Raw genomic sequence first — 144,179 nt, 5'->3', positions numbered from 1 at the left:
TAGTCCTGAAATTCAAGAACCAAGAGTTGACTCTCCTATACCTTCTATTGAGTTTGAACTAGGAAGAGACTCTTCTCTTTCCCCTACCAGACAACCAATTGTAATTGAGGAAATAGACTCACCTGAAGAGGAAGGAGAAATCTCTTCTCATTCACCCTTTGTAGAAGAACCAGAAGATTTTGAAATCCCTAGGAGAATCATCATGGCAGAGGAAGAAGGAGGCGGTAGAGGTAGAGGTAGAGGAGGAGGAGGAAATAACAATAACAATGGAGGAGGTAGAGGTCCCATTGGAGGAAATAGAGATGGGGATAATACATTTGGGTTTCCCATTGTTGATGAGGACTCCCGAGCCACCATGAAAAACATATCACCATCCGTCCTCCCAAATTTTCATGGATTAAGAACTGAGGACCCTGAAACATTCTTGTTTGAATTTGAAGTTGTGTGTCGAACTTATGACTATCTGGATGATACTCAGAAACTCAAACTGTTCCCATCAACATTAAAAGATCAAGCTTTGAAATGGTTCATGGGATTAGTTACTCAGTCCATTAGGACCTGGGATGAAATGAAACAAACCTTTTTGGATAGGTATTTGGACTATTGTATGCCTACTGATCATAAGGGTGAAGTTTTTAAAATGATGCAAAAAGAAGATGAGAGCTTAGAAGATTTACTTGAGAGATTTCAATATAATCTAAAAAGAGCAAAAATGAGCACCTTGGATGAAGAGACCTTAAAAGCCCTCTTATTAAAAGCCATTAGGGATGAGTGGATAGATATCTTAAACATGATGGGGAAAGGGGATATTTCTCAACTTCCTCTCAGTGAGATAGCAGAACTATGTACCCATCTCTCAAGAGGCAAATCAAAAACTCAAAAAGGGCCTAGAGATCCTTCTCTCCTTAGGGCAAATAAATCTGCAACAGGATCAGTGAGTAGGGCTGAAATCGGTAATATGCTAGATGAATTTAAAACTGACATCTTAGGGAGTCTTAGTGAACAAATTGATACCCTTAAGATTCAGAATAAACAAAAGGCAGAAGCCGAGGCTATGACCATTTTTTGCCCGAAGTGTAGAAAGAAGCATGCTTTAAGGGAATGTCCCTTGGAAGCACAAGTTGTGGAAACCTGTGTAATTTGCTCAGAAACCCATGAGACCAAGGAATGTCCTTCAATCCCTGGCCTCAAAGCAGTCTTTCAAGAAGATCCAAGTACGCTTGAATCTCTTTGTTTTGTTGCAAGGAAACCTTGGCAGGGGCAGCAAAATCAAGGGTCTAACAACTCTATGAATTTCCAGCCCCCACCAAATTGGAATCCTTGGCAACAACCTTGGTCACAACCACAAAATCCTTTCCAAGCATGGTTGCAAAGCATGCAAATGCAAAATCCTTATGGGAGATTTGCCCAATTCTATCAATATCCTCAATCCTTTCAGAATCAGCAAGCTCCCCAACTTCCAAATCAAGGTCAACAATTGTCATTACCATTCCCTCAACAACAATCTCCTCCACAAAATCAAAATTCTCAACTCTTGTTACAATCTCAGCAGAGGCCAAATCAACTTCCCTCTCAACCTCAACCAAACCCCAATAATAGGAATCCTCAAAATGCTTATGTGATGGAAGGTCAACCACTTATGGAAGGTCAACCATTCCCTACCTATATGGTTGTCCCTCTCAATGAGGTCCAACTCAGATCAGGTAGAATCTTAGACCAACCTTCTACAAGTACTCAACAACCAAGCATTTCTGAGGAAGAATCTCTCAAAGCCAATAAAGGTTCTGAAGTATCCCTTCAAAACCCAAGCATTAAAGAAAAAGAAAAAGAATCAATTCCCTTAGTAGAGCAACCTACATCTTCAACTATTCCTCCTTTTCCTGAAAGATTGCAAATTGATAAAGGAGTGGAGAAGCAGATTTGGTTGCCTGACTATAGCTTTCTAGATGAATTAAAAAATGTCTGTATCAAGATCCCCTTGTTAACAGCCATTAAGGAGATTCCCATTCTAGCAAAGACAATAAAGGAGATGAGTTTGAAAAAAACAATAAAAAGAACCAGAGACACAAAAAGGATACATCTAGTTGGAAAAATTGCAGACATTATGATGGGTAAAATTACCATGCAAAAATATGTAGATCCCGGTAGCCCTATTGTTAAAACTCATATTAATGGGGTTGAAATCCCAAATACTTTGATTGACTTAGGAGCCGCTATCAACATTATGAGTAGACAGACCATGGATCAGTTAAAACTTCCTAATCTTCTCTTTACACCTACTTTGCTGCAACTTGCAGACAGATCAATCATTAAACCTGATGGTGTATTGGAAGACATTCCAGTCTCACTAGACTCTTGGGAGTATCCAGTTGATTTTATGATTTTAACTCCCAAGAACAATCTAGGAGGACATCCTCTTATTTTAGGAAGACCTTGGCTGGCCACAGCTGATGCTTTCATAAGTTGTAGGTCGGGAGACATGTATATATCAGATGGTAATTCTACCAAGAAATTCAACTTGTATCCTCCCGCAAAGGCAATAACAGAAATAGGAGAAGATGAGTGGATTAATGATGAGGAAACTCTTCAACCTGTTCTAACCATCTCTGAAATCAGTGAGGACAGTCAAATTCTAAATACATTAGAAAATTTTGAGGCACCTTTAGAATATGACTCTTCACAATTCCAGTTAGATGCAGATATTGAATATCTCTCCTCTAGACAAATGTCTCTCTTCTCAATGGAAGAGTTTGGTAGTTCTTCAGTTGAAATCTTTCCAGGAAAAACATTAAACATTAACAAAAACTTGGAAAGACTACAACAAGAAGATTTAACTAAACTGTTGCAAAAACATTCCACTGCCTTTGCATGGGAATATACCGACATGAAAGGAATCGACCCTAAGACTTGTATTCATCATATTTACATTGAAGAAAACAGCAGACCTATTAGGCAGCCACAAAGACGGATGAATCCAAATCTTAGGGAAATCGTGAAAGAAGAACTTCATAAATTGCTTAAGGTAAACTTCATTTACCCCATTTCAGATAGCCAATGGGTTTCTCCCTTGGTTATAGTACCCAAAAAGAATGGTAAATGGAGAGTTTGCATTGACTATCGAGAATTGAACAAGGCAACCTTAAAGGATCATTTTCCTCTACCTTTTATTGATCAGGTATTAGACACTTTAGCAGGTAAAAAGTATTTCTCATTCTTGGATGGTTTTAGTGGTTACAATCAGATTCAGGAAGCACCTGAAGATCAAGACAAAACCACCTTTACTTGTCCTTGGGGGACTTTTGCCTATCGAGTACTCCCTTTTGGTTTATGCAATGCACCAGCCACATTTCAAAGGGCTGTACTAGGAATTTTCTCAGATCTGATTCATGATTGTGTAGAGGTTTACATGGACGATTTCACAGTCTATGGTAATACATTTGAAGAAGCTTTGGCAAATTTGGAAAAAGTACTGGTAAGATGTAAGGAAACAAATCTTTCTTTAAGTCATGAAAAGTGTTTTATGATGTTTACTGAAGGGATTGTTTTAGGACATCATATTTCAGGAGATGGAATCAAAGTTGATAGATCTAAAGTAGAAGTCATCTCTAAGTTACCTGTTCCAAATTGCCAAAGAGATGTTAGAAGTTTTCTTGGGTTTACTGGTTACTACAGAAGATTTATTGAAAACTTCACGAAGATAGCATCCCCTCTTTTCAAATTACTTACCAAAGATTGTGAATTTAAGTGGGATCCTGAATGTCAATCTGCCTTTGAAGCTTTAAAATCTAGAATATCTGAAGCACCCATTTTAAGGGGTCCAAATTGGAAACTCCCTTTCCACATTTCTACTGATGCTTCAGATACAGCTTTAGGAGCTGTTTTGGGACAAAAGGATTTGATCCCTTATGCCATTTATTACACGAGTAAGAATTTGACTCCTACTGAGTTAAATTATACTGTTACTGAAAAGGAGTTTCTAGCCGTTGTTCATGCTATAAACAAGTTTAGACACTATATAACCGGCTATGAAACCTTTGTCCACACTGATCACTCTGCCATTAGATACCTCATGAACAAACCAGTCACTAATGGTAGAGTTACAAGATGGCTTTTGCTTTTACAAGAATTCAACATAACTGTGTTAGATCGACCAGGTAAGCAGAACACAGTAGCTGACTTCTTGTCTAGAATCCAAAACACTAATGAGGACTCTCCGGTAGAGGACAAATTTCCAGATGAGTATTTGTTTGCAGTAACTACCAAAACCCCTTGGTATGCTGATATTGCTAATTATTTAGTTACTGGAAAATTACCTTTACATTTATTTCCTAATGAGAAAAGGAAAATCATTCAGGATAGTTCACTTTATTCTTGGATCTCTAATGAATTGTTCAGAACAGGGCCAGATTTGATGATCAGAAGATGTGTACGAGAGGATGAGATGCCTGACATCCTTAAAGCATGTCATGACGAACCTTGTGGCGGACATTTTTCTGATAAGAGGACTGCCTATAAAATCCTTTCATCAGGATATTATTGGCCTTCTCTCTTTAAGGATGCAAAGTAATATGTTAAAAGGTGTGACAGTTGTCAGAGAACTGGGAGACCAACTCTTTCAAATGAAATGCCACTACAGCCACAGGTATGCATCGAACCTTTCGAGAAATGGGCTCTAGATTTTGTTGGACCAATTAATCCGCCATCCAAGCAAAATAGATATATACTGGTTTGTACTGATTATGTTACCAAGTGGGTAGAAGCTATAGCATTAACTTCTGCTACTGAAAATTCAGTTGTTCAATTTCTTTTCAAGGATATTTTCACTCGTTTTGGTGTCCCAAGAGAGATTGTAACAGATCAGGGAAGCCAGTTTACATCAAGGATGGTGGAAAAGCTGATGGAGGAATATAAGATTAAGCATAGAACATCTACTCCATACCATCCGCAAGCGAATGGTCAAGTAGAATCTACAAATAAAGTTCTTGAAAGCATCATCACAAAGACTGTTCATCTTCATAGAAGAGATTGGGCAGAAAGGCTTCCTGAAGCCTTATGGGCCTATAGAACTACATGGAGGAACACTACAGGACATTCTCCCTATGAACTTGTTTATGGGAAGGAAGTCCTGTTCCCCATTGAGTTCCAAATCAAGACCTTCAAGATAGCAGTTCAATTGGGGATGAGCTTAACAGAAGCCCAGAAGCACAGAATGGACCAGTTAAATGAACTAGATGAAATGAGACAAGATGCAATTCTAAGAACCGATCTAGTTCAGCACCAAAGAAGCAAATGGCATGATCGACATATCAAAGAAAAGAAGTTTCAAAAGGGTGATTGGGCACTATTGTTTGATTCAAAATTTAAAGACTTCAAAGGAAAATTTCAAACTCATTGGCTTGGGCCATATGAGATTGATGAAGTCTTTAGCAATGGAGCAGTTAGAGTGAAGACTATTGATGAACTTCAAACTCCCTTTATTGTGAATGGCCACCGGTTAAAAGTCTACCACAAGCCACTCTCAAGAGAGGAGTTTGTTAAGTTATTCCAAGGCGATTCTGAAATGAGGCTGGTGGAGAAGAATTCTTCTCCTCCATCAGCCTAATCTCTGTTTCAATTTCAATTCCAAAAAAAAAAAATAAAAAAAAAAAAAATAAAAAATAAAAAATAAAAAAAAAAGAGAAAAAAAAAGAAAAAAAAATGAATAAATGTATGAACCTGAAAACCAATCTCTGATTGGCAGTCTCATGCAGAAAACATAAGGTGAAAATCAGGATCACCTGACACCTCATGTTTTCCAAAAAAAATTCTCTCTCTTTCATTTCCATTTCATTTATTTCATCTCACCATTTTCTTTCATCTTACCATCTTCACTTCACCTCACTGCTTTTCACTCATTCATTCATTCATTCATTCCATTTCACTTCATTAATAAAGTTTTTTTTTTAGGCAACTAAAGTATTTTATGCAGCTAGAAGACTTCATTACAGTTTCTGCAGCCATTTGACAATCCTGCAGCCGATTAGCTTTCCTGCAGCCTTCTGTATCTGCACAAGAAACACAGTTTGTCTGAAGAAAATATTTACAGTTCAAAATCATCAAAGACAAGGAGAAAAGATCATGTGCTAGCAATAAAGTTAACAAAAGGTTAGTAAATCATCAGAAGCCAAATCGAATGTGATCCGAGGTATGTTCAAAACTCTAAACCTATGGTTGTTTCATTATGCGAACTTTCTGGGTTATGTTTTGTTGGCCACTAAACGTAATGATTACCCATTGTCTTTTTCCCATGCGACTACAAATCTCCGAATCCTCCACGTCTACCAGCTCATAATAACCACGATTTTTGAAATTACATGTGGCTGTTTCGGTCATTAAGGTCTTATACCCTAATGACGTAACCTACCGCATTACGTCTCTCAGCTCTCGTTCCGCAGCCATGTGTCACTCCACATCCGAAATTGGAGAATGTAGCCGTTCCGTTCGTCATTTCAAAACCCTCTATGTTCATAACACCCTATTCCTCGCCATTATCTCCCTTGTTCCGTTTTCACTCACTACGATTACCTCCATAAACCATCCTCTGTTTTCCCTCTGCCGTATAGCCGTAAACCTGTAATACAGTCGTATTACGACTGTTAGCCACTGTTTTTTACCGTGTCCACGCTAATTCCACCGCTTAACTCTAAATTCAAGCCGTGAATTCCCGGTGTCTGAGACTGTTTATGCACCGTATACCCTCTGTTCCACAGAGTCTGAACAGAGACCGAGAAGTTACTGTGTGAAGTTACGAAGTTACTGTGTAAGGTCACCATCAAATTTGTGTTTAAACAAAGCTGAAGAGTCGATGGGAAAGCTTCTGAGGGCTGAACCGGAAGGTTCGAAATTCTTGGAGGCATATCCACAGGTTGAGGAGGCACTACAAAGAGCCAATTGGTTACAATGTATCAGAAAGTTTAAGGGCTACCATAAGGAAGTAACCAAAGCCTTTGCAAGATCGTTTATGGATAAGGACAGCCAGGCAAAGGTGGGAGATTTAACAGTTACAGTCAGCGAAGGAAGCATAGCAAGGGCTACCTCTCTTCCACAAACCGGTGAACGTTGGTTCAAAAACCGGGCAGTCCAGGATCAACAATGGAAGCGGATTTTTAAAAACCCAGGTATGGACACAAGTGTTTTTACCAAAGGCATTCCAATTTCCCATGTTAAAGAAGAATGGAAAATTCTATTGTTATTAGTACAAAAGTTTTTCACCTGTGAAGGGAGATTTGGAGTGTTGTATGTCTATCATGGTAAAATTATGCTGCAGTTCCAAGGAGAGCATGATATAAACCTTCCTTATTTCCTATTTCAAAGCCTTAGGAAAATGTGTTCCATGGCTCAACGAAATCCACGAAATGTAGAAGCTTACCTCTGTCACCATGGTCTTGTAAAGTTATTGATAGAAGAACAGTTAAAAGAAAAACGAGACACATGGGAAAAATTCCTTGTAAGGAATCATTTTGCAGAGCCTGGAGAGTCTTCTATACCTAGAAAGAGCAGAAAGAAGAGAAGGGAAAGTATCTCTGAGACTGATGTCTTCGAAGGACAAACTGTAGAAGAAATAGAAGTCCATCATCCTGAGCCTGAGATTGAACCCACTGAAGACAGTGCTCAAGAGGTCATCTCGGAAACCCTCGCTGAACTTGCTAAGGAAGCTGCCAAAAAGAAAAGAGAGGACAAAAAGAAACAAAAACAAGATAAGGGGAAATCCATAGTCCGAGAAACTGACCAGACCCCAGAGCATTCTAGTGGTGAAGAAAGAAATAACCAGCCTTTAGCACAGAGGATAACTAAACTCCATGAGAAAATTGCCCTCTCTGAGAAAGTAAAAGCTCAAAAACCAAAGGAAAAGGCACAAAAAGAAACACATAGTGCTACCACTGTAAGAAGGAGTAGTAGATTGCAGAATAAAAGGAAAACCACGAGGACACTCTTCGTTGATCTTAGCACACCTGAGAAGGGTGCTACACAAGCAGACCTTGAGGATAGTCCATCATCACGTGAGGCAGCTACTCCTCCAAGAGAAGACAGTCCGTTTCAGCCGGAGTTTACAACTGAAATTGAGCATGAATATAGTCCAAGGAGGTCACCAATTGTTGACCCAGTTCAACAAGAGGTGTACAACTATTATGAGACATTGGAGCAAAACACTGCTGGCCCAAGTAATGTCATACCTCATGAACAACAAATAGATTTACTTAGACAAGAAATCTATGAACTGGAAGTGTTGAACCGTCACATTAAACAGAGAAATGAAGAAATGAAGCAGCAAGCTGATATTGCCAAGGCAATCCAAGATAATACCTATCTTCACATGAGCATGTGGCAGAAGAAACATAACAGACTCAAGAAGAGATGCAGAAGGCTGAACAGAGCCTTAATTAATTTGAAATTCAGATGCATGTTCAAGAGGCCAAAGGTTAATGTTTCTACACAAAGGAAGAGAAGGAGGTTGGATGTCCTAGCTGAGGCATCCCAGCAGATGGACTGAATTGTGTTTTCATTGCATGAGGACATGCAATACCCTCGGAGTGGGGGTATGTAGAACCTCTATTTTACACCCATTTGTCTACCATTTTCCTCCACTTTTCCTTATCTTTCCTTCACTTTTGCCTCATTTCCACCATAAAACCTCTCAGATCATTACATTCAGTGTCAATAAGCATGATCAAGCAAGTTTTGCTAATGGATGACTATTTGTTTAGTTTTTGACTTACTTGCAGGAATCCCGCAGCTATCTGATGATCCCACAGCTATCTGAAGATCCTGCAGCCTTTTTGTTAAATACTATGATCCACGTGTCGGTTTGCTAGATGGGCCACATGGGCACTCAGGTATCAGTGTGGTCGAGGTTCCTATCCTATTGTTCCAACCTTCCACGTCACTTTCATCCATGGTCAAAGCTGGTTTAACCACGGTCAACTCAAAGTGGTTTAACGGTGTTTGAAAGCTATTTGGTCACGTCATCTCCAATGGTGATTTGTCCAGGTTCTAAAGACGGCAGGGGACGCAATCCAACAGGGATTTATTATCTATGATGACAGGAACCACCAAACTCGTCCACGCAACCGTGATGTGTCCAAGGACCATTAATACGCATACTGTTTTATTGTTTTTCTGTTAAATAGTTGTACGCGTAGGATAACTTAGAAGCTCCTATAAATTGATGCGTCTGCGTACGCTCAAAGAACTTTTGATTAGTTGTATTTTGCGGCACTCGTGTTGAATTTAGAAGCGTTTGTGAACTCTGTTTTCTAGTGCTATTCCAGCACTCTGTTTGTAAACTTTTTGCAAATGGAGAAATCAATATAGCACTGTTTTGAAGTTTCCAGATCTTTGAGTTCTCTTGTGGCTGAATGAACAGAGGGCCCCTGCTCATCCCAGCCTTTGTAAAGTATTTCATGTGCAGCATTTCATTATTTTCTCATTTGTTTCCTTAAGCATGTATAGTTTTATTTACTTGTTTTCCTTTATTTTCAGCTGATCAGTGTTATTTCTTTGCAGGTTTCTTTTAGCCCGGGATTTATTTTCATATGTGTTGTGTTTGCTTTACAGCTAATGGTATTTGAAGTTGACAATTCAAGTGCTGCCTTTGTCTTTATAGTTAGTTTTTAATCTTATTTCTCAAAGAGCTGTTAACATACATGAATGATCTTCATCATAAACTACTATCTTTTAAGATCAAAATATCACTAACTTGCAGCTTGTTTGGGTGCTTTTTGGACTGTTCTTAAGCTACTTTCTTTCCTTACTTTACACAGTACATGTGCTTTGAAGTATTGAGTTAGAAAGAGTAAATCATTACCACTAGTCTTTAAAGTAAAAGTTTTGATTTTAAAGTGTTTCCTAGACTATTTCCTCACTACTTTCTAATCATGCTTCCCATAGTACATATGGCTGAAGTAGAGTATTAGGAATAGCAAATTATTATCATTAGTCTTTCAAGCATATTTTTCTCACTTTTATAATTCCACTTAAGCTACTTTCTTTCCGTGCTTTACACAGTACATGTGCTTTGAGGCATTGAGTTAGGGAGAGATAATCTTCATTCTTGGGCTTTAAAAGTGACTCTCTTTTTCCTTTTATTAGCAGCAACTTGAACGGTGTCTAGTGCCATTGGTAGTGGTCATTTGCTTTCAAGTTTATTTCAAGTCATTTCAATTTCATTAATTCATTCCAAGCATTTCCTTTCAAGCAAATAGTTAGAAATCACTCAACACACACTTCCACTCATTTAGAATTCACTCTACACACACACCATCACTCACTTGTGTATAAATTCTCATTCCATCTAGGAACATAATTAAACCACAACAACACCCCCCAACGATAAGAAAAACTCTAAGAGGATACTTAAGTACATATAGTACACCTTCACTTCATCAGCTTACGAGCCCCGGGTTGACAATAAATACTAGCAATTTAGATAACACTAAATTGACTAAACACATACCATCAAAAAATTAGGATTAAACTCATGGCTAGACACTAGCTATGGCATGTGGAATTAGAGCGAGGATGCAACCCAGTTGTTACAGGTCAATTTGGGCACATCAACACCAACTTCCAGATCCGTATTATTAGGGTCCATCAATCCCTAATTTATTTGTTTTCATTCCCTAATGAGGTCAACCTACTTCATGCTTGCTTCCCAAGAGTTTCCATGACACCATTCATCCAAAAAGTGTCCCTAAGGAGATCAGCGCAGGGAGCCTTCTATCAGGCTGCAATGCATTGCAGGAACTACACTGTTTGGGTGTTATGCATCACACCTAGCCTTTGTTTCACCCGCGATGAGCGAGATTCATCGAATTTTTTAAATGAATCCATTGGATTCCTTATCCAATGGATACTTCTAGAAGTTTCCAGGATGATTGAGCTCGCATTTGGATGAGGAAGAGGAAGAATGAACCTTAATCCATTATCCCTTCCTCCATGGAACCACTTCCCAATTTTGGCAAAGCATTCATGACGGCCATTAATGGCTTAACCTCCTCCATTTAGCTATCAATTAACCAAGCATTCAAAGGCTTGGGGAGGTTGGAATTTCTTGAGCTAAGGAAATGCTATTTGAATGAGATTAGTAAGAGTATTGTGATGATGTCAAATTGTTACTTCATAAGGAGAGAAAGGTTTGAAACTGGAAGGAAGACACTGAATCAAGCATGCATCTACATGGGTTGTAATCTTTCCTTCTATCAATAAAGCATTCTAAGCTTTTTCCATTCATATGTTTATATGATGTATATCGTATTCTTGATTCAATGATATGTTTAGTTAATAGATCATCATTATTGTATGCTTTGATGAGTTTCTGTCTCGGCTTGTGTGCAGGTACTTTCCAAGCGAGTTAAGTACGGAAAGGAGTGGCGAAATCGGTCAAAGGACAGATTGGTACCGAACGAAAGTTACAGGTTGGTACCTTTGTTCTTCTTTCTCTTATCTATTAACTATAGGAAAAGCGATGAATTACTTTGTCTATTGTTTCTAGACTAGCTACTAGATCTAGAGGGTTAGGCGTTTGAAGAACACTAAATTGGCCTAGGAGAATTACAATGAATGCCATCGAATGAACATACCATCAAAAAATTAGGATTATAACCTAAATTATGGCTAGAGACTAGCTATGGCATGTGGAATTAGAGCGAGGATGCAACCCAATAGAAACACTAACAACCATATCCCTGAAACCATTAATTGCAAGGAGAATTCCAATACATGTTACAACATTATGGTGAGGTTAGCAAGCACAACGACCTCATTCATTGAATGAGGCGATGACATCCTTACCACTTCATTGATGGAACACAACCCTTAACACCCCATATGAGGATGGTTTGGAGGATGTGGAATTAGAGCAAGGATCCAACCCAGTGGAAACACTAACAACCATATCCCTGAAACCATTAATTGCAAGGAGGATTCCAATACATGTTACAACATGATGGTGAGGTTAGCAAGCACATTGACCTCATTCATTGAATGAGGCGACGACATCCTTACCACTTCATTGATGGAACACAACCCTTAACACCCCATATGAGGATGGTTTGGAGGTTATTTAAAAACAAAAAAACAAAAAACAAAAAACATACAAAATATACAAAAACTCCACAATTCACCACATAGTTGTAAACAAGTAGTGGCCTAGAGTATTCCCTAAAAATTCTTTTACTTGGTTAAGAACTCATCTTTCTTGGATGTAAGGAAGTAGGTTCATGACCCAAGACCTAAAGGCATATGGCAGGAGTGAAAGCCTACCCCCTTATGGAACACCAACTAGTAATTCTAGGTGGCATGGTTTTCCTTGAATAACAATGATGATTCGACTTGCATTTGTAGATAGTAGCTAGTGGTTGTTGTCCCCACTATTGGTTTGACAACTGAGTTATGATAGGTTTTCCCATTGTATAAGAAAAGAGTTGTAAATAATAGTATGTCGATCATTTCCATAAATAAAAATAAATTCACAACCATGAGTTTATTTAGATTCTATATAAAGCAAGCAACAATTGCACATATCAGTAAGAAATAATTAACCAAGTCATGGCTCACATTGCCAAGTGTGGATTGAGGGAATTATTGACAAAATGGCCCTGATATATGTTGTGATAGTGGAAATCAATGACATGTATGAAGTTGAAGTTACAAATAGGTAAAAATCATATGATGATGACAAAGAGAGTTTGAATCTTTGCTTCTCCATCAATTATGTGATATCTCACACTATTTTTATGAACCTTATCCTTACAAGCAATGAGGTCTTCATTATGGTACTACTTTGTAATGTAATTCTCTACTAGTAGGAATGAAAATCAACACTACGTTGCTTTTCAATAAGCAGACACGAACAAATAATATAAGGCATCCCTTTCTTCTAAATGCCTCATCACTTAATCATTCTACTCTTCTACTTGGTATCAATTTGGGTTTTTTCAACTTTCTGAACTTATTCATTCAATATTTATAAAGTGTTATATTTTTTGGCTAATTTTTAAACACACAACAACATACACTGTATAGCATAGAATTTATTATATCACATAAAGGCTAAAGCAAGAGTTTATAACTAGTTATGTCTATAGTTTTATAGATGATTTCTTGTGACGTTCATTTATGAATGTTGTGTGAAAATCATGCAGTTATAGACATGCCATAATTGCATATAAATGTTTATGAATGGGAAAATCATATGAAAATGCACCGTGCAACATTCATAACACAATTTATAATATTTTTCATTATTGGTTAATTGGAAATGGTATAATTTTTCATCCTTTTGATCTCTTATTTGAATTTTCCTTAGCAATAATTTCCATTTGTATTAGTGGGTCAATTTGGGAGTTGTTTTTTGGGGACCACCCCACAACATGGAATAATTAACTAACTCCCATGGATCCACTTCTAACCATTGAAGATATACTGGAAATACCAATGAATCATGTGTATGACATCCTAAGATACATATCATTGTGTCGTTGTCAATCATATACTATACATAATATCAAGCACCTTACAATAATCAAAGAAAGGTCTACTATGAAGGTGTTTAAGTGCAACCAATAAAATATTCCTACTTGGAAAGATGCTTGAAAGTTTCAGTAGCTTCCAAAAATGTCACTTTAGTCATGTGAAAGACATAAAATGACACAAACTCAAAGTTATGACCCTAAGCATCACCAATATTTGTTTCTTTTATATGCATGGGTACATACTATGACCGGAGTAGCTTAGCTCATAACCTTTATAGTGCGTTTTTTTTTTCACTTCTTCCTATTTTTTAATGGATGACCACATTTTCTACTTTAGCTTTAATGTTTTATCAACACTTGAATAAATTATGCTTGTACCTATTTCAATCTAGTCTAATTAATCACATGTTCTAGTATTCTAGTAAATTCTTCTAGCTATACGTAATCCAATTATGCAAGTCATTGAAAAAGCAAATGATGTCAGGGCCCTGAGTTGGCACCAAGGCCAATGAGCACCCATGACGAGCTGTGAACACTTGGAGAGTCGAAAACCAAAGTTGGACCGAGTTGGGCAAGAGTGCATGACAGGCGCGCCCACACCAAGGGGCGCCTAGGCGCCAAGGCAATGTGACGTGACGATAAAGCATAGTGGGTAGGCATATGTGATGCAACGAGTGGGTGTGATGGGAAGATGAGCGGATATGACGTGCAACATAAGGCAGTGATCGACCCGGTTAATGTCGGTGACAAGGTAGGTGAAGCACCCAAGTAGTGGCGCACCTGCCAAGTGAGAGGGTGCTTACACACCCATCGGTAGGTTGGACCAAGGGGCACACCCCCCCAGCGAGATGGTTCCCACATGCTCATTGGTAGGTCAGCTCAAGGGGTGCACCTTCCCAACAAGAGGGTGTCCACACACCCATCGGCAGGTTAGCCCAAGAGGCGCGTCCATACAACAGGGGCGCCCATGAAAAGTTGATGGGTCGACTCAAATGTTGGAGGGGTGCTGGCCCACATAAAAGAAGATGACCAAACACATATAAACACAAGTGAGGAGTTCGGCCAAGGAGAGAAGAAGCAGGTCGACAAAACATATCGCAAAACAAGTCAAGTTGTGATATCGCACACTGGGCAGAGTTGCGATATCACAGAAAATCAAAAATTCATTCAAGTGTAGGAGGACACAGCAAAGAGGGCACAGGAAAGGTGGGGCTTGCCCTATGATCTAGTACATCTGGGCAGAGTTTGTTAGTATTTTTATGGGCCAAATTTTGGGGTTTCTGGGAAGGTCGAATTACGATATTGAAGACATGGGCAAAACGTGTAACAAACTTGGGCGGAATAGTGCAAACAAGAGTTGCACGATTTTATAAACATAATGGATGAGTTGTTGGTTTGGGTTAGGTAATTGCCACGCCTTGTAACTTGTAAAATATACTTCTTATTATATTGCAGAAATTTGATAATAAGAATGGGACGAACTACTTTGGGGAGTTGCCCTTCCCATGTACATTGTTGTTTACGATATCGAACATTGCTGAATATCACAGATTTGAATAAGTGTTGAATGTTAAATGAAGTAAAGTAAATTGAATTCCATTGCATAAATAAGAAGAAATGAACACTTAATAAAATTGACTAAGTGATGTAGAGAGGCGTAGTTTGGAAACTCAAGTAGTGTTAAAATGAAAAATTTTGTTGGTGCCCCATGAGTTACCTATGGATTGGGTTGGGCAGTCACCCAAGGCATTGGGGTCGTGACAGATGGTACCAAATCTTGGTTCAGGTAGGACCAAGCTGATTTGAAGTGTTGAAGTTTGGCAGTGGTAGAGGCATATTAGGGTTAGAGCTGAGCTAAACGGATTGGGTACTTGGAGGCACCACTGCCATGAGCAGTTGGGTGAACAAGTTGAAGTGTAAGGGTTGAGTTGTGGTCGCAGTGTGACATGTTTAACATCATCATAGACTTGGGTCAAGGGTTGAGTTAAATGATACATGATGGCAAGTTGGCTGGAGTGTCACGGGAGACTTTTACAAACCTTATATAGGTTGGAATGCATGAAGGAAGATATGTCGAGGATTTGGGTTGAACTTGAAGATTTGGAAAATGAAGTTAAAGGGAAACTTCTTTGACTTGGTTGGGCAGTGTGTCGGGATGAAGTTGTTGATTGCAACAAGGAAGAAGAAGATGTGGTATGTGAAGAAGAATGTGTTGCAATAGTGCCAACAGAAAAGAAAGAACTTGGGACAACGTTGCTTGCACAAGTTGAACTAGATTCATGCACAATGTATCCATTGAAGGAAGGAGGCACTCACATGGAGAAACCTCGTGAAAATATAATTATTTTTGTAGCTTGTGTTTCGTTGAAATTCTTGGAAGATGGGCCATATGCAGAGATGGGTGAAGGAATGTGTTTTCCGACGCAATGGATAGACTTTCAATGAACGATTGGAATGAGACCTTGTGTATTTGGGGAGCAAGGAATAGTTTTTGTTGTAGAACTTGTCTGGGTAGTATGCGACCTTAGAGTAGAAGGTGCGGATGCCCATGATAACGGTGGAACATGATAAACATTGCGATGGGTGAGTCATGCTTAGCTGAACGAAGAATTGGCTAAGTACCCGACATGACTCATGGACAGAACAAAGGAAGGGCACATTGAACTGAAGTGATATACATATACTTGGGTGGACTTCATCATGAGAGCTTCGTTTATGCCAAGGAAAAGACTTTGGAAAACCTTCGATGGAGGAGGAAAAAATGATGAGGGGACCTATGATGATGATATGAGGGTAGGGCGATTAAGGGTGCTAACCTGAATGAAAGCAAGGGTGTGATGACTAAATTTGTGTTGGGTATGGTGAAGTGGACGAGTTGGGAAACCAAATTCATGGGCATCAAGTTGAAGAAGAAGGGTGCATGGCAGACTTTGTGCAGAGGCATCAAGTGAGAGCACTTGTAGAGATATCGTATATTGGCATCAAGGAGAAGTGCCAAAGTAAGGATGTTGGGCAGGATGGACTTCTTAATGCGACATCAATATGTTTTGTAGATGGACCGATGGATATGTTGGGAATTCAAACAACAAGGCCATGGTTTTTTTTCAAGTAAGACATGGGAAGCCTATGAGGGTGTTCATACAATGAAGAGGGAAGAGGCAACTTACGATGGAACTTGTGACCGAGACAAGTGTGCTTGTCGAAGTGTTGAGATGATTCATAGGAGCTTATGACGACTTGAGAAAGTTGCAGCCAATGAAGACTTCATGCTATAGTGGTCTTGAAATATCTGGTTCATTGAGGAGTTGAGGTAAGATCTAGACTTGACTTTGATATGGGATGGATGAATACCTTGGGCACAGTATGGGATGTGTTCATGAGAAGTGAATTAGTGGATGCGATAAAGGCAAGACACTTTGGAGTTGGATAGTGGTTGCAGTGATGAAGGTGCCTTGGTGGGAACCCTTAGACATGGGTTTAGTTGATGAGACTTAGCCATTTTTTATGGAAATAGAGGTTGCTGGTCTATGACCATGGGCAGCACATGGATGAGATGATGAGGCAAGTGAAGACTTGCCCCTTTGACAACATTGATGGGAAAATATCACATATGAGATGTATATTTCTTCATGGACCTAGATATGGCACATTGATGCATAGAGATGGGGAGGGTTCTTGATCGAGTTGAAGATGTGATAGAATGCTGGAGAAACAACTAACGAGGGAATGAGGAAGTGCATTCCCATGGATTTGGATTATGGTTGGATTGGCCATCCAACTAGTTTGAGTCATGGGTACCAGTTGTGCATTGAGATATGTTGGAGTTGAGTTGGAGTATGACAACAATAGTTCACATGATGACGACATATGGTGGAATGGTATGATATGTGTTACAGCGATACCATGCAACCGAGTTGGAGGGAGAAACCTTCCATGACTTGAGGCAGTATGGAGGATTGTGATGAGTTATGGCTGATGATCGTGGATTGAGGAGTCTTACCCACATAGAGTCATGTGCCTTGATGGAGGTTCATGCGATGAAGGTGAGTTCATGCAGCAGGGACGAATGATGTTGGAGTTGGTGGCACTTTGCGACATTTGGTCTTGGCAATGGAGTTTGCCGAGATGGTGTTGTCGAGGGCGAAAACCTTTTTAAAGTGGGGGAGGATGTCAGGGCCCTGAGTTGGCACCAAGGTTAACAGGCACCCATGATGGGCAGAGAACACTTGGAGAGTCAAAAAACTGAAGCTGGACAGAGTTGGGAAAGAGCACATGGGGGATGCGCCCATGAAGGCAAGGCACCCACCTATGCGATGAGGTAACTTGGTGGTGACTTGAAGATGAGCGTGCGGTGGAGGGAAAGTTGAGAGCTGTGAACATTATAGTGGAAGGCACCACGTGACTCAAGCAAGGAATGTGTGTCGGAAACTTATAGTGACTAACTAGTAGACCCGTGCCCACAGGCGCACCCACACCAAGGGGCGCTTGGGTGCCAAGGCAGTTCGACGTAACAACAAATCATAGTGAGTAGGCAGATGTGATACGATGAGCGGGTGTGACAGGAAGACAAGCATGCATGACGTGAAACACAAGGCAATGACCAACATGGGTAGCATAGGCAACAAGGCATGCAGAGTGCCCAAGTAGGGGCGCGTCCGCCCAGCAAGAGGGCACCTACACTCCCATCGACAGGTTGGCCCAAGAGGCACACCCATACGGTAGGGGTGTTGTCCCACATAAAAGAAGAATATCGAACACATATAAACACAAGTGAGGAGTTCGGCCAAGGAGGGGAGAAGTAGGTCGAAAAGACATATCGTAGAATAGGTCGAGTTGCGATATCATAGACTATGCAGAGTTTCGGTATCATAGACTGGGAAGAGTTGCGATATCACAGGACATGAAGTCTACAATATCCCAGAAAATCAAAAATTTGTTCAAGGGAAGGAGGACGCAGAAAAGAGGGCACAGGCAAGGTGGGGCTCACCCTGCGAGCCAGTAAGTCTAGGCATAGTTTGTTGGTCTTTGTTCTAGGCCAAAATTTTGGAGTTTCTGGGCAGGTCAAGTTGTGATATCACTGGCTGGGCAGAATTGCGATATCACAGACTTGGGTAGAACAATGCAGACAAGAGTTGCATAATTTTATAAACATAGTGGATGACTTGCTCGTTTGGACCAGGTAGTTGCCACACCTTGTAACTTGTAAAATATACTTTGTATTATATTGCAGAATTTTGATAATAAGATTGGGGCGAACTACTTTAGGGAGTTTCCCCCTCCTTTGTACATTATTGTTTATGACTGTTGCTTATGATATCACACTTTGTTGAATATCACATATTTTAATAAGTGTTGAATGCTAAATGAAGTAAAATAAATTGAATTATGTTGCATAAATAAGAAGAAGTGAACACTTGATAAAATTGACTAAGTGTTGTAGAGAGGTGTAGTTCGGAAACTCAAGTAGTGTTAAAACAAAAAAGTTTGTCGGTGTCGCACAAGTTGCCAACAGATTTGGTTGGGCAATCGCCTAAGGTGTTGGGGTCGTAACACATACTATGACTAGAGTAACTTAGTTCAAAACCTTCATAGCGCATTTTTTTTTTTCACTTCTTCCCTTTTTTTAATGGTTAAGCACATTTTCTACTTTAGCTTTAATGTTTTATCAACACATAAATGAATTATGCTTGTACCTATTTCGATCTAGTATAATTAATCACATGTTCTAGTTTTCTAGTAAATTCTTCTAGCTATATGTCATCCAACTATGCAAGTCATTGAAAAAGCAAACATGCAAGCAAAGGCAACAAAGGACATTATATGTGGCTCTTCTTCTTCTTAGTCATAAACTCTATTGTATTTATTCTTTTCTATAATATTAACACAAAGACATAGTGAATATGGTTGCTATTGAAAATAAATTGCAAAAACAAAAGTGGTTAAAAGACGAGAAGAGACAAACAAGACCTTTTTAACTAAGAATTTTACTATTATGGTTCACTAAAGTTAAATTTGTTGTTACAAACCTTATCCAAGGTAGCATAGGAATATTCATAGTTTCCAGTAAACAGATGCACTTGTTTGATTGCATAGTGACATGAGTAAACATGATAAAACATGAATTAATGTTAAGGCTTGGCAATTGCATTGATACAAAAATACTAAATGAGAGATTTTAGTCACATGAGCTATTTTGTTAAATCACTATTTTCTACATTGAAATTCAACTCTACATCATTAAAGATCAAAACTTGTAAGTACTTAAGAATGCAACAAAGTCTTGTAGATTCCTTTTTAAATATATTATTGCAATTTGAGAGATGGGTTTGTCCTTTATTTATTGAGTTTGGATTGTTGGAAAATGTAACTAGCTTCGGTCTTCATAATTGTACCCATATCATTATGTATATCTTATGTTACAAGAGAAAGAAGAAAGAAAAATATTATTTTTAAGCATGAGTTTCATGCTCCATTTTGTTGGTCAACTAGGTCAAGCATGCATTTCATGCTCCTAGGGTTTGTCAAGTCAAATGAATATTTTTCTTGAGTCAAGAAAGTCTTTATCATTTTTATGAGACCCTATTAGGCAAGTTGTAACATGTAAAATAAGTTATTTCAAGTCTAAGAAAGTCAAAAAGACATGCAAGACCAAGTCATTCCAAGTCAAGAACAAGTCAACCTAAAAGAGGCCTATTCGACCTCATGAGAAGGCTATATAAAGGAATCAAGTTCGATTCATTTGGAGACACTTATTCAGTTCGATCTGAAGCAAGACAAGGAGACAATACAAGAGTGAGAGTCAAGGAAGAAGAAGAATATTTGTCTTTTCTACCCATTTCAGCTAACACGTGCAAGAAAACCTAGGGTTTTTGCAATTTTTGGGGGCCAAGAATTGCAAGTTGAATTACAGACCTGAATTGCAGGACCGAAACTTTGATTGGGATAGATTTTGGAAGGTTTTACTTTTGTTGACTTTGAAGACCTTGATTTGCTTGAGGAAGAATCTCTTGGAAGGATGACACGTACTAGAAAGCTTTTATGATGTTTCTAGGGATTGAAGTTGCAGATTTGAGGAAGAAGGCTAAAATTCTGGAGTGGAGCAGATTGAAGAGCTTTGACCTTTGTTAACTTAGTCAATATTTGACTTGTTTGAAAGTGATTCTTGGAGGGCTGAATTGGTGCTCGGAGGAGGTCTTGAATTAGGTCTTGGGTCTTGTATTTTCTCATTTGAATTGATTTTATAAGAAGAAAATATATTATTTCTGGGTTTTCCCCTTTGGAGGGGTTTTTCCCTAGCTTGGAGCCTATATTTGTGTCTATTGTCTTTGTGGTTTATGATCTTGATAATTGTTTGGTGAAAAGAATATAATTAAGAACAATAAGAAGATAACATAAGTTCACAAGCTTTTATCAAGGATAAGGATAATTGAATTAATAGTTACCCTACTTGATTCTCCAACATGGAATCAGATCTAAGGTGAAGAAAGAGAAGGCAACTTGAAGATAATCTTGTTTACATAAGAAGGGATTGCTTGTTGCAGCTTGAATATCATCTTGTTGACATAAGAAGGGATTTCTTGTGAGGGGGAATCATTTGCAAAATGACACAAGGAAAGGACAAGAAAACCTATTGACCTAGAAGGAATATTACTACATTAAGCTCTCATTGAAGGAAAGGAAGGATAAGCTCTTGTTGAAGGCTCTATAGTGTACTCCATCATCTTGAAGAAAAGAAAGCATCAAATAATATTGGGACCATCATCCACTCTTTAAAGTTGTTTGAAGATACTATTGTTGAAGGAATCCTAGAATTTATCATTATAGGAAGTCTCTTTAAAGGGGTTGAAAGCATCAAGATAGTTAGAGACGTCATCAAGAAGGACACTCATTTGACAAGTAAGTACCATTTTGTGCTCCATGTCTCAATCTATAGATCAAATGGCTACATTTTGCAACGAAAGTAACAAGCTCATTGGGTCAACAAACCTCCTAGCATGGAAGAAAAGGATTGATTTGGTGCTCACAAAAAATGAGGTCATGGAATATGTTCTTGGTGAAGTTACTCAACCAGACAAAGAGAAGACTCAAGAATTGGCAAGATATAATAAGGAAGATGTTAGGTCACAAAGGATTGTTACTGAATTTATAAAATATCATCTCATTCCCTTTATTGTCGATTTTAACTCATCTAAATCAATCTATGATAAGTTGGTAAAGGTGTACTCTATACGTACATCGAGTCAGAAGATATCTTTGAGGAATAAACGATATAGAATAAGGAAGTCAAAGGATGAAGGTATAACCACCTAGCTTATGAATATCTCACAAATAAGGGACTAGTTGCAAGGGCTTATGGAAGTTATTTCTGATTCAGAAATGATTGTTTATGTATTAAATGCTTTCTCAACTGATTGGAGCAGTTTTGCAACTAGTGTCTACTCAATATAGGATACTGTTGAGATTGCAACAAGATGATGGAGCTTAGTGAAAAGAGTCGCCTTCACTAAGTGGGCCCGCAGGAAAATTATGGCGCAAGTTCTATTTTTGGATCCCAGCAGGGATGATCACAGCAGGAGTGACCACAACAGGGATGATCACAGCAAGAGTGACCACAGCAGGGATGATCACAGCAGGAGTGATCATAGTATGAGTGACCACAACAGGAGTGATCACAGCAGGAGTGATCAAAGTCTATTTTTAGACTGGCTGTCCAAAATAGAAAAGTCAAATATTATTGTCTCATAATAATATTTGGACTATAAACTTGATCTTATTCTCTTGGAGCACTTCAGTTTGAGCTACAGATGTGGCCCATGCAGCTGTTAGAAGGAATTATGCTTTTCTTATGAGTCGGTTGAGTTGTTGCATGCATGACTTCATTTAGAACTCAATCAGTTGATTTTGGTGGAGTTGATTGTGGAGTTGATGGAGTTGTGTTCAGTTTGACTTGGTTAAACTAGTTGTAGTTAGTCTAACTGCAAATAGACTAATGATGAGTTGTTAAACTAATTATTAACTCATAATACAACTATAGAATACATCAGTTAACTTAGTTGCATGTCAATGCATGTTCAGTTCAGCAGGGACAGGTATTAGAGAATCAGTTTGCTATTAGTTGTGACTATAGTTGTGCATCAGATCTTGCACAATCTAGGGATTGAGTATGCCAATGAGTTTGCTCATGTATTTGCCCAGTATTATAGCCTCTGCTCACATCTAACATAGTGTGAGTGATTCTTTGGAGGTGAAATACGAGTTTGGTAAACCATTCTCATTCATTCTTGAGCAGGTATTGAGCAGTGGAGGCAGGCAAGCAGTGGAATAGATTTGGAGATCAGATCTTAGCTGTATTGTGTGTAACAGGTGGAGCTAGTACTGGATTGCTTGTGATAAGCATTGTACTTTGTAATGTTACATGGTCTCAATCATTAATATACATATAGTTGGGGTTTTTAGCGAGATGCTTTCCCCGGGTTACATACTGTGTTAATGTGTGAATGCTCTTGATGTTTTATTGTTATTGATGCTGCTATATTGATGATCAACGTAGAGGAGCTTATGTATTGTGTATGCATTCCACAATAGTACATGATTAGGATAATCTCTGTTGAATATGTGTTAAATTGTTCAAAATTTCTACATGGTATCAGAGCTGTTGATCATCAGATCTACTATTCAGGAAATGTTTACATTCTATTTCTTCAGGCAGAGTCTGTAATCGGGCCAGGTAGCCTCTGGATTCATCCTTCCTTTGGAAGGTGAGATATCCGGTGAATGCCCATACAGTCAATCTCTGTACGAGAAATATTGTGTTCTCACAAATCTTAGATCCGAGGCGGTTGAGTTGGAGCTGGTGGAAATTGAATTTGCAACAGTGTTGTTGAAATGTCTTTCAACGGATTGCAAATGTTATTCCAAAGAAAGAGCAACCTGGCGCTCAAGGATAAACTCAAAAACAATAAAGGTGAGAATGGATCTTCATCAAAGGTATCTGATGAAGAGAATTGCGCTTTCGCTGCCAAAGCAAAGAAAGGGAAGAGCAAGAAAGCTTCTTAGTCTGGTGCGAAAGGCAAGAAGCAGGATATGTCCAAGGTGAAGTGTTTTCACTGTCACCAGCATGGACACTATGCCACTAATTGTCCGCAGAAGAAGAAGAACAAGCAGGTTGTTGGATCTTCAGTAGGAGAGGCTCTAGCCTCATAGTTTGAGCTTGATTTTTCATTGATCGCATGCTTGGTTTCAAGTGTGATGGGATCGGTGTGGTTCTTGGACAGTGGTGCACCTTTTCACATGACGGGAGATAGAGATTTGTTCTCTGATCTGGAGGACAAAGATCTTGGAGTGCACATCGAGATGGGCGATGATGGTAGATACAGTGCGACCAGTATCGGTACCATTTCCTTTGAGAGGGAGTCTGATAAACCCTTTGTATTGAAGGAAGTCATGCATGTTCCAGGATTGAAGAAGAATCTTATCTCAGTGGCGATGTTAGAAGACAAGGGGTATGATGTTGTTTTCAACGAGGGAAAGGCTTTCCTGCGCAGCAAGACAACTGGTGAAACCTGGAAGATAGGGGTTCGAGTGAGGAACCTTTATCAGTTGCATGTAGATGGATGCACAGAAATGGCAGGCAAGGCAGAAGGATTGGTGAGCCGGGATGATGGCAAGTTGTGGCACAGGAGATTGGGTCACCTTCACCATGGATCCTTGAAGATACTGCAGCAGATCACTACAGGGCTTCCTAAAGGCACACTTGTGCAGTCAGATCAGTGCAAGGGGTGTACTTTGGGGAAGTTTGTGAAAGCCACCTTTCACGAGAAGGATAGTCGCGCCACGACGATCCTTGAGAGAATTCACACAGACGTGTGTGGACCTTTCTTAGTTGCTTCGACAACAAAACACAGGTATTATGTGATTTTTGTTGATGATTTCTCTCATAAGTGTTGGATCTTCTTCATGCAGAAGAAGAGCGAGACATATTCAAAGTTCTGTGAATTCAAAGCACTGGTCGAGAAGGAGTCGGGGAAGAAGGTGAAAGCTCTTAGGAGCGATAATGGTGGTGAATACATCTCGGACAAGTTCAAGGATTTCTGCAAGGCAGAAGGGATTCGTAGAGAGCTCATAGCTCCCCATAACCCACAGCAGAACGGGGTAGCTGAGCGAAAGAACAGAACGATTGTGGGTGCTGCACGGGCAATGTTGCATGATTAGGGCCTACCCCTTCACTTGTGGGCGGAAGCATGCAATACAGCAATTTATGTGCAGAACCATTGTCCTCATAGGATACTTGGCATGAGTACACCCGAGGAGGCTTATTCTGGTAAGAAGCCTGATCTTTCTCATTTGAGGATTTTTGGTGCTAACGTTTACATGCATGTGACGAAGGATGCCAGGAAGAAGTTGGAGCTGACCGCAGAGGTTGGGATATTTTTTGGGTACACTGATACGCCCCACAACTATCATGTGTATTTGCCAGACCGTGGTAAAACTGTTATGCGACGGGATATAAAATTTTAGGAGGAGAAATCCATGAAGTGTTCGCTTGAGAGGGAGCTACACTTGCATGCAGATGAGGAGCTATTAGTTCCTAAGGATGAGCTTCAGGACGTGGATCAGCCACAGGACGAGGTTCGTGGAGTGGAAGAGACCACTCATGCAGCGCGTGACGGCCAGAACAGTCAAATACTTTAGGTGCATTCTCCATTGTTGCACTTCATTATTAATAGGTCCTGAAAGGCGATGGCGGCCCGGTGGTTCTTCAAGTTCCTCTCCTTATCAGTCGAGCCACTCTCCTTGCCCGGTGCGGGACAAGTAATAAATTCCTCTCCCGTTGGTCGAGCGATGGCGGCAACCATCAGAGGGCGAAAGCGCTTGACAGAAGCTGAGCGACTGGCTCAAGATGCAGAGGAAGTTGTAGGACCACCTACAGCCCAAAGCAGGCAGAGACAGTCACCTGATCGGTACACTGGATACATGGCTCTTATAAGCAAGTGTGTTGTGACTGAGCCATCCTCTTTCGAGGAAGCTGTGGAGGATCCCGCATTGGTAGACGCCATGGTGGAAGAGTATGATTCTATTGTTAAAAACAGTGCATGGGAGATTGTTCCTAGACCAGAAGGGAAATCAGTGGTGGGTTCGAGATGGATCTACAAAGTTAAGCAGGCAGCTGACGGGAGTGTGGAGAAGTACAAGGCAAGATTTGTTGCCCGAGGCTTTTCACAGATAGAGGGGATTGATTATGAGGAGACCTTTGCACCTGTCACAAGGTATTCTTCCATACGGACGATTTTTGCTCTCAGCGCAGATGGGATGGCACATTCATCAGATGGATGTGAAGACTGCGTTCCTCAACGGAGTCATTGAGGAGGAGGTGTACATTGAGCAACCCGAAGGCTTTGAGGTCTTTAGCAGCGAGTCGCATGTGTGCAGGCTCAAGAGAGTGATGTATGGGTTGAAGCAAGCACCACGTGCTTGGTACACACGGATAGATAGCTATTTCACAGGACTTGGATTCTCCAAGAGCGAGGCGTATCCTAACCTATACCAGATTATGGTGGAGGGTAAGTTGCTTATCATTGTACTGTATGTTGATGATTTGATTCTAACGGGTGATGAGCTGTTGATACTGTCATGCAAGAAGGATCTTGCTACAGAGTTTGAGATGAAGGATTTGGGCCTCCTTCACTATTTCCTAGGATTGGAAATATGGCAGCGCAGTGGTGGACTATTTGTTTCTCAAGGCAAGTATGCTCGGGAGATACTGGAGAAGTTCAACATGCATGGCTGCAAGCCTGTTGTTACTCCTCTTCCTGGAGGTTGGAGGAAGGAGGATGCCACTTCAGGAGAAGAAGTGGATGCCACTGTTTATTGACAGTTGGTGGGGTCGCTGATGTATTTGGTCAATACACAACCCGATATATGCTATGCAGTTAACCAGCTTTCACAAGCTATGGTTAAGCCTACCAAGCTCTTCTGGAAGGCGGGCAAGCATGTATTGCGCTACTTGAGAGGCACATCGGGATATGGATCTTGGTACAGACATGAGGATGCAGATTGGGCAGGGAGCTCAACGGACGACATCAGGTACTATCATATCAGAGATTGTGTGCAGCGGAGGATCATGTTGCTTTCATACATTCCAACGGAGGATCAGGATGCTGATATTCTGACGAAGGCTCTCACCAGGAGCAAATTCGAGTACCACTGAGGCAGGATAGGGGTTGTTGATAATCCATATCTTGTCGAGAGGGAGTGTTGAGATTGCAACAAGATGATGGAGCTTAGTGAAAAGAGTCGCCTTCACTAAGTGGGCCCGCAGGCAAATTATGGCGCAAGTTCTATTTTTGGATCCCAGCAGGGATGATCACAGCAGGAGTGACCACAGCAGGGATGATCACATCAGGAGTGACCACAACAGGAGTGACCACAACAGGAGTGATCACAGTATGAGGGACCACAGCAGGAGTGATCACAGCAGGAGTGATCAAAGTCTATTTTTAGACTGGCTGTCCAAAATAGAAAAGTCAAATATTATTGTCTCATAATAATATTTGGACTATAAACTTGATCTTATTCTCTTGGAGCACTTCATTTTGAGCTACAGATGTGGCCCATGTAGCTGTCAGAAGGAAGTACGCTTTTCTTATGAGTCAGTTGAGTTGTTGCATGCATGACTTCAGTTAGAACTCAATCAGTTGAGTTTGGTGGAGTTGATTGTGGAGTTGATGGAGTTGTGTTCAGTTTTACTTGGTTAAACTAGTTGTAGTTAGTCTAACTGCAAATAGAATAATGATGAGTTGTTAAACTAATTATTAACCCATAATACAACTATAGAATACATCAGTTAACTCAGTTGCATGTCAGTGCATGTTCAGTTCAGCAGGGACAGGTGTTAGAGAATCAGATTGCTATCAGTTGTGACTATAGTTGTGCATCAGATCTTGCACAATCAAGGGATTGAGTATGCCAATGAGTTTGCTCATGTATTTGCCCAGTATTATAGCCTCTGCTCACGTCTGATACAGTGTAAGTGATTCTTTGGAGGTGAAATACGAGTTTGGTAAACCATTCTCATTCATTCTTGAGCAGGTATTGAGCAGTGGAGGCAGGCAAGCAGTGGAATAGATTTGGAGATCAGATCTTAGCTGTATTATGTGTAACAGGTGGAGCTGGTACTAGATTGCTTGTGATAAGCATTGTACTTTGTAATGTTACATGGTCTCAATCATTAATATACAGATAGTTTGGGTCTTTAGCGAGATGCTTTCCCCGGGTTACATACTGTGTTAATGTGTGAATGCTCTTGATGTTTTATTGTTATTGATGCTGCTATATTGATGATCAACATAGAGGAGCTTATGTATTGTGTATGTATTCCGCAATAGTACATGATCAGGATAATCTCTGTTGAATATGTGTTAAATTATTCAAAATTTCTACAGATACTACTCCTTTTGATGAACTATGGGCTCAATGTCTCTTGGAAGAAACAAGGATAAAAGCAAATAATGACACCGAATCAAATGAAAAATCTCAAGCCTTTGTTGTAAAATCCAAGAAGAAGAAGAAGAAAGGGAATCTTGGAAAGTCCAAAGGAAAACCAAATATGTCAAAGATACAATGTTATGTATGCAATGAGTATGGACATTTCAAGAGGGATTGCCCAAACAAGAAAAACAACAAAAGGAAGGAAAGGAGTGGAGCTCACATGGCTAAAGAAAAGGAAGAACCCGAGAAGAAGCCAAAAGAAGAAGATCCCAAGGATCCTTGCTATCTAAGGAAGCTTCGTCTCTATCAGAAAGGATCATCAATATCCCACTATAAGAACCATAATTTAGGGAAGGTTCTTTAACTTATAAGCATCATGACACAATTAGTATATATTTCATCTAGTATGGAATTGATAGTATTAAAGGATGAAGGGATGTTCATGGTCAAGTTGTTGTTTGAGAGGAAAAATTAAAGTGTTTCTCCTCTTAAGGGATCTTGTAAGAAAAGAAGCAATCTCATTCAAAAGAAGGATGGCTAGATGGTCAAAGGTATGCATGTTTTCAGTGACTCTTTTGGAAAAAAAAATATAGTTCATGTCTACAAGAATCTTGTAGAAATAATTGGTTGTAAGAATGTGCTCAATAACATGAGCATGAAAAGGGTTCCATGTAATTACTCGACGATTAGAGAAAGGAGTTTGGCATGCTTTGAAATGGTTAAGGATCAAGACTCTTCCACAAGATGACATGACTTAGGCATGATGATATTGATCAACATTGAATATGGTTTCATGATGAAAGAAAAAAATTGATAATGAAAACTCCAAGGAAGATATTGTAGCTCGTTATTCGTTCCATGGGAACCTTGATTAAAAGTGAATGCATGGAGGAGGATTCTTGCAAATCATGGAGGAGGACCACGTGAAAGGATGTTGATCTCAGAAGTAAGAATAATATGAAGAGGCCATGATATTGAGGTAATTTTGATATTGATTATCTGGTGAATATATGTTTTGCTACCTGGAAGGAAATTGTAGAAAAGCATAATGGCAATTGAGGAAAGTACATATAAAATTGTTGGTTTTGAACTCAATTCAATGAATACATGGATTGAGTAGATGGTTCTGGTCATCCTTGAAGGATTGTATGATCAAGATTTTTACATCATCTTGGAATTAAGAGGTAGCAGTACAAAGAACCTGATGTTCATATGAACAATGAAGATCACTTTCATGTCTAAAGGGAGCTATGACTAAGCTCTACTTTGATTGGCTAAATATAATGCCTTTATTGATAATGACCAAAGGAAAGTAATATGAAAGGTTGATGGCCTGAATCCTATCATAGTTTGGCTCCAGTACATTCAGGAAGATGAAATCTCAATTTCATGAAGATACGAAGAAGAGGAGGAACCATGTAACTACTTAAAGGTCTCCATGAAGGACTAGTAGTCGATGTATTGGTGAAGACACACTAGAAATCTTCCGAAATGAAAGGAAGTAAAATAATCTCCTCTATGCTTTAGAGGGAGTAATAAGTATCCTTAAATGTTTGAAAAGGAGCAAGGATATATTCCCCAATCAAAAGGGAATGAGAATCCCCTCTCTAGGTTGAGAGGGAGTGATGTTAAAGACATCATATTCTCCATGTGTCATGCAGTATACCAGCACTAACAACCGTAATCCTTAGTGAAGGCACTGAGAAGGAGAATGGAGGATTGGATAAGCATTCAAACCACTCGAGGATATAGAATCTAAGATAGGAAGTAGTCTTGTTGACTGACACTCTTTGAGGATTGGACAAGTATCCAAGACAAGAGTGGCCGAAGAGGAACAATATTCTTTGAGGAATGGGAATCCAAGATAAGAATAGTCCTAAAAGGACATATGTAGTGAACATTCGGATGGGGTATATATCTTTAGAGGTGGTGTGGTGTCTCACATAAAACCTCCCAACATTATGCCCTAATATAAATATAGTTTGTCAATTTAAGGCCTTACTATGTTGACAATGTTGGTTATGATGTTAATGCTTAAGAATGACTTATCAATCTAACTCTTCTTATGAGAACTCTTCAATTTGAGAATATCCTTGTACCGATTGTATACTTATGAATACCTCCCTAGTTAAGAGGGAGTGTTGGAAAATGTAACTAGCTTCGGTCTTCATAATTGTACTCATACCATCATGTATATCTTATGTTACAAGAAAAATAAGAAAGAAAAATATTATTTGTAAGCACGGGTTTCATGCTCCATTTTGTTGGTCAACTAGTTCAAGCATGCATTTCATGCTCCTAGGGTCTGTCAAGTCAAAAGGATATTTTTCTTGACTCAAGAAAGTATTTATCATTTATATAAGACCTTATTGGGCAAGTTGTAACATGTAAAAGAATTTATTTTGAGTCTAAGAAAGTAAAAAATACCTTCAAGACCAAGTCGACCTAAAAGAGGTCTATTCAACCTCATGAGAAGGCTATATGAAGGAAGCAAGTTCAATTCATTTGGAGGAACTTCTGCAGTTCAATTTGAAGCAAGATAGAAAGATAATACAAGAGAAAAAGTCAATGAAGGAGAAGCAAATCAAGAAGAAGAAGAAGATTCATATTTTCTACCCATTTCAGCTAACACGTGTGAGAAAATATAGGGTTTTTACAATTATTGGGGGCTGAAAATTGTAGGTTGAAATGCAGACCTAAATTGCAGTACTGAAACATTGATTGGGATAGATTTTGGAAGGTTTGACTTTTGTTAACTTTGAAGACATTGACTTTCTTTAGGAAGGATCTCTTGGAAGGATGACACATGCTAGAAAACTAGGGTTCCTGTTGTTTATAGGGATTGAAGTTGCAAATATGAAGAAGAAGGTTGAAATTCTGAAGTGGAGTAGATTGGAAGATTTTGACCTTTGTTGATTTGGTCAATATTTGACTTGTTTGAAAGTGAATCTTGGAGGGATGACTTGGTACTTGGATGAGGTATTGACTATGGTCTTGGTTCTTGGATCTCTCATTTGAATTGATTCTATAAGAAGATAAGAGAGTATTTATGGGTTTTCCCCTTTGTAGGGGTTTTGCCCTTGCTTGGAGCCTATATTTGTGTCCATTTTCTTTATGGTTTATGCTGTTGATAATTGTTTGATAAAAAAATCTAATTAAGAACAATAAGAAGATAACATAAGTTCACAATATTTTATCAACAATAAGGAGAATTGAATTAATATTTACCCTACTTGATTCTCCAACATGGATTATACATGAGCTTGACACCATTGTAACAATATATTATCGATAACAAAGTGTCTATCAAAGAAAAATAATTTTTTAATCTATCGCCTTTGCACGAGGTATTACTCCCCTGATTTCTAGTTTCATATTTGATTCATATATAAGCAAGGCATCATAAAAAAAACTCAAGTTTACATTAAAAATCTTGGAAGAATGCTTGAAATAAGACCGAGTCCTTCTACTTGGATTAAAGGTCTTAACTCCCCGAATAGTAATGCAATATACAATATACATTAAAAAATCTTAGGTCTGCAATGAATTTTGAACCAGAAAATGAGATGATTGTAACAACCTTGTTTTGAATTAGAGAATTATTATAACAAATTATTTTATTATCGCTTATAGTGATGTTTAAATGTTATCACGATAATGGACCATGTTGAACAATCTTGAAACGATGCAAATGAAAATATTTTTTTGATAATTAAAAATGTTAAGCAAATGATTGGGAATTTGATCATTGATATTGTAACATACCCCCTACTATCCATAGCCCTTACTGAGGGTAGAAGGAGGAAGTTACTCTGATGACCCGACGTCCAAAGTCTAATTATGAAAATGTGGTCTAAATATTTTTGATCTTTTTCAACTTCCTTGAAACTTTAAATGGATGACATTGTTGCGTTCATCTCATTGAAACCTTTCCAATGATATAAACTTTGCTTTAATTTGACTCCTGGATCAAAAGATATGGTCGTCGGGGTTACGTGGAAGCGACCCCATCATATCACCATGTCAACTCTGCTTCAACTAATCACATGGGTTAAACCCCCTTACCTCTAAGGATGTGGGCCCCACCATGGCCACCTCACCCCAAGAATAAAATTTTGGCGGAATTGTACCTAGCTTTGTGAAAAATCATCGAGGTTAAGGAACCGGGGTGATGTCAGTGGATTTAATTGTCGAGGTGATGCCACACCCTCCTCATGTCTCCACTCCATAAGCATCATATGTCAACCAGATACAGGCCACTTGGCCCCACAAAACACCCTCAAATCCAATTGACACATATCTACTTCCCAGGTCACCACGTCACCTAGAGGCCACGTCACCTACCACGCTGGGCGTGGGACCCATTTGGTCCTCCGCTACATGGTAAATTCTAAATTCGAATTACAAAGGCTTCAAGGTCCTCCATATTGATATGACAGAAGCCTGGTAACCAGCCCCACTACGCCATGTTGTCCCAACGATTTAATCATCGCCAGTTTGTCTTGGTCTCCCTTCGAATTCATCGGGGTAACTCCTTTGGGACACATGGATGTCGCTAATCATTTAGCGGAATCCAACGACTCTAAGCTTCCCTCTTCCACACATAGTTTTGCCAACTGATCAAATGGTTAGATGAGGAGTCTACCTTCCCCCCCCCCCCCCGCCAACAATTGAACTTCAGCCCCCGCGACATACATAACATGTTTTAGACCTTTTCCCTGCCCTCATCACTTAATCATGGTGTTCTACCATAGATACTTGATTGGGACTCAAGGGCCAAACCCCTTAACACCTTAAGGCTCAACCCCCACTCGACCATCTATGTATACATGTTGTTATGAAGCTCTTGGAGCTATCCCTCCTGAGCTTTATGTAAATACTCAGCCCAACTCAACCAGTAGCCTGTAAAACACATCTCTCTCTCTCTCTCTCTCTCTCTCTCTCTCTCTCTCTCTCTCGCTATATATATATATATATAACAAATTTTATCCCTCCTATGCTTAAATGTGCCTTGGCCTAGCTCGACATTACATATTTACTTATTTGAATAAAGAAGAACTTTTCCTCTTGATTTTTACAATTTATAAACCAAGGCCTACTAGCCACATCATTTCCATACATTCATCAAGTTAATTAGCCTAGGTTGTCTATCTCTCCATACAAAGGCCATTTCAACCGAATTTCAGGCTCATAATGGATATAGGAATAAACCCATTCCTAAGAAAATATTCAAGGAGCATTTCTATACAGAAATCACATTCCTTGTTGTTAGCATGAGTAGTTTATCAACACAGTGGCTAGATATTCAAATATTTCAATGCAAGTAATTAATCATTAACAAATATTACCCATCTCTTCATGCTCACACAACTTAGTTTAATTTCAAGCTTAGAAATATCCACATGAAATGAATCATTCCTTAAAATCTTTACACAAGACATTGATATTCATTATTCATGCAGGAAACAACATCCCTCAATAATTTTTCTCAACAAAGTAACATCACATGAAATAAAGACATGATATCCATGTGCACAACACATCTAACAATACCCATGCTTCACGCAACATAGGCCCACTGATACTATGTAGTATATGCAGACATGATCAACTGAGATGCAAAGGTTCAACCACCTCCTATACCCAACCACTATGCTAAATCTTAAGCTCGGAATAAATACATAGATCAGGAACTAAACCATTATGCAATAATTAAATAGAACTAATCCATTCCTAAGATCATGCAAGAGTTATCCTACACAATCATAATGGAGGTAAACAACACAATAAGAAAAGTTATGAGGTTTACATGCATACAGAGCTATATGAGTACTTATCTAGTAAGAAAGAACCTGACAACTAAGATTGAGGCTTCAACTCTCCACCCAACCTTAGTCACATTGCAACCAAGTCTTTCTTGTAGTAATCACCCCCAAGCTAGATTCCAGAGCTTGAGGAAGAGTGCTTAAGGGATTACACCAAATTTACTAGATAAAACAAGGACTTCAAAGGACCATCCACCTCCACCCACCAGCTACTTCATGCAGTTAATATCTCACATGGGAATCCAAAGGTCCACCACCTCCATCCTTCATTTACTTCAATAAGAATTGTGGCTCTACCATTACAGGCTAAAGCAGGGAATCTAGAGGCTCACCTCCACCCAAAACTGTGAGGAAATCCAAATGCTTATCACATCCACCCTCAATAATTATTTGACATAGAAATTCCACCCACTCTTGGGAATCATAAACTCATTATCAAAACCTAGAAACAAGGGGGGGGGGGGGAGTCTCCTTATCAGAAGTGCAAGGAACAAGCCTCTGCCCAAGTTGTCAAGGGAATCTAGAGAAAACCATCTCCACCCTCCAGTCTTACAGGGAATCCAGAGAATACTTTCCTCACCTAAGGGGTATTCTCACCACCTCCCAATGATCAACTAAATGATTCCTATACTTCTTTCCTTCCGATAACAACCCAGAGCTCTTTGCTCTTTTCCTCCTATCCTATGGATTTTTCTTCCTCTTCAATGCAGTCATTCCCTTCTTTGTCTTATTCCTCAGAGTTTCTCCTCTTGCTAAGTAGAGTTCTCCTACATTATCAGTTTTTCTCTGCCTCTGAATCTCCCCCAACACATGAGAATGTTATGGATGGTGTTAATGTCGTGTTCCCCAATTTTGTGCTGAGGGAAAATTACCTGCTACCAGGATCCCTTCTATGTAATCCTCCCATTATTGTGCTGCAACTGTTTTCGATTGCATGGGAAGACACTTGTCGCTTGTCTTCTCCCTTTGGCCATGGTGGTTTTGTCATTTTGTAGTAGCGGTGGGAACGTTTTGTGTTAGCACTTTCCCATCACTTCTTGCTTGTTGACTTCAACTGTCCCAACTGCCAATGCAACGCATCATTATAAATTTTGTCCTTTTTAACTTGTGTATTTATTTAAGGCAGGTATGGCCCCTCTGTCCTATTGCTCGACTTCATTAATTGATATGATCAACCCAATATAAAGAATACATGGCTACCATAAAACAAGTCAAGCTTCCTTCAAATCCAAGCAACCTCCTTCCTCAAACTTTGGAATATGTGTCCCAATTCTCATGCCTTTTTAATTATAATCAAAGTATATTGAATATTTACATGAAGAGGAATTAGCCTGGGGTTGTCACAAACCCCTCCCCCTTAGAGGAACACCATCCTTGGTGTTCTAATCCTAAACACAATGAAAAACGTGTTTAGTCCCTCGATAAATCATTATGAGCTTTATAATGCAACTCAATAATTAAATAGAGATTAATTTTTTCCTTGGATCAACCACTTCCTGTGGCTCCTTTGCAGTTTTTCCTGGTGTTGCTGTTGCACCTGATTTCAGCTTGTTAGTTTCTTTTCCTGGATTGTTGCTTGACTTTGTCTTATTGATTTCCTTTACACTCCTTGTTCCTTTAGTGAACAATTTATGGCCCATTGCTTCTCGGAACACCCCCAATCTGCTTTTGATTTGAATCAACCATGCTTATGGCCCTTTTCAATATCAAAATTAATTTTCAGCATCCCCTTCTCTGCTTCCCAGTCCCTCGGGCAATTTGATCCCCCTTTTGTGCAGTCACTAACCATCCAAGTTTTGGCATCCCCTTCTCTACTTCTTAGTCCCTCAAGCAATCCATTACTTCACAAGGCTTCTTTGCATCAGAAGGATTTCATAATCAAGGCAAGTCCCCTTCCTCAACACTTTCATAGTTGTCATAACATGGTTCATCATAATCAATGGGCACTATTGGGTGCTAGTGTCCCACAATGACCGTATTCCTAAAATCTTTCCAACGTATTGTTGCATGCTTTAATTATTTTGTTGTTGTTGCTACCAATCTTGCAGCCAACGCCATCCACCCAAACCAATAAATTACATGCTTTCCTACATCATAACACATAAATCTCCATGAGTTTCATCATAAAGAAATTGGAATCAATTAAATCATACCTCATCAACAATTTATCCATGGGGTGAAATTTTCAATTTTATTCTGGTTCCTGTCACAACAATTCAAACTAGCTCGTAGATCAAATCATCATAAATCATAATATCAAATCTTGAAATAAAATGAAATATTGATACTTATCTTTGAATTTCTCTTTGCTTCTTTCTTTATACACACTGGATCTGTTGCCAAACCCGACAACCACCATGTGGTGGCTATATATCTATATATATATATATAGAGAGAGAGATATATATATATATATATATAAATATGTACATGATTAAGCCCACTCACTACCCTCCAAATATCAACACTACCAACCTCGGTAGTCTTCTATTGATAGGATATTATCATTGTGAATCTAGAGCCTACCCCACCTCCACCTAAGAAATAATACACAACACATGGGCCCATACAGTCCCATTCTTACTTCTCCCAAATACATTACATAACACATACACATAGTACAACACAATATATATGTGACATAATACAACATATACACATATATAACACAACATGTACACGATATTGTAATTGAATGCAAGCTCGTGGTATGATATCATCGGGAATTCAAAGGCCCAATACTCTCCACCCACTTTGCACATCAGGAATTCAGAACCCAATGCCTCAACTTGTCTCCGACAAGAATCCAAAGTACACTAGCCATTCCACCTGATGACCTCCATGGGAGTCCAGAGAGCTGACCTCCAAATATTCACAAAAGAATAAAAAATCCAGAACTCTATACGAGCTCCACTTAATACACAACATGAGTCTAGATCACTTGCTCCACCTTGTGTGCCTTTTCTGTTGGAAATAATACTGAGAGGGGGGGGTGAATCAGTATTATCACATCAATAAAACTTTTTCATTTCCATATTCAGATTCATATATGCTACTACCACAACTTCTTATGATTCAGTTAGTTGATCCTTAATGAGTGCATTAGAACATTATCAACCATATTAATAGTAAACAGGTGCAGTAAAATAGAATAGATCATCACACATAAGCCACACACATGAACACCATGATATAAGGTGGAAACCCAATGTGGGAGAAAACCACCTGCTGCAAGTCATCTCAATCTTCTTCTTAATAAGAAAATCCTTTTACAATATTTCTGTACTGGTGCAGTCTTATACCAGTACGCAGGCTTCCACCTGCAGAGAGCTACAACCCTCTCTCGTTCTCCAGTCTCTCCTGGAAGGGAGCTACAACCCCCATAGTTCTTGTACTAGCCGATCCATTTACTAGTACACAGGCTGCTACCTGCTACAATGCTCCAAAGTTTTCAACTGCTACTGGAAGGGAGCTACCAACCCCTTAGCTCTTGTACTAGCTAAGATACTAGTACGTAGGTGCTAGCCTACGATCTTCTCTCCTCCAGGTACCATGTTTCATACATTTTCAGACTGGATACTCCTGAAGCACAACACATAATCTGAAAGGCCATGTTCATCCAATTTTCATACTGGACCCATTAATATCATTGAAGCACATAATCAATCAATCTTCTGAATCACCCAAACACCAGATCAATACATATACAAGGATAATATATGTGTTAGCACCCAGATCTAGTCCATCAGATCACATAAATATGAGTCATTACGATCCTGATCCAACATTAGTTCTCATCCATCAATACTGAAGCTAAACATTCTCAACCAAACAGGATATGTAGAATACTGACACCTTTAAACTGTCATCAGAACCCATCAACAACCAGAACCACCTGTGACTTCAAATATCATAACAATGAACCAAACCTGCATACATACGCGCTTACACTAAAGCCAACCCGCGTACAGATCTATAAATATTCAAACATGACTTGCAACGATTTCAAACTTAAGTTATACCCAGTTCAGATCATTACAAGCGTCAGTATACAGATCTAGAATAAGAATAATCAAATATATATAGAGATAGTTCATTTCAAACCATTTGATCTCGATCTATCATTAGATCTTGTTCTCCATCAACCGGTGAGATCCCTCTTTAGCTCAGATCCAGATCTGCACCATAACCCAATCACAGTATTCCAAATCTAGGACTTTATCAGATATTCAATAATTCAGATGATGCCTTGCCAAATGATCTCCTTCCTCTTTTATAGCCTTAGGCCTTTCTCAATACCACGGTCCAAAACCATAGGATCAAAAAAACTGTTGGACTAATACCATGAACCAACCATGAAAGTGCGTGAGATCAACACTTTTGGATGCAATACCACGGGCCAAAACCATAGGATCAAAAACTGTCGAACTAATACCATGAACCAACCATGAAAGTGCGTGAGATCAACACTTTTGGATGCAATACCACGGGCCAAAACCATAGGATCAAAAATTGTCGAACTAATACCATGAACCAACCATGAAAGTGCGTGACATTTTCTCTTCATGAAAGGAACTTTTCTCTGCATGAAAGTGCGTGAACTTTTTCTCTACATGAAATAAACTTTTCTCTGCATAAAAGTGCGTGAACTTTTCTCTCCATGAAATAAACTTTTCTCTTCATAAAAGTGCGTGAACTTTTCTCTACATGAAATAAACTTTTCTCTGCATAAAAGTGCGTGAACTTTTCTCTACATGAAATAAACTTTTCTCTGCATAAAAGTGCGTGAACTTTTCTCTACATGAAATAAACTTTTCTCTGCATAAAAGTGCGTGAACTTTTCTCTACATGAAATAAACTTTTCTCTGCATAAAAGTGCGTGAACTTTTCTCTACACGAAAGAAACTTTGTTGCACTATAATTTATCAAATAAATTTGCTGCACTATAATTTATCATTTGTGTGATTTGCCATCAAGGACAACACTTGTCTCATAATGCCAACAATCTCCCCCTTTGGACTTGTCATATTGAGAATTGTCATCTGATATCTCTTCCGTAGATTCATCTAGATATATATAAGTGAGTTGATCTTCTATGAGTTGTTTGCCATCAAGTACAACACATGCATCATAATGCCAACAATCTCCCCCTTTGGACTTGATGGCAACAATACCAAATCACTCTCCCCCTTTGACATCAAGGGCAAAGGGCGAACCAAGATATTCTCTTTCCTAGAAAGGCATTCCGTTGTTCATACTCCCCCTGAGAACCTGCTGAAATCTCTGAATGAGCTCCCCCTTTGTATATGCCAAGGTGTACCAATCTGTCCATGCTACATGCTGAAAGCTCTGCTCTTACTGAATTGTACTGTTCATGCTCCCCCTGTCTGTAAGCAAGGTCTGCAAAAAGGTGTTCTTCAAGAAGAACCAAGACTTATACATCATAAAAGACCTTCCTATCACCAAAAGACTCAATACATACATCCATCACCCAACCAAGTGGGGATCAACCACCCAACTAAGTGGGGATACATCAGAAATTTACATATGACAACCAAATACATTACATCTTCATCCCAGGCATAGTGGGGAAACCAAAATAGGCCGTTACATGACCTTGACACCATAAAATAGATACATGACATAGAGACGAAATATCTAGATCAAGACTTATGAAAGTCACCAATAATTGATAGCAGCAGCATCTGTCAATCACCATTCAGATCAGCAACCATGATTTCCTTCTGTTCTCCCTCTGCAAATGTTCCACCTGAAACCAACAACAGCTGTGAACTAGAACCAAAAGCTTCTATGATAATGCCAACAATGCATCATTAGAAGTTTATCTGCTCCCCCTGAACCTGTGCCAGATGGTCTCTGTCAGACCCAAATCAGACTATTCTCACCCTGAGTCTGGCCCACTGATTTCCTCCATATTAACATATACGCGATTGTATCCATAGAAACAAGCGTGTATACGCGGATACTCCTTATGAAACTCGCGTACAACCAATTCCAGATCAGCAACCTGTAAATGTCCTATGACAGGGTATGTCTGCAGATAGATATCAACTCATCATCATAAAATCATTCACATTATATCATATGTGTAAAACACCATAGCCATCCAGATCTGCATGGACCAAGTATCATCAATTGGGAATATCAATCAACATATGTACGAAACAACCTATCATCATATAGGTAAGAACTCATCATCATCATGTCTCCAACAATGCAACTTTGAATAATCATCCATGTATCCAGCCAACAATCCTCATCCATATATGTGCCAAGAACAATAGGAATCTTGCATCATAACTGTAATATATTATCTTTATGCATATGACGACAACAGCATATGAGTGACTCATCATCAAGTAAAGAAGATGTGAATTCAAGCTATGTACTTCTCATTATCCTTATGAAGATCACCATGTAAGCACCATTAGAGGATCAACCACAAATTTGATCTAAATATCAACTACGTAACCCCAAGAATCATCTGAACAACTCATAAACATATCATAGCAAGATGAATCATTTATCCATATAAGCATCATCACCAAGGACTATTAACCATAGTGCCAACTGTTAGATACCTATACCAATAGGTTTCATATTTCATGATTGGCAGAGGAAATTCCAAATATGCTCTGCTTTGGTGATGCAAAGATCCCATATTTCCAAGATAATGCAGCATGTGTACATAGCTTGATGTTGACTGAATTTTGGATGGATGGTCCAATAGCCTAATCTGGATCATGCCATGTTTTAATTTCTTGTCATTAGAATAGAGAAAGAAGCCTGTCCAAACTGTTTAATCTTGGCAGGCTAGTAGTTAGGCAGAGAATTAAGGTTCCCAACTGCTTAATCTGGGGCCTTGGAAGTAATAAGGTTAGTTGTAGATAGAAAATCAAAAGAAAAAGCCAAAAGAAAAGAAAAGGCACATAAGGGTTTGCAAGTCTAAGTGCACCCTCCTTGGAGTAACAAAAAATGCTAGGCAGTAGATGGGTAGGTAGATGGGTAAGTAGATGGGGTTGCAGAAGCATGATTCCTTTATCACTGGCTCAAGCAAAGGAAAAACATGGTGCCAGTGCAGGTCTCCTATTCAACAGTTTTGCAACAGTACAATGAAGCATGTCTAACTCCCTAATACCCCCCATTATACTCATTACTGACATCCCAATACTACTTATGTTCATGGAAAGAGTCAAAGTCTTGTGCTGGTTCTTGGTGTCACACGGAATCAGTCAAGAGTGCGGACACAACCGACCTTCCTAGAAGTCTAAGACATTCTAATGACAAACAAAACAAACTGGAGCTATCCTTCTCTAAACATGCATTATGATATGAGAAATCAAGTGTTTCGTTCTTACCTTTATCCAAACGCTGTTGTAGAAGTCCAAGCTTTGTTGATCTGGATGAGCTCCTCCTTTTCTCCAAAACCTGCAATCACCAACAGTCAAACAATTAAATAGCACCTGATTATAACATAAAACAAAGCATATTCAACATATAGACCAAGGAGTACATGAAATAACCCATAAACAACAAGTTATTGAGAAGAATGGACCAATTTGCATTAAAGGTAATCAAAAGGAACCATTACAACCTGAGCCTTGGTGTTGTGCAAGCTCCTTCCAGGGTCCACAAGAGTCTTCCTCTACTTTGACAAAGCTCACCCACTTCCAAATAGAACAAGCAAAGATGGCAATCTCTCCTCACAAGCTTCTAAATGGGAGTCCTAATTCCTGCAGCATTTACCCTTAGAAATGTATAGCTTTCAACCTCTCCTCCTTCTGGCCCAATGCCTATATTTATAGTGCTCAAGAGGAGGTTAATCAGGTCCACCATCAATGGGATAATCCCCTCCTTGGGTGGGATAGCTCCCTTATTGATGGGATAAGTTCCTCTTTGATAGGAGTGCATGAACCACCTGGAGGCGCCCAATACACGTCGAACAACCTTCTAGAATGCTCTAGAAATGACCACAAGTAACTTTTTAAAGATGAAACTTGCGCATTCTAACCTTTACAGGGGGACGCACCTGTCCCTTTACATACAGAGCGTCTTTGGACGCAGCTTTTGTGAACATTGGGAGCGTCCCCGCAGGTAAGGTTGAGAGAACCTGCGTCCCCAGAGATAAATACATTTATACAAGACTTTCTCTCTTTTTTGGAGTTTGACATGGAGAGCAGAGGCATAAGACTTGCCTAAGAGGGTAGCATGACTGTTGATTGAGCCATACTAACTGTAAATAGTCATGGTGACATTTTTTAGTGTAACACTTGGTTCTTTAAAAGCCACATTTCTTGTGTAAAATTCTTTTCATTTTGATCTACTTCCTAAACTAAGTTCATTTCATATAAACTTAGTGGTTTTTCCCCCTTATCCACCTTCTCCACTCATATTAACTCCTAACTTCTTATTATCTAAATCCCCTATCTCCCCCTTTTCCCCTACTATTATAAACACTATGGTGTATAAACCCCAAGCAATGTATAAATATTCCCTCCCCCTGGCAATTATAGCCATATGCCTAAAAGCAGGGATTATATTGACCCCTGGTCAGTCTAATAACCTAAGCTACACCCCTTTCCCCTTCACAAACCTTTGAAATCATTTACCCACTTCATTTGCAAAAGGCCTTGTAAAAACCCACTATTACTCCTAACCCGCGCTATTTGCAAAATACACTAAAAAACCCATTTTTTCCGCCTTATCCAAAGTTTTGTTGCCATGCGCCTTTCCACAAAAAACATTGGAAAAACCCGCAAATCTGCCAAAACCCAAAGTTCCGCCCGGGCGCGCATTTCAAAGAATATATTAAAATATTCCCGCCCGCTGCCATATCGCCCTGACAACTTGCCCTCCCGCCAGCCGTCGGATCTGGGCTTTCCCATCCGACGGCCCTTATCAATTTCGGAGCGGCCCCGATGTACTGCCGTTACCTCCCGAAATTTGTCAGAGGGTGACGTCAGGCCTCTGCCACGCGTCGCCCCCAAATCTTATCGGGCCGCCTTCTGACAATCCCGCTTCCGTATGAAGAGCGGTGCGATATCATACCGCTTACCACTCCCGGTTTTGAGCTGTCCTGTCATGCCAACGTCACGCCACTTCACCGCCGCGTCAGCACCCCCGCCCGCCATCGCTCCGACATGTCCTCCACCTATGCAGTCCCCGTGGACCACTCACAGGCCGCCACGTCACCCGATGACGTCATGCTGACGTCACCCGACCCTGACCCCACCTGATGACGTCATGCTGACGTCATCCAAATTTTCGCACCAACGCCCAAAAGTCCATATTTGGCCGAATTTTTCCGTTTTTGCGCATTTTCATATGTTTTTCTGCTCTGCTTCCTGCATGCATTTTCACGTCCATTGCTGCCGCCAACCTACCAAGACTATTTCAGAGCTGCTGCCACTCAGCGTTTGACTACAACCTAGCTCCTCCATTGTTATAACACCAGGTATTTACCAATTCTCCGACTGCGCACTCTGTTACGTCCTGCATTGATTTAAAAACCAGGAAATTGACCATTTTCACCTGAGAAATAGGCCTGCTACACCTTGAAACTAAGTTAAATCCTGTTTAAACCGGCCAATTGTGCCCAATTACACCCCTGTTGCTCTGAAACAGACTGTAATTCAGCAAATTACCTAACCTACCGCGCAGGACGATATTTCTCCCAGAATAGTCGAAATTCAACCCGAATTCGCTTGTAAAAACATGGATACACCAGTAGCACTTGTTGCCCTGAAGTTGCCCCATTGAATGCCCCTCAGAGAGAGTTGGAGTGGAAACCATTAGCAGATCAAGATTACCAAATATCAGAGGAAATGTTGATGCATAGCAAGTATCACATTCACTTGCTAAATGAATTGAAACTCAAGCATGATAGTGGAATGGATATATTGGGCATTTGGGACTCTTTCCTCCCCATCTTCAAGCTCCCTCAGGTCAACCAATTCCCTGACCTAATCCACCAATGTGCTGACTGTTATGACCCCACTCAGAGGGCTGTGCTTGACCCTTCAGGCTTAGTTGTTTTTTATGTCACCCCTGAAGCCATCAGAGAGATGCTGAACCTCAAGACTGATAAGAAATTAGTCCCTTTGTCACTATTGGATCTGATAAAACAAGGAGCTAAACTGACAGATGCTCAAATCACTAAGATAAATCAATTGTTCATTGATTCAACCCCTGAGACCATGAAGTACCCTCCCATTTCTCATGTATACCTGAATCAATTGGGCAGAGACCTTGCAGATATGATTAGTCCCATACTGGGCTATAATTCAATAGAATTTGTTGATGAAACTGTGCTGGTAATGATGGCCATGTTTTCCCCTGGTAAGCCCCTAATCTGTTATGACTATGCCACTTACATCTCCAATAAAATACATGAGCAATTGATAAACTTGGCGAGAGAAAGGCTGTTCAGATACACCTCCTATATCTACCATTTAATCCTATACTATCAGCATGAGAAATTTCCTTTCCCTATGAGAAGAGTGGATGCACAAGGCAATCCAAGGTCAGTGGTCTATTGGTCCTCTGCTTTCCACTGCAGATCTTATTCCCCATACACTTATTGTGAGTTTATAGACCTCTTCATCCACCCAGCCATGTCTCTGCTTATGAGCTCACCTCCTCCAAGACTGACTGATGAGATGCAGAGGATTCTGGTGGGCCCCAGTATTGTAGCAATAATGCTACAACTCCTGGAGCTTCCTTCTCTAATCTTATCAACCCGGTAGTTTGTAACAAACTTGGAAGCGACGGTGCTGTATGCACAAGTACTAGCTCTTGTCGCAGCTGTCACTTGGTCAGCTGGCACAAGTCCGCTAGGGCTCAAGCCAACTTCTATATGTTCTCAGAAGAAGCTTTCTAAATGATGAACGAAGGCTATCTCAAAGGAAATTAACCTACTTTGCAAGAATGAACTGAAAGCCAACCAAACATGGAAACCCTAGTAAACCCTAATCTGACCAGCTTAATCCTTACAATGCAATGATGGGAATGCAACTCCTAACAATGATGCCATTACTTCTAGTGAGATGAGATGCATGAATTTAAACTACTTCCATTGAAGAGAACACGTTTTTTGTATTTTTGCTCAAGTGGTTGGAGTTATTATGATTGTGCTTCTTACTGGGTCTTGACTGTGCAGGGGTAGTTCAAAGGGGAGGAAGGCTTGGGAAAGGTCAGGAGGACTCTGAGAGGTTCCAGGGGATCCCTAACATCATTCCACAGAAGTTCACAACGTTCAGGTGCTTGGCAACCGTGGTTGCAGGCTTCTACAGGATGTCTGCAGGGGATCCTACAGGAAGCTCGGGATTTCTACAGGAAGTCTGCTAACTTCTACAGGATGTTCTGCAGTCGGAGTTTTGGGTGATGGAGGAGTGAAGGAGCTGTATGGGTGGATAGGTAAGATGAAAGGGGAGCTTGAGATGGCTCAGGGATAGAGAGATAAGATGGGGAGAGAGTGTATAAAGCTAGTTGGTAGATAGAAGGGTAGAGGCAATGGAAGGCCGAAAAGATGAGGCAACGTGGATAATAGAAGAGTTGGTGGGCAAAGGATCTAGCTGCGAGGTAAGGAGATGGCTTAGGGACGACTGAGGAGGATAAGGAAGTGTTGAAGTGGTGCTGCGCAGTGTAAATGAAACAAATCACCTCTGTCTTGCACAAAACCGAGAATTCATCATCCTATTCTATCTGTTTTATTAAAAATCAAAGAACAGCGATGGAAGTTAAGATAGAAATCGTGCATGGTGCTGAAACAAGGAGTTATTGCTCAAGATCTAAATGCATGGACACTCCTACCAATGGAAATATGACTTTAAAGCATGCATGAACATGTAAAACTGCGTTTTTTGGTGGTTGGCACGGTCTACACTCCCAATCTCTAAACAGTGGTGGAAGTGAGTGTACGATCAACCTTTTCTTGGAACCCTGATGAATTCTAATCCTCCTATTCGAATCTAAACTGCTGAAAGCATTTTATCCCTAAGACTAACCTACTTAATCACTTCAAGAAATTCAAATCAGCAGACTGTGTTTTCCAAATGCATGTCAAAGCAAAGAAACGAAATGCTGAAAGGAAAGACAAGTAACAATACAAAGAAAAGGAGGTCTATTGCTCTCAGGTTGGGCCCTAACCTGAGAGCTATAGCTCCTCTAAGAACTCAGAATTGAATCCAAATCTGCCTGCCTTTTATTAAAAGATCATAATCATGAGTCTAACAACATGCCAAAATTGGCTTACAAAGAGCAAAAAGAGAGCTACAGCTCGTGATTCGAAATCTACAACAAAGGTTCAAGAGTCTTTATCGAAGGCTACAGCCTCAATATTTATACATGATGAGGGCCAAGCTGGCCTCCTCAATTAGTGGGGCTTGGCTGTCCAACTAAAAGTAAACTGTTGTTCCTGTAGAATCCGTTGGCTGCCTTCTAGCTCGGTGGTGATAGCTGTTGGAGCTCGGAGTTGGGGTGGAGATCACGAGGAAGGTCATTCAAGGCTGTGGACAACCTCCCTATAAACCCGCAATGCCACCTTGGTTGTCTCCTTGTCTCCATCTGCGTGGTCTTTGCTCCATTTAATGTCAAAAAACCTGAAATCATCATGTATTAGCCACATAGGCATAATGATTGCCCTTCTTCCTACAAATAACACGAATATACTAAGAAATGATGCATAAGTGATAAAAAATGAAGGGTTGAGCAAGGTAAGTAGGCCAAATGAGCCCAAATTGTCACCAAAAATTGGGGCTCATCATCACCCCCCAGCTAAAATATTTGCTCATCCTTGAGCAACTAGTCCAACTCTTCATCCTTCATTGCCTTTACTGCTACCCTTACATCCCAAGCCTCTGTAGTAGTGTCCTCCTTGCTGATATGAAACCCAGCCCTTCTGTTTACCTCTTCCCACTGTTCATTATCATCTTTCTCTGTGCTGCCTTCCATCAATCCTAGCAGCAGTGGCGGGCTGAGTTTAAGGCCAATCCAGCTGGCCTGGAGGTTTTGCATGGATTTCTTATAGAGGGCTACCCGTACCAGAGCTTCCCTCATCCGAGTTGGGGTATGGTACTCTCGGATTTTCAGACTGTGTGCCAATGTATTCCATCTGCGTGTGCATGCTTGGACAGCGTTGTCTCCTAACAGTCTCTCCATGTCCTCAAAATGAGCTATGGCTTGGGCCTGCTGATCCATATATCTTAATGAAGCTTGAGGGTCAGTGGACAAATGTTGGTGTGCTGAGATTAGTGCAACTGGATCCCCTGGTTCTGGTCTGATGAGCAATGGCTCGTTCAGCTCTCGGTTCATGATTGCTTTGGCTTCTGCTGCTCTTTTGTCCTCATGGTTCAGCCATGAGGCAAATGCCATTAATTGCATATCTCCCAAGGCCGTATTGGGATCCCATGAAACTACATTAGGCAGGGCCAGATTATGGAGGTAGAACTCCGCTAATTTGGCCCTATCCTCTGATGAGCTAGTACTGCAAACTTCAGTGAATTGCTGCTGGTCTTGGAGCTGAGAGATACCTCTTTGCACCAAGGTATGGATTTGGAATTGCAGCCATTGGTCTTTCAAGTACAAGCCATAGGATTTGGCCGGCTTCCTGCATTGGATAGCATCCATGGCCCAGCTGGCCATGCAGGCCGATTGTGCTTCTTTCTGCTGCAGCTGTTCTCTGAGAGCTTGCACCTCAATTTGTGCTTGGTGTTCTGCTTCCTGTAGAAGTGTGGTTGGCTCCCCAAGATCGGTGTTCAGTTATTTTTTGCCTTGCTGTTCCTTTGTGGTGTCCTTGGAGGATGTACCTGTACCTGCCCTTAGCTCCTGTAGCTGCAATCTCAGCTTCTGGTTTTCTTCCTGTAGGAAAACGCGTTGGCAATTTTCCACGTGTTTAGCCATGGACAATTCACTTCTGGCCTCCTTGAGCTGCTCCTGTAAGGGACCTATGTCCGCCACATCCTTTGACTTGGCTATTTTCATCCACGTGTGTGTACGGACTCTTTCTTCTTCTAATGCAAAAAATAGTGGCACAGTAAATTTCTGAGGTATAATTTTGCCAGCCTCTAAAAAGTTGTAATATGAACTCAGACTTGGCTGAGGGCTGGGCTCTGGTATATGCTCTTTCTCCACTTCCTTTGGTGGCTCTACTTCACCCTCCCTTGGTGGTGATAAGGGTGCTTCTCCTTCCATTCTCTCAGTTTCTTTAAGCCTGGCTAAGGTTTCCTGTAGAGCATCTTCAGCATCCTGTAGCCGAGCTTTTTCAGTCAATTGGTCTAACTTTTCTTGCCACGTAGTTTTCTTCGGGCTCCCCCTCTCATAGGTGACTGATATCCTCGAGGTGGACCTTTCCTTGGGCGAAGTAGGGGCATCTTCAATGATGATCGGGCTGCTGAACGGAGGCTGTGGCTTGCCCGTCTTTATTCTCACACTTCTTCGAGCTTTAAAATATAGAGGGGTCTCCCTCTTTCTCTTCTCCTTTGGCTTAGGAGGTGTGCTGAGGGCGGCCAGTACAGCTGCTGCCTCCCTTTCACGAATGTCAGCTTTCTTCTCCTTGGGTTTCACTTTTTCGGGGCTTCCTGTAGAAGACCCTGTTTTAGTCGATTCCGGGCTTCCTGTAGAAGACCCTTGTTCAGTTAATTTCGGGCTTCCTGTAGAAGCCGGTTTCAGCTTTCCTGTAGAAACAGGTGTCACCGCCTTGGTTTGCTTTGCTGCATGAGTTTTGCTTTTTGACTTGGTTGCGGTCGCTGTCGAGGCACTTTTGCTGATGTGGACCTTCTCAGCCTTGTCCACTCTGCCTTGCAACCTTTTCTATCTTGCTGTCAAGATGGGTGTGTCATCTTTCTCTTTGGCACCCTTTGTCTCTCGTTTCTTCTCTTGCTTTTTCTTCTGCTCCGTGGTCGGGGTCTTCTGGCCTGTTTCTTTCTTTCCCGCGGGCACTGACTCTTTCTCCTCACTGCTAGATGAACCGAGCTCTTCGGTCAGCATCTTTATATCCCCATCCTTGGTCAAATTTCTGAAGGCTTCCCATGAGAGAGGAACCTTGTATGTGTGGAGCGCATCCTCCACAAGGAGTTTGATGAGTCCATGGTGGGCTACCTGGTCTGGTGTGCCTTCTTTCAACTTGGTTGCACACTCAATCAGAGACTGTAGTAGAAAGTAAGGTAGACTGAGTTTACTTTCTACAGGTAGATCCATCTGGTGTCGTAATTCAGTGAGTAACCGAAAATGATACCCATATACAATGCTAAAACGGCCTTCGTAGGTGATGTACTTCATTATCTGCAGGCTAACTTCATTCCACGGTGGCAGTAAACTGGTTCTACGAACCCCATTTTTATCTTCTGAGAATTCCTCCTCTGGTGGAAAGAATTCTTTCTTAGCTTGTTGGCCCAATTTCCTTTCTTCTTTATCCCATGGTAATCCCATTGGGAGCTCAGTAACTCGGCTGATGAATTGTGGGGTGAGTCTGAGACTCAAACCCCTGAAGTTAATGGTGGCCAATGTTTTAGATTTCGGCCTCGGTGCTTGCAAAAACTCTTCTGCCACTTCGTTGTCATAGCCCTGCAATTTGTCACAGAAGGATATCCATTGCGCTCGTGTGAAGAGCTCCACCACCTCAGGATTTTCTCTTAACTTCGTTGAATCAGTTGGTTCCCTTCGGATGAACCCACCCGGCATGGTGAAAAACTGCTGCGTTAGTTGGAGGTGGCGAATGCGGAAGAAATTTGGTCTACTGGGACAGAGCGTAGGATTACGCCTCTGTCATGCACATAATTCTCAAAGCTTGTCCCCTGAGACCCTTAACACAGCTAATTACACTGACATCCTGTAGGACGACATTTCATGCACGGCAGACAACATTTGCAACAATTTCCTACGACCAGACTGTAGACGACGATTCTGCCACCCTCAAAAACCAATTGCATGGAGAGTTCAGGCTTACCTTTTTAATCCGCCACCTTTTGACGTGAGGAACCTGACTTCCTGTAGAAACAACTTTCCTGTAGGAGCAGCGCGCGATTTCTGGGGGATACTGCAGTGGGTCTGCGCTCTTGGTGTTGCTTCACAGGCGTTCTGATGGCCAAAGACTCGGAGTATCGAGCTGCAGAGGGATCCGGATGATCACTGGAGTCTCAAACGGTGAATGATAAATGCATGGGGTGGCAATCTAGCTGATTAGATTTGAATCGGCGGAATCCGTGGCGCGGGGGTGAGCTGTCCCTGCCAGACCATTGGACGACGTCATCCCATCATTTGCCTGCGAGTTCCCTTACTGCCGCATCATTCCCCACAGATCCGCCGTCGTCTCTTCTGTTAAACTCGTTTTTTTTACGGGATTGCTCTCACGTGTGTACTGCCCGTTTCTTTTGCCACGACCGCCACCCAAACATCCGACTAGACCATTAACTGGTCGACGTGGCCAGTCGAATGGCCATACAACCGCTCAACCCATTCACTTCACACTTGCAAACATTTTCAAAGTAAAATTCATGCAATTCGACGAAAGAAAGGGTCGAGACACTTACCTGTGCGGCCGCAACGCGATTTTTTGGTTCTTGGACGATGATGAGTGGATTTATTTGCTGCTGGTGGATTTGCACAGGCCCGGAGGTTCATATTCACAGGCCGCTGACGATGGATTTGATGCTTCGGCTGCATGCGCCCGCGTTTTCATTGTATGTGGCAAGCGCTGTGAATGGCGTGTACTCTAGCGGGCTTAACTGTTACGGGACTCCTGCAGGATGTCCTGTAACAGTTATTTCCTCCTTGGGTGCATGCTGCACGACGAAGGTAGTGGCCTCACGATCACGCTCACAGAGCTCATGGATGGCTGGGATGGATATGGTATGACATCTCAGCGTTTTTTTCATCTTAAAAATTGCTTTCTCTTGATAACTCAATGATCTGCTTTGATGGTGCAGGTATCTTCCTTGCATGTCGACAGGGGTGGTGGAAAGAGGTGACAACAATGTATAAGGGTGACAACAGTAGCTTGCATGCGTCCAAACCGATCCTTGGTCGTTAGATCTCCTCATAAAATGAATTCTGGGCTGTCCCGAACTTCTACAGGAAGTTTCCTGTAGAAATACAGAACTTCCTGTAGAAAGTTTGCGTTTCCTGTAGAAAGTCTGCACCTTCCTGTAGAAAGTCTGCATCTTCGTGTAGAAGACTCAAGCCGTGATGAAATTGTGCACATACCTTGGAGAAAATGAGTATTCTTGGAGGAGGTGCTGGTGAGGTCTCCTGGCAGCATGATAAGGATCTTTGGCTTTGAGTTGAGAGGCCTCCTCTCCTCCATAGAACACCTGCAACCTGCATGCATTATAAACTTGCTGTCCCTGTCTTTTTGCTTATTGTTTTCTTTTTTCTTTTCTCTTTTTTTTTTTTTTTTTTTGAAAGATAGCAGGGGCGCCTCAATGAGGTTTTCACCCTTGCCATCTGCCTTAAGCGCCTCAAAGAGGTTTTCACTCAAGGATCTTTTTCAAATCTCTTTTTTTTTTGTAAGACAATAGGGGCACCTCAATGAGGTTTTCACCCCTACCACCTGCCTTGGGAGCCTCAGAGAGGTTTTCACCCAAGGATCTTTATTATTTCCCCCCCCCCTTTTTTTTTTTTAGATCTTTCAGGGTATGCCCAAAGCAGAGGCAGAACCCTTCTCTATGACCAACACTGATTTCTCCATAGTTTTGATGAACTCTTGTCTTGAGAGAGGTTTCCTGTAGATCTTCAATCGATGCCCATTGACAAGCATGGGGATGGCTTCCTCATCAATGGTCCAAATAAGAACAGATCCATTGTCATGGCATTTTTCCACTGCATATGGTCCTAGCCATCTGGTTCTCAGCTTCCCCTTGAAATCTTTATACCTGGAGTCATACAACAAGGCCCAATCTCCCGGCTGGAATTGCTTGTCATGGAGGTGTTGGTCATGCCACACCTTTCTCTGAAGTTGAACCACTTCTGAGTGAAGGAGGGCCTGCATCCGGTGCTCGTCCAGTCCATTCAGCTGCAATAACCTTTCTTGTTGTGCATGGCTGAGATCTAGATCTAGCTGAGCTGCCATCCTCAAAGTGTTGTATTCAAACTCAATGGACAGCAAAGCTTTCTTCCCATAGACCAGCTCATAAGGTGTGAAGCCGGTGGTGGTCTTCCAGGTGGTGTTGTAAGCCCATGTGGCCTCAACCAGGCGATCTGCCCAATCTTTCCTACTGCTGCTCACCACCTTAGTCAAAATCCCTTCCAATGCTCTGTTGGTGACTTCCACTTGCCCATTTGCCTGTGGATGATAGGGGGTGGAAGTCCTATGCTTGATTTTGTGGTGAGCTAGTAGGTCTTCAATCAAGTTGGATGTGAACTGGCTCCCTTGATCGGTGACCAACTCTCTTGGGTAGCCAAACTTGTAGAAGATGTTCTCCCTTAAGAACTCAGCCACCTTTTCTTCTGTTGCTGCCTTGATTGCTTTAGTCTCTGCCCACTTTGTCAGGTAGTCAGTGCACACAATGATGTAAGACCTTTGCCTCGAAGGAGGGTTGATTGGACCCACAAAATCCATACCCCACTTCTCAAATGGCTCAAGAGTCACTTGAGGCTGGAGAGGCATCTCATCCCTTTGAGTCGGTTTCCCCATTCTTTGGCATCGGTCACATTGGCTGATATATCTTCTGACATCTTGATGAAGTGTGGGCCAATAGTAGCCTGCCTGCAGGATTTTGAAGGCAGTCCTCTTTGCTGCAAAATGTCCTCCACAAGGCCCATCATGACAGGTGAGGAGGATATCAAAGACTTCCTCCTCCCTTACACAACGCCTTAAGATATTATCAGGGCCAAGCTTGAACAGATTGCCCCCGATCCAAGTAAATGAGGCACTTTTTCTGATGATTCTGCTCTTCTCTCTTGAAGATAGGTGCGGCAGGAACTGTGCTGAAACAAGGTAGTTTGCTATATCAGCAAACCATGGAGAGAGTACTGAGATAGCAAACAGATGTTCATCGGGCATCTGGTCATCCACTGTCCCCTCCTAATCTGCAGACAAATCCAATCTAGATAAAAAGTCAGCAACAACATTTTCTTTACCTGGTTTGTCAACAATGGTCAAGTCAAACTGCTGCAACAAAAGTAACCATCTAATAATACGAGCATTCACATCTGGTTTATTCATTAAATATCTAATTGCAGCATGATCCGTATGTACAAAGGTTTGATAGCCAGTAATATAATGTCGGAACTTGTTCAGTGCATGGACCACAGCCAAGAATTCTTTCTCGGTTACAGTGTAATTCAGTTCAGCTTTGGACAAGTTTTTGCTAACAAAGTAAATGGCATATGGAAGTTTTTGTTCAACTTGTCCTAAAGCTGCCCCTATGGCTTTTTTCGAGGCATCAGTGTGGATGTGGAAAGGTAGGGCCCAGTTTGGACCTCTCAAGATTGGGGCTGACACCAACTTGTCCTTTAATTCATTCAAAGCCCTCTGACAATCGTCAGTCCATTTAAACTCCACATCTTTTGCCAACAGGCCAAACAATGGCGAGGCTAGCTTGCTGAAGTCTTTAATGAATCTCCGGTAATACCCTGCTAATCCTAAGAAACTCCGAACATCCCTTACCTTTTGGGGAGGTGGAACCTTCTTGATGAGAGCAATTTTGTTAGGATCCACTTGTAACCCTTGGCAAGAAATGGTATGGCCTAGCACGGTCCCTTCAGTCATCAGGAATTCACATTTTTCAGGACTAAGGGACAGGTTCATATCAATGCATTTGGTTAGGACCTTTCCCAGATTGGACAATGCTTCCTGGAAGTTGGACCCATAAGGAGTGAAGTCATCCATATAGATTTCCACCGCATCATGGACCAGCTCGAGAAGATGCTCAAGAAAGCTCTCTGGAAGGTAGCAGGAGCATTGCATAGCCCAAAGGGAAGGACTCGGTAGGCAAAGGTACCCCAAGGACAAGTGAAGGTGGTCTTATCTTGGTCTTCCTGGCTGATTTGGATTTTGTTGTACCCGCTAAACCCGTCCAGGAAAGAGAAGAACTTCTTTCCTGCCAGTCCATCCAACACTTGATCTATGAAAGGTAGAGGGAAATGGTCTTTCTTTGTAGCTTTGTTCAGTTCTCGGTAGTCCACACAGATTCTCCACTTCCCATTTTTCTTGGGAACCAACACCAGAGGGGACACCCATTCACTATCTGAGATGGGGTAAATGAATCTGGCATCCAACAGTTTTTGCAATTCTTCCTTGACAATGTCCTTAAGGGCTGGATTCATTCTCCTCTGAGGTTGCCTAACCGGTTTACAACCCTCTTTGATGTATATGTGATGGGTACAGACCGAAGGATGGACTCCTTTCATCTCCTTATAGCTCCAAGCAAAAGCATCTAGGCGACTGGCCAACAGGCTACACAGCTCCCTTTCCTGGGAAGGAGATAGGGAGGAGCTGATCTTTAACGTTCTCTCAGGGCCGAACTCCACTTTCTTGACTCTGGGAGTGACAGGGTTGGTGGCACAAAGGTCCACTAAGGTGCTGGCTTGGGCATCCTCCACCAATTTCTCTAAGGATAGTGCACTGGAAGGTGGATTCTGGATCAAGGTCTCAATCAAGTCATCCTCGGTTGGGGGGTCTCTTCTAGTGGTGTCTAGGGTGCACAAAGGTGCTGAGTACACCTCATCCTCTTCTCCTTCCTCCAACCACAGTGATAAGTCATGCTCTAAGGAGGGTTGGGCAGGAGGGTACAGGACTAGCTGCTTGGACATAGGACCATTTTTGATGGTCATGTTTCTTGCACGACAACTTATGTAAGCATCTGCAGTAACTAACCAAGGCCTTCCCAAAATAAGAGGGTATCCAGTAAGCTTTGCCTTGGGTTGCAGAACCAAGAAATCTGCAGGGTATTCCCAAGAGTCGACAGAGACCAAGACATCCTCCACAATCCCTTCGGGAGTCACGGTGGAGCGATCTGCTAGTTGCAGGACTGTCGAGGTCTTCCTCAAGGAACCCTGAAGATTGAGTTTGAGCATGGTATCCCTGGTCATCACATTAATGGCAGCCCCCAAATCAATCAAGGTGTGAGGTATGATGGTGCCATTGGTGTGGACATCTACTACTAGACTCCCAGGATCTAGATACTTTGGGCAGATGACTTGTCCTAACATAAGGTCAGACAGTTGTCCTAAGACATTGATGGTTGAAGCATCTCTCTTTCGCCTGCCTGGGTGTTTGAAACACCTTTCCTTAACCAGTTTGTTGTATATTGGCACATCCTTGATGGCTTGGAGAAGTGGTATTTTCACACACAACTGCTTGAGCTCTCCCAGAAGCTCATCCTCCTCTGGGTTGGGTTGTGTGGTGGCTGTTAGTCCCTCAGGAAAGGGTGGAATAGCCTTTGGTTCACTTTCTTGTTTGTCCTCCTCATCCTCTGGGGGAGGAGGTTGGCGATCCGGAAGAGTCTTTCCAGATCGAAGATTGATCTCCTGGATCTCCACAGCATAGGTAGGGAATGATGTTTCCCCAGTGTATACCTGCTTGGCCTGTCTATTGTTGGGGTTCGGGTTCGGTTGAGCAGGCATTTGAGGTTGCCTTGGAGGAGCAGGAGGTAATGGTTGAGGTTGAACTGGTGGTGGAGGCAAAATGGCGGGAGGAGTGTTGTACTGGGGCCTCCACCCCGACTGAGGTGCATTCCACTGAGGCTGTGGCTGGGCATGTGAATGATATGAATGAGTAGTGGGTTGAGTAGGGTACTGAGGTGGATAAGACCATGGAGGAGGCATAGACCAGGAAGGATGAGCAGGGGGACCCCAGGAAGGCATAGGAGTCGATTGGTTGGGGCTGTAATAAGCTTGAGGTGCCCCTTGCATCCCCTGCTGGTAAGGTCTAGGTCCTTGTGGCCTCCTTTGGTTGAGGAAATAGAGAGGTTCAGTGGGAGCTTCTGTCCCTTGGTACATAGCTTTAAGCCCAGGTAAGGTTGGACATTGATTTGTGGGATGGTCCTCCTCACAAACGAAGCACACTTCAACCGAATGCAATGGGCATTCGTTCTTAGGGTGTCTCCTTGTACATCTAGGGCAGAAGATAGCCAAGGCCCTCTCAGCTTCTTCCTTCTTCTGCTGGATCCTGAATGTGTCCAGTTGCATGGCGATGGTCTGTCTCACCTCACTCTTAAGATCTTCTAATTGATTTGCAAACTCATGCTTGGAGAAAGGGATACCAGTTGAGAGGAGGTTTTCTCTACCTCGTTTCCGGGCTGCCCTAGAGTGGTTTCTGAACACAGTCTTGATGTCCTCATAAGGCAGTTGGTAAATATCTCCCCCAGCTAACATGTGAAGGGTATCTAAAAGGTCTTCAGGGACTCCTCGGAGCAGGACCAACTTGAGGGATTCAGGGTCAAGTGTGCACCTGGCCCGCTTATAGCTAAGTTGGAACCTCTCCTCATAATCCTCTAAGGACTCGTCATTTCCCATGGTCATCCGAAAGATTTCTCCCTTGGTTTCCATGGACCTACAGTAGTCCCGGTACTTGGTATTGAAAGCTTGATGCATCTGAGCCCAAGTGGTGATACTATTCCCAGGTAAGCCCATGAACCAGCGTAATGCTGCATCCTTAAGAGTTGAAGGAAAGAGTTTCAGCTTCTGCTCATCTTCAGTATAGTCATAGGTTCTACAAAGGACAGCAAACTCAAACAGGAAGGTATCAGGATCTTCAGTAGTCAGTCCATGGAAGTGAGGTAGAGCGGAGGGACTAATGTTTTTCATTTTCATGTCTCCATTGGTTTCTCGGATGGGGAAGGCACCTTCTATTCTCTCATCTTCTCCTCTATTGTCAGCCATAGCTTCAGATGGGATGGTCTCTAATTCTTCTTCTGCTATCAGATCTTCGTATATCTCAAGAGGTTCACCTATAGGTTCTTCTGGATCACTGTCACCGAAGAAGAGAGAAGGGTGACTCAGTGATGTGGTGGGGGTGTTGGGTAGGAATTTGCCTGTTTTATCTCGATTCCTATGAGGCATGAAATGGAAAGACTTTTTTTTTTATTGCTTTTGTTTTTCTCTGGTACCTGCAAAACTGAAACAGATTGATCTACAACCAACTATCTTGCTGAAATAAAATGCAGAATTGAAATGAAAGCAGGAAAGAACTAATCTACTTTGCTCAAATGGAATTGCAGGAATGGAAATGCTAGTCTACGCTTGCAGAATTGAAAGGCTAATCTATGCTTGCAAAATTGAAATTGTGGAATTGAAATGCTAGTCTATGAAAGTAGGAAATGTCTATGCTACTTTTGCAGAATGGAAATGAAATAAACTACTTGGCAGAAGGCGAGAGTAAGAAAACAGAAGAAAAGCAACAATCACTAATACTCTGACGCTTCCCCGGCAATGGCGCCAAAAAGATGGTGGGCCCCAGTATTGTAGCAATAATGCTACAACTCCTGGAGCTTCCTTCTCTAATTTTATCAACCCGGTAGTTCGTAACAAACTTGGAAGCGACGGTGCTGTATGCACAAGTACTAGCTCTTGTCGCAGCTGTCACTTGGTCAGCTGGCACAAGTCCGCTAGGGCTCAAGCCAACTGCTATATGTTCTCAGAAGAAGCTTTCTAAATGATGAACGAAGGCTATCTCAAAGGAAATTAACCTACTTTGCAAGAATGAACTGAAAGCCAACCAAACATGGAAACCCTAGTAAACCCTAATCTGACCAGCTTAATCCTTACAATGCAATGATGGGAATGCAACTCCTAACAATGATGCCATTACTTCTAGTGAGATGAGATGCATGAATTTAAACTACTTCCATTGAAGAGAACACGTTTTTTGTATTTTTGCTCAAGTGGTTGGAGTTATTATGATTGTGCTTCTTACTGGGTCTTGACTGTGCAGGGGTAGTTCAAAGGGGAGGAAGGCTTGGGAAAGGTCAGGAGGACTCTGAGAGGTTCCAGGGGATACCTAACATCATTCCACATAAGTTCACAACGTTCAGGTGCTTGGCAACCGTGGTTGCAGGCTTCTACAGGATGTCTGCAGGGGATCCTACAGGAAGCTCGGGATTTCTACAGGAAGTCTGCTAACTTCTACAGGATGTTCTGCAGTCGGAGTTTTGGGTGATGGAGGAGTGAAGGAGCTGTATGGGTGGATAGGTAAGATGAAAGGGGAGCTTGAGATGGCTCAGGGACAGAGAGATGAGATGGGGAGAGAGTGTATAAAGCTGGTTGGTCGATAGAAGGGTAGAGGCAATGGAAGGCCGAAAAGATGAGGCAACGTGGATAATAGAAGAGTTGGTGGGCAAAGGATCTAGCTGCGAGGTAAGGAGATGGCTTAGGGACGACTGAGGAGGATAAGGAAGTGTTGAAGTGGTGCTGCGCAGTGTAAATGAAACAAATCACCTCTGTCTTGCACAAAACCGAGAATTCATCATCCTATTCTATCTGTTTTATTAAAAATCAAAGAACAACGATGGAAGTTAAGATAGAAATCGTGCATGGTGCTGAAACAAGGAGTTATTGCTCAAGATCTAAATGCATGGACACTCCTACCAATGGAAATATGACTTTAAAGCATGCATGAACATGTAAAACTGCGTTTTTTGGTGGTTGGCACGGTCTACACTCCCAATCTCTAAACAGAGGTGGAAGTGAGTGTACGATCAACCTTTTCTTGGAACCCTGATGAATTCTAATCCTCCTATTCGAATCTAAACTGCTGAAAGCATTTTATCCCTAAGACTAACCTACTTAATCACTTCAAGAAATTCAAATCAGCAGACTGTGTTTTCCAAATGCATGTCAAAGCAAAGAAACGAAATGCTGAAAGGAAAGACAAGTAACAATACAAAGAAAAGGAGGTCTATTGCTCTCAGGTTGGGCCCTAACCTGAGAGCTATAGCTCCTCTAAGAACTCAGAATTGAATCCAAATCTGCCTGCCTTTTATTAAAAGATCATAATCATGAGTCTAACAACATGCCAAAATTGGCTTACAAAGAGCAAAAAGAGAGCTACAGCTCGTGATTCGAAATCTACAACAAAGGTTCAAGAGTCTTTATCGAAGGCTACAGCCTCAATATTTATACATGATGAGGGCCAAGCTGGCCTCCTCAATTAGTGGGGCTTGGCTGTCCAACTAAAAGTAAACTGTTGTTCCTGTAGAATCCGTTGGCTGCCTTCTAGCTCGGTGGTGATAGCTGTTGGTGCTCGGAGTTGGGGTGGAGATCACGAGGAAGGTCATTCAAGGCTGTGGACAACCTCCCTATAAACCCGCAATGCCACCTTGGCTGTCTCCTTGTCTCCATCTGCGTGGTCTTTGCTCCATTTAATGTCAAAAAACCTGAAATCATCATGTATTAGCCACATAGGCATAATGATTGCCCTTCTTCCTACAAATAACACGAATATACTAAGAAATGATGCATAAGTGATAAAAAATGAAGGGTTGAGCAAGGTAAGTAGGCCAAATGAGCCCAAATTGTTACCAAAAATTGGGGCTCATCAGATTCTTCAGTTGTCCAAGGTATACAGCATTAGGGATTGGTATTTTTACCAAAACCACACAGTTATTAGAATATATGGGTGTGAGTTGCCCCCATACAGATTGCCCAGATATGTGCCTATGAGATTGTTTGCACTCGAGTATTTCAGGCAATTTGGGAATGCTGATGTACTCCATTTTTCAAGCAGGGGCAAGAAAGCACAGCTTAAAGTTAGAAATCAATTAGGCCACTTCATTTACAATAAAAGGGAGGAAGGTTGGAAAGAGGCAGATAGAATGCTGGAAAGCCTTGGCTTACAGACCAGTTTCCTTTGGAAACCATACGACCCCACTCATTTCATAAGCTTAAGAAGGATCAGATATAGGCTGGCCAGTTATGGTCACGTAAGGTTGCCTCACATAGAAAAATATGCAAATCAACTAGAATGGAGGGAAGGCACCTTAGAAGAAGCTGCTACACAAGAAGAACTAGCTCAAAGAGGAATAAGAAATCTACAAAAGTTGGCTGACTTGGAGCTTTGTTCACAAGTATTTTCTCTTCCAGGCACTCAAGTGGGAGCAGCTGTCTCATCATCTAAAGCTCCACAAAAGACAGCCCAAGCCCCAATTACAGCAGAAACTTCAGCCAAGGATAAAGGCAAGGAAATAGAACAACAAGAGGCCCCTGAAGAGCAGCAATCAGCCCAAGATCAACAGCCTGAAAACCATCCTGAACAGCAGGAAGAAATGGCAGAGGCTCCTGGTCCTAATGATGAGAAAACGCAAGAAAAGGAGGCCTCAGTGCAGAATGTTACAGTGGAGACTTCGGTGCTCCAAACCCCTATAAATGAAGAGAGGGGTAAGAAGAGAGACAGACAGGAACAGACTCCCCTTAGCACCGCAGCATCACAACAAGGGGAAAAGAGACAAAGGCTCGATCCTTTCTCAGAGGAGGAGATGCCTTTTGGGCAAACACAGATGGGTCCCCCCAGCACAGAGGTATCAGCTAGCTCATTACAGCAAGAGCAGCAAAGAACACTTGGAGGAGAGGTCAGCTCCTCAGGGCAACAAAGAAAGGGTGAGTCCAGCATAAAGAAACAGTTCATAGACATCAAGACTAGAAATGAGCCATTGAGGTTACAGCTATACAACCACTTGTTGAAAATGGCTCCTACAAACCAGCAGAGGTTGATGTCCGCATATGATGTGCAAGAGGGAAAAATGATAATGAGCCATTTCAAGCCCACAGCGCTGCAGCCACAGTCTGCAGTTGATTATATAAGAACAAACTTGGAAATCCTGTCCAAGGAAATCCACCCATTGGATCAAATTGAATTGCATAAACAGACGGGTGAGATGGTGTATGCTACCCTAGCAGATAATACATTGACAAATTATAGATTGCAGAATTCTTTAAATAATACCACTGCACAATTGGAGTTAGAAAAGGCATCCTCCCAGGCTAAAGACAACAGGATAAGGTCTCTGGAGGATATAATCATAGAGCTTGGGCATGACCCAAAGGATCCCAAAGCTGTGCAGGCACTGCTAAAGACAAGAGATGCAGACATTGCAGCTCTAAGGAAGATGATAAAGGTCCCAGCAACTCTTCACCCTCAAACAGAGGAGATTGCCTAGCAAAGGAAGGACCAGGATACAGCAACATTGCTGGTAACACTGCACAAACAGTTGGTGCAGACTGAAGAAAAATTAATAGAAACAGAGGCTGCATTGCAGGCAGCCCTACAGCAGAAAGAAGGAGGCCAAACAGTTCAGCCCCCTCCACAAGTAATCAACCTTGAGGAACCCCCTCAAATTGTCACTCCTCCTGCAGTGCAAACAGTTGAGACAGCTCCATCAACATCAGCACCAGCAACAACATCAGAGCAGGCTCCAAGCCTTGACATGCAGAAGCTGATGAATGAAATTCAAGCCCTGGAAGCCCAAATGGCAGAGCTAAATGAGGCCAAGGAGAATTTAGCTAAGCTAAATGAAAAATATGACAAATCCAAACAAAGTGTAGCTGAAAAGGGAAGGGAAATAAAGGCTCTCAAGGAGAAGATAAAGGAGCTGGAGAAAGAGCTCACCCTTGACAAAGTGGTGACTGAAATCAAAAAAGTCTTATGGGCCAACATTGGCCAATCCATAACAGATCAATGGCAGTATATAGAGACAATTCATGAGCAAATGGAGCTCATAGCCAAGGCACACAGGGAAGTCCAAAGGGCAAGGGCATCTCTAGGCAATATGCCTGAGATAGCCAATAGAATGATCAACGTTCTCAATAATCGTACAGGTCCTCAGCTGGCAGCAATAGGAATCCCCAATAGAACTGAAACCATCCTGCTGATAAAGAGGGTCCTTACATTGAGAAGCTTGGTACAAACACTGGATAGAAGAAGCCAGGACATGCAAACAGAAGTAAACAGATTCATGGATAAGTTTGCAGCATTACAGAGCAGAGGCCTTCCTGGCTTGCTGAACAGCGCAGGGAGGCTACTATCACATGAAAATTATGCCAAAAGGGTGAATACATTTGCCACTAACGAGATCACTACAGGAGCAAGTACTTCAGAAGAAACAGGACCAACATCTGGGCAAAGTCTCTATGACAGAGTAGAGAACTTATTTTTTATTATGAATGAGATCAAACATTTGTTTGAAGTGCCTCCAAACTTCTACAAATACACAGAGGCAGATGAAACCTTAGATGCAATTTTGAGACATCAGCTGCCTACACAGGAATGGTGGACCAAAATGATACAGTTGTTACTGTAAACAAAAGGCTTTCATTAAGTTTTTTCATCAAAAAACATAAGTCATCATGATCAGAAAGATTTGATGCATTCAGTATGTCTGGAGAAGAATGGACTGAGCCAACTCAGCAAACCAATTCGGCCACTAAAGCAACACTGACAGCTACAGATGACAGGGTCGAGAAAGCTACAGCATGACAAAGCCATAAAGACACATCATTCAGTATTAATGCAGAATGCTCAACCGACTCAGTGGCCTCCAAAGGTCAAAAAGACTTCTGACAGAATTAAAGAGTATTCATTTTGTATTTAGAGCAGTAATAACTTCCTTATCTGCTATTTTGTAAAGTTGGTGAGCGCATTTATTTATCAAGTGACTCAACGGTTCAGATATGTTTTGTATAACCAATTGTATATATTCCCCCTCGCATAAGCTTGCAGGGGTTGTTGATTTTCTATTCAGGAGATACTATGCTGTAAATGTTCAGAGTTTTAATACAACAAAGCTGATGGAATTTCCAAAGTTCTGTGTTGTCTGATGCATTTTGGTGTGCTTGCTGAATGCTACAGGATTCCTGCGTATTTCATGGAACAATAAGTTTCTTTAACCTGTTTGTTATGTTTGTTATTTTCTTCATAATCCATTCATGTTTCTGTTTCACAGTTTAATGGCAAAGAAAAAGAATAGTTTCAGGACTTATTCATAGAATACCCTGAACTCAATCTAAGCTATTATGTATGTTTTCCTCAGTTATAGTTATAAGAGTGTAATTCTTAATTGCTGCACTTCTAAACTATACCTTTCACAGTGATTATTGTTCAGGAATTCAAACCTGCTCCTGGTCAATATATCTCTTTCTCACATCATCAACTTAGTGGAAATTTCTTAATTGCCTTCCACTGGTTAAACACACTTCATCATTACAATTTCAAGTTTGTTTCATGAAATACTTTAAATGGCCCTGTTGCTTTAATAATCACACATCAAACAAATTCAAACAACCGGCAACTACAGACTCCATTGCCCAATGGTCTAAAACTGTCTGAAGATATCACCTTAGGTACTGAAAGACATCATTCAACCAAAATTTTTAAACCAAACCTTCACCTCATATCTAGCCTAAGACTCTCAAGAACAAAGTTAAACAATCAAAGAGAGAGCCCTCTCTGATTACAGGTTGGCTAGAATCTGTGATCCAAAGCTTGGTTAGTGGTTACCCCGGCCGTATTCCCTCAGGAGTCAAAGGGAACAACCTGGGTGTTAACACCAACAATGTATTAAGAGCATATGCTCCCCCAAAACCTGTGCCATCTGTCAAATCTGATCATGCATATTAAGAAGTATCAAGACATCAGCAATATCAAGTTAGAACCAAAATACTTCTAACCGTCATATGCAACCATTATCAATTAGAGCAAAATTGATCCTTTTCTTGAATCTGTCCCTACTGCCTTTCTTCAAACAATCATATACGCGACTGTGCAGTAACAAATTCGCGTATATATGCAACTTCTCTTTATCAAGCTTGCGTAGGAGATTGAATTTTTACACTTCCCGCTCCCTCTGTTATGTCTGTATAATGTGTTGTGCTGCCACGTTCTGACTGAACTTCCTTTTTCTTCCATATCTTCAAGTATGATGATGTTTTCTCCTTTTGGTGTGGTGTCCGTGCTTTGTTCCTGCATTCCTTTGCTATATGTCCAAGCTTGTTACATGCATAGCATCTTACATGTTTCATATTCCTTTGGTAGCAATCAGCAGCTTTGTGACCAAACATATTGCAAGCAAAGCAATATCCATTAAAGTACCTTGACTGAGATGATCTGTTTGTTTGATGATCTTGAACCCTTCTTCTTCTACATCTGGCTGCAACATGTCCAAGGTTATGACATACATAACATTCAACATTATTCATAGGAGGAGTAAAAGATTTTCTTTGAAGAATTTCTTTCCTTGGTTGATGATGAGATTGACCTTTCATCTCTCTTATCTCCTTGTTGATCATTTTAGATTTCTCTTTAGAGTTCCTTGCCTCACCTTGTGAACTAGATTCACCTTCAACAGATTCATGAAATCCAAGACCAGTTTTGATAGCAGGAGATCTTTGACTATTAAGAATATCATCCAAGACTTTAGTACTATCTTGAAAACATAAGAGCTTATCCTTTTCTTCTAATTTAATTTTCAAGATATTTACCTCAACCTGAAGTTGTTCTTCTTTTTCTAGATATTGCTTCTTCATGTCTTCTTCAACTTTCCTTTCTTCTTCCAACTGATGCTTTAGCTTGAGAATCTCCTTTTCTTGTTCTTCATTCAGATCCTGTTGCATTTGACGAATTCTGAAGGCACATTCTAGCTGAGATTTTAAGCTAATAACTTCGTTTCCCTGTTTTTCAATATCTTGGACTAGATCTTTATTCTGCTTCTTTGATTCTTCAAGATCTTCCTTTAGAGAGCGGATCGTGGCTTCAAGACTTTCATAGTAACTGGATCTATCTCTGAGTTTCTTGTTGGTTGTGTTCTTTTCATTGACTTCATTTCTTAGAGATGTTGCTTCAACCTGCAACTTTTGATATTTCTCCTTGAATAACTCTCGTTGAGCCTTTTGTCTAGTAACAGCTTCTTTGAGGGCACCACTCTTTATGTTCAGAAGTCTTTCTTGTTCACTAATTTTGTTTGTCAGCCTATTAAATTTTGCTTCTATTTGATATCCTTCTTCCTCACCCGTAAGAGCACATTCATTTGTTTCGTTATCACTTCCATCTTTTCCAAATGGATAGATAGCTGGAACATCAGAGGATAGCAAATTCATACATGATAGTTCATCTTCATTCTGAAATGATTCTGAATCTGAATCTGAATCTGAAGAGCTTCTTATACCTAATCCCCAATCGATTCTCCCACTGTCATAGTTCTTCTGAGATGTCTTCTTCTTCTTACGAGCTTTCTTCCTAAGCTTCTTTCCCATTGTTCCATGGATCTCCTTCAAGCGATCAAGCTTCTACCAAAGGACCTGCTCTGATACCAATTGTTGGAAATAATACTGAGAGGGGGGGGGGTGAATCAGTATTATCACATCAATATAACTTTTTCATTTCCATATTCAGATTCATATATGCTACTGCCACAACTTCTTATGATTCAGTTAGTTGATCCTTAATGAGTTCATTAGAACATTATCAACCATATTAATAGTAAACAGGTGCAGTAAAATAGAACAGATCATCACACATAAGCCACACACATGAACACCATGATATAAGATGGAAACCCAATGTGGGAGAAAACCACCTGCTGCAAGTCATCTCAATCTTCTTCTTAATAAGAAAATCCTTTTACAATATTTCTGTACTGGTGCAGTCTTATACCAGTACGTAGGCTTCCACCTGCAGAGAGCTACAACCCTCTCTCGTTCTCCAGTCTCTCCTGGAAGGGAGCTACAACCCCCATAGTTCTTGTACTAGCCGATCCATTTACTAGTACACAAGATGCTACCTTCTACAATGCTCCAAAGTTTTCAACTGCTACTGGAAGGGAGCTACCACCCCCTTAGCTCTTGTACTAGCTAAGATACTAGTACGTAGGTGCCGGCCTACGATCTTCTCTCCTCCAGGTACCATGTTTCATACATTTTCAGACTTGATACTCCTGAAGCACAACACATAATCTGAAAGGCCACGTTCATCCAATTTTCATACTGGACCCATTAATATCATTGAAGCACATAATCAATCAATCTTCTGAATCACCCAAACACCAGATCAATACATATACAAGGATAATATATGTGTTAGCACCCAGATCTAGTCCATCAGATCACATAAATATGAGTCATTATGATCCTGATCCAACATTAGTTCTCATCCATCAATACTGAAGCTAAACACACTCAACCAAACAAGATATGCAGAATACTGACACCTTTAAACTGTCATCAGAACCCATCAACAACCAGAACCACCTGTGACTTCAAATATCATAACAATGAACCAAATCTGCATACATACGCGCTTACACCAAAGCCAACCCGCGTACAGATCTATAAATATTCAAACATGACTTGCAACGATTTCAAACTTAAGTTATACCCAGTTCAGATCATTACAAGCGTCAGTATACAGATCTAGAATAAGCATAATCAAATATATATAGAGATAGTTCATTTCAAACCATTTGATCTCAATCTATCCTTAGATCTTGTTCTCCATCAACCGGTGAGATCCCTCTTTAGCTCAGATCCAGATCTACACCATAACCCAATCACAGTATTCCAAATCTAGCACTTTATTAGATATTCAATAATTCAGATGATGCCTTGCCAAATGATCTCCTTCCTCTTTTATAGCCTTAGGCCTTTCTCAATACCACGGTCCAAAACCATAGGATCAAAAAAATTGTTGGACTAATACCATGAACCAACCATGAAAGTGCGTGAGATCAACACTTTTGGATGCAATACCACGGGCCAAAACCATAGGATCAAAAACTGTCGAACTAATACCATGAACCAACCATGAAAGTGCGTGAGATCAACACTTTTGGATGCAATACCACGGGCCAAAACCATAGGATAAAAAACTGTCGAACTAATACCATGAACCAACCATGAAAGTGCGTGAGATTTTCTCTTCATGAAAGGAACTTTTCTCTGCATGAAAGTGCGTGAACTTTTTCTCTACATGAAATAAACTTTTCTTTGCATAAAAGTGCGTGAACTTTTCTCTCCATGAAATAAAATTTTCTCTTCATAAAAGTGCGTGAACTTTTCTCTACATGAAATAAACTTTTCTCTGCATAAAAGTGCGTGAACTTTTCTCTACATGAAATAAACTTTTCTCTGCATAAAAGTGCGTGAACTTTTCTCTACATGAAATAAACTTTTCTCTGCATAAAAGTGCATGAACTTTTCTCTACATGAAAGAAACTTTGTTGCACTATAATTTATCAAATAAATTTGCTGCACTATAATTTATCATTTGTGTGATTTGCCATCAAGGACAACACTTGTCTCATAATGCCAACAATCTCCCCCTTTGGACTTGTCATACTGAGAATTGTCATCTGATATCTCTTCCGTAGATTCATCTAGATATATATAAGTGAGTTGATCTTCTATGAGTTGTTTGCCATCAAGTACAACACATGCATCATAATGGCAACATTTTCCTCATTACACCACGTGCACCCATAACTCAAGTCCTAAGTTTATGGTTCCTTAAGCTTGTCCATGCTTGTCCCATCATGCCGCATATCACACTGCTTCCATTTTGCTGATATATCCTTCAACATTCCATGCCATCCACATTTGCATTAAATGAATATAAACCATCATTTTTCCACAAGAATGACCCTTGACAAAATTTGTCAAGCACAATGACATTCATATAAGTATATAAACATTTAGCATGACCATGAACATATCACATATTTACATATGTAAATTGAGTTAAGGTCAAGAGAACCTCCTTTATGGTATGGTTGTCAAATCATTGTTCATTATCCCATAGACCAAACCATTCCAATTGGATATCATATGTAAGAGTGATTCTCCAACATACACCAATTGTGGTATTTCCTCACCCATCGCCCCAGCCCAACCTTTCTCATTTTTATTCATGCTCTTTAATTATTCGCAGGACCCCTTTTTAGGTTGTGTTTTTTTTGGTCCTCCTAAACTCTCTTACCAGAGCCCTATGACTTTCCTGCCACGCCCAACAAGCTATCCCTAGGCCCTAAGCATGATAGTCGAAAGGCAAAATATGAAAAGGAAAATGTCAAATGAGGACAACCAATACAAAAAGGACAATCACAACAACAATTATAAAAGTTTTAACAAAACAACATGCCCATGCACAAATCTATAATCTGAATGATATCAATCCATGGATTCAATAAATTAAATCCACAACACATAAGCATTCAAGTAAAGCAGTCCCCAAAAATCAATCCAATCCAATCCCCATGAGTCTAGCATTCATGGCACTTTCAGCCATCATACAAGTGTGCATATATATATATATATATATATTCACATACTAAAGTTAGTTCAAGACTTCTTTCCAAGGCTCACAACAACCTTGAAGTCTTACTTTTCCCAAGATACTATGTAGGAAAGTATTCTCCAACGTATATTTTCATTTTTGAAGGAATTTGACGGAATGCTTCCTCCTCTATCTCAGTTTTTTGCATTGCATATTCATGTCCCTTTGGTTTGCAGGGGCTATCTTCCTCCTTTTTCTTCTCGTGGGGATAGTCCGTTTTGAAGTGTTCCCCCCTACAAGCCAATAGGGAAATATTCTTTTTTCTTGTCCAACCTCTTTCTACCAGTATCATTTTCCCCTTTTGAGGATTTAGTTTGACATGTCAGTTCCTGCAAATGTTTTTGCAGTTTAGAGTTCCACTCGGCTAGTTCTTGTTGTTTCCTGACGAGCTTCCTAATTTCTTACTTACAGATTTTTAGCTCATCTTCCAAGTCCCTGAGCTCAGCCTCCAAATTCTTGAAGGTTATTTTCCTTTGGAGGGACTTCCCCCTTTCTCATTCTAGATGGACTTGGTGCATATATTGTTGCACCATGCCACAATACATGCTTCCTTTTACTGCGACTAACTCTTGCTATGTGCTGCCACATACACTTAGTTGTTAGTGTATTAATAAAATAAAAAAAACATTTTTCAGTGATCATGTTACCAAGTTAAGTCAAACATGTTACACTGTAGTTGTTCACACATCCTTAAAATTGTTATCAACCACAATTACCATCATGCTACTGCAAATGTTAAAATTCAATCCTTGATCTAGACTAATAACGTAATTAAAATCAGTCTATTTACCGAGACCAACATAACCATATTTGAATCAACTTTTAAACATTTTATAAGAACTTATTAAAGCCAACAGTCATGAAATTTGCAACCTCAAGGGGGTCAGTTAGGAAACCACATGTATTTGTTATACTTATAATCTTTTCCACATTTACAAAATTCCTCATAGGACTTGCATGCAATTCCAAGTTAGCACATAACCATTCCATTATGCTACACCCAACATTCACTTGCACATGCAAATAATCAACATACAATCCATGATCATGATGTTACAACCAACGCTCGCAACAACAAGTATCAAACCACTTGACTCTCTAATAGAGCCTTAAACATTATAGTTCTAATACATCGAGGCTGTCTATCATATAACATGCATACCATGTTATTCTCCCATCCAATCAACACACACACACTAGATGTAGTTATGCTATGCAATATAAGCAACACATGGATTTCTCCAATCCCTCACATCATATGAGCATTCACATGCGTATTCATCCCAAGTGTGTAAGAACACACCACTTAAATAATCATGCACAAAAACATGCAGGTAGTTCTCCAAAAACTAAAGAAATAACAGGCATACATGGGCACAACAATAAATTATTTAGACCTTCAAGGTGCCTAATAGCAAAAACTTGCAATACCATTGAATTTTTCAATATATTCAATCATACCAAAAAATTCTCGCAACCAACATACAAATCACAAGCAAATGTTATAAATAACATGCAATCATATCCACATTCAACTACATCACTCAAAGCTAGAGCTCCTCCCTAGGTCCAAAGATCCAAGCATTGGACCTACTGTTCTGCTAATTCTGTAACAAAGCACCAATTTATTCCCAAAGGTGTAGAGATGAAACCTTTGCCTACATTTATCCCATGATAGAGCCCATCTAGTCCAAGTGTTGAACTTGGAAGCTCTTATACTACTCTATAACATGCCCCTTACTATCCCTAACCCTTACTCTGATGACCCGACCTCCAAAATCTAATAATGGAATGGGTCTAATTTTTTTTCAATCTTTTTCAACTTCCTCAAAACATAAAATGGATGACATTGTCACATTCATCTCAATGAGAACTTTCCAAAGATATAAAATTTGCTTCAATCTGACTCCTGGATCAAAATATATGGTCGTTCAAAGATTAACCTATTAGATAGTGCCACGTCACTATGACTTGCCACATGGCACCTACGTGGTCCCCACGTAGGCTTCCATGTCATTACCACATGGCAGATGTCGACCCATTCACGCTACGTCACATTATACCAATTGTCGACCCTTCATGACTGGTACCACATTATCCTCGACCATGGTTCGTAACGCAAAGCATATATATATAAGATAAAATCCTGAAAGTTTTGTACCCAACACCATAGGAATCTGACAGGGTCGAGGAATTAGGGTTACGTGGAACCCTCCTCCATGTGTCCCAACACCTTAGGTTATGACGGAGTGCTCGTCTTCACCCCTGCCAGATCATCCTGACCTTTTCCTTTTGCAATGCATTCTATTTGTCAGGGCTACATGGAAGCAACCCCATCATATCACCACATCAACTCTGCATCAACCAATCAAATGGGTCAAGTCCCATTACCTATGTGCATGTGGGCCCCACCACAACAACCTCACCACAAGAATAAAATATTGATGGAATTGTACCTAGCTTCGCGAGAAATCGCTAGGTTCAAGGCACCGAGGTGATGTTAGAAACTTTAATCATCGGGGTGACCCCACACCCTCCATGTGGCTCTGCTCTATAAGTTCCATGTCTCCCTCGGATATACGCCACTTGGCCCCACAAAACCCTCAAATCCAACTAACATGTCTCTGCCTCCCAGGTCGCCACATCACCCAGAGGCCATATCGCCTACCACACTAGCCATGGGACCCATCTAGTCCTCCTCTGCACGGTAAAATCTAAATTCACGTTATAAAGGTTTTGAGGTCCTCTGTCTTGATACGTCGGAAACCTAACAATCAACCCCATTGCACCACATCGTCCTGATGATTTAATCCCGACGGGATTGTCTTGGTCTCCCTTCGAATTTGTTGGGGTAACTCCTCCATGACACATGAACAACGCTAATCGTTTAATGGAATCCAACGGATCTAAGCTTCCCTCTTCCACACATGGTCATGGTGACTGATCACATGGTTATACGAGGAACCTACCTTTCCTCTTGGTAATTGAACTTCAACCCCCACAACATACATATCACGTTTTAGGCCTTTCCCCACCCTCAACACTCGGTCACAAAATTCTACCACACATAGTCAATTGCAACTCGAGGGCCAAACCCCTTAATGCCTTAAGGCTTAGGCCCACTCAACCATCTATGTATACATGTTGTTATGAAGCTCTTTGGAGATATCCCTCTTGAGCTTTATGTAAATATTCAACCCAACTTGGCCTGTAGCCTATAAAAAACATGTACACACACACACACATGTGTGTGTATGTGTGTGTGTGTGTGTGTAAACTAATGTTATCCCTCTTGAGCTTAAATGCGCCTCAGCCTAGACTAGAATTACATATCTACTTGTTTGTATAAAGCATAACTATTACTCCTGAACTTTACAATTTATAAACCAAGGCCTACTAGCCACATCATTTCCATACCATCTAGTTAATTAACAGAGGTTGTCTATCTCTCCATACACAGACCATATAGACCAAATTGCAAGCTCATAATGGATACAAGTATAAACCCATTCCTAAGAAAATATTCAAGGAGCACTTCTATATAGGAAATCACATTCCATGTTGTTAACATGAGCAATTTATTAACACAGTGGCTAGATATTCAAACATTGTAATGGAAGTAATTAATAATCAACAAAGATTACCAATCTCTTCATGCTTAGGAAACTTACGTTAATTTCAAGCTTAGAAATATCCATAGGAAATGAACAATTCCTTAAAATCTTTACATAAGATATTGATATTCATTATTCATGCAGGAAACAACATCCCTCAACAATTTTTCTCAACATAGTAACATCACATGAAATAAAGACGATATCCATATGCACAACACATCTAAGAATACCCCTGCTTCACACAATAATCACACAACACATGCCCATTGATACTATACAGTTTATGCACACATGATCAATTGAGATGCACAGGTTCAACCACCTCCTATACCCAACCAATACGCTAAATCTTGAGCTCAGACTAAATACAAAGATCAGGTACTAAACCATTCTATATTAATCACATATAACTATTCACACTTCCCCATCACTTCATGTTTGTTGACATCAATTATCCCAATTGGCAATGTAACCCATCATCGTAAATTTTGTCCTTTTTATCTTATGTATTTATCCATGGCAGTCATGGTTCCTTTGTCCTCTTGCCCAACTTCGTTAACTGATATGATCAGCCCAATTTAAAGCATACCTTCCAATCATTCATGGCTACCATAAAACAAGTAAAGTTTCCTTTAAATCCCAAGCAACCTCCTTCCTCAAAATCTCAAATTTGTGTCCCTATTCTCAGGCCTTTTTAATTATAATCAAAGTATATTAAATATTTACATGAAGGGGAATTGCCAGGGGCTGTCACAAATACAAATAATGATGCCACAAGTGGGAACCAATGAAGGGGCTATTAGAAATTAACATGCTTACTATCACTAGAAAAACCTCACCCAGATTTGTGCCAAAACTTGAATTTGAAATTTTATTACCTTATTTTCCTACCATCCCATAATTCATTGAATGAAGCAATGAGTAGCTGAAGCAACCACCTGGTACATTTATGGAGGTCGAGTGGTGGTTTTGGAGTACTTTCAGAATTCATTAGGTAGTATGGGCAAGTACTCATTTTAAAATTCGAGGGCTGACAAACAAATGGTGTAGGAAAATGGGGAAAAATAGGTGGATCAAACATCCATAAGTTCAATCATACCATACTCACATGAGTACTCGAGGTGGGGATTTTAGTGACCAAAAAATTTCCATTTTGAATGGAAAGCTTGTTGACATGTTATGAGTGTTTATACAGAGTTTTAGATGTCTGAATACACCTAAAAGAGTGCCAATTGTTATTTGGAACATTGTTAGTGTGTTTTGGGCTCTCTAAAAATAAATCTTTGCATGCCCATTACTTACCATAGAGGTCTAAAACTTAGTTGAGTAGTGGGGGTCAAGAATTGATGCATGTTGGGGCAACTTGGTGAGCAATGGGCAAGGAAATCATTAAGAGACCATAGAGCAATGAAGTGATATTTGTATTTCTATACTAGCTAGCTAAGAGGCATATAAAATTTGTGGAGATCTTGTGCTTAGCAGGAAGAGGAGTTTTCTGATATTTTTGTTCTTGTGAAGGAGAGTTGCCTACACTATCCTATTTTTTTTGAGTTGATAGTATCCCCATGTGGTATCATAGCCTGACTAAGGGGTGGCTAGTTGTAGAGAGCATTGGTGCAATTGTGCCTATGGTTGGGTGGAAAAGGCACCTTCCTAAGCCAATTGCTAGTTTTAAAAGTTAGATAACTTTTGCCTTTAATTCATATGATTATAGTTCATTTTCGCTCTAAAATTTTATTGATAAAATTATAGATGAAAAATGTATGTTTTCTTTTGTATGAAATTTAGAATGTGTTGCATGTGTTAAAATGTTATACAAATTTGGCATGGTGATCTGAAGGTGTACAAGTATATTATTTGCTACCTTCCTTGTTTTCAGAGTTACATGGATAAGACATAGGTCTCGTATAATTTGAATCATTGAATTTGTATATGGAGTAAGCCTCACATGTAATAAATATCAGTAAAACCCATAAGTGTAAGTGCATAGCTAGATTAAACATATACTAATGCATGACCTGAATCTTTACCATATACCAAGGGATAATATAAAAAATGGAGGCCTTATAAAATTGGTAGAAAACTTGGTTAATATGAGAGGTGAGTGAAAGCTATAATGTTGAATTTATGATAGTGAAGTTTGTTCATATGATTATGACACATATGCTTATTCATGTAGAGTTTTAGAGTTGTATTTGATTTAATCTATATTAATCCAAGCTTGCAAGAGCTAGGTGGGGATCATTTAATGTTTGAAATAGATAAATTAATTAAATAATCCTCTTACCTAAATTTATGCAAATAAGTGCATAAATCTTGGTGGTTAGTAACTCCGCCCAAGTTTGCTCATTTACATTTGATTCACACCTATTATGTGCAGGACTTGCTTAAATTATGGTGGATAATAACTATGGGTAATTATGCTTGTTTACCTGCCTATGAAGAATGTCCAAAGTTTTCTTATTCCTAGGAATTAAAATCGAAGCTTCATCTCTATAAGGTTTTCTATGTATGAAGCAATGTTTGCTTAAATTTTAGGGTTAGTAAATGTTGGTAAGAACCCTGTTTTACTTAAGTAATTATGATAAATTTTGGCTAGGATATACTTTTTCTTTAATTCATTATGTATATGATAATGTTTATATGCATATAGTCACTTACATTCATGAATTTCTCCTATATGAAGAAAAAGGGAAATTTACCCACACATTGATTGCATGGAGCTTGATTTAGAGTGTGTTTTTCATAAAGTTGCTTAAGTTATAATCCCCTTTAATGTCTAATGCAAATCCTCTTAGATTTTCTATAGAGTCTGAAAATCTCCATTATATGGATGAAGGTTCTACTAGGTAAAACTGTTAGATTTAGAGTGATTTTATCAGAAAAATATTTTGGGTTGGTAACCCAGCAAATTTCATTGATGGTCGATTGGCTCATGAGGGTCAACATGAGCTGGACTTTATCTGTGATTTGTGATAATATTTTAGGTTGATGAACCATCAAATTTCACAGATATTTGATGAGTTCATTGGGGTCACCATGAGTTTGACTACCTTTGCAATTGACCAAATATTTTGGGTTGGTAACCCATCAAATTTCATTGATTGAGTCGAGAGGCTCATTCTACAACTCAGTATGAGGGGATGTGTAAGTCCATACTTCCGTCTATATGTGGAGTTGACATGTGCCCCTTCAAAATAAAAATAAGTTATGCTGTGAATAGAAAAATAATGTCTGGTATAATAAAAAAATGAATAGGTTGTAAAGAAATTAGAAATAAAAAAATGTGTGAGTAAGATGTTTAAACCTTATACTTTTCAAAAATATTTCAACAAGAGATTTATATAAAATATTTGAAGATCTGTATTAATGAATTTATGTCGATGTTAACTTCATATATATCAATCTATAGATTTTTTTTACTAAAATAAAATATTTTAATGCTGTATATAATAAAATATTCAATGTGGATTATCAATAAAATATTTTAATACAAACTAATATTGACATATGCTTAAAAATATATTAATAATAAAAAACCATTTTAATTTGTCTTGATTAAATGCCTCGATGTACATGTTATGTAAAATATTTTAATGTCAAGTATGTATATATTATATATCATTTTAAAAAATTATGTATTTATCATGAAAAAAATCACGGTTAAAACTTTTGTTTGGTCCTATATATACTCCATTCAAAAATACAATTTAAACAATAAAAAATTACATATTGTATTTTGCACTCTAAAGAGGTTTGCACATGAAGAAATTTGATCCCTCTCGACTCATGTTAGATCGATACTTAATATGGATCTATGTTGGTGGAAGATGAGCTCATCGGGGGTTAACATGAGCTTGACTCTATCGATGATCAACTATATATTTTGGGTTGGTAACCCCATAAAATTTAGTCAATGGTTGGTGAGTTCATTAAGGGTAAAAAAAAATTAGAAGGATGACTCCACTGGGTAAGAAATGTTTTATATACGTAAGTTTTGGATTTCACTAATGGCCCCTAAAATTTTTGGACTTTGGAAGTTCTCCATGTGGGTAATTGATCAAGTTAATGGTAGTGTTAATTTATCATTCTTGGGGCCAAGAGTGAAAATATTCAAATTATCATTATCTTAATGATCCAAACTTTTCTTTAAAGCTCTTGACAAGTAGAAGTTGATGGCAATCTCAAAGTAGAATGTCAAGTTGAATTAAATGAAAATTTGATACCCCACACGCTCAATATGGTATAGACTGGGTTGGATATGTTTTGTTGTTGTTGTTTTTTTTTCTTCCACGAAGAAAAAATTGCAACTTTCTATTAAGAAAATAAAAAGTTACATCAATTTATGCACACAATGCATTCATGATACTGTCATTTAATAAAAATCAGTGAGCAAAAAATTGTTTGGACAAAAATAAACCAACTCATGGAGCCAAAAGCAAATTAGTTTGTTTTATCCTATGTGCCTATAACCATATGAGTCAGAAAAAATGAAGTTTTTGTAACATCCCTGAGTTAAAAAATCCATGTAATAAAGTTAATAAACGCAAAACAATAACCAAGGTCATGGGACACATATTCCAAGCTGAATGTTGGGCAAAAAACATAGTGATGGGGATCACTTGTGATTCAATTGACAAAAGTAATGGTAACAACTTTGGAAAAGCATGAGGCATTAATTGACATTTTATTTATGAAAACAATGGAAAATAGAAAAAAAGGAAGGTAAAAGGTCACATGTTGCATGTGAGGAGGAAATGAAGGAAAATAATGAAAAATGAATAAAATAGAGGCCTCAATGATAAAAAAGATTTCGAGGATCACTTCACAACCTTTTTTTAATTTTAGCTTGGAGCTCTCTCTTCTATCTCTCTCTCTCTCATACTCTTGGACACTAATTTTCTTACAACACTTTTGGAGGAGTGTGACATACTTGGGATTTGGAGCAAGGAGACAAAGGAAAAACCGGAAAGCGCAAGAGGACAACTAGATCAACAACTACAACGGGTTTTGCTTGCAAGTACAATATTGCATGTATGATTTCCTTGCTAGTTTTGGCATGCATGTCGCATGCATGTTGTTTCTTGGTTATGATTTGTCATTGGCATGGAGGATTTCCTGGATTGATAATGGTTTTTCCCAGCCTTGCCATTTCATGGATAGCCATGATGTTGTGGGTTTTATCTTTGTTTTCTTGCTGGTGCTCATGTTCCTTTCGTTGTGGGTTGAGTTACTAGTTCTTGGAGCCTTGGTTGGACAAACGCTTTAGAAGCCCTGTAACAACTTGGGTTGAGTTATTAGTCTTGGAAGCCTTGGTTGGACAAACGCTCTAGAGCCCGATGACAGTTGTGGGTTGAGTTACTAGTCCTGGAAGCTGGGCTGGAACAAACGCTTTGCAGCCCTGGACAACTTGGATGGAGACCGATCTGGTGATGGTTAGTGATGTCCGATCGTTAAGTGGAATCACTGGTTGAGGTGGTTTGGCCTTTGGAAGCCCTGGTTTGGTTTTCTTGGTTTATTCCATGAGATCCCACATTCATGATCGCAATATGACTCGGGGGTGATTGACTAAAAGAGAGATTTGGTTCAATCCAATCTATGGTCCGGTGCCACGTGGAAGTCCCCGACTTGGTTGGATTTACATATGTTAATAAAAACTCATTTCTCTTATGTTTCGTGTGTAAATGTACTTGTTATTATATGGATTGATGGTTGTTCTATTGCTTTTATTTACTTGGTTATATGCTGGTTATAAGTATGGTTTTATGATAGTCTTGAGTTATGGCTCTCATCATGTTTTGGTTAGTAGATGAAATGTTAATGAATGAATGACCTAATAGATGATAATGCAGCTAATGTGAGAGGGCATCAAACCTTCTTGACGATTCTCAGATAAGTATGAGGTCCCTATGTTCAGATGTGTTTTTATGACCTGTACATTACATGTTCATGATGTGTTTAACGAAATGCCTGTCATGGTTAGGATGAGTCAGGTCAAGTCCTTGTTCAAGTTTTGCATTAGAGGCATTGTCTTCTTGTTATTTACCATTTCTGAGAATTTCATCAAGTTCTGGGCAGAGGCCCGAGTCCTAGCCCTGAAAAAGTGGCTCAAAATTCGAGGTTGCTGGCACAAAACTACCTATAAAATATTGCAGTTGCATGGAGACCTTGTTGTGGGAGCGACTGAAGGGCTTTAGTCGCATGGAGGGCTTTTCATGGGAGTGTTTGGGGGTCCAGTTCAGTCAAAAGGCAAGTTAACTCAAGGGTTAGGTACCTGGAGTAGTTGGTTAGCCTCTGGGGTTCTTGTAGCTCTCGAGGAAGGTCAGTTTGGTTTTGGTTTGTCGATTCCACTTCCTTAACGGTATTTGGGGAGTTGAATCATATCGTAGTAACTCTTTATCACATGTTTACCCCGGTGGACTGATTTGCTTGGGTAAATGTGGGAGGAGGGTGGTTACCATTTTACATTGGAATAATCCGTTGCTTAGAGCAAGTTAAAACATAAACAAGAAAGCATATGAAAATAACATTATACTTCAGTAAAAGACTGGTGCTGAAAATAATGACATGAAATAAACTTAATTGGGTTGAGTAAAAGCTACGGAAGAACAAATCTACCTTGCTATCAACCATTCATGATGAATTAGAGAATAATCATTTTGATGTGGGTAGATCATATATATATATATATATATATAAATAAAATAACTAGAAGAATCTAGGTTTCATATTAACACTATAAAAGATCAATTCTAATTACTATTAGTATAATTTTTTGAGTTCAAATACACCCTTTTCCTAAACATGAATTAGAAAATTTAAATTTTAAATCTCATATTTTATGTAATACTTCATAACACAAAAATCACCAATTAAACTAACCCTGAAAACTAAACGTAAAAATACTTTATTAATAAAACAAATAATTAAATTACATACGAATCTAATAACACAAATAATCTTTTATAATAATATATTATTAAACACTTAACAACACATTGACTATGGTATTTTATTATTATTTTTTCACTCATGTTATCTACCTTTCTTGAATCCATGGAATCTCAATCCTAACTTTTCAATGTTCATGGCCCCACAAAAAGGTCATGCGAATTGACTTCTAAACATTGCACTATAATAAATTATGTTGCATCGCTATTTCACTATAATAAATTATGTTACAGTTTTTTTTTGTTTTTAATAAAAAATTATAAGTTTGTACATAATAATTAATTTTTTTAATATTAAATTTATTATTATTAATCATATATTTTAATATTACTAATAGTTTTTATATTAAGTTTATTATTATTATAAATAAATGTTTTTCAGATTAATTATATCATTAAGTTTTGGTCGACTTTGAAGTAACTAATGTGGTTCATCTTCAAATTTACAGAAAACATTTATTTACAATATCCAAAGACATTTATTTACAATATGAATCACAAAAGTCTTAGATTTAACATTATTATTATTTATCAAATCTAAACCATTATATCCACATATATTATTATTATTAATCAAATCTAAACCATTATATACATCGATGATCGGGCGTGTTGTAGCCTCTCAATTCCTTGCTTTATTTGGATGTTATTCTTGGACATGACCATGATGCAACCTCACAATTCTCTGCCTTAAATGTTATTCTCGAACATGATCATGATATAGCTTCACAATTCCCTTATTCAAAGATTATTCTTAGACATAACATGATATAATAACTTACAAAAATAAATAAATCGAAAACCTTTTTCTCTTTGACAATATTATTCTTTTATATTATACTTATTATTTTTAATAATTTTTAAAAAATTTCAAATAAATTTTACAACTCATCCCAACTTATTATACATCATATGAACTTTCCATTTTCCAAACAACAATGATGAATCATAACAAGCATCCTCAACCACTAAAACATTCACTCTTTCCCAAAATTTACCCCCTAAAATAACTCTGGATTTGTCCTCTTACGACAACATGTCCATTTTAGTAATAACAAAACAAATCTGAACATTCCTACGTATCCCACTGTCTTTGCGTTACTAATAATAATTATAATAATGTGGATTTTGACAGCGGAAAGCTGTCTCTCAGTGGGTATTATGGGACTGATATTGCTATTAGTGGACTGGGCCTAGTATCTTCCTCTTGCTCCTGCTTTGCTGTGCTGGTGGTCCTCTTTATTTGGCTCCATCTCCATCTGCATTGTCTAACTGGTGGAATGCGGGTGGTTTTGGAGCTCAAGCTCGGAGCTTGAGAGAGCAAGACAAACCTCTTTACTATCTAACATTCCTTGAGCCGCAGGAGGCGGCGGATTGAAGAATGGAGAAGGCATTGTCCAAAGTTAGTACGTTCTGGGTTGCACAGAAGGCAAAGAAGGAAATTTCTTCTATTGGGGATGATTTCAATGTAAGTTTTCCTCTCAGATCAACCTTCATTTTGTCCATACATAATATGAACTTATGTCCGTTGTTCTTCATCGAATCTCATGCAGTAAAGTTCCACTGTTTCCATACCCAATAGTTGCTACAATTGTTTTGGACATTTAATAGTCTGTAGATTTTTAATAGGGATTCATATAAACAATGCTGGTTCTGAAGAAATTAAATCTGTGAAAGTAAGGTGCGGTTGCACAGATGCAGACTTTTTTCCATGCCATGCAAGTAACAATGCCCTAATGGGACTGTGTTACATTGGTATCAAGCTCTAACTGTTCCATCTAAAATGTACATCCATATTTGTTCAGATTTAGTGAATGGGAAACAATGTGGGTTTGATCTTGTGGCTATGTGTTGTTGCTCTGATCAATCGAGTTTAACTCCTGCTGACTGTGCTCAGGAGAGCACCATTTCCTTCTCTCGCTGAATTACTATATACCCCAAGTCTTAACCCCATGGAAGGGGATATACAGGTCTCGGTCTTGGGCTTTTGTCACCGAAATATATAAAACTGAGATTTTCTGTGAGACTAAAAAGGTTCATATTTTGCATTGTTTCAGGACTAGGTTGAAACTTGACAGTAGTTTGAACTTTGAAGGGCTCCGTGAAAGAAATAACTGGCTGCCTTTTGAACTTGCATAGGTTTGTTACTTTTCTGGGTACACAATATGAAACCTCGGACATCTGAAATTTCATTTATGTGTGTAGAGGCTGTTAGAGGGTCCATCTCATATTACTAGTAGCCTGTGGACTTAGTACCTTCTCTCTAATATTGGGTAGCTTTGCAAACCAGATTGAAATTTTCGCCAGCGAAGCCAGTGAAATGAATTGCCCAGCTTAGATTACACCTTTTGGATACAGATCTCACATTTGAACTGTTCAGACTTCAAGGGCGTGGCTTCTTGGTAAAGATTGCGTAAGGAAACTGACAGTTTGACAGTTTACAGCAAAGGTGCCGTTCAAACATTGCTAATTTTGCCAAACTCGCTTTAACTTTCTATCTTGGAATGGCTGTCTAACAAAATGAAGTGACCTGGTTTCCGTTTAGTAAATACTCTTCAGCGTAACGGGTATGGAGTCATGTCAGGATCCAAGCTACCAGGAGAATGTATTATACCTGTCTAAAACCCAATACTTTAAAGCTTTGATCCAGACTCTGAATGAGACTAATTATTTTTAATGTAGAATGTTAACTTAGAAACTTATTTCTTTTTAATGTAAAATGTTAACTTAGAAACTTAAAAAAGAAATAAGTGATAAAATAATATATAAATTAGTAGCCCCAAGGGTTAGCTTAATTGGTTGAGTCCTTGTTTTTAAAGCACTTTTGCTATTAAGAGGTTACGGGTTCAATTCTGCTGACACTCTCGGGCCGGTTAGCTTAATTGGTTGAGTCCTTGTTTTTAAAGCACTTTTGCTATTAAGAGGTTACGGGTTCAATTCTGTACACTCTCGGGTCAGCAGGAAGTGATCCCTTCGGGTGGATCTGCGTAGTACAAATATTCCGTGAATATAATAGTCACCGATCTTCGGGATTTGTGAACCCCACATACACATACCTATATATATATATATATATATATATATATAAACAGTTAAAAGAATAAAATTTTTGAAATTCCGTATACATACGTCTATTTGTACACTATGCCTGTAAAATTTTCCCTTCCAATTTCATACATCTATTCATGGATATTTCATTACCCAGTTCTATGAAATTTGAAAAGGCCATTTCTGTAACCTGTTCCGTTTCCAAAACTTGTAACCTTTCCCCACCCCAAGTGACATAGGAGTAATAAACATAAAAGTGATAAATTGTTGGCTGGGTTGAATAGGGCTGGAATTCTCAAATTTCAGTGTAAGTTGCTACTTAGTAGGATGATGCAATTGGTCAGCGGCTGCGGACTCTTTTTTGACACTGGACAGTTATAATGCCAGTCAATTCTTAATCAATGTTTAGAAAATTTTGGATGTGAACTGTGGGAGGCATGTCACAGGTTACAGGTTAAAATTACAGTGGATTAAGTCACTTGAAGTTTGTTGTGTGATGCACAAAGCAATGCCAAGTTACATTCTATCCACAAGCTTTTGCTGATAGGGAGGGCACATTTATTGAATGAAGTAGAGCTACTATTGGAAATGATGTACACATTAGATTGGGGTTTAAATAAAACCCAGCAATTAATATCCCACCAAGTGCTAGTTTCTACTAGGAAAGAAAACCAAGTCCCTACCATCTTATTCATACTCTTAGCCTTGAAAGTGAAAGTCAATTTCTTTTTTGTTTAGACCCTTGTTAAATGCAGTCCTGGGCCTTGCCCCGGAATTCCAAAAGCTTTAGTGATCTATATTTGTTCAATCTTGGAGGCTTTTGCATCCTTCTTGCCCAATTCTGATTCCTTTGCCCCGAGATTGCATTTTTGTTGCCATTGCATTTTCAAAAGTTCACTTTGAATTTGATTTTATTAATTTTTTTTCTTTTTTCTTTGTTAAGTTTTGAGCCATGCTTTCTCCTTAACATTCTGAAACTCTTTTGTTGATTCTACCAAGCAACCACTGCAATTTGAATAATTGTCACTGATTGTGTAGTTTGAAAAGGTCTTATGCATAAGCTTGTCTCTAGCATGCAGGAGAAGAAGTCCTCTTTAGGTAGTTGTTGGAGAGGAGAAAGTAGCAACTAATATGATCTCCTTCCTAAGTTTTAACTTAGGAAAAAGTACATTGATTAATTATTTAATTGATGTTGACTTTGGGCTAATGTTTTTCTAAGGATAAATAAATAATTATTTAAGTGACTTAGATCTAATCTCCACCATTGATCAAAGAAAGCTAGGATTTAATCCTAGCCCTCAATCACTTTGGAGATTAAGGATTTGGCCCATGGAGAAGTTACGAAGAGAATCTATGGGAGAGGATGAAGACAAATTACATTGCTATTGTTGAGAGAGCAATTTTCTCAAGGAGTGAGAGACTCTAGGACTAAAGGGAAGGGAAAAGGATTGTAGCAGGGGAATTTCATGAGCAAATTTTATGGAAGCCTAGTCTAGGAGAGAGAGGTCGGATTATTAAAGAGGGCTGAGTTTTGGAGGAAGGCTGAATTATCCAGTGGCCAATTTTTCTCTAGAGTGCAGGGACTGTACGAAGGGAGAAAGAGAGGTCGAGTTAGCTGGTAGAGGAGGCTGATTTGCTATGCCGAAATCTTCAAGAGGGCCGGCTTCCAGGAGGGCTGAATTCCTTGAGGCTGATTTTCCAGAGGGGCTGATTTCCATGTTCCAACAGTGTATTCTTTGTGGGTCTGGCCCCTAATTTTCTTGAGTCATATAAAGTGAAAGAAAATTGTTTTGGGCAGAAATTTTTCTGCTATAGTGTAATTGATTTTCCCTATTTTATTTTCGCTGCAAATTTAATTTTTGAAAGTTAAAATACCAATGATTTTTGTGTTTTGTTTTGTTTTTGTTTTTGTATCTAGAGGAATTGACAACTGCCAGTCTTGTACACATGTGACAGGGGTTGATTTTGACTGCTACCATTATAACCTCTAGGTGCTTACATACGACCCTTCTTTTGACATGGGTAAATTGGTGGGATTTGAATTTGGAATCTCTTGGTACATAACACTTCATTATCATGACGATTGCTAATTGAGCTGCCTCTTGAGGGCTAAAATACTAGTGATTTTATTTTCTAGCATTTTTTAGATTTTATTGAGTAAATACTTTCTGGGTATAAAATAATTGTTGAGGTACAAATAAATCAGATCTGGTATTAGAGATTTAACATATTTCCCAATACTTTAAAGTAATCCATGTTGCAAATCCATGGATCCAAACTAGTTTATGACAAAAGAGTTATTGGTTATGCTTTCTATAACGAAAACTTGTTCGTAGAATGTACTATGTACCTAACTACAATTTAATATGCAAACTCATGATTTTGTAATAATTTTATAGTCTTGAGGGCTGGCTTGTGCGGGGGAATCATTTGTGATCCTAAAGGAAAGTTGGAAATAACCTATGCCTAGAGTCTATGACAAATCACAAACAACCAAGGTAAAGCCTATTCTATCCTCTGAGACCTTCTCCTCGTCAAAGAAGCCAACATCAAATCTTTGATAGCTTTAGGAGATTTAGGTGTGATCATCAAATTGATAATAGGAAAATTAACCTTGGAGGAAGACAAGCTCTCTCTGATCATCACTTGAATCAATAAGGAGGTAAGCAATCAACTCCGAGTCAAACTCATGATCATGCAATAATGTTCTAGTCTTGCAGGTGGTGGGTTGTGGGGCTGATCATCTATGATCTCGAAGGAAATATAAAAATAACCTACGCTTGGAGTGTAGGACAAACCACAAGCAACCAAGCTAAGTCCTATGTTCTCCTCCAAGGCCTTCTCCTCACCAAAGAAACCAACACTGAATCTTTGATAGGATATTTAGGTGTGATCCTCAAATTGATGATAGGAAAATTAACCCCTAAGGAATACAAGCTTGCTTTGATCATCACTTGAATGAATGAGGTAAGTAATCAACTTAGAGTCTCATATTATCAAGTTTTCTGAGACCTCAATTTGAGCGCAAATTCATATGTTAATAATAAAGCTTCATTGTTAAACTTAGGGGACTTAGAAAAAATATGAGGGACAACTATATTGTTTCATCCACTAAGTATCCAAGGTCAGATATTAATGGCATGTCACATCCACATTAATCTCCACATAGCACAATAGCTATTACATAAGTTACCTTGTGCGGGAAGGTCCTTTGCAAAGACACTCTTGTCCCATTTGCATTTGAACATTTACCTTAGTTGGTCTTATGAATTTGGTTTTATAGTTATTTGTCTGCAAGGTGAGGTTATGGCACAAAATTGGAAAGGAACTCGCAAGGGCTCTCAAGTTGCTTCATACTCACCGAAGACGTATTGGAATTTAGAAGAACATTGTGAAGGCATGAGGAATTTATCCATTGTAATAGAAGCTCCTTGTTCATGGTGACCTCTAAAGCAATGTAGCAAACATCTCGATAACATCCCGATTTTATCTTAAAATCACGGTTTTTTGGCCTAGCTGATGCTGACCGATTTTTAAAGATATTTTTATGGTATCTTAATTTTGCCGATGTTTGTTGATTTTTTACTGAAATGTTTCCGATTTTTTGGTTTTTCGAACCCTTGCCAATTTTATCTTGATGCCAATGTTCACAACATTGCTCTAAAATTCACGAGAATGAGCACCATTGTGCCTCACGACATGCAACAATCATGAACCTTTTAGTCTAGCAAAAGCGAAAGATAGACATTTCGGAAGTAGAGAGCAACATGTTAAGGAATTATGCAATCGATCTTAGTAAAGACTAGGTAGGTTTCAAACAATAGGATGCCCACCAATTAGGTCTCAAACAGTAGGATGTTCATTAACTTTTCCTCGGTAGATTTCAAAGAGAAGGAAATAATTCATCAGATGAAAGACGTTATGGATATTGAGCAACGTAACTCTCTTGCATCTAATGTTGGGCAGGAGGAGGCAAACAATGAACATTTTTTCCGCTAGAATTTTTTTTTTTTAAATTGTAAGCATATTAGGAGTTTCCATGATGTAAGAATAGATGGGATGTAATAGTCTTAGACATTGACAAACCCTCCTTTACAGTTTCAAAGGGTTGCCATTTTGTTAAATAACTCTATATCAACACTTTTGTATACTTGTTGTTACCTTAGCTACAACATTTTATTAATATAATATTTTTCACTTTTGGTTAAAAAATTAATGCTCTAATCCTATGCCACTATAATTTCGTAATTAAAGATTTTGTAAAATGCCACCTTTATGCAATAAAGGCCTTATCACTTTTATTAGCAACTTAAGCTCTTTACCTCATTTGGTATAAATAGGAGTTTCTTTCCTCTCATTTGCTACTCTTTATCATTTAATCAACACAATCAACATGTTTATTTAGAGAAGTCTTCTTCCATTATTCAAATTTGCAGGTGCAATCCACACTTGGGTGTCCAGGTTCTCCCACTATTTTTTGTGCCTTTGGTCTTTTCTTCTTTTTATTTGTTGCTCTCTACTTCAGTTATCTCTATAATTGAAGTAATAGAGTAGTGGCATTTTAGGTACATGTTACAAACACACTGCAAGCTGATATTTGAGCAATAGTTCTGCGATAGTGTTGATTCAAGAGTTTGTACGATAGCTATTTTTGGGTTGTGATAATGACAAATAGTCAAGTGAAAAAGGCACACACAAATGCTACACCAAATTCGGTTCTGCGGTTCTAAAGGTTCTGCGGTTCTACGGTTCTCGTCTGCGGCATAGATCGTTCTCGTCTGCGGCAGATCTGCGGTTTTTTTAATTCCTTTCAATTCCTTATATGCAATTCCTTTCAATTCCTTTCATGTAACTATTGGTCTGCGGCATAGATCGTTCTCGTCTGCGGCATAGATCGGTTCTGCGGTTCTAAAGGTTCTGCGGTTCTACGGTTCTCGTCTGCGGCATAGATCATTCTCTTCGGTGATCACTCTTCAGATCTACGTTATAGCTGCGGTTCGAGCTGTGGCTACGTTATAACTTTTAGTAACTTTTAGTAACTACGTTATAGCCTCTTCAGATCTGCTCTGCGGTTGAGTGGGACGTTCGTATCTCTTCAGATCTGCGGTTTGGCTTTCGATCTGGTGCAGATCTGCGTAAAATATGGCTCCGAGCTTCGCAAAAATAACTGGTGGCTCATCCGCCTCTGGAGGGCAATCTCCTGCCCATATCGTGAGTGAAGCCCCAGCTCCCACTATCCAAGTGGTCCAGGACTCACTCGATGAAGCTTTGAAGTTCTCCGAAAGTGCCCTAATTTGCCGGTTCAATGGTTTTTGGCCGCGGCTGATAGCACTCCACAATTGGATCTCGGAGGTATGGAAGCCTATCATTCCTGATGAAATTAATATCTACCCCTGTGCTAGAGGTTTCTTTATAGTAGATTTTGAAAATCCTGAAAGCAGACAATGTATTCTAGATTCCGGCCCTTGGTTTTGGGAAAAATCAGGCCTATTCATGAAGCCATGGAACCCATCATTCGATCCCTCTACAGCAGTGATAACCTCAGCACCAGTTTGGGTGAGATTGCCAAGCCTACCCTTGCATCTCTGGAATCTCTCCTCGCTAAAAGCCATCGGAAATGCAATTGGGAAATTTTACTGCAGGTGCCCAGAAACAGAGGAATATGCCAGAACCACCTATGCACGCATCTGTGTGGAAATGGATTTCAGCGCCGGATTCCCAGCTGAAATAAACCTAACAAGTAAAGACTATGTGTGGAACCAGAAGCTTGATTATGAAAGTGTCCTCTTCAGATGTCGATCGTGCTTTGAGACGGGGCATCTAGCCAAAAATTGCCCAAAAGCCTCTGAGAAAAATTTTGCTAGAAAAAACCACCACAGATCTACATGGTGGGAAGGAGCACAAAAAGAACACTACACTGTCATCAAAGAAGAATATTCTAGAGAAAACTCTGAGTCACAAGAAATCAAGGAAGAAGGAAACAACTCTCAAAGCAAGCAAGGAGAAAGCCCGCCCCAACAAATCCACAGTTATGAGGATTTGAATACTGCAGAAAATAAATCTTCATTTAACAGCAAAGCAGATCTCCTAAACCAAACTTCTCCGACCATAGATCGCGAAGCTAAGACACCAATGTCCCAAGAACCAGAAGAGATGAAGGAGATGCAAGACAAAGGAAGTTGGAAGACCGTAGAGAAAAGAAAAAAAGCTACAACACCAATCTCGCCAAGAAAGACGAGGAGCCAGACAAGTAAAAACTAAGAAAATTGTAGGTCCGATAGACCAATTTGGTCTCAGTGGACGTTAACCATCATCATCATCATCATCAGTGAAGGTGGTGATAGTGAAAATCATTAGAATGATCAAGTGACCAAGGAATATTTGGATCAAAGTTTTCAAGAGTTCATCATGTGACTACTTGAGGAAGCACCGCTAGGATAGATGGAATGGGCTGCTCATGTACCTGGATTCTAAATTGAATCCAAAACGCTTTGTGGAATTGTTACCTCCCAAACTTGACTTCAAATGTTACAAAGTCCTTGAATACATTGCGACCCTAGGGGCACTTACGAAGACACTTAGGAAGATTAGGAAGATTGACCAATGTCACCTCAAAAACACTTCCTCTCTCTTTAGGTTGGTTCTTTTTTGAAACAAGGGGTGAAACCCTTGGAAAGACATGTTTTTGGTATTTTTAAAATAAGATGGATGGTGGAATTTACCAAGAATAGTGCCCATCCAATTGGGTTTCAGAGTCAAGACCAATGGACAAGAGGGTTTGAATGTGATAAGAGGCATAGTTAGGCTATTGACAATATGCTCTAAACAAATGCATAGGTCTTTTTATTGTAATAGAAATTAATAGGAGGGTGTTAAAATTGGCAACTAGGGCCAAACTCCATGTGGGTCTACTTATTTATGGCAACTGATATTTTTCTTGGATTCCTCTTGTCGAGAGGTGTAGGATTGATCTAAAGATCATCCGATTTTGACAAGTATTCATGGAGATATGAATTTATTTGTGTTATGGGACAATTCGTCAAGGTCGGCCAGCGACCAAATTGCCCTCATCTATCCTCAATGTTTTACTATAACAAGTCATTTGATACACATCTCTTGTGATCTCTTCCTCTCCACTTGTCTTTGGGTTTTGGTGGGAGGAGAGATCTTAAGATGATATGCTGCCCTAGATGCTGTCATGGAGAAGGCTTTACGCTATCATGGAGAAGGCTCTATGCTATCATAGGAGATGACCTTAACGCAGTCATAAAGGAGGCTTTCATAGCACAATCCATGTGCCCTAAACGTAGACCCTAAGACGTTGCCTTTATATGTCCTAAACCCAATCATCTAGACGCAGGAGAAGGAAGGTCTTGTTATGCCCTAACAACAGAAAATAGGAGGACTTTTGCAGCCCTATAAACACACTCAAGGGAAGAACATTTGGATGCTGTTAAGGGGGATATGCCATGCCCTAATCTGCTATTCTGAAAGATTCAAGGACATAGTCAGTGTGCTGCTTGTAAAAGCCTTTCACGCTGTCATAAAGAAACCCTAAACACTGTCTATAAAGGATGTCCTAGCCGCAGTAGGAGGAGAGTCCTAGCAACCGTTAAGGGAGAGATATAGCTGATGTGAAAGGAAGGTCTGACCGCAGTCAAAGGAGGCCTATTTCAGCAGACAAAAGAGCCTAAACCGCAGCAAGAAGGAGACTGATCAGCGTGTCCATTTAAGGGTTGTTTCAGGGGTCCAATTAGAGGGCTGAACTGCTAGTTGGTAGGCCGAGGATAGGAGGCTTGAGTGAGCACTTGCTGGAGGGATATCAGTCACTCTAATAGGCTGTCATAAGCATGTTCTAAGGACTGCTGTATGCCACTTGGATGCCACTGTAATAAGAAGAGAGCATAGACATTGTTCAGTCATTGTTAAGGGCTTGAAGGCTACTCTGAATAGTAAAGGCAACAGCCTTTCCTTGGAGATCAATTGCAGTCAAATCTGGGCAGATTTTGGGACTGTTAGGAGACTACACTTTGGACCTGTTGAAGGAGTTTGCAACTATAGCCTAGTTGCTCTGCTAGGCTGTAAGCCATAGCAAGCAGCTAAGGCTGGTGAGTGTAAATGGTTGCAGCATATTGGATGCTGTGATGGGTACAACATGGTGCAGCATATTGGATGCCATGATGGGTACAACATGGTGCAGCATAGTAATCATGAATGATGCAGCATACTGATGATGAGTGCAACATAGTGATGATGGGTGCAGTGTGGTGCAACACAATGATGATGGGTAAAACATGGTGCAACATAGTGATGATGTAGGATGCAACATGATGAATGTAACTTGATGTTGGATGCAGCACGGTGATGAATGCAACAAGGTGATGGAATCACCTTGGAAGAATGTTTGCCTTCATCCGAGTTCAGAACTATAGTCCATGACTCCATGTCCTCAGATCTGCAACCTCATCTTCATGGTGAAGATCTCTACTTTTTGTCAAGTCAAAGTGTTGACTTTTGATGTATATGTACTATCTCTCTCTTTGCTGAACTATTGAAGAATATAAGAAAAATTGATCAAGGGTTTCCCCACATTGCGGTTTGTCCCTGGCTGGCGCCACATCTTGTGTCCTCTTGTCTTGGCTTGTCTTCTGCCATTTATGTTTATGTTCCATCTGCATTTTACTATCATGCTAAATATGATTGCTAATCTGGTATTGATATTGAGCTAATATGGAAAATTGAAGTAAAATTGCTCTCAACATAGAACATACCTAAAATTAACAGAGGGCCTTTTCAAAGACACACTTGACAACAATTACAAAACAACCAAATATAGTGTGTAACCATGACAAGAAAAGGGACAACAACCTCGCAATATCTAAAAATGACATTGACAATATCCATTAAATGCACAATTATTACAACAAGAAGCAAGGAGGGTGGCATCTCAACCTAATCTCTTCTTAATGGAGCAAAGTTGACCTTTTTCAAACATTACGTTAGTAATTTTTTGTTGGAAAATCAGGAGACTTGTAGATTATAGATGATTTTCCTTAATTTGATAATTACTTATGATGTTAGTTGGCTTTGATTACTTCTTTAGTTCTTGTTCATCAAGCAATTACCAAAAACAATGAAGATCACAAAGAGACATAGTACACAAGATATAGGTGCCAAGCCAGGGAAAAACCCCTCCGAGGGGAAAACCCAGAAAGAAAGCTTCTCTTCTTATAGAATCTTTGTACAATGAGACTTCCAAGACCCAAAGACCAAAGCCCAGAAACCTCCCAAGCACCAAGTTAGACCCACCACAAGATCTCTCCATGGCAACTTCAAGACTTCGACCTTTTGCAGCTTCGCTATAGATTTTCGGCCCTGCAACTTCTCAAAATTTCGGCCTCTTGCAATTGGTAGCTTTGCAGAAACCCTAACAACTACACACGTGTGGACAGAAAGAGAGATAAGCCCAAGAAAACTTCGATTTCTTCCTTCCTTCGTCCTTCCAACTCTTTCTTTTCCTTCGCTATTGCAGATCGAATTTCTGTTGTTTGTGTGTGTCTCAAATGAATTGAGCTCCTTCTTATTTATAGCCTTCTTGAGGGGTCGAATAAGAATAACCCTCCTTTAGGCCAACTTTTCCTTGACTGGGGCCGACTCGGTCTTGGAGGAATAAATGGCTTTTTCTTGACAAAAATAAATATTTTCTGTTATTACAATGAGTCCAAATGGGACTATAATACATGACATAAATTCTTCTTTGTCCTATAAAGACCTAAAAAGACCTAGAAGCTTGAAGAACATGCTTTTGACCTAGACTTGAGCATGAAACCTGTTAGCTCTGCTACTAAACAAGGATTCCATATGGTCGGAGACAGGCTTGTTTTGCTTGATTGTGCCCAAAAGGATTCATGCATGCTGTTCAGATCTTCAAAGTTTGGTTAATGGCCCTCCACCGATCAAAGCTATCACAAAGGAAAGCCCTGGGGAAGGCGGAAATGATCTATCGGAAGGCCTAAAAACACTCCAAATCAAGAAAAATTCAAATTTGCAGTCCTAGCAGTTCAAATGAGCGACAGTCGTTCGATCCGGCCGATAAGCGGTCCAGATCGCATCGGCGGGTCGAAATTGGAGGAGGCAGATCGGCGGATTATGTCGCGTCGGCGGATCGCATCGGCTGGATGGCAGTGGCAGCGACAGTAACAATGATGTGACATCGCCGATGAAGCGATCGCCGACATCGCATCGGCGGGCGGTTCAATAGGAGCATGGCCTTTACCATGGTTATGTTCCGACCTAATAAGCCGGACCCGATGGCGTTATAAGTGGTTTTTGATGAATTATCGGGTCCGTGATGTTTTCGCTATCGGCAAAACCAAAGGGGCGGGGCTTTAAATATAAGGCATTCCTCCGATCCGATGGGTCGGATCCGACAATGTTATGAATCATTTCTCATAAAATTTCAAAGCCGCCGAAGTAATCGTTCATGGTTTTGAGGCAGTTTTGCGTGTATTTTCAAAAATTTGGCCTGTTTAAATATGCATTGCGACCAAAGAGGCGGACCTGAATGAAGAGATATATGTGTGGGCCTTTGATATTTAAAAAAATAGCAAGTTGGGCGTTATTTCTCAGCGGCGCGGAAATAATTAACGCAAGCATGCAGTAGTACAACGTAGTAGGCAGCTGCCTTCAATTGACAGTACGGCCTAGCAGGAAGGAGGACGTGCCTCAGATAGATCAACGTTTATCAGTCATGATTGACCCGTGGTTGAAGTTTTCAAGTCCAAATGAAGCATTGTGGGCGGGAAGGAACAGTGTAGCAGTGTTTCATTATTGCCAAGCCAGGCAGTCATATTGGATCCATTCAATGATTCAATAGCAGCATTTAATCAACAGTATGGCCGAGGAGGAGATAGGACACCACAGATCCAGTCAAAGAATTCAGTGGTTATGGGATTCACCCATACTCCATCTCACCCATCCTAGAAGGATTGCAGAGCACCAGAGAAGGACAAATTTATTCAAAGCACGGCCAGATTTGTTTAGGAGGCCCATTCTTAAATGTAAATGTGGTTGGTGGCCATTTATGGGCTCCTCCACGCAGGGGTAGCAGAGATATTTTGTAGTGTAACACCATATATACCCAGAAGACAGATGTAAAGGATTGATGAGTGTTTGATGAATGAGAGCTTATTGTAGCCTTTTAACTTCTGGAGACTGTAAATACTATGAGACCTGCAGCTTCTGGTCTTGATTTCTATTAATACAAGCTTCTTTTGCTATCACCTGCTCACTTTCCACTTCTTCTTCTTGTTCTAGACTGCGCCTGCTTGCATTTATTTGATGTGCTGTGAATTTTTGGCATCGGAGGGGCTGTCATCCCATCTCTATGTTAAAATTTAGTAGTTTATTGAAACTTGTTTGCAGGTTGCTATTGTTCAAATAGCAGAGAGCTGTCATCCTCACTGCCTATTGAATAATAGTCGTGCTGATCCTCTAACTGATTGCAGCTGGCCATCGCAGAGTTCTGTGCATCTGCTGGTGCAATCAGTCTTCTCCATCATCACCTTAACTTTAAACTGTGAGTAGTTGGTGGTTGAAAGCCTTGTAGTCTGGGGGTCTTCACCCATGCCTGGGGTAAATCATAGTAGGAGTGGTTATTCAGCTTAAAGGTGCTGCACATCTTCCATTTATCCATCATTTTATCCAACAAAAACTGTTAAATTTTTAATGTTCCTGAGCATCACTGATTTACAACCTAGGTGAGTTTCTTGGGGTGATAACATTAATTGGCGCCGTTGCCGGGGAGAGGAGAATCGAAGCTCATCTTCCTTGGGAGACGACACAGCTTCAAGCTTTGATGACAGACAAGGCTTGAACACAGATTTTGGTTGTAATCATCTGTCTGGCGACTCCACTGGAGGAAGGCCATCCTTTGGCGACTCCACATTGAAGTTCTGGCGCAGTTCGTGAAGCTTGCTCGGAGAAATCTTCATAAATCACTAGCTGACCAGTGCCTGATCCTGAGAAGATCGTTAATCGAAGAAAATATTGTAGAAGGAGCATCAGGGTCAGGTAAGCCTTAAAGAAGTTTATGTATCTTTGCTGATTGAAGTATTTCCTTCAGAGATTCATTCAGCTCCTTCCCCCATTCATTTCCCTTTCGGACCTCAGTTGAAAGAAGCATCCATGCTGTCTATCATTTTCCTTTGTCTATCCTATCCTCTTTATTGATTCATATCACTCAGTTTACCAGTATCTTTTTACCTTACCTCAGTCATGGCAAGCCAACAAGCTCCCACAAAAATAGAAAAAATCATTGCTGCTAGGTATAGACCCCTGGTCTTACCGGTCCCATTACATGCCATGCCTGCAGGAGATTATCAAGAATACATGCCTAAGTTTACTGGTACAGAAGGAGTATCAGCAGAAGAGCACCTCGAGTCTTTTTATAATTATGCTGATAACCTGGACATCTATGAAGAGGATGTATGGATGAGGGTGTTTATCCAAAGCCTAGAGGGAGATGCTAAAAAATGGTTCAATAAACTAGCCCCTAGGTCTATTGCAGACATTGAGGCCCTAGATGAGGTATTTTTAAAGTACTGGGGGAATAAGGAAGATTTGCTCTATGATAATACTAAGTCTGGAAACTCGCAGAGGGATGGGCTCTCATCATCATCAGATCATGAGATCGACGAAATGGCCAGGATGATAGAGCTATTGGCCTTTGAAATTTCCAGGTTAAGAGCTGCGCAGCATTCAAAAGAAGAGCAGTTTGATGAGGAGGAGGAGGTCAATGGTTTGGAAAACAAGGGCAATGCCCCCTTCTTAACCAGAGCTGCTTATGAAGAAGCTTTATCCAGAGGCGTTGCTTATCAGTTTGTTGTACCTGCAGAACAAAAAGCTTATCAGCAGAGGCAGCTAGCAGCAGATCCTTCCGTCCTCGAAGAGTTTGAGCCTGAAGCCAGCTCAACTTCCCATGACTACGCAGATCTGCAATTTGAGCAACCTGCCGATGTCCCCGCACCAGTAATCAAGAAGGGAGAAGAATGCTCCCCATCATCTTATGTTTCTCTGTCTGCTCAAGTAGAATTCCCTCGAAGTTGTTCCTTGAACACTGAGGCAGCAAGTAATTTAATGCTCAAGGCTGAAGCTGATCATCTCAGTCTTGATATTCTAATGTCTACTCAGATGGCCTCCACACTGAATGAGAGGGCAGCTTGCCAGATGACAGAGGAAGAAAATGTTCAGTCATGGGAATCCTCCTTGGATGAGGATTGTTCAAAGAAAGATTTAGGGGCAAATGTCGTCTCTGTGTCTCCTGCACAAGAATTCAATGGTGCCTCATTCATATTAGTCGTGCAGACCACAGAAGACAAAGATAAGTACACAACAACGATAATTATTCAGCAGGTGTACAAAGGCTCCTCTAAACAACGTCCAAGGAGGAAAACACACAGAAAGGGAATGAAGAATCGATCATCTCTACCTATTAAGCTCAAGTGTCCTAAACTGTTTGAGGTGGATGATCAAATCAATCCTGTCCTGCTGATATATGATGAACCAGGATGAGAGCAGGAGAAACAATTTTGGTGACCCAGCAAATGGGCAAATTTTTAAGTTTGCATTTTCAGGCTTTTATGTTTGTAATTAAGTTCTTTTACAGTTTTATGTTGTATGCTTAGTTGACTCCATGCCCAATGGACACTAGGCAAATGTTTTTAAAGCTTGTTTGTCGCTGGAAAGGCATTGGTCTGCAGGTTCTTGAAACCTCACAGGGAGGATCTCATCCCCAGAAGGAGCCAGTGTTAGCTCTGCTACTAAACAAGGATTCCATATGGTCGGAGATAGGCTTGTTTTGCTTGATTGTGCCCAAAAGGATTCATGCATGCTGTTCAGATCTTCAAAGTTTGGTTAATGGCCCTCCACCGATCAAAGCTATCGCAAAGGAAAGCCCTGGGGAAGGCGGAAATGATCTATCGGAAGGCCTAAAAACACTCCAAATCAAGAAAAATTCAAATTTGCAGTCCTAGCAGTTCAAATGAGCGACAGTCGTTCGATCCGGCCGATAAGCGGTCCAGATCGCATCGGCGGGTCGAAATTGGAGGAGGCAGATCGGCGGATTATGTCGCGTCGGCGGATCGCATCGGCTGGATGGCAGTGGCAGCGGCAGTAACAATGATGTGACATCGCCGATGAAGCGATCGCCGACATCGCATCGGCGGGCGGTTCAATAGGAGCATGGCCTTTACCATGGTTATGTTCCGACCTAATAAGCCGGACCCGATGGCGTTATAAGTGGTTTTTGATGAATTATCGGGTCCGTGATGTTTTCGCTATCGGCAAAACCAAAGGGGCGGGGCTTTAAATATAAGGCATTCCTCCGATCCGATGGGTCGGATCCGACAATGTTATGAATCATTTCTCATAAAATTTCAAATCCGCCGAAGTAATCGTTCATGGTTTTGAGGCAGTTTTGCGTGTATTTTCAAAAATTTGGCCTGTTTAAATATGCATTGCGACCAAAGAGGCGGACCTGATAGAAGAGATATATGTGTGGGCCTTTGATATTTAAAAAATAGCAAGTTGGGCGTTATTTCTCAGCGGCGCGGAAATAATTAATGCAAGCATGCAGCAGTACAGCGTAGTAGGCAGCTGCCTTCAATTGACAGTATGGCCTAGCAGGAAGCAAGACGTGCCTCAGATAGATCAACGTTTATCAGTCATGATTGACCCGTGGTTGAAGTTTTCAAGTCCAAATGAAGCATTGTGGGCGGGAAGGAACAGTGTAGCAGTGTTTCATTATTGCCAAGCCAGGCAGTCATATTGGATCCATTCAATGATTCAATAGCAGCATTTAATCAACAGTATGGCCGAGGAGGAGATAGGACACCACAGATCCAGTCAAAGAATTCAGTGGTTATGGGATTCACCCATACTCCATCTCACCCATCCTAGAAGGATTGCAGAGCACCAGAGAAGGACAAATTTATTCAAAGCACGGCCAGATTTGTTTAGGAGGCCCATTCTTAAATGTAAATGTGGTTGGTGGCCATTTATGGGCTCCTCCACGCAGGGGTAGCAGAGATATTTTGTAGTGTAACACCATATATACCCAGAAGACAAATGTAAAGGATTGATGAGTGTTTGATGAATGAGAGCTTATTGTAGCCTTTTAACTTCTGGAGACTGTAAATACTATGAGACCTGCAGCTTCTGGTCTTGATTTCTATTAATACAAGCTTCTTTTGCTATCACCTGCTCACTTTCCACTTCTTCTTCTTGTTCTAGACTGCGCTTGCTTGCATTTATTTGATGTGCTGTGAATTTTTGGCATCGGAGGGGCTGTCATCCCACCTCTATGTTAAAATTTAGTAGTTTATTGAAACTTGTTTGCAGGTTGCTATTGTTCAAATAGCAGAGAGCTGTCATCCTCACTGCCTATTGAATAATAGTCGTGCTGATCCTCTAACTGATTGCAGCTGGCCATCGCAGAGTTCTGTGCATCTGCTGGTGCAATCAGTCTTCTCCATCATCACCTTAACTTTAAACTGTGAGTAGTTGGTGGTTGAAAGCCTTGTAGTCTGGGGGTCTTCACCCATGCCTGGGGTAAATCATAGTAGGAGTGGTTATTCAGCTTAAAGGTGCTGCACATCTTCCATTTATCCATCATTTTATCTAACAAAAACTGTTAAATTTTTAATGTTCCTGAGCATCACTGATTTACAACCTAGGTGAGTTTCTTGGGGTGATAACAAAACCCATGCTTTAAATAAAATAAAATTCTTTTTCTTTCTTTCTTTCTTTTTCTTTTTTATACAAAATATATAATGTCATGATTACAAAATGTCATTATGAAGACCTAACCTAGTTACAATTTCCAACACTCCGTCTTAAATAGGGAGGTATTCATAATCCCATTATGAAGTACAAGGAATCTCATTCTTGAAGCATTCTCATAAGAAGAGTCAAATTGATAAGCCATCTGTCAAGCATCTATATCACAACCAACATTGTCATTGAAGGCCTTAACTAGACATCATGCTGGGAGGCTTTACGTGAGCTGCCACACTACCTCTAAGGCACATACCCCATCTAAATGTTCATTGGGTATGACCTTTTATGACTATTTTTATCTTGGATTTCCAATCCCGAATCCTCAAAGAATATCGGTCCTCTTTGACTACTCTTGTCTTGGAGGCCCTACCTCATCCTTAAAGAGTATCGGTCTACAACTTCTTTTTCCTGGATTCTACAATCCATAAGAAGTTCCAATCTTAGATGCTTATCCAATCCTCCAAACTCCATTCTTTCTTTATGGCCTTCATTAAGACTTACGGCTGTTTGTCTTGGTCTAGGGCACAATGTTGCGAAAATCGTGATTAAATTTTGCGATTTTTTCGGCTTGGTGATTTGATCAGCGATTTTTTTTCTAAAATGAAAAAATCTCCCAAAAATCGTAAAAATTGTGAAAAAATAGCCAAGAGTTGTTCCAAAATGAAAAAATCACGATAAAATCGCAAAAATCACCAAAAAATCATAAAAATAATCAAAAAATCGTGGATGCTTTAGATACTTAAAGATTGAAAAAAATTTGATTATTATTATTCTTATTTATTTATTTATTTTTAATTTATTTATATATATTTTTTAATGTTGCCGATGTTTTGCCGATTTTATCCCAACTGTGGATGTTCCAACAACAATGAAGTTGCCCACTAAAGTTCAGGTCAGACAAGAGAGCTCGGGATGAGCAAAGAAATGTTGGCTACATTCTTGTATGGCCTCATGTCCCCTCATTGATATCCTCTGTAACTTCCTCCTAGGTTGAGCGTGAAATGCAACTAAATGAGCATGAGCTAGATGAAAATCAATTTTGCTTGATGATGATTTGATAGCTCGAGGCACTCATGGTTGCACAAAGGCCACAACTACACATGAACACAATGGTTTGAGTGTTGAATACGATGGCTTGAGGGCATGAGAAGCCCAACTATGCAAAGGCTTAATGTGGCGACTTGAGGGCTTGGCTTGAGGCATAGTTGTCATGGCTGTGCACAAGTCACAACTGCCCGAGAAAGCAATGACTCCACATGATGGCTTGAGGGCATGAGAAGCCCAACTACATGAAGGCTTGATGCAGACCATGCATTTTCTTCAACCAAGTGGTTCAAATAATGTAAATTCGTGCCATATGGAGAAGAGGAAGGCCTGCAGGATGAGGTCTAATAGGGGTGAGTCAACTAGTCGAGGATAGTCATGCATTGGATAGATGAAACATGCAAGAGAAGAAATCCTACGCAAATGTGAAATAAAACATGCATTTTCATGCAATAACAATCTAGTTCCATATGGGGATTGCACTGCCTTGTAGGGTGCAAGTTATCTCAAATTCTTTGCATGATGTATCTTCAAGGTGAATTAAAGGGATGGTTGTTCATGACAAGATAAATAAAAAACCTTACATCCTCATTGTTACCACTCAAACTTTCCCTACAAGGAAATGTCCTAACCTTACTAGAAGAACCTAGGGGCACTATGTCATCCACTGTCACTTTGGTGGCCTTGTTTCACTCTTTAGACTAAGGAATCCTAGCTTGGGGGCGAATCCCTATGGTCAATCTAAGCCAAATCATTTGGTATATGATGAGAGGGTTTGAGCTCATGTTGATAGCACTAAATCAAGTCAACTCGCTTTCAAACCCCTGATTATTATTTCCTTTACAAGTAAGCTCATAGAATGCTCAAGATTGCTAGACCAAAATGTCCAACAAGCATTGACACATGTTGAAGTAGAGATGTGAGCAAACTATGAAAGATGTTATAGGCCCAACTAAAACCCTAGAGATTTATTAACCACATGAAATATGAATGCCAAGAGGTTGTTGAGGTCTGAGCCAATGCTTAAAGAATGGATGATGGTGTGATTTTTAAATGTTTCCAAATGTGAAGTATTGTCAAAATGAAATGGACCATTAATCATTCATTATGTAATTTAGATCATGATACAATTACATGGATTGAATTTCTTGCTTATGAACAAATTTAGGAGTGTCTATAAACTTACAATTGTTAGCAACTCATAATATGCCAAAGAGAAAGAGTTCACAACCATGAACAAACAACTATTAACAAGTGTGTGATGACATTAGCCTTTCAATGTTTGACAAATTTGCACCATAGAAGTATTCAAATTCTCAATCCATCCAACTTGTGAACCATAAATGAGCATCTAAAAGTGATACTATACAAGTCAGAAATGAGAGAGATGAAAAATCAGATATAAGGACAACAAGTTAAAAGTTTAAATAACTGCCGAGACCTATTTCATTAGACTAGAAAATTCAAAATAATTGTTAGGATGATGTCATATAATGAGATGCCCCATGGTCCAAAGGCCACACGCTCCTAGGACATGTGTTGGTCAAAAGGCAAGTTACCATGGAGAAATCCTTCTTGGACTTGGCCACAAGCACAATCCTCCAATGAATTAGAAGTAAGGCTCCCCCAAGCCAAAGACCTCCAAGGAATTGGCAACAAATCTCTATGAATTTGATGAAAATCACAAAGTGGAACCTTGTACAATATGAAGTGTAATAGGATATATCATGTACTCCAAGAAAAGACTTGAATGCCTCAACTTATCATTGTTTTTAGCCAAGAGAGCATTCTAGGGGTTACTTTGTTATGCAAGTATTAGGTCTGCTATCTCTCTCATCCTTTTATGCCACTCATCAAGCACAACATGGGCATCATGTGGTTCATCAACTCGATCTTCAATATGTTCTTATTCATAGCGAGGCTCCTAGTACTTATAAAAATCTTTAGTTAAACCACAAAATGAAGTTATTTCTATTGGACTGCAATCAACCAACCTTTCTATCATCTAGGGTAAGTACAATAATTTTTATCATGACATCCTTATGGATGATCTTAAGATTTGAAATAAAATCAATGAAATATGTGACATGTTGTGCATGCTTGCACCATATTGGAAGAGATAGTTCATTTAGATATGTTAATTTTAGATAACAATGGTATGTTCTTATGCTTTAGCACAATTTACATCAATGTTCCTTATCAGCCCAATGAAAATTTCCAATTATCTTCGGTGGCAATCACATCAACTTATACACACATTGACAATAAATGCAGATAGAATATAAAAACATATGTAGAAGACAAGCCAAGACAAGAGGACACAAGATGTGGCGGATGCTAGGGACAAACCCTTATGTGGGAAAACCCTTTGATCAAATTTTCTTATTATTCTTCAATAGTTCAATAGAGAGAGAGAGTACAAATATCAGAAATACAAGCCCAAAACAGTTATGACAAATCAATAGTCAAATCAACAGTCAATGTAGCCCTAACCAGAAAATTAACGGTGGTCAAAGCTGCCCCAAAACATCCTCCAAGCAGCGTGGTCAAAAGTAGAAGAATGTGGCCTGCCAAGGGAGGCAAAGTCAACTCAAAACCTGTTTGTCAACCCAGTCAAAGTTTGCTGTAATTCTGCAGTCAAACCAAAAAGTCAATGCTATAGTCAACTCGATCAAACAATCTCCAATCACCTCGAAATCTGCGCCAAAGAATGTGGCTTGTAGAAATCGAATTCTACCCATAAAACAGAAGTCAACGCTGGTCAAATACTCCAAGTCAATGCTGGTCAACTCATGCCCTAATCCTTGAAATTTTCGGCCTTCAAAACCAGTCCAGAAATCTACCTTCTTCCACACGTGTGAAGGAGAGAGAGAGAGCCTCCAAGTTGTACGAACTAATCAAGAGAGGAGAGAGAAGAAGATGTGATGAGATGAGTGATGTCCAAATGAGCGAAGGGTCACTTCTATTTATACACTTCGTTGAGGTGAGGAGACACATCCATTGGGCTTCTTGAACCTACATTTGACCAAGGTCAACCTTGACAATTTGTCCATGAGAAAGAATAAATTCAAAATTCCGTTTCTGCTTGTTAGAATGAGATGATCTTTATATCAAAATTGTACCTTTCGAAAAGAGGAAACTAATGCAATAATCATCTCCATCATATGCGCTGTTCTAAGGTGGAAGTTGGCTCTAGTTGCCAATTTTAACACTCCCTCTCAATTAGGGAGAATTCCACTTGCCAATCCATTAGCATGCCAACCTGTCATCTTGTACCATCCCTGCCCTGTATTGCTCTACTCTGCTGAACCATGAAGAAATATTGATTGAGAGTGAGACATAAGATCATATGACTATCCACTGACAAAAGTCAGTCCTTGATCCTAGATCAAGTTGTTGAACACCACACATCCTAGTCATAGGGAGTACGACAGTACATGATACGACCATCGGTAGTGTTATGGTCCCTAACCATCTTTTCCCAACTCATTGGTCAAATGCGAGGTACTTCCCATGAGTCCCAGACTCTATGGGTAGGATGTGTGCTGGGGCATCAACAAGAGAAGGTGAACCACTCATCCTGCTCATATGCCATAGGAGAAGGTGAACCACGGATCCTATGCATATGTCAATCGCAAGGGAAGGTGAACCACTCACGCTACATGCATGTGTCCGAGTAAGGGAAGGTGAACCAATCACCCTACACACATGTCAACCATAATTGGGTATCACAAGGGAAGGTGAACCACTCACCCTGTATCCAGCGCACCACTAGGGGAAGGTGAACCACTCACCCTATGGTCACTCATAGCTCCAAGAAGTACCCCACGCACCCAAGAGCTCCCAGAGCTCTATGTCCAACTCATACAGGACCCTCATAGGATGGTCGTTCCACGACTCCAAGTCTCTCTCGGAAGGTCAATAATTTGACCTTCCCCAAAGGCTTCGTTAGAATGTCTGCAACCTGCTCATCCGTCTTGATGTGTTGGAGCCTAACTGCTCCCCGTTGTACCATATCCCGGATAAAATGGTACCTAATATCAATGTGCTTGGAGGGGTCGTGGAACACGAGATTCTTTGATAGATGAATCCCACTTTGATTGTCGCAGAAGATGACGTTGGTATCTAACATGTGCTCAAATAGCTCACTGAAGAGCTTCCTCAACCAAACTGCTTCACAACAGGCCATACTCACAACAATGTATTTGGCCTCGGCGGCGCTTAGTGCAACCAATTTCTGCTTCTTGCTCATCTAAGATATTGAAGCAGACCCCAAAGAGAAACAACAACCAGACGTGCTCTTACGATACACCACACTGCCACCCCAGTCAGCATCTGTATATCCATGTAGCCTCAAATTTCCGACAATGTATCTTAGTCCATAGTGGATTGTGCCTCAAAGATATCTCAAGAGATTCTTGGCAGCAATCCAATGTATGTGATGAGGCTCGACCATATATTGACCCAATGTGTTCACAACAAAGCATATTTCAGGACGAGAGTTGACCAAAAACATCAGGGCCCCCATAAGTTGACGATACTTGGAAGGGTTCGCCAATCCGAGCCTAGCAACACTTTTACATAGCTTCTTAAAGTTGAGTTCCATCAGAGTAGTCACGGACTTGTAGTCCACCATCCCACATCTCTCAAGTAGCTTCACAATGTATTTTCCTTCAGAAAGAAAAATCCCACCCGGCTTTTGCCAGACCTCCAACCTTAGGAAATAATGCATTAGTCCTGGGTCCTTCATCTCAAACTTGGAAGCCAATTCCCTCTTGCATTGATGAATGAGAGGGTCATCACTTGTTAGAAAGGGATCATCCACATAAAGGACTGGAATGAGAGGTCTATCATTTTCAACCTTGATGTATAGGTTCGGGTCAACATCGCTCCTTGTAAATGTTATATACCTAGGGGGGATAATATGGGGTACCAAGGGAGGTACCCAAGGTAATAATGTAATAAAGGGATGGGCCATAGTAATAAATAAGGTGGTTAACCCATATCATGTAAGGGACCACAAGTAGTTAATAATAATGTAATGGGCCCATGGTATTAGTTGATGGTATGAGGGAACCATGGTAATGACCCATGGTATTGTATGTATGAGGCCTATATAGAGGCTAGAGACTCCACATGGGAGATAGTCAAGGATTATTGTATGAACAGGGATATGGCTTGTGGAGTGTTCTCCTTCCTTAAGGAGTGAATGTATGGTGTTGCCCTACCTTAAGGGTTTGATATCAATAAAGTGAATCATTTCTATCTATTTCTATCTTATTGTTTCTGGGTATATTTGCATTATTTTATATTTTCATATCAGATCTATAGTATTTCCGGGTTAGAGCTACAACAAGTGGTATCAGAGCACTTTCTTGGGCACAAAAGTGGAGAATTTTTTTTTTTTTAATTTTTGCAGGATTTCGGGGGCGGCGAGTTGCAGATCAGATCTGTATGTTTTGGTGCAAGATCTGCAAAATCTAATTGCAGATCTATATTCTTTGTGAAAAAATAGCCAATTTCAAAAAAAAAATCGGTTGAATCGGAGTCCGGATGAAGGAGATATCGCTGATCTAAAAATCAGTGGGGTTGCAGACAATTTTTCAGGGCAGCGAGTTTGCGGCACAGATCTGGACGTCTTGGTGCAAGATCTGCAAGATCTAATTGTAGATCTGGAATCTTTGTGAAAAAACACCTAATTTCAAAAAAAAATCAGTCGAATCGGAGTCCGGATGAGGGAGATATCGCTGATTTAAAATCAGCTCTTTTTTTCAGAAATTTTGGGTGACGGCGGGAGAGTAGCAGCGCAGATCTGGAATTCTAGTGCCTGGATCAGGATTTCTATCACATGGGCAGATGCAGAATGATTGTTCCATTTCTGAAAACAGGTCATAATAAAGATTCTGAGCAATATTGACGAAACTGTGACAATTTCAAATTTTCGCCAAGTCAGCAATTTTTTTCTCAAAACCCTCTTCATGACAACTCTATATTTTACAGGAAAAGATGATGGTCCTACTATTGAAGAATTCATACAAAGATACAAGTCCACATATGGGACATATTGGAAGCTTCCAATGCTGTTTAATATGAGAGATGAGGCTCAAAAATGGAATTCATCACTTGACTATCAACAGTTGATCACACTTTCAGATGCAGAATTTGAAAAAATCTTTTTGGACAAATGGTCTCGGGCTAGAAAAAAGGAGAATGAGACACATAAGGGGTTAATTGCTACGGGTGTCTCCTTACTGCAGGTTCATGGATTGATTCAGAAAGAGAAGATCATTGTTTCTATCAATCTTAGTGGTAAACATAATTTTATCAACGTTAATTTGGCAAAAAAATTGCAAGTCCCAGCAAAACATATTGAAAATACACAGGTTGATGATAAGGATGTTCAAATTTATAAGGATTTAAAACTTTCTATGGATAATTATGTGTTTCATGGTGATTTTTATGCTTCAGATATAGATAACATGGATGTTGTTTTGGGATACCCTTGGATGGAATTAGTGGGTACTATAAATCTTAATGTGCAGAAGAAATTCCTGAAGCTCTGGTATAAAAAGAAGAAAATTACATTACAGGATATTTCCATTAATAAGCAGGTAGAGTCCAAGGAGGTTGAAGCAGAAGATGTTACAGGGACTGACATATCAGATGATGAGCAGTTGATGGTCGACAATCAAACACAAATAGAGGCTGAAGCCGAAAAGGTAATAGGTGCTGACACATCTGATGAGGGTTCAGTGGTTGAAGTCATATTGGAAAAGAAGACACCACAACAGGCACCACAGCAGGGTGAATTAAAGAAAAAGACATCGTGGGTTAAAACTTCAACATATCATCACCCACATCACCCCGCAAGACAACCATCAAGATGGAAACCAAGTAGTCACATGACGGATAGCGAGGAGAGAAGATCCACCCACTACACATCAACATAGAAGAGCTGCCACGGTCAACTTCCATCTCAAGCGAGCGAGGCACCAGCGAGATCGAGGGTTCACCTTTCTCTTGGATGGCTAGATGTACGTGCATGGTATCAGTGGACTACTCTTTTGAGTAGATCTTATTATTTGTGTTCTTCCCATGTTTCGGGGACGAAACATGCTTAGGGGAGTGGAATGTTATATACCTAGGGGGGATAATATGGGGTACCAAGGGAGGTACCCAAGGTAATAATGTAATAAAGGGATGGGCCATAGTAATAAATAAGGTGGTTAACCCATATCATGTAAGGGACCACAAGTAGTTAATAACAATGTAATGGGCCCATGGTATTAGTTGATGATATGAGGGAACCATGGTAATGACCCATGGTATTGTATGTATGAGGCCTATATAGAGGCTAGAGACTCCACATGGGAGATAGTCAAGGATTATTGTATGAACAGGCATATGGCTTGTGGAGTGTTCTCCTTCCTTAAGGAGTGAATGTATGGTGTTGCCCTACCTTAAGGGTTTGATATCAATAAAGTGAATCATTTCTATCTATTTCTATCTTATTGTTTCTGGGTATATTTGCATTATCTTATATTTTCATATCAGATCTATAGTATTTCCGGGTTAGAGCTACAACAGTAAATCCCAGCTTCATAAGATAGCTATCGATCCTCTCATACCAAGCCCTAGGGGCTTGCTTCAACCCATATAGGGCTTTCTTCAACCTGCATACATGTGTCTTACGATCTTGAACCTCGAACCCCTCGTGTTGTTCCACAGACACTTCCTCCTTAAGAGAACCACGCGAGAAGGCAGTTTTGACATCCATCTAGTGTAGGTTCCATCCTTACGAAGCAGCAAGGGCTATAATTGAATGGATGGTGGTATATCGGGCAATTGGGGCAAATATCTCATCGTAGTCTACTCCTTCCTTTTGAGAGAAGCCTTGAGCTACAAATTTGGTCTTGGATTTCTTAGCGCTCCAATCAACTCCATGTTTGATCTTGTAGAGCCATTTCAAAGTGACCACTGACTTGTTCTTGGGTCTAGGAACCACATACCGGACATCATTCTTCATGATTGACTCATACTCATCGTTCATCGCATCCCTCCAAATTTGGTGTTTCACAACTTCTTCGAATGTGCAAGGCTCAGATTGTACAATGGTACTGATGGTAGCTAAGTAACCTTGGTACCTATTCGGCTTCTTGCTTTCACGAAATGTCCCCGTCGGCGTAATATGTTTCTCAACATCTTCAAGAGTATATTTGAGCCACAAAGGACTTCTCCTTGAAGTAGAGGGCTCACCAGGAGGTGGATCAATGGGATCCATCAGATCCGTTGACCCTGCCGCCTACACCTACCTACAAGTTAGTGAGAAAAGCCTTCAACCCCACAAGGTGTGGTTGGTGGCAGGGAACTCAGAGAAGAGGCTGTCAAAGTAATCCTGACTCTCTCCGTTTGAGCTATCTCCTAGGTTAGCTAAGGGGGGTGGTCCCTAATGAAAAGTTAAGTTAAAAAGGATGTGAGTTTCTAGGAGAATTGTTAGAGTTAAATAGATTATCTATTTAAGATTTATAAGCAAAACCTGATATGAGCAATAACCATCATAAGATAAGTATGGAATACATAAACAACCAATGCCTTCCAAGTATTTGCTCTTTAAGAAATGAAATTGTATTTCGCTTAAAATAAAGTGAAATGCTTTCAAATAGAAAGCCAAAATAACCCTGAAAAGTGAAACAATAAATTGTTAGCGCAAGATATTATAAATGTTTCAAGATTAATAAGTCTATAAATCAAAGCATGGAAACTATCTTGCTCAAAAGGATACAAAAAGAACTCAAATGTTAGACCAAGATGACAACATGCAATTAAGTTTGCAACCCAAAATAATAGTACTTGAAAGTGAAATCAACCATTCATGACAATATGCAATTAAACCAAAAGATGAGAGAATTTCCAAGTACGAAAAAATTAAACTTGTTGCAAAATTAAAAGAGATTACAATGCTTACATCTAAAGTGCCTCTTCAAATAAGATTTGCATGTGAGACTTTAAACCATCAAGATAGCAAGAAATTTAAGAACTTTGTAAACAAAGCAAATATCATGGAATGAGTTTTTGGTTTATTTTATTAATTAGTGCTAAAACAAAGTTACAATTGAACTGTAGTCCTCAGACTTCATCCTTGCCCAAATGTTTGGATCTCACAACGAGGAGTCAATAGAGGTAGGGGTCCCTAAAAACCTATTCAACCAACTTAAATTGGAGGTAAGTTTTAATGAGGCTTGGGGCCTTCTTATACTAAAATGCCTAGATGAAGTGCAAATTGTGTTAATTTCCCAAATTAAACTAATGCAAATGCAAATGCTTCAAAGAGAAATAGTTTGCAAAACTTGAGAGCGTATGCATGTGGGAATTTAAATACAATATTAGTAAAAATTTGCATGTGGAGTGAAATGTATTGATTATAAACATGCACAATATGAAATTTAAAAGCGAGAAAGCTAAGAAAAAACTAAAAGCAAGATTAGGCCACCCACAAGAATCCCTCATCTAAATGAGGAAGGGGGATGCCACGGGAAAAATCCGAAGCTCCTTCCAACATATATTTTTTTAATCCTTTATTAGCGCTTAAAACGGGTAAAAATGCTTCTAAGAGGGCAACCCATAATACGAGAGAGATCTTTACAAAGATGGGACTCTAACAAAGCTAGACTCTCTCCCCAAAAATATAACAACAACAAACTTGAAGATGGAAAAAACTCTCCAAAAGAGATTCAGAAGGCTCAAAAGGCACACGACCTAGATGAGTTTGCAACTCTCTCCCAAGTGCTTATGGCCTCCCTAGAAATCATTCTTTGGATAGCGTGAGGGGGTCCTGCATACACACGAGTGAGTAGTTTTCTAAAGCTTCTCCTATGGGCTGCAAAACATAAAAAAAAGACCAATTGTCAATGTGAAATTAGGAAAAAAGAAACCAAAACTAAACTTAGAATTTAATTTACAAAGTACTAGTTCAAGTAATGGGAGTGAACCCCCATACTTGCTTAGCTTTAGAAATGGCTCTTGAATAAGAGATATAACTTTGAAAGAACTAGAACCAAAGAAGTGTTTTGAATTTTAAATGGATGATCAAGTAGCTATAGACTAAGAAAACTCCCTTTTCCTCTTCGTTGGATGGAAAACTTGGAGTGAAAAAATTGCTGAGTCTTGGATCGCTGTGACTCTAGGAGTGAGTTGATCTAATTGAGATTTCTCCCACTTCCAGATGGATTCCTACACACAATACAAAAGATCTTTCCTACACACTTGAACACGTATTAGTTTGCACATGATTAGAGCAATAAGGAATAAGATAAACCAAACATTCCTCCTAAAATGAATTGGCAAGCTTATCCCTAGAATACTACTCTAAATCAATGATATGTGTAAAATAGCTTGCACACGTCAATCCAAGCAAGATGGCAAACACAAACTAATATTAATTCAACATGCAAAAGAAATTAAACACAATAGCAGTAATATGAAAGGACGTCACCTCATAACGCTAAGAGAACACTAGCCAGATAGCCCCAAAGTCTTGACTATATTAAAAAAGTATACACGTACAAAATGACAGAGTTTCTTCAAACCTAATAACTTATTACATGATACAATATGAGAGCCCATGGCTCTATTATATAGGGAGTTGGGAGCAAATACCAATGAAGAATGAGAATGACAAATGGCATTGGAGCCAATCCCAATGTAAAAGTGATTAAACAAATGGCATGAGGTGACAATCCCAAAGAGAAATTCGAATTTGTTGAATGGAGCTCCAATGCCAAGTGTGACAATCCCAAAGAGAAATTCGAATTTGTTTAATGGAGCTCCAATGCCAAGTGTAAAAATCAAATTCTGGCAAATGGACATTTTTTCTTCACTGATGTGCCAAATTCGAATTTTATGATAGAATGACAAGTGTATATGGGTGGTAACCCATGTGGGGACAATTTATCACAAAAATTTCCACAAAATATTTTCCCAAATCCTACCAAATGTGCATTAACTTCACAAATTCGAATTTCCAAGTAATAAATTTTTTCCTTTAATGCCCAAAATTCGATTTTATTTGAGCACATGTCATTTCCTTGATTTGAGGAGTCCACATCACCTTTGGACTTCACTTTAACTCCTCCATAATTTTCCACCTCATTTCCATGACATTTAGCATGTGTGGATATTCATTTTTCTCCATTTATTTAATTTCTGGCTTAATTAATTGCCAGATTTCCCACTAAACCTAGAAAAAGTGGGTTTTGAGGGTTCAAAACACATTTTTAACCCATCAAAGTGTGTCATAGGTGAAAGTTGAGGGTGAGAGGTGCAAATTTCATTACTCATACCCCATACAACTTCTCTAGACATCACTTATACATTACAAATACAATTTTATTAGCAATTTCCGCAGTGCGGAAAATCTAAAAAATTAAAAAATGACTACCTAGACCTAACTGAATTCCACGATTTTTTTGTGTGATCTAGTATGGTAATATACATCGACTTTAGACACTAAGATGTCTTAGGGGCTCAACCTTCAAACCGTCACCCCGACTTTGGGGTAAAACGTGAGTGAAAAACCCATAAAATTATCCGCCTCTAAAAAAGAAGGGATAATTAACTGCAAGACTGTTCAATACTCTGGAACAAGTTTTGACATGTTCTTGGCTGTTGATGCTTATTGCCAAGAAGCGATCCATCTAAGATGAATCTTTGTTCTTACAGGACGTTTGTTTTTAAAGCATCTGTATGAAGAATGGGTGGTTTTATGACAGTGCTTACATGGATGAAGATCAAAACAATGATCTTTCAGATGGCCAACTTGGTCACAGTGTTGGCATTTCATAATTTGTTGTTGTTGTTGTGGAAGAGGAGTAGAATCTGGAATAGTTGAAGGTGAACTGTCATGAGGAGCAGGTGAACTGTCATGAATGAATCCAACACTTTGAAATTGAATTGGCTTGGAGTAGTCTGGAATATGAAAGGACAAGTCCTTGTCATATCCAAGACCGGTTTTGTGCTTGTTATGGACAAGCTCTTCCCAAGGTCTGATGACCGACTTGGAAAGTGCAGACTGAACTTCTGCATCTGCATGTACAACTGCTGCTTTATGGGACTCTGTTCAATCTTCTGAACAGAAATAGGTTTAGAATGACTCCTCTGTTTTAATTCTTCTTGCTGTAGCTGAGATTTGAGCTGCAAAAAATCAATTTTCTCTTGTGCATTTTGTAGACAGACCAAAACGTCTGCGAGAGAAACTTTGCTGATTTTTAATGCATCATGAGTGGTAGACAATATCAGAGTTTTGAGGAACTCTAATACTTCATTGATTCTGGCCATTTTTTTTCTTCAATGTCAAAATTACACCTTAAAAAATTGAACACAACTACTACTCAATGCAGAAAAGTAATATCACCCATAGTACACAACAATAACCTTTATAAATGTGCAGCAATTGATCAGTGTGCAACTAGCAAACACCAATTACAATCCATTACATAAAAATGACCAGCAGTATGTGCTGACAATACAATCGACTAAACTTTTCTCCACAAAAGACTACTTTTATTTGTCAAAACAATCATTTTCTTTATACAGCCCACCAAACTCTTATGCAGCGGTCGAAGTAACAAGGAATCAATGCATATATATATAGATTGTGTTTGTATCTCTTCGACCTCCAAATCTACAGGTTGCTTGTATTTTGCATGACACACAAGCGCCACAAAATTATGTTAATTGGAAATACTGCAAGTATACAAACTTTGAGCCTTCTGCAATGTCTTGAAGCATACCAGGAAGCAGCTTAAGTACTCATTCAACACTATAATTCTTTCTTTCACAAAATTTGCAAGGAGCCAACAAACTAGACAATGCAAATTTATTGAAAACTTTTATATCTTAACACCTGTTGCAAACAAAAATGCCAAAGTACCAGTATGTGTTCCTACTGGAAAATCCTTTTATATGCTGACTTCACTCTTTGAATGGCATAATTTTGTTCAAACTCAGATACCATGTTAGTTAAACAGTGTATAAATGCAGCAATTAATTAGGTCATGGTTTCATTGACCATAGAAACATAATTTTGACCAGTAAAAGAACCAACAAATTAGTCACCTCGATTAGACTGTTCCTCTGGCCTGTGAGGAATTTAGAAAAACGGAATCAGGCTGTAAAGATTGCTGTCCAGGTTCTTCTTGGCAGTGAGAAGCGCCTTTGCGTTCAGATCTTTGAGCAACTAGGTTTTATTCAAGGCACTTGCTTTGTCGAGACTGCAATCTAACATAAATATGTCCCATACAGATGGGCACTTTCAATTTTATATGTCTACCATCTGAGTTTTCAATTTTCAATAGAGACTCTGGTTGTAGTCAGATACAACATGGACTAACCGATTCATTTGCCTTTATCAACAGATGTCTTTTTTACATAACGTTGGCTCCACCTGTAATAACGATGAATAGATGCTTGGATTTCTGTAATGTTTCAGCAAACAAAGATAACATCGGCTTTGCAAGGTAGAGACTTGTAATTCCAGCATAAACAAAGCGAACAAGTCCAATAGTAAATACAAGATCTCCGACCCATTTTGCATCAATATGTATGTCATTTATTTGTAATTTTCTCATAGAAGACGGAGAGACCAGGTCCAGAGTAAGCAAATAAGGAAATTAGAGGGTTACCAAAATGGAAGTCGTCTTCTCTTTTTCCCTCTGCCTCCCTACGCTGCTCCCTCCCTCCGTCCAATAAAGTCGTCTTCTATCCATTACATCACTGCTCGAGTCGAATCATGAGGGAAATCCAAACTCTACAAGGATATTGCTTGGAACACTAAAACGCACCAACCATAATCTCTACCATCATATATGATATGACCTTTGAAAAAACTTCAATGCATGTACGCCCACCATAATGCATATATCGGCCTTTAAGAGTAAGTTAACGCAGAATGTATATAAGTTCAACGCATATACCACATATACATACCATTACCAACAGTTGTATGTAATCGGCCTCTCATTATAGGAGTTTCGACCGAGTGCATAGTTCATGATCTTCGACACCGAATATAATATATATGCTAGGAGGAGTCTTGAACACAAAGACTCATCACTAGTTCACAGGTAATTCATCGATGCACTGTACATATGATATACATATTCTCTTGCAGGAGCACACGCATCATTGAAACCACAGTTATGTCTTGCAAATATTTGACCAGTGTACATACATTCCAACACATACGAACCAGCTTGCATGGCAATGTTTTAACGAACGCAGAGAAGGGATTGCTTGCACCATTCAACGTAGAGAAGGAACATTACAGGTGGGTAACATGCAGATGGACTAGTCAATAGTCTTTAGGAATCAACGCGGAGAAGGAATAATTTGAGATATAACTAGCGTACATATCAAGAGTGGCTTGTTATCAAATGCACAGAAAATAGGGACAGAGGTTATAATTAATGAAATGGCCAGACGAACAGTGGACGTTGCAAAGAAAGAGCGCTGACAATTGTAGAGAATGCCCAAAAATGAGAAAATGCGTTTCTGACAGAGGCCGAATCAACAAACTTCTAATACAGACAATATCCTTACACAACCAGAGAGTTAGTCGCTCCAACGCTCGAATCTCATAGCGAAATCAGGATATCATTCAACAGAAATCAGGAATATGAAGGAACAGCTTAAAGGTCGGCACGTAGAGAGGAAATTGCTGATCATTTTATTCCAATCGGTGCGTTTTTTCTGAAACAAATCTCAGGTAAATGTAACATTTCTTTTTTTTTTTTGCATGAAGGACACTATAGAAGGCAGGCTATAATAAGGTGCAACGATAGGTGAATGATTAATAGCTGTCATGATTAGACAGAGTCACTGACAGTAACGTCCACGACCATTCATTTCTCACTGGCTTTCCCAAACTTTACGCTGAACTAGTGCTCACAACAATCTCAACACATATATAAATATGACCCTCATATAAAAACGAAATTTAATGCAAGAGTAACGCTACAATTTCGCATATAAAGCTTGAACTTCAATTAATTCACAGAGAAATAATGTATATACCAAGATTTAGTGGGGCAGAGAGCCCAATTTAGGATCTGCGTTCTAACAGTTGCAAATTTCAGAGAGTCTAGATAACACTGAGGTTTAGAAACAAACTCAGAGAAAATGACCAAAAAAATTAGTGGCTCAAATTGGAGCAGGACCAGCAATCGCCCGCTCTGATACCATGTTAAACACACATGGGCAAACAACAGAATCTGAAGGATAAAACATGAGAATATATTTTTATTAACAAGAGATATACATTTATAGTACATGGTTTGACCGTTGGGTTTCACATCCCAAGGTCTCTTGGACTTCTTTTTGTCTATTCGGCTTCCACACTAACCCATTGAGGATTAGGTGTCCAACACAGATAAAAAAAAACACTACAAGGTGTACTCATTTGTTGATCAAGTCCCAACATCCTAGGCCTGTTACAGACTCAAAAACTCATCATTACTAGTCTCACTTATTATAATTCCCCGAGGGTGTGGAATCTGGGTATAAGAAAGATGATGAGAAGATAGAAGTAGAGTTAAAAAACTCTGTTGACTAATAATATTTGATGGTACAAGTGTCCTTTGGATCATCCTTGGGCATGAAGTCTTTATATAATCACGAGGTGCCACTCTAGTGGTCAACATTTGGCTCCATATGGGGATGCATGCTAGATACAAAGTGATAGTGTGCAAGAACCTGGAATTTGCATCAACCGACAAAAGACATATATCAACAATATCCATTCAAAATATCATAAAATGAAATAAATACAGAAACGAAGAAATGGAAATTTATTCTAAGAGCATAAATGACAATTTACTCATGAAATTAAACTAATTAAACAAAAATGACACAAGATAAGGTTAGAAATATGATACAAAAAGATGCTCCATATCATTAGATGTCCTTAATGAAGTTCATGCTGAGAACCTGCTTACTTTCAAGCAGATCCATGGGCTGCTTTTCTGATGTGCCCTGTCCAATTCTGAATATTTGAAGACTTTGTTCAATCCCAACACTGTGTTGTACATGGCCATCAAATTTACCAAATCCTTTCCACTTTTTTCTTTTCTTCTTAATAGATTGTGATATTGATGTTGAGTTGATCAAAGTAGACCTTTTTGTCTGATTTTGAAGATGCTTTGATGGAAAATTCGAAGTATCCAATACTTCTTTGATTTGTCTTTGTCCATTCTGCTTATGCTTTGACATGGGTGATGGATCAATCTCATAAGTATAAACCTGATTCTCCTAAGTTTTCTTGCTATCCAAGTCTCCATCAATTAGCCATTTTTCAATGGAGTAAATGACCTCCTCATAATGAGATGAAGATTGCTTCAGTGGATCAGGAGGTTTATGATTTGTTTCTTTGTTCTTTTCCCATTCGTCTTTTAACTTAAGTTGGAATTTTTGTACTTGTAATCTTTCAATTTCATCCAACCTATTATGAAAAATGACCTAATTAGCCTTCATAACACTTATTTCCTCGACATGATTCGTTTCCATGGTGTTGATTAATTTCACTTGTTTTTCTTCCATGGCAAGCAACTTGTTTTGAATAGAGGTCATCTGATTAGAATGATTGACTTCCATGGACTTTATTTCTTGTGCATGATTTTCCTCCATGATCTTAATGAGTTGAGCTTGGTTGAGTTGCATATCCTTAATCATTCGAGTCAACCCCTTGATGAGATCCTTATCATTCTCATTTGCTTGAGTTTTGATCTTTCTTTCATCTCCATATTTTTCTTCAAAGGCATCAATGATTGATTCTAGAGAATCAAAACTGTTAGCAGGTAATTCTATGAACCAATCCATAGCATCGCCATCTAATGAAAAGATGAAAAGTCTCATTTTAACGTCCTCATGGTTAATATCATGGCACCATTTGCTCACACAAAGGTGGAAATTCCTAAGGTGAGTTTTAGTACTGATGGCATTGTTACCTAGAAAACTAGGCAACTCTTCAATAGCCTCAATGGCTTCATCTAGAATGAAATTCAGATAGCCTGAAATGTTAGTAAAATCACAAGGGGCGAACAAATCATTCATGATGTCATGCTCGCTTAACCTTGAAAGAGCAAATGGATACCAGAGAGAGGCTCTTGTCCAAGATTAGCAACAAATCTACAAGAAGCAAGCTTCAAGCAAAAATCCTTGCAGAAAATGAAATAAGTGGAGTCGCCACTTGAACAGGAATCTAACTCTAAAATCCAACATGCAAAAACCAAAAGTTAGTCATATTTCCCAGGTACAAGAAGACTTGTCCCCGACAACGGCGCCAAAGATGTTGCTTCTGCCGCCTACACCTACCTACAAGGTAGTGAGAAAAGCCTTCAACCCCATAAGGTGTGGTTGGTGGTAGACAACTCAGAGAAGGGGCTGCCACACCAATCTCAACTCTCCATTTGAGCTATCTCCTAGGTTAGTTAAGGGAGGTGGTCCCTAATGAAAAGTTAAGTTAAAAATGATGTGAGTTTCTAGGAGAATTGTTAGAGTTAAATAGATTATCTATTTAAGATTTATAAGCAAAAACTGATATGAGCAATAACCATCATAAGATAAGCATGAAATACATAAACAACCAGTGCTGCTCTTTAAGAAATGAAATTGTATTTTGTTGAAAATGAAGTGAAATGCTTTCAAATGGAAAGCCAAAATAACCTTGAAAAGTGAAACATTAAATTGTTAGCACAAGATATTATAAATGCTTTCAAGATAAATAAGTCTACAAATCAAAGCATGGAAACTATCTTGCTCAAAAGGATACAAAAGGAACTCAAATGTTAGACCAAGATGACAACATGCAAATAAGTTTGCAACCCAAAATAATAGTACTTGAAAGTGAAATCAACCATTCATGACAATATGCAATTAAATCAAAAGATGAGTGAATTTCCAAGTACGAGATAATTAAACTTGTTGCAAAATTAAAAGAGATTACAATGCTTGCATCCAAAGTGCCTCTTCAAATAAGATTTGCATGTGAGACTTTAAACTATCAAGATAACAAGAAATTTAAGAGCTTTGCAAACAAAGCAAATATGATGGAATGAGTTCTTGGTTTATTTTATTAATTAGTGCTAAGGCAAAGTTACAATTGAACTTTAGTCCTTAGACCTCATCCTCGCCCAAATGTTTGGATCTCATAATGAGGAGTCAATAGAGGTAGAGGGTCCCTAAAAGTCTATTCAACCAACTTAAGTTGGAGGTAAGTTTTAATATGGCTTGGGGCCTTCCTATACTAAAATGTCTAGATGAAGTGCAAATTGTGTTAATTCCCCAAATTAAACTAATGCAAATGCAAATGCTTCAAAGGGAAATAGTTTGCAAAAATTGAGAGCGTATGCATGTGGGAATTTAAATACAAGATTAGTAAAAATTTGCATGTGGAGTGAATTGTATTGATTTTAAGCATGCTTAATATGAAATTTAAAAGCTAGAAAGCTAAGAAAAAACTAAAAGCAAGATTAGGCCATCCACAAGAATCCCTCCTCTAAATGAGGAAGGGGTATGCCATGGGAAAAATCCCAAGCTCCCTCCAACAATTTTTTATTATCTTTTATTAGCACTTAAAGTGGGTAAAAATGCCTCTAAGAGGGCAACCCATAATACGAGAGAGATCTTTACAAAGATGGGACTCCAACAAATCTAGTTTCTCTCTCCAAAAATATAACAACAACAAACTTGAAGATGGAAAAAACTCTCCAAAAGAGATTCACAAGGCTCAAAAGGGCCATGGCCTAGATGAGTTTGCAACTCTCTCCCATGTGCTTATGGCCTCCCTAGAAATCAGTCTTTGGACAACGTGAGGGGGTTCTGCGTACACACGAGTGAGTAGTTTTCCAAAGCTTCTCCTTAAGCTCCTTGCTGCCCAATGCTCAAGCCTATGGGTTGCAAAACACACAAAAAAAAAAACCAATTGTCAATGTGAAATTAGGAAAAAGAATTCAAAACTAAATTTAGAATTTAATTTACAAAGTACTAGTTCAAGTAATAGGAGTGAACCCCCATACTTGTCTAGCTTTAGAAATGACTTTTGAATAGGAGATCTAACTTTGAAAGAACTAAAACCAAAGAAGTATTTTGAATTTTAAATGGATGATCAAGTAGCTATAGATTAAGAAAACTCCCTTTTTCTCTTCGTTGGATGGAAAACTTGGAGCGAAAAAATGCTTGAGTCTTGAATTGCTGTGACTCTAGGAGTGAGTTGATTTAACTGAGATTTCTCCCACTTCCAAATGGATTCCTACACACAATACAAAAGATTTTTCCTACACACTTGAACACGTATTAGTTTGCACAAGATTAGAGAAATATAATGAATAAGATAAACCAAACATTCTTCTTAAAATGAATTGGCAAGCTTATCCCTAGAATACTACTCTAAATCAATGATATGTGCAAGATAGCTTGCACACATCAATCCAAGCAAGATGGCAATCATAAACTAATATTAATTCAACATGCAAAAGAAATTAAACACAATAGCAGTGGTATGAAAGGATATCACCTCATAACGCCAAGAGAACACCAGCTAGATAGCCCCAAAGTCTTGATTATATTAAGAAAGTATGCAAGTACAAAATGATAGAGTTTCCTCAAGCCCAATAGCTTATTACATGATACAATATGAGAGCCCATGGCTCTATTATATAGAGTTAAGAGCAAATCCCAATGAAGAATGACAATGACAAATGGCATTTTAGCCAATTCCAATGTAGAAGTGATTAAACAAGTGGCATGAGGTGACAATCCCAAAGAGAAATTCAAATTTGTTGAATGGAGCTCCAATGCCAAGTGTAAAAATCGAATTCTGGCAAGTGGACTTCATTTTCTTCTTCACTTATGTGCCAAATTCGAATTTTATGATAAAATGACAATGGTATATGTGTGGTAATCCATGTGGGGACAATTTCCCACAAAAATTTCCACCAAATATTCTCCCAAATCCTCCCAAATGTGCATTAACTTCATAAATTTGAATTTCCAAGTAAGCAACTTTCTCCTTTAATGCCATAAATTCGATTTTATTTAAGCACGTCCTTTCCTTGATTTTAGGAGTCCACATCACCTTCGGACCTCACTTTAACTCCTCCATAATTTTCCACCTCATTTCCACAACATTTAGCATGTGTGGATATTTATTTTTCTCCATTTATTTAATTTCTGGCTTAATTAATTGCTAGATTTTTCACTAAAACTAGGAAAAGTGGGTTTTGAGGGTTCAAAACACATTTTTAACCCATCAAAGCGTGTCATAGTAGAAAGTTGAGGGTGAGAGGTGCAAATTTCATTACTCATACTCCATACAACTTCTCTAGACATCGTTTTTTAGATTACAAATACAATTCTATTAGCAATTTCCGTAGTGCGGAAAATCTAAAAAATTAAAAAATGACTACCTAGACCTAACCAAATTCCACGAAATGTTCCACGAAATGTTTTGTGTGATATAGTATGGTAATATACATCGACTCGAGACACTAAGATGTGTTAGGGGCTCAACCTTCAAACTGTCACCCCAGCTTTGGGGTAAAACGTGAGTGAAAAAACCTAGCAAATTATACGCCTCTGAAAAAGAAGGGATAATTAACTAGATAAAAAAAAAACATTCCAAGGTGTATTCGTTTGTTGATCAAGTCGCAACATCCTAGGCCTGTTACAGACTCAAAAATTCATCATTACTAGTATCACTTATTACAATTCCCCGTAGGGTGTGGAATCTGGGTACAAGAAAGATGATGAGAAGATAGAGTAGAGTTAAAAAACTCTGTTGACTGATGATATCTAATGGTACAAGTGTCCTCTGGATTATCCTTGGGCATGGAGTCTTCATATAATCACGAGGTGCCACTCCAGTGGTCAACAAGACCAACATCGGGCATTGGTTCATTGGACGAAGGTTCATCCTACTAATCTGCATCAACATCATCATTATCCTTCCTTGGAATAGGAAGATCTCGGATCTTTCTAAGAGCAGAATCTTCATTGAGAGTGACATCATGACTCAATTCCACTTCCCTTTGACCAGGCACATAGATTCTATATGCCTTCGAAGTTTCACTGTAGCCCACAAATGTTCATTTCTTCCCAGATGCATCTAGTTTGTTTCTTTTCTCTTTCGGTACATGAAAATATACGGGACAACCAAAAATTCTAAAATGAGAGACATCAGGTTTCTTACCGGTGAAAACTTCTTCGGGTGTCTTGAAGTCCAATGCTTGATGTGGGCATCTATTTTGAACATATACAGTGGTGTTGGCAGCTTCTCCCCATAAGAACTTCAGTAGACCTTGGTCATGAAGCATGGCATGGGTGGCTTCTATGATAGTACGATTCTTCCTTTCGGCAACACCATTTTGTTCAGGAGTATATGCAGTAGTGGTCTCCCTCTTAATGCCAGCTTCTCTACAATAGTCTTTGAATTCATTTGACTCATATTCGATACTATTATTGGTCTTCAATATTTTGTCTTCTTCCTTGTTTGATTCTCGACGAAGGATTTGAAGGAGTGGAACCATTTGCATACCTCATCCTTCTTTAAGAAATAGATCCATGTTTTGCAAGAGAAGTCATCCACAAAAATAGCATAATACAAATATCCACCCAAAGATGTCATGGACAACATTCTTGATAGATCAGAATGGACCAATTGAAGAATATCGATGGTTTGAGTGTCACTTGAAGGGAATGGTCCCCTTGTTTGTTTTCCAGCTTCACATCCTTGACAAACACCTTCATGATTTAAGTTGAATTCGGGCATCCCTGTGACCATCTTACTTACATCGGGTAAGGCTTTGAAATGAAGGTGAGCAAATCTTTGGTGCCATAATTCGGATTGAAGAGAAGTGTCACAAGTCATTGCTCCCAATGGACTTCCTCCAACCTAATAGAGACCTTCAACCCTGAATCCAAGAGTGAATGCATCTCTTGGGTTCCTTTGCCAAACACGAACCTTCCCATCAATGAATGTCACCCTAAAGCCTTTGTCTTCCATTGTAGAAATAGAAACCAAGTTCTTTTTAAGATCAATTACATATAACACTTCTTGCAAATGAAGAGTTTGACCTTGATTTAAGTGAAGAGTAACAATCCCAATTCCTTTCACGGGATAAGTGGCATTATCCCCAAGTATAATCTCCATATTTGTCTTCTTTTCAACCAAGTTTGAGAGAGTTTCTTTGTACCCAGTGAAGTGCCTTGAGGCACCACTATCAATCAACCAATGGTCCAATGTATCTGGAGGAGAGGCGGTGGAGAGGGCAGAAATAAGATAAAATTCTTTTTGCTTTACAACATTAACTTCTTCATACCTGGAGTTTCTCGACTTCTTGGGAGGACGACCATTTCCATTTCGAGCAACGAGAGCATTCCTCTTTCCTTTGTTGTTGAACCTGTTGTTCCTTTGATTGCCATTGCCCTTGAAGTTGTTGTTATTGTTGTCATCATCTCTTGGAGTATCCTTCTTGTGAGGACACTCTCTAGCGAAGTGGCCAAACCTGTTGCAATTGAAGCACCTTCCTTTCCTTCTTTGAATCTCGACTTGAAGACCAACATTGTTCCTTCTCTTAGAATGAGCGGAGAAGGCGGTAGGATTGTTTCCATTTGAGGGCTTGTCTCTTTCCATCATCCTTATTTCTTCTTGAGTGCATCTGGCCAATAGTTCATCAAATCCCGGAATCCTGTCATTGTTGAGGATGGTAGTGTTAAACACATCCCAATCTCTTGTAAGGCCTCCAAGTGCAATAAGAGAGAGCTCTCGGTCACTAGTGACTTCACCAATAGATAGGAGATCATTCTTGATCTCAGTAATCCTCATGAAGTAGGATTGGATGGATTCTCCTCTATCCATCTTGATATCTTTTAGCTTGTTCTTGAGAAAGAGAATTTGATTTTCATTGTTTACTTTGAACATCCCAACCAACTTTTCATACATCTCCTTAGATGTTTCCAAATTAGAAATATAGGCAACCAAAGGCTTATGAATAGAATCAACAATAATCTTCTTAGCTTTAACCTCACCTTTCTTGTACTTGGTTTGTGCAGCAACAGATGCATTTGAAGGAGGCTCTGCTATTCTTCCTTTGACATAGTCCATGGCATCATTTTCTTCTAATGTCAAATCCAAAGTCATCTTCCATGCATGATAGTCGGATTTGTCCTTAAGCTTGTCCACGAATTTGAAGAATGATATAGTCGTCATTGGACTAGTTACAAGTCATTGTCCAACAACTTCCCTTAGTGATTGCTTTGCTTCACTCTTGCTTGGGCTTTGTCTTCACCTGAGCTCTGATACCATGTTAATTTTAGATAACAATGGTATGTTTTATGCTTTAGCACAATTTACTTCAATGTTCCTTATCAACCCAATGACAATTTCCAATTATTTTCAGTAGCAATCACATTAACTTATACACATTGACAGTAAATGCAGATAGAACATAAAAACATATGCAGAAGACAAGCCAAGACAAGAGGACACAAGATGTGGTGGATGCTAGGGACAAACTCCAGTGTGGGGGAACCTTTTGATGAAATCTTCTTATTATTATTCAATAGTTCAGCACAGAGAGAGAGAGAGTACAAATATCAGAAATACAAGCCCAAAACAGTTCTGCCAAATCAGCAGTCAAATTAGCAGTCAATGCAGCCCTAACCAGAAAGTCAACGGTGGTCAAAGCTGCCCCAAAATGTCCTCCAAGCAGCTCGGTCAACAACAGAAGAATGCAGCCTACCAAGGGAGTCAAAGTCAACCCAAAACCTTCTTGGTCAACCCAATCAAAGTCTACTGTAATTCTGTGGTCAAACCAGAAAGTCAATGCAATAACTTAGTCAAACAATCCCCAATCACCTCGAAATCTGTGCCAAAGAATGCGGCCTGCAGAAATCGAAATTCGGCCCACAAAATAGAAGTCAACGTTGGTCAACACATGCCCTAATCCCTGAAATTTTCGACCTCCAAAACCAGTGCATATATCTACCTTCTTCCACATGTGTGAAGGAGAGAGAGAGAACCTCCAAGTTGTATGAACCAATCAAGAGAGGAGAGAGAAGAAGATGTGATGAGATGAGTGATGTCCAAATGAGAGAAGGGTCACTTCTATTTATACACTTTGTTGAGGGTGAGGAGACACATCCATTGGGCTTCTTGAGCCTACATTTGACTGAGGCCGACCTTGACAATTTGTTCATGAGAAAGAATAAATTAAAAATTCCATTTCTACTTGTCAGAATGAGATGATCTTTATCAAAATTGTACATCTCGAAAAGAGGAATCTAATGCAATAATCATCTCCATCATATGAGCTGTCCTAAGGTGGAAGTTGGCCCTAGTTGCCAATTTTAACAGGATATCTAGGAATACTTGAGAAATCAAATGGATTTACCCTACAATGTCCAACTCTTCTTGGAGTGATGCCATATTTCTTTTCTTCCAAATCTTCAAAATGAAAAACTAATATGAAATTTTGGAAACACATCATCATCATACCTCTCTTTCATGTTAATGGAGTCACTAGGTGAGGCTTCAAATGCCTTTAAACCTTGTTGGATGTCCTTACCTCTACAAATGGTAAGTCAATGCAAAAACGTTTGGAACATGGTTTCATTCCTTTGTTGAGTTGCTAGATGGAAAGAAGATTTTCAAAGAATTTCCCATATCAAATCACTATAGTCAATCCACTCAATCTCAGGAGCTAGACTTTGTCTTTGACAATGGCATTGATTTTGTCACCTCCCAAACATTCACTTTAAATGCTACAAGGTCCTCTGAAAAAGTGCAACCAAATTGGCAATTTAGAAGATTACCCAATGTCACATCAACAATACTTCCTTTCTCTTTAGGCTAATTCTTTTCTTCTTTTTTTGCGCAAGGGGTAATCCCTAGAAAATAAATGTTTTAGATATTCTAGAATATGCTGGGTGAAATTTACTAGGACCAATGCCTATCCATTTAGGATTTGGAATCAATACCAATGAACAAGAGGTTTTGAATTTAATGAAGAGGCGTAGTTAGTCTACTAACAATACACTCTATTCAACCACATAGTTATTTTCAATGTGCATCAATTAATCAGACAACCCTTGCAAAGATGCACTCACAACAATTACAAAACAACCAGATATAATATGCAACCATGATCAAAAAAACATACAAAGATAGCCTCTTAGTGTGCATAAATTAAAGAAACAATGTCATTTAAATGAACAATGATTACCAGAAGAAGTAAGGAGGGTTACACCTTATCCTTATCTCTTCCTATTGGAGCAAAAATGCCCTTCTTCAAGGGTTACACCAACTATTTCTAAGGGCATTCCAAACTATTAAATTAACCCATGAAAAGTAGAAAAAAACTGAAGAGCCTCGATTTGAACTCGTCCTTCTTCCAATTCTCACAAATATATTCCATTGCGTGCTTGGTGGGGAATTCCCTATCTTCCAACCTTGCCTTACAAATGAATTCCTCTCCTCTATTTACACCTTTCAAATCAAACTCTAAATAGTAAAATATTAAAAGAGAGCTAGAAACCCTAGAATCAGGGTGCTTCTCTTTGAGTAGCTTTTAGGGTTTGATTTAATCACAAATTAACATGTGTCAACTTCTTCTTGAGATCACTCCAAATATGTGAACAACATTCCTCAAATTATTTGTAATGCTGCAGAAAATCCTTTAGAATGCTTTAGGTTCCTTCTTGAAGAGGGTATCCCTCATTATGAGGGTAGATTTATGATCAAGCAATAAAATGGTCTTTACTCTTGGAGTGGAATGATCCTTATTAAATGAACCTCTATTTTACCATGCAAATGCCTTTAGTTCCACATGGCACATTTCTAAGAAGGAATTTCCTCCTTTAGCCTCTTTCCTTGCCACATCTCATGCTTTGGCCTCATACAAGTAGGACACTTTATCCTTTGGGCTTTATTTGTCCCCTATTTCACCATAAGTTGTTGGACATCTTCTATGATAGGGTGTTTGTCTTCCAAGTATCCCTTCTGGCCCAAATCATCCATCCTTCTGGTCCTGAGCCCTAGGTTCAAGCTATGAATATGTCACTCCATCAATGATGCAACAAATGGTAATGTAGGCTATGTAGCCATGCGTCCAAATTTGTGTTAGATGTGCCCAAATGGAACCTCATTGTGAAAGATGCCTCCAAAAGATCCTCGATCAAGCCAACGATACCTCTCTACACCTTTGTTTTACTCTTGGGTGATGAAAGGTGCTCGAGCAACATAGAAAAGGTGTATGGTCACTAAGTCTCTCCCCACAACATTGAACTCCCGAGTCCAAAGGATATTCTATTGCACTTGGTGAGAGAAGAAAGTGCATGAAAATGTGAAATAAGACATGGATTTTCAGGTGGTAACGATAATGATGGCTCTTTAAATGTTTCTCTAGCTAACTTAGGCATAATGTAGCGTTGCTAATTCTTGAGTCTTGATTTTAAATAAAGGTGACAAGGCATAGTCATAATTGTTCTATAGTTTATGGACATGGACCCTCATGCATTATTGGCATCTTCATTCGATGGTATGTTATATTAGGAAATTTGGCCTATTCTAGCAGTTGAAGTCGGGCTCTATCTTCAAGGTTTTTCTTTAAGATTATTTTTATATTGAGGCTAGTCTTTACCTCAGTCTCCAATTATGGAACCACTATATACTATAAATATGTACTCATATGTAACATCAAAAGATAGTGTATGGTGTAATTATAGTTGAGATTACTTGCTTCTCTCTCCTTTGCCTTATCCTTTGTTCTGTACTTTGTTGCCCCCCAAACGTCCCCTAGAAACTACGATAAGATTAAGGGCATGCACTAGAGGTTATGCAAGATCTCCCCACTTTAGGCCATGAAGGAAGAGTCCTTTGGCCAAAACGGGTGACCCTTAATGTTTGCAAGTGTAACAACAGTGTTGTCTTTAGGATTGTGCTTTTCTAGTCCAAAGGGATTTTTTCTAGTTCTTCCCAAGATATTTCTTGTAACCAAAGTATTATGGTATCCTGAATGTAAGTGCATGAGAGAAAATATAACCATTAAACAACAAGTATTAAACTACATAGAGCCTTTCAATTAGGGACCTTTATCTGCCATTATATGACACATGTTTATGGATGGATGTGTAGAAGATGATCAGAAAAACAGAGTTAATGGATTCGTGAGAAAGCTAACATAGCATTCTCATTCATCCACAAATCGATAAAAAATATACTAGGGATTTATTACCAGCAAGTCCAGTAGTTCAACCACATGAAATAAACATAATAATCATTAATGAATTGAAAATGGGGGAACAATATCCATCATATTACCAATATAACTTCAATGTCCAAATAGTACTGATGAACATATATGGATGAATACCATCAATTTACTGGTAATAGATATCATTTCAGCAATTCTTTTTTTATGCAACAAATATTGAAATGAGCATAAAATATACCCAATTCTAGTGATTCAATGCCGAAATGAAGTGAAAGAGAGAATGAATAAATTATAAGAAGCCTCTTTAATGGGGGAACCTTCTACTACAAGATATTAAATGCACAAGATAACACGATCATTCAAATGAATATTCTTGATGTATATGTGGGAGCCAAAGAGGGGTAGATAGCAATAATAATAATTTGACATAACAATGACTGATGTAATGATAATGAATGAGGGTTATGGTTACGGTCTTAACATGCCTCTCCCCTTCAACTAAGCGTACTCAACATTGATTAGTTGTGTATGTTTATATATGAAGAACTCAGCTTTCGAGGTCACATCTTCTGCTGGCAGGTTCTTTTAGTTGATGAGGTTCTTGGTAATTTCTCAGGTCTGTAGTTGCTTCATTTCTGTTAAATACCCTTTTTAAGTTCTAGTATGATTTTCCCCTCTTCATCAAGCTCTAGAAATACACTTTGAACTTTGAACTAAAAGCAACTGACCTTAAACATAGGAGAACCAAGTCTTCCGCTTTAGCAGAGCATACATAGAAAACCAAACATCATGTTTGTATAGAGGAAGCCGGTGTTATTGCTAGAGTTTCGCAGTTCCATCACCTTAAATTTAGGGAAGCCCTTGAGATTGAAAAAAGGCCGAGCAATCTCAATAGAGAGGACGGTTGGAAGATCAGTAGTTGCTGGGTCCCAGCCCTCACTTCCTAGTCGTTTTCTTCATTTCCTCCCCTCCCTCTTTGTATAGCCTGTTCTAGTTTTCTTATAAGTTAGTTTTTTCCCCTTGTTATCCCGTAACCTTCTCTCTCTGACCTTTTTTTCCTTGATGGGATTGTCTTTATAGTATGAGATATTTAATAGCATTTAGTTTATGCTAATAATTTTAACTTAATTAATAAATGAAAAATAATGACTTTAATATTGAAATCGTTCTATGATAATTTGTTTTTATTAATTTATAATTAAATAAACAAGTTAAACCATTAAATATACAATTAAATAAATTTATAACTTATAATATTAATGATTTATTCTTACTATATAATACTTTGATATTATATATATATATATATATATATATATATATATATAGAATAAAATCAAAATAAATATAAACTAGTTAACACCTTTGATGTAAATTCATATGTCCCATGATCTTTTAATTTAATAACTAACTATTAATTTAATAATTAGTGAATTCCATAACTTTAGCTTATTTTAATTTTAATTTTTTAATTAAATATAGTTATGCCACCTTTTCCCTGGGTCCGGTCCAACTAGCTGTTTCCTGGTCAAATTTAGCCATTAGTTAGTCAACATAGCCGTTTCCTGGTCTAAAATTATAGCTGTTGGATGTTCTGCTCTGACTATTTAACATGCAATCTAGATCTGATTCTTCAACTTGTCCTGACTGTAATATTCCAAATTAGCCATGGCTAATTGGAATATTCGATTTTGTTCAATTTTGCCTTCTATAGTTGTTCATAAATAAAAAGGTGAGGAAAAAGGGGACATAACTCACCTTTAGAATAAAGTCACTCCCTAGTAGCACAACGTTGTGACTTAAAGGGGAGTCAAGGGGGCCAAAGGACCATGCAGAGATGGGGCCCACGCAGACACTTGGAGGGACCACGCAGATGGAAAGGAACACGTGGCAAGAGAGGGACTACGTTGGAGGAGGTGGGCCTTGGGATTGAGAGAGATGAACGCTATAAAGGAGAGGGGAGCCTCCTCATTTTGTCATTCGATCATGAGCATTTGAGCTAGTCACTTCGAGTTGGAGCATGCTGGCTGTTTAGCTTGTCTGCAACACTGTTTAGTGCATTGAGTGTCTCCGTTCGGAGATCTCACCCTTAGCCCCGGGGGACTTCGAGTGCCTACTCGGGCAAGGTAGTTTCCAGCAGTCTTTTGCAGTAGGATTGATCTTTGGCATTGTGGAGGAGCTGAGCATTGGAGGACTGCGCAATCTTGAGAGAGAGGGACGCAGTTCTTTTGGTGGGAGTTCCGGATTGGGGGTTTGTGGAGGAGTAGAGCTGGGAGATTGAGCAAGGGATAAGCTCTTGCATATTGGAGGATTTTGGCAGAGTTTCGGGCTGAGTTTTGGTGGATTCTATTCAGTGGCAGTGTAGAGCCTTGAGGGACAACGTAGATCCCCAAGGGGGTGATTTTCGGGGGTCGGCTATTTCAGAAAAGCTTTCTGGGTTTTTCTGGGTTTCTTGAGTAGAGTCTGATTCCAGAGTTTCAGCATTTTCTGAGGAGGGGAATAGCCCCAAATTCTCATTTGATTTCCAGCAGTAGCAGCAGCACGACAGTTCTCCAGTAGCTTGGACGCAGTTCAGAGAGAGGCCATTCCTTTGCTATTCTGAGTGTATTTCTTCAATTGCCTTGTGCAAGTCGAGGTGCCATCTTTCTGATCACCTCTTGTACTCATTCCATTACTCAGTATAATAAAATGGCTTAGCATTTCTCTCTGCATTTCTTGAGTATCTGCTTATATTTCATGTTCACATTATTATATGTTGTACCACTGTTATTTTTATCACTTTGAGTTTCTGGGTCACTGTATCATTTGGACGTGTTTGGTTGGAGTTTGCTTGGGTTTAAGGGATATCCCGGAAATGGGATATTACAGTGGTATCAAAGCATAGATCTGACTCAGCCTGTGGAGCTAGCAATCTATGACACCGGGGGAAAAACCCTACATCTGTTATAGAGGTAGGAGATACAGAGACACTAGGCGTAGGTTGGAGAACACCTACGGAGAGGGAGACTGTGTTCGGGTGGTGGACACAAAACAGGAGGAGCTTGTGGTGAACACAGAACAGGAGGAGCTTGTGGTGGACGCAGAGCAGGAGGATCCGATGGCAGATGATGACGGGAAGAAATTTGCGGACATGCTCCTTGAATTAGTGCAGGGTTTGTCGAGTCAGATCGAGGTGATGGGGCAGAGATTCACGGTGGTGGAGGCTAGACAACGTGAGAGCCCACGAGTTTTCCAGATTGGAGAGGGATCGAGTGCATCTCACCATTTGCCAGAGCAGGGTGCCACTCAACATGATACTACTCAGCAGGTGGCCTCACATGCCCCTATACGCTCTACCATGCCCACTTTCCTAGGAGCAGATATGAGGGTCGGAGCACAGCAGGAGGTAGAGCCCAGTCATATGGGCGATTATTTTGCGGAGTACTAGGCCTATGGGCAGGAGTTCAGGGATGCTCTCTCATTTAGAGACTTTGTTCAATTCCAACGGGATAGTAGACCCCGCGACCATCACAGAGGATACCGCTGTGCTCTGACATTATCATGATGGAGACACCCACCGCACAGCTAGTAGATTTCACTTGCGTACGTTTGATGGCTCATCAAACAGTTCGGCAAAGTCTTGGGTGGAGAAGCTGGACATCTATTTCCAGCTTAACCAGATGTCGGAGACAGAGGCCATCAAGGTGGCGACATTACATTTGGATGGTGAGACCCAGGACTGGTGGTTCCATGGGTTGGTTACACTCGGACACTCCACAGTGACAACATATGCTGAGTTCACCAGGAGACTGATAGAGAGGTTTGACCGGAGGGATCCGGAACAACACTTTGTTGAGCTGATGAGGCTCAAACAGATAGGGAGCCCAGAGGCCTACATTGCAGACTTCTTGAGGATTTCAGTGATGGTGCCAGATCTATCCACGACACGAAGGATCTACATGTTTGTTAAGGGGTTAGCAGAGCCACTTCGGGGTCTAGTTAGGTCCACTAGACCAGCCACACTCCAGGGTGCTATCAGTAAGACCTGGGACTTACAGGATGCCTTACCCAGGACCCGGACACCTTACCCCCAGAGATAGGCTTTCCAGCCTAAGGGGAAGGACGTGAGGATTCCGCCTCCAAAGGGGAATCCAGGACGAGCACAGATTGATGATGACACCAGGAGGGAGTTGAAGAAGAAGCGGTTGTGCTTTACCTGTCAGGAGCCGTGGGCACTAGGACATAGATGTGTTGCTGGCAAAGCACACTTTATTGAGGTCTTCTCCGAGAGCAGCGGGGAAGAGGATGAGGAGGATGATGTGGAGGCAGGAGATAGTCATGCTGTGCAGGGTCCCTTGCTGCCTCCACCACCAGCAGCAGGTGGTGCAGCTTTTGCACCTACCGGAGGAGCCCTTGCAGCATTGCGAGGGGTTCCCAAGTATTTGACACTGCGCGTACGGGGGACAGTACGTGGCCAGCAAGTATCAGTTTTGGTTGACAGTGGGGCAACCCACAACTTCATCGACGCACAGATGGTTGAGCGGAGAGGTATACAGACAGAGAGCTTCGATGGATTTTCAGTTTTGGTTCCAGGAGATCAGACCATGGTGTGTGCTCGTTATGTCCCAGAGTTATCAGTGACGATGGGCACCTACACACTGACTGACCACTTTTTCGTGGTCAACATTCCGGACACCAACATAGTACTGGGTGTTCAGTGGCTTATCACTCTAGGGAAGGTCACGACAGATTGGAAGGCCCTAGAGATGGAGTGGGATGATGAGAAGACAGGGAGGCATGAGAAGATACGGGGACAACACACATATCCGCCTCAGACTGTTTCGGCTCATTGGATGGAGGCAGTCTTCCGGAAGGGAGACATAGAGTGGGTAGTAGAGCTGCATGCATTAGAGACAGGGACTACAGGGCAGACAGTGCACTTGCAGATACAGTCCATCCTTGACCGGTATGCCATAGTATTTAGGGAGATTTTGCCGGGACAACCACCGGACGGGGGGTTCGAGCACACCATTGAGCTTGAGCAGGGCATACAGGCAGTGATTATTGCTCCCTATAGGCATCCCAAGGCCTATCGGGATGAGATTGAGTGGACCATTCAGGAGTTGCTGGCTCTTGGGCACATTCAGCCAAGCATGAGTCCTTTTGCTTCTTCCGTGGTGTTGGTGAAGAAGAAGGACGACACATTGAGGATGTGCATTGACTACAGGGCCTTGAACAAGAAGACACTGAAGAACAAGTACCCCATACCCAGGATCGATGAGTTGATGGATGAGTTGAGAGGAGCACGATTCTTCTCAAAGATTGATTTGAGATCTGGGTACCATCAGATTCGCGTGAGGGAGCAGGACATTTCCAAGACTGCCTTCAGGGGTCACTATGGGCACTTTGAGTTTTTGGTGATGCCCTTCGGGCTAACCAACGCCCCAGCTACATTCCAGTCTTGCGTGAGTCACATCTTCTGCAGTCACTTAAGGAAGTTTGTGTTGGTGTTCTTTGATGATACCCTCATTTACAGCAGGACTTGGGAGGAGCATCTCCAGCACATTGAGACAGTATTGCGCATCTTGGAGGAGTAGCAGTTCTATGCCAAACTCTCCAAGTGTGAGTTTGGATTCACGGAGATGTTATACTTGGGACACATCATAGGGGTGGATGGAGTGAGGGTCCACGAGGAGAAGATCAGGGCCATCAGAGATTGGTCGGAGCCGAGAAACGTGACAGAACTTCGAGGATTCATTGGCATTTGTACTTACTACCGGAAGTTCATCAAGAGTTTCTCATAGCTTGCTGCACTCTTGACAGATTTGATGAGGAAGGGGGCATTCAGTTGGTCAGATACAACGCAAGAAGCTTTTGACAGGCTCAAGGAGGTTATGAGCAGTTGCCCAGTGCTTGCATTGCCGGATTTTACGCAACCATTTATTTTGGAGTGTGAAGCGTTGGGAGAGGGGATCGGCGCAGTGTTGATGCAGGGAAGTCACCCTATAACCTTTGAGAGCCGGAAGCTCCTTCCGCACGAGAGGTTGTTTTCTATATACGACAAGGAGATGCTGGCCATCATGCATGCATTGGCGAAGTACCAGCAGTATTTAGTGGGTAACAGGTTCAGGGTGAGGACTGATCATAACAGCCTCAGGTTCTTTTTGGAGCAGAAGCAGCTACAGGAGAGGCAGCAGAAGTGGATCAGTAAGATCCAAGTGTATGACTCTGACATTGAGTATGTCAAGGGTAAGAACAACGTGGTAGCAGATGCCCTTTCATGTAGACCAGCCACGTTGTCTCTTATGAGATTGGACGCAGACTGGAGGGCTCGACTCTTAGTAGAGTACTCCAAGGACAGATTTGCATGTGAGGTTCTGGATGGGCAGGTGGCGGATGACAAGTACAGGGTGGTCGATGAGATCATCTACTACAGGGACCAGATCTTCTTGACTGAGAGATATCAGCTCAAGAAGAAGATACTTCAGGCGTCACATGATTCACCATTGGCAGGCCATTAGGGGTTTACCAAAACCTACAGGGCCATTAGAGAGAGGTTCTCATGGAAGGGCCTCAAGGAGAACATACTCTAGCATGTCCGAGAGTGCGACGTTTGCCAGAGGAACAAGGGGGAGATGAGCCATCCCGCAGGATTATTGCAGCCTCTTCCCATTCCGGAGGGGAAATGGGAGTGTATTTCGATGGACTTCATCACAAGGTTGCCCATGGTACAGGGCAATGATTGCATCTTTGTCGTCGTAGATCGATTGACGAAGTACTCACACTTTTTCGCCATATCCGCACACTACACAACAGCACTGGTGGTCGAGCTGTTCTTCAGAGAGATCTTCAGGCTACATGGTCTTCCCAAGACCATCACCAGTGACAGGGACAGCCGTTTCATGGGCGGATTTTGGTAGGAGATTTTCCGGTTGGTGGGGACGGAGTTGATACCGAGTACCAGTTATCACCCACAGATGGACGGGCAAACAGAGATAGTTAACAAGTGGCTGGAGGGCTACTTGCGTAACTATGTCAGTGGGCAACAGCGAGCATGGCTGAAGTGGCTGCATCTGGGGGAGTACTGCTACAACACTACACATCACATGTCCATTGGTATGTCACCATTCTATGCTTTATATGGATATCATCCCTTATCTTTTGCTGACGTGATGTTTGGTGCTAGCAAGGCTCCGAGAGCCAAGATTTGGATCCAAAAGAGTCAGGATATTCTCCGAGCTCTCAAGGATAATATGGCTACAGCACAGAACCAGCAGAAGCTGTATGCCGACAGGGGTCGGGTGGAGAGACAGTTTGAGGTAGGCGACTTGGTCTACCTATGGTTACAACCATACCGACAGTCGTCACTGAGGTAGAAGGGGGTTGAGAAGCTCAAGCCTCGCTTTTATGGGCCATACAAGGTGATACGTAGGATTGGACAGGTTGCGTATGAGTTAGAGCTGCCCCAAAGCAGCAAGATTCATAACGTCTTTCATGTATCATCCTTGAAAAAGGCATTGGGGCAGCATGTGACAGTGACAGATGAGTTACCACCCACGGATGATAAGGGGCATTTGGTGTTGCAGCCAGAGGCTATTATTGATCCCAGGGAGAGGCAACTGTGGAGCAGGATGGTCTGGGAATTCTTGGTGAGGTGGAAGAATTTACCAGATGAGGATGCCACTTGGGAGAGTGAGAAAATTTTGCAGCATCCATCACTTCAGTTGTTTGAGGACAAGCAACATTTTGCCGGGAGACTGTAATATTCCTAATTAGCCATGGCTAATTGGAATATTCGATTTTGCTCAATTTTGCCTTCTATAGTTATTCATAAATAAAAAGGTGAGGAAAAGGGGGACATAACTCACTTTTAGAATAAAGTCACTCCCTAGTAGCACAACATTGTGACTTAAAGGGGAGCCAAGGGGGCCAAAGGACCACGCAGAGATGGGGCCCACGCAGACACTTGGAGGGATTGCGCAGATGGAAAGGAACACGTGGCAAGAGAGGGACTACGTTGGAGGAGGTGGGCCTTGGGATTGAGAGAGGCCAACGCTATAAAGGAGAGGGGAGCCTCCTCATTTTGTCATTCGATCATGAGCATTTGAGCTAGTCACTTCGACTTGGAGCACACTTGCTGTTTAGCCTGTCTGCAGCACTGTTTAGTGCATTGAGTGGCTCCGTTCAGAGATCTCACCCTTAGCCTGGGGGGACTTCGAGTGCCTACTCGAGCAAGGTAGTTTCCAACAGTCTTTTGCAGTAGGATTGATCTTTGGCGTCGTGGAGGAGCTGAGCATTGGAGGACTGCGCAGTTTTGAGAGAGAGACGCAGTTCTTTTGGTGGGAGTTTCGGATTGGGGGTTTGTGGAGGAGTAGAGCTGGGAGATTGAGCAAGGGATCAGCTCTTGCATATTGGAGGATTTTGGCAGAGTTTTAGGCTGAGTTTTGGTGGATCCTATTCAGTGGCACTGCAGAGCCTTGAGGGACAACATAGATCCCCAAGGGGGTGATTTTCGGGGGTCGGCTATTTCAGAAAATCTTTCTGGGTCTTTTTGGGTTTCTTGAGTAGAGTTTGATCCCAGAATTTCAGCATTTTCTGAGGAGGGGAACAGCCCCAAATTCTCATTTGATTTCCAGCAGTAGCAGCAGCACGACAGTTCTCCAGCAGCTTGGACGCAGTTCAGAGAGAGGCCATTCGTTTGCTATTCTGAGTGTATTTCTTCACTTGCCTTGTGCAAGTCGAGGTGCCATCTTTCTGATCACCTCTTGTACTCATTCCATTACTCAGTATAATAAAATGGCTTAGCATTTCTCTCTGCATTTCTTGAGTATCTGCTTATATTTCATGTTCACATTATTATATGTTGTACCACTGTTATTTTTATCACTTTGAGTTTCTGGGTCACTATATCATTTGGACGTGTTTGGTTGGAGTTTGCTTGGGTTTAAGGGATATCCCGGAAACGGGATATAACACTGACGATGAACCACACTGGTTGGTTCGAAACGCGTCGCCAAATGAAATATCATGTGATTTACGCCGAAAAATCTCTCATAAACTAAAATCTCATCATCAATTACCTTCTTTAAACGAGAAACATTGAAGATTGGATGTACACATGAATAAGGAAATAACTCCAATATGTACGCCATACTACCAATCCTCTATCACATCTTATAGTGTGCTTGGGTGCTAATTATTGTCCTTCTTTTGTTGCTGAAATTTTTACGGGATGTACTATGATATGTCAGCTTCAGGTTCTCATTTATCGCTTTCAATGTGGATGTTCCAAGAAAAAAATCTGGTGGAATTACCAGAGCCTTCTGTTTTTTTTTCCATATTTTAAGAGAATAATTATATGGATGGCCGCTTCACAAATATTTCCTTAACAAGTTGGAAATGTGGGCCTACAACACGTATATCAAAAGGTCTCATGATGCTTTGTGGAATCAAGCTCTTACTGCATGACTTTGAAGTCAGTTTGTATATTAAGAAAAGGTCCATACTGAGTATAGGTATTGAAGTTGAAATATGAGTTGAGAATTAAAGTACTATTGTAAGCTTAGAAGGAAGGAACGGGATGAGTGGATTGATTTATTAGGAGAACAGGGTTCCAAAACTGATTGTTCATTATTCTTATTTATGGTTAACTTATGAAACATTGCTGGAGTTTGTGTGTGATGTAGTTGCTATACTCGATGATGTAAGTAGAATGATGTGATCAGTCAAATAATAATGCACAGTGCCATTGGATGTTATTAATTAGCTATAACTTATAAGTGGCGCGGAATAAACCGATTGTCACCATCATTGAGCCATTTCTGGGTGTTCTAATCACGTGATTAAAGCCGACAGCGGGTCTGTGGCTAGTTGATAATTATGCAACTCAAATCCAGCAGGTCATCACATTGTAGATGCATTCATCCATGCAGCACCCAGGACATTATCCAGGTGGATATATAAACCTGCTTTATAAGCTTTACATGAGTGAATTTGTATTTGTGGAAAGTTGGACAGTGAATCAATTCTATTATCATCAACATTCTGAGAATAACATGACTAAAACTTGAGTAACAAACTACACAGAATAATCTCATGAATACTATTACGTAAGACTGCTACATTTAACAAATGGCAGAGGCAATTGATGTTTTTATGGAATAAATCCCTCAACTAGAGTAGACATCTGACAAACACTGCTGTAGTATGTATTAGTTCATTCAATATATGAGGGCTAAATGGTCTGTGTCTTCCTGAAAACCATTAATGAACTCTCTGACCATGTAATTGCTCTACTGTATATTTTTCTACTTGGACTGAAAGGATACATTAGTTGTATAGCTGTTTGGACTTTCTCTTCTGTTCGTTGATGAATTTCTAGTATGTGGCTGATGGATTGGGATTGTATTGCTGTTGCAGTCTTTTACGAATACAGTTGGAGGAGGAGCAAAATGGGTGTTCAACAAACTGAAAGGTGTCATATTTTTTTGATTTTATTTGTTATGTCGTTACCCCTTGGCAAATAGCAATGCATGACTCTAACATCTGTCATGGTTACTAAGATAAGAATTGGTACCCAATTAGGAATTAGATGAGCAAGTTCAATCAGAGGTAGGTGATAATAATTCAGGACCTTGCAAACAAAGTAACTGTTCTGTCTTCATGTCATTCAAAAATTTTAATATGATTTTGTTGAGATTTCTTGGAATCTAAACATTAGAGAAATTTTGAGGTTAAAAATGTGCATTAAAACAAAAAATGTTCTATCAATATCAACTGTAAAAGAATCAATAGTATTCAAGATGATTATGTTGATCACAAGGTAAATAGTTTTGGACGGGAAGAAAATCTTTTTCTTGATTGTATTTTTGACTCATCTTTTTATAGGTTTACTCAAATTTCATGATCAAGCACTCCTTAGATGCAGAATTGAATTCCACTCAACATACTTTTTTTTTGTTTGCTAGGTAATGTGAGTTTTGAGATGACTGGCATGCCTAACCTGTGGCTTAAAGTAACTGTGACCTAGGGGCATTTAAGCTGTCAAAATCACCCGAGGTTCGCACTCGGCCTGGGCCACACCAACCCTTAGCATTGCTGGATTTTTTCCCATGGAGATTCGAACCAGCGACCTCTACTCTACGCCTTGCAGACCACTCAACATACTTTTGGTATAACCACAATGAGATAAATTGAACATAAATGAAAAATTCATATTATAGGTTAACTCAAATTTTAAGAATAGGCACTTGTTGGATGTTGAATTTAATTGTGCATCCAATAAGTGCTTACCTTCTGAAATTTAAGTAAACTTATAAGGAGATAAGTCAAAAATACGACAGAAAAACAGTTTGCATTTTTCTCATTTGAAAATTCATCTCTTATTTTATCATTTAAACTATTATTTTATTATTTTTCTTAGGAGGCCCATTTTAGACCTATTTGCACCCTTTACAAGAAGAGGGAGATAAGTAAAAAATATGACAGAAAAATAGTTTGCATTTTTCTCATTTGAAAATTCATCTCTTATTTTATCATTTAAACTATTATTTTATTATTTTTCTTAAGAGGCCCATTTTAGACCTATTTGCACCCTTTACAAGAAGAGTGATGCTAAAAAGTGGAGTAAGGTGTTGTGAAGGTAAATCCCTTTTGCGGACAGAAGCGATCTCTCTAGTCCTATGAGAGGATCTAACAACAAATCGAACAAACTAGTGCAAAACTCTCCTAGTTTATGTTGAAAAATGCAAAGCGAGAGAGAGAAACCTACCTCACTTTGATGCTAAGTGCTCAACCTTTGATGATGATCTCGATCCCTTAGCTTTCAGGCTCAGTCCTCGCTATTCCTTGCGTTCGAATACCTGCAAGAGAGATCAAAAGACAACAAGAGATACAAGAGCATACATAGTATAATTCAAACATAAACTACATGACAGATCAAGGAGCATCATGCTAAATGAATAAATATTTAGACATTTATGGAAAGTAAACACCAGATGTATATATTAATGAATAAAAAAGGGAAGCATACAACCATTGCCTTGATGTTGGAGACCTCCTTTGTAGTGGATTTCCAAGTCCAAGCCAAGACCATTCAAGCACTCCTCTTTAGTTAGATGGGCAACATTTGGGCATAGTTTCAGTATAGGAATGCAGACAAGCAATGACCAACCATTTGGGGATGGAAGAGATTTGATTTATAGGATGGGAGAGGGAGTTAGGGATCCACAAAAGAGGGAGGAAGGTCCACATCTCAAGGGGAAGATCCCTAAAAGTAGGATAAAGGACTCAAAATGGGAGAGCTCGACCATATCTCTATCCAACAACATCCAGCTCGTTGTTCTCGAAGATTCTAGTAGGCGAAGCTTCTCCTCCACTTTAGGAAAGACTGCCAGAAGAGGTTCAGCATGGGTTTTCATATCAAAAGCCGCGCTGACAGCGCTAGGTCAATATGCTGCAACAGGCCATCAACACTGGCCAATAGTAGTGCAAAGCACGTTGGTCTTGAAAATTAGGGTTTCAGGCAAATTTATCTAGAATTCTCTCAGGGCAGCTTTTCTTCTATTCTTCAAGGACATTTCTGTATGTGTTTCATAGTGAGTACACTAACAACTTTTGTCACTTTGTGACATTTTGGGCAAAGTTCGACAACTCAGGGTATGAGACCAAGAGTGCGACAAATTACTGTATAACAGATGCCCCCTAAAGCATGAAGGCAGAACAGGGAGTGATGGGTGAAATGCTTTACAAGTCAAGGCAAGGACCCGGAAAAACACTGTAAGAAGACCTACAAATCAAGCATGATACAATATACATAGCTGACATATTTGATATAGACATGCCTAAAGATACATTTCTGAATATGCATCTAACAATACATGAATCCATGGCACGGGCGCAACCATTCGACCAGAAAGGATCATGTGTATGGATCCACGACATGGACGCAACCATCCGACTAAAAGGGATCATGTGTATGGATCCATGATATGGATGCAACCATTATTCTAAAAAGAATCTCGTATACAATCATGAATACTCAATAACTCCTTACAGCCTGGACTTTGACAGATAAGATTTAGGGTCTTCATATCTATCCCGATTCGATCAATGTACGAATTCTATCATGTGAATAGACGTGTTGAGGTCGAACATGATAGAAAACCACCTGATTACCAGCCAATGATGTAAACCGTTAACATGCACGAGAGAAACCACCAATAGTGACAATGGTCCTCAAGGTACACCAACACAATCTACAAGTGTGAATAGGTGAGCTGAAGTCGAACACTCGCAGAATCATTCGATCAAAGGTCAATGATGTAAGCCTATCGTCGAACAAGAAGAACTTGCCATTGAGACATGCAAGCTCCAAGGTACTGAAAGGGAGTTTCTAGATCATTTTCTTGGATAATGAGCTGAAGTCGACAGGAAGTGATCTGTCGAAGGAGGGCCCTAATGTTTCCCACATCATCGACACGAAACATAGGATATCTTAAAATGATAGGAGTGGTTCAAGGTTGTTGCAGAGAGGGTCACATAGGTATAGGAAGTTTGACATTGCAAATATGATTTCTCTTGAACATATCGACGACACGACTTTGAAGTTTGGCTGCGTTTGACTCAAAATGGGATTAGAGGTCATGATGACAACCGAAGTGATCGAATCAGAGGCAAATAGATTTCCCAAACCCAGGAAGCCAAGCGACAAAGAGAGGATATCCCAAACTCGACACGAGAAACAGATAAATGTCATGTTCAAGAGCGACGTGTTGCTTTTACACAAAATACAAGGGATGTTCACTTTCATTTTCCCCCCGCTATTGCTAGCGAGTGCCTCTTTATTTTTACACAAACTTGAAGAGGATACCATATGCTTATCGCATAAGTTCATTCTTCAGATGAATCCATCCTAGTAAGTTTAACGAGTCCTAGGAAGGAGAAACTCGGTCTTGTCATGGTGACAAGTCCTGCGTCATTTAAGTTTTATGAGTCCGATGGAGGGTAACTTGACATCTTTTTCATGTTTAGAGAGTTTGAAAAAGAGACGAAAAAGAAAACTTCAAAGATCTCTTTTTCGTACAATAGTCTACTTAGTTCGGAAAAGGGTTAAACTTATACTAAGTAGACGTCTTTAAATTTACTTCTACGAGTTCAAAAAGACAAGTGTTCGACAATATTTTCATATTTCGAGAGTCAGAAAAGCGTTGAAAGATGACTTCGCCTGGAAGAATGAATGGTATAAAATGATAGCAACTGGTTCCACTGTTCCAATCATGATGGAACTGCTCAAAACATGTAAAGGTCAAGAGGCTGGCTAATAAGACCACTCATCGCATATGTTCCTCAGGCAAAGGTAAAACAACCAAGTGAAAGTGTATGATCGGCCAAAGAGATGGTGGCGATGGAAAGGACAAACCAAGGCTCATCTGGCAAAAACAGGTTGATAAAAATGACAATCACGAAAGGTAAAGTGGGAATGGTTTCATTTTTACACAAGCTTGAAACATGGGAAACTATGTTTGAGGATACCTGAAAATGGTTTCATTTTTTTACAAGCTTGAAACATGAGAAAAAAACCATGCTTGGATTTGGTTTCATTTTTACTCCAAAGGTCCCTTTTCGTAAATAGTCTCTTGAATCCGAAAAGGTAGAAAATAATATCCAATAGAACCTCTTAGCCATGTTCGACTAAGGTATTCCTTTTTCGTACAATAGTTTGTCTCAGTCTGAAAAAGGGTTAAACTTATATTGAGTAGATGCCTTTTCATTTACTTTTACGAGTTCGAAAAGACAAGTGCTCGACAATCTTTTCATATTTCGAGAGTCAGAAAAAAGCTGAAAGATGACTTCGCCTGGAAGAACGAGTGGTATAAAAAGATAGCAATTGGTCCTAATCATGATGGAATTGCTCAAAACATGTAAAGGTCAAGAGGCTGGCTAATAAGACCACTCATCGCAGATGTTCCTCAGACAAAGGTAAAACAACCAAGTGAAAGCGTATGATCGGCCAAAGAGATGGTGGAGATGGAAAGGACAAACCAAGGTTCATCTGGCAAAAACAGGCTGATAAAAACGACAATCACGAAAGGTAAAGTGGGAATGCTTTCATTTTTACACAAGCTTGAAACATGGGAAACTATGCTTGAGGATACTTGAAAATGGTTTCATTTTTTTACAAGCTTGAAACATGAGAAAAAACTATATTTGGATTTGGTTTCATTTTTACACAAGTTTGAAACAGAAACAAACTATGCTTGGGTTTATGTTTGCATGCCCTCAGCGTAATGACTCAATTCGAGGTACATGCCCCCAGCTTCATTTCATTCACCTAAGCAGACTTGGTTACTAACAAGTGGATGGAATGAAGATTCACTTACGAGATCAAGTGAAAGACTTGATTGGGATTTTACGAGATCTAATCAAAGATTCGAATTGAAAGGGATTTTGTTTCATTTTTTGACACAAGAATCCTTGTTTCATTTTTTAACGAGCTTGACACAAGAAAAGAACCATGCTCATAGGGACCTATTTCATTTTTTAACGAGGTTGACATAGTAAAAGAACTATTTTCATGACCTCTATTTCATTTTTTAATGAGGTTGACATAGTAAAAGAACTATCCTCATGGGAGAACCTATTTCATTTTTTAATGAGGTTGACATAGTAAAAGAACTATCCTCATGGGAGAACCTATTTCATTTTTTAATGAGGTTGAGATAGTAAAAGAACTATCCTCATGGGGACCTATTTCATTTTTTAACAAGGTTGACATAGTAAAAGAACTATCCTCATTACCTATATTTCCTTGTGGAGTTCCAACCCCCCATACTCTTTTCGTCCCCTGGTCTGTAGCTGTGGTGTTATTGTGTTAATCTCAATATATTTACATATCATGTTTGCTAGGTTCACTGGCCTTTACCACAAAGACACTTTGGCTTAAAATTCACAAGTCCTTTGGCCCACCAGCCTAACACATTTCTACACGTATAGGCATGCAGGCCTTAATAGAATCTGGCTCACCAGCCTATTTTACATGCATTGGCTCACCAGCCTAAATATCATATGTACATATTTATTACAACTTGGGGATTAATTTGGGGGTATTACATTTTGTTATTGCCACTGTGCTGAAGAACACTTTTAGGATTGATGTTTTTTACTTTTGCAAATAAACCAAGTATTATATTACACCAAAGATACAGAGTACAGACAGTGGACTCTCATAGAACTGAAACCCTTCCGTACCAAGAGAAGGAGGCAAGCATATCAGAGAACACAATTTACTTTCCAAGTAATAGGTGCTTAGCACAAATTTGAGTTGCTAATTCGTCCAAAAATCTATTCACCACTCTATTGAAACCCTATTTCAAAATCATTCCACTTTCTACAAATAGGTAGAGTAGTGAGTTGAAGGACATGCCAAAAGCTATAATGCCTGTTTCTTACAGAGCCAAGGATCACCACAAGTAGCAGCCCTCCACTGTAAGGGCTGACAGAAAATATCATGGAACTGCTGCCCTATATAAGACCAAACTTGTCTGGTTATCTTGCAATCCTAAAAAAATCTATATAATAATATTTTATCCTTGACACAGAGGATGCACATGCCATCAGTTAGACCAGATATGGGCAGTCTGTGTTTGATAGCCATTCATTGGAATAAAACCTGCCACCAAAGCACCCTGACTTTAAATCACAGGGACTGGCGAAATCTTATTAGTCCTCCTTAACATCATTCTTTATTATTTGTGGTCAACCATCTGGAGTTTAATTTCTTAGTAAAAATGGGCCTGAGCCTGTTGTGATTATAAAAGACATAAGAATTAAACAAGAGTATAGGCATGCCATTGGACCAAACACCACCTTTCCACATTGGCCAATTCCAATGAAGAGAAAATTATACTGTCATCCTAATTGATCATACCAGTTATTTCCAGATTGGTTGCTTATGCTGTTTATTGAAAATCAAGCGTCTGAAAATGTCTCGTGGTCCTACACTCCTTCAGGACTACACAACATTAGTCTTATAAAAACCTGGTTTTTAGGACCACTGCTAAGGATTTATGAAGGATAATGTGGAGGAAATTTGTGTTTCCTGTTGACACTGCACATTTCATCATTCCAGATCTTTAGTTGAATTGCCGCCTACTTAGTATTGCTGCATGTTCAGAGACGTGATATGTTGCTCGAGTGGATTAGTGATCTACTCAAATCTGCCAACAGACAACCGCAAGAATCAATAGATTCAGACTTCATTGCCACTAAATCTAGAATGGCATTATTCAGAAGACTAAAGGATTATCAAATTTGCTCTCACATGCTTCTATTTGATCAATCATGATAATGCTACTTGATATCAATAAGTTGGTTTATTTGTTTCGCAGGCAAAATGCACAAACCTTTACCGGATTTACTACGGGATTATGATCTGCCCCCAGGACTATTTCCTAAAAATGCTACCAATTATGATTTTGATGAAGTGAGGTCCAAACTCACCGTCTACATACCCTCTATCTGTGAGGTGGGATTTAAGGATTCTTCCGTCGTTAGATATTCAACACGAGTGTCAGGCTTTCTACTGAGGGGGAAGCTAACGGGCATTGAAGGGATGAAAACTAAAGTTGTGTTATGGGTCAAAGTTACCACAATTTCAGTAGATGGTCCCCGATCAAGTAAGGTGCATTTCACTGCAGGTGTGAAAAAATCAAGACCAAAAGATGCATACGAGGTTCTTCGGGAAGGAATAACGGTTGATGAGTTTTAACTTTTAAGCTAGACAAGCTTTTTTTGGTGGCTAAATAGGTAGAGGATATTTATAATTGTAATTTGTCAATATGCTTCACTTCAGCACAATGTAATTTATCTGTTCCAAAGACAAAAATTGAATAAAGTTATTAATTAGAAATTTAGAGCCTTGTTCACGGATACTCAACAGCATAAATATCTAGAAGACTTTATCCAGACTTACTCATTTTATATTCTGTAATATTTTCATATGCCATTTTTAATGCTATCTGTTTTTACTTGAAAAGTGAACACATACCTATAAAACCGAGAGAGAACATGAAAATGTAGCAAATGGTGCAAATGAAGGCCAGAAATAGTTCTGAAAAGTAGTTCCTACTTGATGAGATCTTTGTGTGGCTTATTCAGATTTTCCTATAATACATGTATCTATACGTGGCTTGTGCATGAATGTCTGTAGCAGGTTGTGGTATGGGCAAATTACATTGATTGCAGTCTGCCAAATGTGGTTTGTAGATATATTTGAAGTATATGTTTTATGATTAGATCAAACCTTGTAGCTAATTAGTTTGATCTAAAATGTAATTACCCAACTGTCATTTC

The 144,179-nt window shown here is 39.8% G+C and overlaps 1 protein-coding gene across 1 annotated transcript; it reads left to right on the top strand.

Annotated features, from left to right (window-relative positions):
* The first annotated feature begins 79,770 nt into the window (after positions 1 to 79,770).
* On the top strand, positions 79,771 to 143,740 carry LOC149223338 (uncharacterized protein At5g01610-like). The gene is made up of 3 exons (XM_089385808.1): positions 79,771 to 80,128; positions 136,248 to 136,302; positions 143,216 to 143,740. The coding sequence occupies exons 1-3, from the start codon at positions 80,042 to 80,044 to the stop codon at positions 143,593 to 143,595; spliced, it is 522 nt and encodes a 173-aa protein (XP_089241934.1). The 5' UTR covers positions 79,771 to 80,041; the 3' UTR covers positions 143,596 to 143,740.
* Positions 143,741 to 144,179: the final 439 nt, after the last annotated feature.

Source organism: Pinus tabuliformis, chromosome Q, assembly GCF_031772625.1.
Source record: "Pinus tabuliformis cultivar Carrire ecotype Pingquan chromosome Q, CPIR1, whole genome shotgun sequence".
NCBI lineage: Eukaryota > Viridiplantae > Streptophyta > Pinopsida > Pinales > Pinaceae > Pinus > Pinus tabuliformis.
This window is presented reverse-complemented; position numbering and strand designations above follow the sequence as displayed.

What these genes read in the sequence shown, in the direction of transcription:
- LOC149223338 (XM_089385808.1), top strand. Translation starts at nt 80,042, where the DNA reads ATGGAGAAGGCATTGTCCAAAGTTAGTACGTTCTGGGTTGCACAGAAG. An exon ending in CTATTGGGGATGATTTCAAT is followed by an intron (nt 80,129 to 136,247) that starts GTAAGTTTTCCT and finishes TTGCTGTTGCAG; the next exon opens with TCTTTTACGAATACAGTTGG. An exon ending in GGTGTTCAACAAACTGAAAG is followed by an intron (nt 136,303 to 143,215) that starts GTGTCATATTTT and finishes TTTGTTTCGCAG; the next exon opens with GCAAAATGCACAAACCTTTA.